This window comes from Anomaloglossus baeobatrachus, chromosome 11 (genome assembly GCF_048569485.1).
Source record: "Anomaloglossus baeobatrachus isolate aAnoBae1 chromosome 11, aAnoBae1.hap1, whole genome shotgun sequence".
NCBI lineage: Eukaryota > Metazoa > Chordata > Amphibia > Anura > Aromobatidae > Anomaloglossus > Anomaloglossus baeobatrachus.
This window is the reverse complement of record NC_134363.1, coordinates 142,844,881-142,989,059: the sequence shown is the minus strand read 5'-3', so window position 1 is coordinate 142,989,059 and position 144,179 is coordinate 142,844,881. Positions and strand designations below refer to the sequence as shown.

At 48.1% G+C, this 144,179-nt stretch overlaps 3 protein-coding genes across 4 annotated transcripts; 1 reads left to right on the top strand and 2 right to left on the bottom strand.

Moving 5' to 3' along the window:
* Positions 1–23,486: 23,486 nt before the first annotated feature.
* LOC142255852 (olfactory receptor 5I1-like) lies at positions 23,487–24,431 on the bottom strand. Its single transcript, XM_075327301.1, has one exon. It carries the CDS (start codon positions 24,429–24,431, stop codon positions 23,487–23,489), a length of 945 nt encoding a protein of 314 aa, XP_075183416.1.
* A 16,075-nt stretch (positions 24,432–40,506) lies between these two features.
* On the bottom strand, positions 40,507–52,890 carry LOC142255851 (olfactory receptor 5AP2-like). The gene is made up of 3 exons (XM_075327300.1): positions 52,807–52,890; positions 50,133–50,256; positions 40,507–41,465 (listed from the first exon to the last, which is right to left on the bottom strand). The coding sequence occupies exons 1-3, from the start codon at positions 52,888–52,890 to the stop codon at positions 40,507–40,509; spliced, it is 1,167 nt and encodes a 388-aa protein (XP_075183415.1).
* Positions 52,891–73,888: 20,998 nt separating this feature from the next.
* Positions 73,889–111,722, top strand: LOC142256892 (membrane-spanning 4-domains subfamily A member 4A-like). Of its 2 annotated transcripts, XM_075328857.1 has the most exons (7): positions 73,889–73,973; positions 83,190–83,355; positions 87,824–87,949; positions 90,934–90,990; positions 98,768–98,926; positions 103,052–103,171; positions 109,324–111,722. In XM_075328857.1, exons 2-7 carry the CDS (start codon positions 83,194–83,196, stop codon positions 109,429–109,431), a joined length of 732 nt encoding a protein of 243 aa, XP_075184972.1. In that variant the 5' UTR covers positions 73,889–73,973; positions 83,190–83,193; the 3' UTR covers positions 109,432–111,722. The 2 variants fall into 2 exon arrangements, with proteins under 2 accessions (XP_075184972.1, XP_075184973.1); XM_075328858.1 differs by lacking the exon at positions 103,052–103,171.
* The last annotated feature ends 32,457 nt before the right edge of the window (positions 111,723–144,179 follow it).

Here is a 144,179-nt window from a genome sequence, read left to right as displayed (position 1 = left end):
ATGCGCCCACAAAAACTATTGTGAGAAATAAACTTAAGGCTATGAACTTGCTATAGCCACAAACTCTCGCAGTGTAAATAGTTACACCAGTGGCACCACCACCAGGGCCAGCCTGTTTAGGGGCTTGGCTCGTCTGCAACCAGGGGGGCCCGTCCGTAGAAAAGGGCCTTGGCTCACCTGCGACCAGAGAGCACGCCTGTTTATGGGGCCTTGGCTCACCACCACAAAGAGGGTACCTGGTCAGCACCAACTGTGGAGGCCGCCTCTGAATCCTGCCAGAAGAGGCTGACGGCGCGGATCCACCAGGCCAGGTATACCCTGAAAACCACCAGCCCATGAAAGCCGCCTCTACATCCTGCCAGAAGTGGCTGAAGTCGCGGCCAACGGGAGAGGAAGATTGGAGGAAAGGTCTGGGGAAACGGATGGCCCAGACCTGGTTACCAAAAGGACCGGTGACCTGCCTCCTGAGAGGGTTTTGGGTGGGTTAACGGACTTGTGGGTGGAGGGTGGTGATGTCTGATACCTGGTGCTTTTAAATGTTTTACATGTTTTAATGTTTTATGCATTTTAAAATGTTGTCTTGCAGCCCGAGGACGTGCTGGTGATAACTAAGGGGGAATGTGGCGCCCCTGACCTGGTCAGGCACCACTGAGTACTGCACCCATGCTGGGGACAGTACAATACAGGTAATCCAGAAGGCTGACAGGGGTGTGGAACACAGGCGCATAGTGATCAGGTCTCACGCATGTACCTAAGAGAGGACCCCTGGGGATCCCAGGAGGGGGCAAAGCCTATACCTCCACTGGAATAGTGGCAGGGGGTTAAAAAGCCTCCATCTCCTCTCAAGGGGTGTGGTGGAGAGTCTGGTTGCTAGGTGGCGTAGGCAGACACAAGTGGGGAAGGAAAGAGAGATAGGAGGAGTTAGTTAGAGCTGGGAGCTCGGACTGAGGAGATGTCAGCAGAAAGAGCAGAGATGGAAAAACCCACCAGTGAGTCGGTTAGAGCAGAGAACTCCAGAGGGCTCAGTGAGGAGCAGACCTGTGGGGCTGCTGCTGTCTAACAGCGCCCGCGCAGTGGCTACAGACGGGGGAGAACGGTCAACTAGGAGTGCTGCCTGAAAGCCAGCTTCAGCTAGAGAGTGCACGGAGTGGGAAGTAAGGAGACTTCTAGAGAGCACCAGGCCCAACCGGGCGGCAGATCCCGAAGCGAGGATAGATTCACCTTTCCCTGCTAAACCTGCCGGTGTGGGGCTCTTACAGCCCACACCACAACAACCAAAAGCCGCAGCCACGTAACCGCAAGTAGGGCCCATAGGTCACAGGAGGCAAGAGGCTGGAGTGGCCTGGCCCGGGGAACAAGCACACGGCAACACAAGAAGGGGAGAGAGGCTTGGAGCATCTTCCCTGGGTGACCCCCATAGGGACTCAAAGTCGGGGTCACCCCAAACCACCAAGGGCTAAGGAAGGCGAGTTTGTAGTCACCCTCATACAGTCAGCCGGAAGGATACCTGGTTCCCACCTGGTTCATCCCAGCTACGCCCGGGTTACTCACCCTGCCACCTGAAGTGAGTAAAAACCCTGAAAGACACTTTGCCTGTGTGTGGTCATTCTGCGACTTGTGGTACTACAGCTTTACAAAGGGCCCTGGGGCTTGCCTCACTCTCAGGAGGCTACTACACCCGACTGCACCCACCATCAGCCCCAGGTGCCTCCTAATCTGCAGTGGCGGTCCCCTCTGACCGCAAATCTGAGAGTGGCGTCACGATCAAAACTGAAGATTCCCTACTTGTGACCAGCACCAGCTACGTGGAGTCCCTGAAGGTATGCACTGATACAACACCGGCGGGGGCTTCACAGGAGCACGCCAGGATCCCGTGCCCGTTGGTGTTGCTTGTTAGACTGTGGCCTTTTCCTTGGCACCTTTTCTTCTGACTAATCCTTGTAGCATAAAACTAGTCGGGTCCCGCTCACCAGTATGGCTAACTGGGTGAGCTTGCTCTCAGGGTTCACGCTTGGGATTTTCTAGACTGTGTTTTGGGAAAGTCCTATCCCCCTCGGTGCGCTAGTACCACGTTTTTGGAGCGGGTGGAGAATGGATCTTGAAGGCTCCGTCCTCGTCGGGTAAATTACCAGGACGCTTGAAGCTACTTCCCGGCCTAGGGTACCCGTACCCCGTCTAGCCCTGACCCCTGCCTGGAGATGGCACAAGGCCGCAGGCTGCCCTCTTCGACAGTTCCGTGCCCCTTGTCACGATCCCCTGTGACCGGGGTTCCAGCTCCTACCAGGCCCAGACCAACGTCTGTCACCTAGTAGTCTAAAGGAGCCCTGCTCCTAACCTCCTCACACTTCCTCCTCCAACGCTTCACCTCTCTCAACTGCTTTGTGACCTCTCTCCTTGATAGTCGCTGCTCAACTGCCTGCTCCTGACACTCCTGACCCCCCCTTAACCAACCCCCCAAGTGGGCGACCCTATTCCCTTCAGGCTATCCACTGGTGTGTCTGGTGGGTGTGGTGCAGAGTGTTCCTAGGATATTGATTAGCTTGTTCTTAGCAACACCAAAGACCAGGGACCCGTAACCAAGGAGGATTTGGATACTGTGCAGAAAGGCAGATTGCACAATACCCTGCAACGACCTTATAGGCCAGGGCGTCACAACTCCCCTTACTGACTCTCTACACACACAACCTCCGCTCCCCATACTGTGTCGGCACCCATCCTATCTCCTTTACTCCCCATACTGTGCATGCATACATCCACCCTCTCATACTGTTTCCTGATACATTTCCCCCCTCGCTCCCTATACTGCATCCACACCAATCCCCCTCACATACTGTTTCATCATACATCCTCCCTCGCACCTTACACTGTGTCCTAAGATTCTCCATCCTTGTTCTTCCATTTTGTGTTTCCACCCATCCAATCCCCCTTGCTGCCCAATACTATGTCCGTGTATATTCCCCTCTCACTCCCCATACTGTGTCCTCAGCCATCTCCCTTCGCTCCCCATACTGTGTCTGCTCCCATTCCCCTTGCTCCCCATACTATGTCTGCACCCATCCTCTCCTCGCTCACCGTACTGAGTCTGCACCCATCCCCACCAGCTCACCATACTGAGTCTACCCCTCCTCCCCTCGCTCACCAAACTGAGTCTGCACCAATCCCACCTTCACTCCTCAAACTGTGTTCTCATACATCCCCCCTCGCTCCCAATACTGTCTGAACACATTCCCCCTTTGCTCCCCATACTTTCTCCACTCAACCCCTCCCTCACTTCCCAAACTGTGTCTTCAAATTTTCACCCCTCGCTCCCTATTTTGTATCAGCACCGATCTTCCCTTCACTCCTCATTCTGTGTCAGCACCCATCCTTAAATAAGACCTCCCCAATTATAATAAATGTTTGGTGTCTTCAGCTTCACTGGAACACTTACCACCAATGCTGTGTGTGCCTCTGAGGTGCCGGCAGTGTGATCAGATGACCTGCCGGCGGTCATGGCATCATTGGTGTTCATGTCTGAAAGCTGCACTCTCTCTGAGCCGGCTGTCCGTTTGACAACTTGCTCAGAGAACAACTGACTCCCACTACAGGGGGCAGCAAAATGCAGCCGCCGGCGAGACACCACGGACTGCCGGATAAGGCTGCCCAACAGCACCTTTTTGTCGACTACACCTGGAGCAGATAACCCGCCTGCTCCCCTTGGATATGCCTCTAAGGGGTACTTTGCACACTACGAAATTGCAGGTGTGATGTCAGTGGGGTCAAATCGAAAGTGACGCACATCCGGCGTCGCTGTCGCACAGTATGTGAATCCTTTTGCATACGATTAACGAGTGCAAAAGCGTCGTTATCGTATGATCGGTGTAGGGTCCGACATTTTCATAATTTCGCAGCAGCGACGGTACGATGTTGTTCCTCGTTCCTGCGGCAGCACACATCGCTGTGTGTGAAGCTGTAGGAGCGAGGAACATCACCTTACCTGCGTCCCGGCTGCAATGCGGAAGGAAGAAGGTGGGCGGGATGTTTACGTCCCGTTCATCTCCGCCCCTCCGCTCCTATTGGCCGCCTGCCGTGTGACGTCACTGTGATGCTACATGACCCGCCCCCTTAGGAAGGAGGCGGGTCGCCGGCCAGAGCGACGTCGCAGGGCAGGTAAGTGCATGTGAAGCTGCCGTAGCGATAATGTTCGCTACGCCAGGAATCACAAGATATCGCATCTGCGACGGGGGCGGGGACTATCACGCTCGGCATCGCAGCATCGGCTTGCGATGTCGTAGAGTGCGAAGTGCCCCTAACTGTATGAGTAGTGAGACTAAGGAACTCTCTGCCACATGATATTGTAATGGTTGATTTAGTGATAAATCAAGAAGGGTATGGATGCCTTTCTTGAAAATGTAATTTTACAGATTATGTAAGAGAGTCAAAGAACTAATAAAGCGTACTAATGGCTGTCATGTTCCTTATAGAGTTTACATTCCTGGGACTCATACCTGTCAGAGATTTATGGCATATGCCGCATATATCCCATAAGTGGGAATACCTCTATTTTTTTCTGAGACAATTGTGAGTGGTGCAATCTGACAAATGTGACCCATAATCTAAATAAGATTGTGTATCTAAAGTTGTTATCAAAGTGTGGACGTATTAAAAATAGGAACAACGCTTCTGTCCTGTATTCCAAAGCATGTACCATGATGAAAAGTCCATTGAGAATTTTTCTATGAGACCTCCTATTTGTCACGGATGTGTCACGGGTGACAGACAATCATGTGGTTTCTGGACATAGAAGCGTTTGGCTGCACAAAATACTCCCTGACTTTCTATTGTTCCTGCTATTAATATTCATTGTACTAGGTAGCTTTCCTGCTGAGTTTTCATCTCTTCCCCTTTAGGACCCAGTGGAGCCCTCCTTCCATCCAGCCGCTGATTATCAGTATTTTCCATGTGCTTATGTGGCGCCCTGGACAAGCCAGGACGTCACAGGTACTGCAACAACACACCCCACTCCCCGTTTAGGCACATCAGCCGCACACACAAAATCCTTGTTGCCTCCCTCTAGGGGCTGATGTCCACACCAGGTGGGGTGGAGCCAGGCGGTTGGCTCCACCCACCGAGGAGTTCACAGTCCTGGAGGCGGGAAAGGACAGTAGTTGGGAGAACAGTTTGGAGAGTGGAGGTGGTAGTGGAGCAGACTGACCGTGTCCGGGTACGTGGCCCAGGCACAGAAACAGCAAGGTTGGCAGACGGTGGTGACCGTCTGCAGGCAAGGCCGATTGACGCACAACCGTAAGGACCGGGGACGGGCGGTGGCCCACCGGTACCGGACCGGGGAGCGAAGAGAGGCCAGCACCATTCAGCAGGGCCTACGGACCCCGACCAGGCTTGGAGTCACCGTTAAACCGGTCAAATCCGTCAGCGACAGGAACCTCCGGGGTTTCCCAGCAGAAAAGACCTGACTAAAGGCAACCGCTCAACCGTGAAGGGAAATACAACTACCGCCACAGCTAGAGTTCCCAGGGCCAGCGCCTGTGGGCAAAAGGGGCTCCTCCGGCAAATATACCGCTGGGGAGCGGGTTACCGGTGGGAAGCCATCGGGGCCGAGAACACAACACCGGTGCAGGGAGAGACAGTTACCGCCAACCTACCGGGATGACCACCGCAGCCGTCTGTGGGACTCGTCCATCCAACTTAAGCAAGCATTGTTGACCTTAGGGAGATCAACATATCCACTGCGGAGACACCATCACGTGTTTCTCAACGCAGTGATTCTAGAGCATTGCCCCCTGGGAAGTATGCAAATAAGAAAGCCGCGGAGACACCATCACGTGTTTCTCAACGCTGGCAGGAAACTAGCCAGGTCTTTAACCGCGCTACTCATCTCATTAGCTGCGTGGAGGTGACCGGAGCGGCGGTGTCTTCTGCTGCTCCTGTCAGCTCCATGCAGCAGAGCTGGAAGCGACGCTGGAGTCCGTGGATTACGCCGGACATGGAGGGTTTGTCGGGGTTAATAAATTGGTAATGAGGGAATTTGTTTGTGTTTTTTATTTCTAATAAAGGATTTTTTTCGGGTGTGTGTGTTTTTTTACTGTCACTTACAGATTAATCATGGAAGGTGTCTCATAGACGCCTGACATGATTAATCTAGGACTTATTGGCAGCTATGGGCTGCCAATAACTCCTTATTACCCCGATTTGCCAACGCACCAGGGTAAATCGGGAAGAGCCGGGTACAGCCCCAGAACTGTCGCATATAATGTATGCGGCAATTCTGGGCGGCTGCTGACTGATATTGTTAGGGTGGGGGGCTCCCCATAACGTGGAGCTCCCCATCCTGAGAATACCAGCCTTCAGCCGTATGGCTTTATCTGGCTGGTATTAAAATGGGGGGGGACCGCACGCCGTTTTTTTTAATTATTTATTTATTTTTTTCACTGCACAGTATAGACACGCCCACCGGCTGCTGTGATTGGGTGCAGTGAGACAGCTGTCACTCAGCGTGGTGGGTGTGTGTGACTGCAACCAATCACAGGCGCCGGTGGGCGGGTAAAGCAGGGAATACGAGATTGATTAATGAGCGGCCGGCTTTTTCAAATTAGAAAAAGCCGCCGAAGCAGTGTGAACGCCGTGCAGCGCCGGTGATCGGGGAACGGTGAGTATGAGAGAGGGGGGGACACTTCAGTCACTCGGGGGATTAGCGGTCACCGGTGAATCCTTCACAGGTGACCGCTAATCAGTACACGGCACACAGACAGAGCCGCAGCATGACTATGAAGTCGGGTGAAGTTCACCCGAGTTCATTCTCATCCTGCTACTCTGTCTTCCGACATGTAGTAACGATATTTTGCATCACACACGTACATTTCACACGGCCAACACATACAAATGTCAGTTATTTCACTCACGCACACACAGACATTCCACACGCACATACGGCTAGCATACGGGATACACACGCAGGCCACACATACCATAAAAACGGACCTAAAAACGGAAAACGGACCCGAAAAACGGCCCGTTTTACACGGACGTGGTTTTCACGGATGTGTGGCGGAGCCCTCAAGCGGGTAGACACTATCAATGAGGCGGACAGCAACAAGATGCTAGTAGAGCAATTTGTGCAGGGGATGAGGTCCTCTGAGGATCGCAAACAGCTCCGGCTGTGGGCCCTGGAACACCCTGATGTGGACTTTGCTGTGTTAAAGGAACGGGCCATTAAAGCACTGCAACCCCCAGCTTCAGAAATCTCGGAGCCAGCCCCATGGCCAATTGAGACAGCCCCCGTCGTGGTGGCCCCTGCTCCACCAGCCTCTCCAATGCCTACAGCTCCCAGCAGCACAATGGAAGAACTGGCAGCCCAGGTCCGCCGCATGGACGGAGACCTCGCCAAGATTCTCGCTGCACTCCAACCTTTGACCAGATCCTCGCCTCCACCCAGGATACAGCTCGCCGACAGCCCTGAGGATGTTCCCTGGATGCAGCGGAGAAGTGCTAACAACTCCCGGAACAGACCTCCAACCTGCTACAAGTGCAACAAGCCTGGCCATTACTTCCGACAGTGCCCGTTAAACGAGCAACCCCTGGGTCCACGGGCCAATCCTCAGGAGTAGAACCCCGTGGCCCCCCAGACTGGCGGGACCAGTATATCGGTGCCCGGCCCATCATCCCCGTGGCTGTGGACGGCATACCGGTGATGGCTCTCCTGGACACTGGATCCCAGGTAACCACCATACCATACACATTATACCAGCGGTATTGGGGGACAGACGAGCTGGCACCCCCAGATACTAGTATAACACTGATTGCTGCTGATGGACTCCCATTGACCCAAGTGGGGTATAAACAAGTGGCTATGACCGTGGGGCGAGCTGAACTGCAACACCAGGGTATGATTGTGATCATGAATGAACCCAGCGACCATAACCCGAAGATAGTGCTAGGAACCAATGTGATGGAGCACTGTATGGGTGATGTGTTGGCCCTACTGCAGCAGCTGGCCGCCACGGCGGCGGGGAGCCGACAGAGAGCTGTGCAGTGTGAGATCCGAGCCTTGATGTACCGCCAGCATGTAAACTCAACAGGAGGAGAGATTGGTGGAGTGAGAGTGATGGATGCTGCTCCGTTGATTGTACCCCCTAGGAGTGAGATGATGATTTGGTGTAGAGCGGCAGTAGGGCCTCAGGGGCGTGACTACCCTGCCATGATAGAGCCCATGCCCTCCGTACACTGGCCCACCGTAATAGCTGCCCGAGGGGTGGTAGATGTAAAGAAGGGGAGAGTGTCCGTGAGGGTGCTGAACTGTGGGGAGGAAGAAGTCAGGCTTCCCCGGTATGCCACCCTTGCTAAGCTGCTCACCCTAGATCCCCACACGATCCACGAGGCAGCTCCCCCAGTCTCCCCACCTACTACCAGCACTCACCCGCCCCAAGGGGAGTTAAATGAGTGGCACCAACAGCTACACGTGGGCACTGACGATACCCCTACACATCACCAAGAAGGGGTGTACAGGGTGGTGCAGGAGTATGAGCAAGTTTTCAGCAAACATCCATTAGACTTTGGGCAGATTAAAGGGGTCCAACACCACATCCCCACTGGTGAGCACCCCCCTATCAAAGAGAGGTACAGGCCTATTCCCCCTGCGCATTACCAATTCGCCAAAGATATGTTGAGGAACATGAAGGAGGCAGGGGTTATTCGGGACAGCTGTAGTCCCTGGGCCGCCCCGTTGGTGCTGGTCAAAAAGAAGGATGGCACCATGCGGATGTGTGTGGACTACCGGAAGATTAACCAGATAACGCACAAAGATGCTTATCCACTGCCCCGTATCGAAGAGTCTTTGGCCGCACTGAGAACTGCAAATTACTTCTCTACCCTTGACCTCACCAGTGGATACTGGCAAGTGGCAGTGGCACCGGAGGACCGGGAGAAAACCGCCTTCACCACCCCAATGGGGCTCTGTGAATTCAATAGTATGCCGTTCGGGCTGTGCAACGCCCCTGGAACCTTCCAACGGCTGATGGAGTGCTGTCTGGGACATCTAAACTTCGAGACCGTCCTGTTATACTTGGATGATGTGATTGTGTACTCCCAGACGTATGAAGCCCATCTGGAGCACCTGGCCGAGGTGTTCGCGTCCCTTGCTAAATACGGGATGAAGTTGAAGCCCTCCAAGTGTCACCTGCTGAAACCCAGAGTGCAGTACCTGGGGCATGTAGTGAGTGCAGAAGGTGTCGCCCCCAACCCTGAGAAGATCACTGCCATCCAAGGCTGGCCGAGACCAACCACAGTGAGGGAAGTAAGGCAATTTCTGGGTCTGGTGGGGTACTACTGGCGCTTTATCAAGGGGTACACGAAGATGACTGCCCCCATGCAAGATCTCCTCGTGGGACAGACCAAAGGTGGTAGACCCATCGGAGCCCCACTGGTGTGGGAAGAAAGGCATGAGGAATCCTTCTGCCAGCTGAAAGCGGCCTTGACCGGAGAAGAGGTCCTAGCGTACCCTGACTATGGCTGCCCATTCATCCTATAGAAAAAACAATTGAGATAAAGAATCGGGTTTGATGCTGCGGTAAAAACCACAATGTCCAAGGTTGTAAAAAAACTTTTTCTTTATTTCCAAAGGTCTACGCGTTTCAAAGGCATGTCCGCCTTCTTCATCAGGACAAGGAAAAATAAAAGAACAGCCTGTTCTTTTATTTTTCCTTGTCCTGATGAAGAAGGCGGACATGCCTTTGAAACGCGTAGACCTTTGGAAATAAAGAAAAAGTTTTTTTACAACCTTGGACATTGTGGTTTTTACCGCAGCATCAAACCCGATTCTTTATCTCAATTGTTTTTTCTCCACGGCTTTATCGGGGCTGCAGCTGACCGCTTTCTTTACATTCAATTGTTTTGGCTTTCCCAGGAGTTGTGCCTGTCACAACCACAGCAGGTGAGTACCTGTCCTGTTTGTTATATCTCCATTTATCATCGGATAAGACCCTATGTGCGCTTTTTTCCACAGTTCTTTCTGGCATTCATCCTATACACAGACGCCAGCAATGTGGGATTGGGGGCAGTCCTGTCCCAAGTCCAGGACGGGAAGGAAAAAGTGATTGCTTATGCTAGCCGAAAACTCCGGACAACTGAAAGGAACCCTGAGAACTACAGCTCCTTCAAACTCGAGCTCCTGGCACTGGTATGGGCTATCACCGAGCGGTTCCGCCACTACTTGGCCGCAGCAAAATTCACCGCTTTCACGGATAACAATCCATTGACTCACCTGGACACGGCCAAGCTGGGCGCGTTGGAGTAGCGGTGGGTGGCCAGGCTAGCCAACTATGACTTCACAATCAAGTACAGGGCTGGTTGTGTCAACATTAATGCTGATGCACTCTCTCGGATGCCCCACTTGTCAGAAGAAGGGTGCGAGGATGACGACCTCGAAGAGATCGAGTTGCCTGCATTTCACCAGCCACCAACTGAGAAGGTGCATGTCCACCAGCAACGGGTGAACCTGGATCCACTGCCCAGTCAGGAGTGGCAGGAAGCTCAAAACCAGGCACCGGCTGTCCGCCTCGTCAAGACCCTGGTGGAACAAGGCGCTGTTGGAATGGACCCTGCCGCCCCAGCTGAAGCCCAACGCTTGTGGAAGGAGCGAAACCGGCTGTATCTACATCAAGGGAAGCTGTACCGTGAGCTGATCAACCCAAAGACTCATGAGAAAATCCGCCAGTTTGTGATTCCCCAAGCTGATGTGCCCACTGTTCTGCAGGCATACCATGATGGTGCCGGACACTTCGGATGGAAGAAGCTGGAGATGCTGTTGAGAGAGCGGTTCTATTGGAGTGGAATGCGGGAGTCTGTAGAGGCCTGGTGCCGAGAGTACGGTCCTTGTACGCTGAGGAGGAAGGACGAGGCCAGCCAGAGGGCGCCCCTACACCCGATCATTACCCATCAACCGCTGGAGCTGGTCGCCCTGGACCATGTCAAGCTCACCCCCAGCCGAAGTGGGTACGCCTACGCGTTGACCATAGTAGACCACTATTCAAGATTCATGGTGGTTGTCCCAGTCAAGGACCTAACTGGTCGTACTGCCGCTAGAGCGTTCCAGGCTTATTTCTGCCGACCACATGGATATCCAGAAAAGGTGCTTACTGACCAAGGCCCGGCTTTTGAAGCAGAGGTGTTCCATGAGTTCTGCCAGTTGTACGGCTGTAAGAAGATCCGGACCACCCCTTACCATGCCCAGACCAACGGCATGTGTGAGAAAATGAACCACTTGGTCCTGGGACTCCTCAAGACGTTACCGCTGGAAGAGCGGAACCTGTGGCCGGAGAAGCTACCCGACTTGGTCGATATGTACAACAATATCCCGTCCAGCTCAACGAAGTGCACCCCAGCATATCTGATGAGGGCTCGCCCCGGCCGACTGCCGGTGGACCTGGAAATGGGATTGCAGGCCCCAGAAGCACTCCCTTCGACAGCTGAATGGGAAACCCGGCGGAGGGTACAATACCGGCAGATTCAAGAATATGTTGAGAAGAACTTGAGTCGGAGTCGGGAACTGCAGGAGCAGCGCTTCAATCAAAAAGCGTCTGCTGGCCCTTTTGAGCCCGGAGATGTCGTACTGAAGCGGAAGAGGAGAACCCACAAGCTGGATGATCAATGGGAACAAAACCCGTACGTCATACAGCCCACAGGATGGGAAGGCCTACCAAATCAGTCGTGACCAAGGGGGCACTTTGGCCACGGTTTCCCGGGACCATCTGAAAAGGTGCCCACCAGCCTTAAGAGCGGCGGCTGAAGTACCGGCTCCCCTACCAACAGAAAAGGTAAAGGAGGTGATCCACACTGCAATGGGAGACTTCCCAGCGGACTGGCCCACACAGAACGGCGCGGTGATTCTACAGTGATACTGTTCCCACAACCCGTGGATGAAGAAGTGATGGAAGCGGTCAACCGTGAGTCAGTGCCAGTGCCCAGGGATGAGCCTGTACCCAGCTCCCCTATGCCTCCGCCTGCCCCACACGATAGCAGGGAGGAGGAACTGATTGTTCCCTCTACCCCACTGCCCAGCCCTACTTACACCGGACCCCGGAGGTCCACCCATCCCAACCTAGGTAGACCCCCACTTAGGTACAGGGAAACCGTCCTTTAAAAGGGGACCAGGAAGTCTGTTTGTGTTTGCGAGTTGTTGAAAATTAAAGTTTGCAAGTGATGAAAAAGATTAACCGAAAGTAACCTGATTTGAACCGTGATTTGGAAAACCGTCCGTTGCCGGCACCGTTGTCCCCGTGGGGACCGATTGAAGTTGTTTGCATGAGGAACTGCTCATGGACAAGCCCGTGAACTTGCAGGGCAACCACAGACGCTAGTGGCTTGTAAATAAGTTGAGTTACCGTTTCCGCAATTGCCGCCTCCGGAGAGGCAGGTTGGAGGGAGGGCCCGCAGTAGAGCAGGCTGGGGCCCAGCCACCACAGCAACCGGTGGCTACCCTCTGGAGGGGAAGGACAGATCCCGCTTGGGTAACTTGGTGCAGGACTGGGGTCAAGGGGTGCTGCCTGTTTTCTAGGGGCAGCATCAGGGCCAGGTTGCTTGGGTGGGAGAGAGCGGAGACCGTAACCGTTAACCGTTTAAACCGTAACATTTAAGAAATGTGCCTCCCGATGTGGGATGATGTTTTTCTACTTGTAAATATGTTACCGTTTTATCTTTTCAGAAAAAACAAACAAAAGGAAAATAAAACCGGTGTTGGACGGGCAGCCCGAGGACGGTCTGCGTTTTGCTAAGGGGGAATGTGACGCCCTGGGCAAGCCAGGGGTCACAGGTCACAACACCACACGCACCCCACATTCCCTGCAGGAACACCAAGGTCAGAACACAAATCCTTGTTGCCTTCCTCCAGGGGCTGGTGTCCACACCAGGGGGTGGGCCAGGTGGTTGGCTCCGCCCACCGAGGAGTTCACAGCCCTGGAGGCGGGAAAACCAGGCAGATGAGTTTTAGAGTTGAAAGTGAGAGGAGTAAACAGTGGAGTTGTAGTGAGAGAAAGAGAAAAGTGACAGCAAGAAGCCTGAAGTTAGTCCGGGTGTGTGCCCCGGACTGAGACAGCAAGGTTGGCAGACGGCGGTGACCGTCGGCAGGAGAGATTGCTCGGAGGTTGCCGAAAGGACCGTGGACGGGTGGTGACCCGGCGGTACCGGAGCGGTATACAAAGAACAGTCAGCACCAAGGCAGGGGCCTTTCGGATCCCGGCAAGGCTAGGAGTCGCCATAATTTGCCAAATCCGTCAGTGAAGGGGACCACTGGGTCTCCCAACAACCAAGTCCTTATTGAAGGCAACAGTCCGACCGTTAAGGGGAGACACCGCCACCGCCAAGGCAAAAGTTTCCCAGGGCCAGCGCCTGCGGGCAAGAGAGGGGCTCCTCCGGCTCATATCCAGGTCGGGGAGCGGGTTACCGGTGGGAATCCATCGCTACCAAAGGACTATACATAGGTGCAGGGAAGAGACCGACACCGCTAACTGCAGGGAACATCAGCACCGTAGCCGTCCGAGGGACCCGTCCAACCAAACGTTTGTTTACCGAGAACTGTGTCGTGTTTACTGGCTGAGTGAGTACCTCCGTGCCGTGCGGCACAGCGCTGCCCCTGCGCCCCTGCACCTCCACAGGCCCCATAACCCGCCTGTCCACCATCCCAACCCCATCACTGGGCCCCGGGACCACCAAACCCCCCTACCCACGGAGGGGCAAATCAACAACTGGCTGCTCCCTGTCACCAGTCCCGGGATCCCCAGGCAGAGCAGCGGTGGTGTCCACACAATCACCACAACCGTGGGTGGCGTCACGGACAATAAATTATCCCAAAAACCAAACCCCTTTCACTCACGGGCGAGGAGCGCCGCTCGAGTCCCCGGGATCCGGCCCATCGCTCGAGCCACCAAGCAGCAGCAGGCCGCAGCAGCAGCGGCAGCCGGACCCGAGCAGTGGGAGAGCGCAGCGTCCCCTCCTCCGCCCGCGACACAGCTACAGCACCTCCCTATATCACGTGAATCTTTGGATTAGTATTCACAGAGACTACCAATCCAATTTTGAATGTGATTTAGCACTGTAGTAGTACAGCACAAGGAGATTTGGCCAAATTTAATCCTTATGTGTGTCACCGGACAAGGAGGAAGTGGGTCCACTGGTCCAAGGTACCATTTACTGACCCAGAGGAGTGGCCTGAGCGGCCACTAAGACTTCCCCACAACGACAGGAGGTGGAAGCAGACAGAAAACTGGTAAGTGTCCGCCAGGAGGCAGCCCTGTGGCGCCACAAGACGAAGACCAAGAACCGGAGCGGATGGGACAGAAGCTGGTGTGCTCTGAAACAGGCTGGTACCAGTGGTCCTAGGCAGGTGGTAGAAGCTTGCAGGGTCTGGATAACTCAGGATGGTCACATGCGGGTACACAGGCACTACTACACAGAATAGTGACAAAGTCACAAAACAATACAGAGTGCAGCTAAAGACATAGGGACCTGACAACTAGCATAGGTAGACTAGCTACAGGGATATGTTAAACAGGCATCTTCCAATGGGGGAGGATGCCTTAAACACACTATGCCTATAGGGTCAAGCTAGAGGCACTTCCAGATTAGGTCACACTGGCCTTCTAAGAGAAAGTAGAACAGCATTACTGAACCCTAAGCATGCTCCCGAGAGCCCTACTGTGCATGCGTGGGCCTCAGGAGCCAGGGGACAGGCTGGGCAGTAAGGAGGAGGAGGTGGCAGCAAACCTGTCGGCACTCCTGACATGGAAGAAGTGGGGGCGCCGACGAAGGTGCAGGGGCCATGGACCAGGACCGGAAGAACGGACACCGGACAGATGAGCGAGCAATGGCATTGGTGCTCTTGGGCTGGGAGCGCCAATGATGTGACAGTTTGGCGTCATCTGTGAGCTCTGATGTCCTATTCCTACCCTGTACAAGCATAAAATAGCACTCATTTTAAGGTTTTCCATCTTTCATACTAGCTGGGATAGCTACCCTGATTGCCTGCACAATAACCGTGTGATGCCACAGGTGCAAAGCATCACATGGTTCTCAACCGGCTCTCAATCACTATGTTTTCCCCAAGTAAAATAATAACAATTATAATCGCCTCCGGTGCTGATGCTGTTCCAATAATGTCAGCACTGGCTCTTCAAAAGATCGTGTGAAATAGTGATGTCACACGATCCCTGCGGTCAGTCAGTAAGTGGTTCACTCACATCATCGTGATTCAGATGGTGTTGACCGAGTAGCATATGCAACCGCATAAAGTGTTCAAATTCGAGGAGACTTGCAAATTTTAATAAAGTTGGTTCAAAGTTAATCCCCTTGGGATCGATGCACTAATCTCTACTTGTAATATTAATATTAATAAACTAGAAGGTGGCCCGATTCTACGCATCGGGTATTCTAGAATTTACGTATTGTGTAGTTAATGTATGATTTTTGTTATATATATATATATAGATGTTGTTGTGTGTAGTTACCAAGTGTTTGTGTAGGGGCTGTACATGTTCTGGGTGTTGTCTGGGTGTGACGGGGGGTGAGAGCGGTGTTGTATGTGTGTTGCGTGTGTTGCGTTGTTTGTGGAGCGCTGTGTGTCTGTAGCATTGTGTGTGTGTGTTGCGCGGTTTGTGTGGGTGTGGTGTGTTTTGGGGGGAGGTATGTTTTGTGCAATGTGTGTGTGTTGCGTGGTATGTGCGTATATTTATGTATGCCGCGGTGTTTGTGTGTTGGGTGTTGTGTGTGTGCAGCGTTGTCTGTGTCTGTGGGTGTCGGCGGTGTTTGTGGTTCCCAGTGTGTGTGTGGTGTGTTGTGTGTGTGTGTGTTGGGGGGAGGTGTGCACCTCCCATCGTGCTCCATCCCCCATGCTGCGCACCCCCCATCGTGCTCCATCCGCCATGCTGCGCACTCCCAAACGTGCTCCATCCGCCATGCTGCGCACTCCCAAACGTGGTCCATCCGCCATGCTGCGCACTCCCAAACGTGGTCCATTCGCCATGCTGCGCACTCCCAAATGTGCTCCATCCGCCATGCTGCGCACTCCCAAACATGCTCCATCCGCCATGCTGCGCACTCCCAAACGTGCTCCATCCGCCATGCTGCGCACTCCCAAACGTGCTCCATCCGCCATGCTGCGCACTCCCAAACATGCTCCATCCGCCATGCTGCGCACTCCCAAACGTGGTCCATCCGCCATGCTGCGCAGTCCCAAACGTGCTCCATCCGCCATGCTGCGCACTCCCAAACGTGCTCCATCCCCCATGCTGCGCACCCCCCATCGTGCTCCCAGCCTCCCCCAGCATCAGCCTCCCCCTCCCAGCCTCCCCCAGCATCAACCTCCCCCAGCATCAGCCTCTCTCCTCCCAGCCTCCCCCAGCATCAGCCTCCCCCAGCATCAGCCTCTCTCCTCCCAGCCTCCCTCCTCCCAGCCTCCCCCAGCATCAGCCTCCCCCAGCATCAGCCTCCCCCAGCATCAGCCTCTCTCCTTCCAGCCTCCCCCAGCATCAGCCTCCCCCAGCATCAGCCACTCTCCTCCCAGCCTCCCCCAGCATCAGCCTCCCCCTCCCAGCCTTCCCCAGCATCAGCCTCCCCCAGCAGCAGCCTCTCTCCTCCCAGCCTCCCCCAGCATCAGCCTCTCTCCTTCCAGCCTCCCCCAGCATCAGCCTCCCCCTCCCAGCCTTCCCCAGGATCAGCCTTTCTCCTCCCAGCCTCTCTCCTCCCAGCCTCCCTCCTCCCAGCCTCCCTCAGCATCAGCCTTCCCCTCCCAGCCTCCCTCAGCATCAGCCTTCCCCAGCATCAGCCTCTCTCCTCCCAGCCTCCCCCAGCATCAGCCTCTCTCCTTCCAGCCTCCCCCAGCATCAGCCTCCCCCTCCCAGCCTTCCCCAGGATCAGCCTCTCTCCTCCCAGCCTCCCCCTCCCAGCCTCCCTCAGCATCAGCCTTCCCCTCCAAGTCTCCCCCAGCATCAGCCTCCCCCTCCCAGCCTTCCCCAAGGTCAGCCTCTCTCCTCCCAGCCTCCTCCAGCACGCCGTGCTCCTCTGCCGACACTCACAGATCCGATCGCATACACTCACACACACCCGATCGCATACACTCACACACACCCAATCACATACACTCACACACACACCCGATCGCATACACTCACACACACACACACTGACGATATCGCACATACACGCTCACACTCACAACATCCGGAGATACCACATGCTTCTGGCCATGTGATCCTCCGGCAGGTCCTGGAAGGTCACAACAGCACAGTATCGAGGCCGAGAAGCAAGCGATATCTCCGGATGCTGTGAGTATGTGGATACGATGTGATGTGTGTGTGAGAGTGAGTGTGAGCCGGTGTACACTGGTAACTATGATACACATCGGGTAACCAAGGGACCTTAGTTACCCGATGTGTATAATGGTTACCAGCGTTCACGGCCTCCGTCAAGATCCCAGCATCGCAAGGTTATGTCTGGCGCTGCTGGGATCGTGACAGAGCCGGTGTACACTGGTAACTATGATACACATCGGGTAACCAAGGGACCTTAGTTACCCGATGTGTATAATGGTTACCAGCGTTCACGGGCTCCGTCAAGATCCCAGCATCGCAAGGTTATGTCTGCGATATCCCAGGATGTTGTGAGTGTGTGGATGTGATGTGTGAGGTGTGTGTGAGAGTGAGTGTGATCTGATGTGTGTGTGTGTACTCACCTGGGAGTCGGAGCTCCGTGTCAGTTGGGCCAGAGCGAGCGTGCATTGCGTGAGGGGGGCGGGGCCTGCAGAGAGCCAGGGCGAGAGGCCAATCCGTGTGGGGGGGCGGGGCCATGTCGAGCCCAGCGGCCAATCAGCTTTGTGTCACCGTAAGGATACAATTTTGGAGCATGACAGACAGACAGACAGACAGAATAAGGCAATTATATATATAGATATATATATATATATATATATAGATGTTGTTGTGTGTAGTTACCAAGTGTTTGTGTAGGGCGCTGTACATGTTCTGGGTGTTGTCTGGGTGTGGTGGGGGGTGAGAGCGTTGTTGTATGTGTGTTGCGTTGTTTGTGGAGCGCTGTGTGTCTGTAGCGTTGTGTGTGTGTTGCGCGGTTTGTGTGGGTGTGGTGTGTTTTGGGGGGAGGTATGTTTTGTGCAATGCGTGTGTGTATATTTATGTATGCCGCGGTGTTTGTGTGTTGGGTGTTGTGTGTGTGCAGCGTTGTCTGTGTGTGTGGGTGTCTGTGTAGGGTGATGTTTGTGGTTCCCAGTGTGTGTGTGGTGTGTTGTGTGTGTGTGTGTGTGTGTTGGGGGGAGGTGTGCACCTCCCATAGTGCTCCATCCCCCATGCTGCGCACCCCCCATCGTGCTCCATCCGCCATAATGCGCACTCCGAAACGTGCTCCATCCGCCATGATGCGCACTCCCAAACGTGCTCCATCCGCCATGCTGCGCACTCCCAAACGTGCTCCATCCACCATGCTGCGCACTCCCAAACGTGCTCCATCCGCCATGCTGCGCACTCCCAAACATGCTCCATCCGCCATGCTGCGCACTCCCAGACGTGGTCCATCCGCCATGCTGCGCAGTCCCAAACGTGCTCCATCCGCCATGCTGCGCACTCCCAAACGTGCTCCATCCCCCATGCTGCACACTCCCCATCGTGCTCCATCCCCCAATGCTGCACCAGCATCAGCCTCTCTGCCCCCAGCATCAGCCTCTCTCCTCCCAGCATCAGCCTCTCTCCTCCCAGCATCAGCCTCTCTCCTCCCAGCATCAGCCTCTCTGTCACCAGCATCAGCCTCTCTCCTCCCAGCTTCAGCCTCCCCCAGCATCAGCCTCTCTTCTCTCAGCCTCCCCCCTCCCTCCTCCCAGCCTCCCCCAGCATCAGTCTTTCTCCTCCCAGCCTCCCTCAGCATCAGCCTCCCCCAGCATCAGCCTCTCTCCCCCCAGCATCAGCCTCTCTCCTCCGAGCATCAGCCTCTCTGTCACCAGCATCAGCCTCTCTCCTCCCAGCCTCAGCCTCCCCCAGCATCAGCCTCTCTTCTCTCAGCCTCCCCCCTCCCTCCTCCCAGCCTCCCCCAGAATCAGCCTCTCTCCTCCCAGCCTCCCCCTCCCAGCCTCCCCCAGCATCAGCCTCCCCCAGCATCAGCCTCTCTCCTTCCAGCCTCCCCCAGCATCAGCCTCCCCCAGCATCAGCCTCTCTCCTCCCAGCCTTCCCCAGGATCAGCCTCTCTCCTCCCAGCCTCCCTCTTCCCAGCCTTCCCCAGCATCAGCCTCCACCTCCCAGCCTCCCTCAGCATCAGCCTCCCCCAGCATCAGCCCCTCTCCTTCCAGCCTCCCCCAGCATCAGCCTCCCCTAGCATCAGCCTCTCTCCTTCCAGCCTCCCCCAGCATCAGCCTCCCTCCTCCCAGCCTCCCCCAGCATCAGCCTCCCCCTCCCAGCCTCCCCCAGCATCAGCCTCCCCCAGCATCAGCCTCTCTCCTTCCAGCCTCCCCCAGCATCAGCCTCCCCCAGCATCAGCCTCCGCCTCCCAGCCTCCCCCAGCATCAGCCTCCGCCTCCCAGCCTCCCCCAGCATCAGCCTCTCTCCTCCCAGCCTCCCCCAGCATCAGCCTCTCTCCTCCCAGCCTCCTCCAGCATCAGCCTCTCTCCTCCCAGCCTCCCCTAGCATCAGCCTCCCCCTCCCAGCCTCCCCCAGCATCAGCCTCCCCCAGCATCAGCCTCTCTCCTTCCAGCCTCCCCCAGCATCAGCCTCCCCCAGCATCAGCCTCTCTCCTCCCAGCCTCCCCCAGCATCAGACAAACTCACAAAAATACATATAGCACTGACACATCTATACAGTCATATACACTGACATACATAGATACACATCATACATGCATACAGACACACACAGCTCTACTACATACATACACACATAGCTCTGCTACATACATACACACATAGCTCTGCTACATACATACACACATAGCTCTGGTACATACATACACACATAGCTCTGCTACATACATACACACATAGCTCTGCTGCATACATACACACATAGCTCTGCTGCATACATACACACAGAGCTCTGCTACATACATACACACATAGCTCTGCTGCATACATACACACATAGCTCTGCTGCATACATACACACATAGCTCTGCTACATACATACACACATAGCTCTGCTACATACATAGCTCTGCTACATACATAGCTCTGCTACATACATACACACATAGCTCTGCTGCATACATACACACATAGCTCTGCTACATACATACACACACAGCTCTGCTACATACATAGCTCTGCTACATACATAGCTCTGCTACATACATACACACATAGCTCTGCTACATACATAAATCTGCTACATACATACACATAGCTCTGCTACACACATACACACATAGCTCTGCTACATACACGCATAGCTCTGCTACATACATGCATAGCTCTGCTACATACATACACACATAGCTCTGCTACATACATAGCTCTGCTACATACATACATAAATCTGCTACATACATACACATAGCTCTGCTACATACATACACACATAGCTCTGCTACATACACGCATAGCTCTGCTACATACATGCACACATAGCTCTGTTACATACATAGCTCTGCTACATACATGCACACATAGCTCTGTTACATACATAGCTCTGCTACATACATACACACATAGCTCTGCTACATACACGCATAGCTCTGCTACATACATGCACACATAGCTCTGTTACATACATAGCTCTGCTACATACATACACACATAGCTCTGCTACATACATACATGAATCTGCTACATACATACACATAGTTCTGTTACATACATACACATATAGCTCTGCTACATACAGACACACACGTGGCTATGAGGGGCCCACACACGTGGCTCTGGGGTGCCCACACGCAGCTCCAGGGGCCAGCACATACAGCACCGGGGGGGGCAGGGCATACACCTAAGGGGGGAGAAGCCCATACAGCTCACCAGGGCACATAAATCGGGGGGCGGGGAGGGCACATACCGCTCAGGTCACGGTGGAGAGGGGGCCCACACAGCGCCGGAGAGAAGAGCTGTGCTGGGGGTCGCTGGCTGGCACTGCAACTCCTTCATCTGTGGGACTGAGCAGGCCGGTCGGTAGCTCCGCCCACAGATGAAGTTCAAACCAGGAAGTCTGCGCGCCTTAAAGGGACGGCGCTGCAGATTCCTGGCGAGGACTGCGGACCCCCGGAACTTGGCCCGGGGGCAGCAGAACTAAGGCGAGGGGGCCCCGGCCAAGGGGCACCAGAACTGTCGAGGCCGAGTGGGCCCCCCCGCTCTCCAGGGCCCCGGCATTTGGCCAGGTATGCCACGTGCTGACGCCGACCCTGACTTTTTGATATCTGATTGTCTATGTTTCCATTTAATTAGCATTGTAATGTTAAATATAAAAATGTAGAATGGCCAATAAAACAAAAAAAAACGTTTTTAAATTCACATCTTCCTATTTTAATACAATACCAAAAGTGTAAAGGTTATAAAAATAATATGCCATAGTCAAAATGGGATTAACGAGTCATATCAGTTATATGTTTTTTAATCCTAGTCAAATAGTAGAAATTATAGGACACCACATAACATACAAGTAAATTAAATATCTTGGTTCAAAAACCTGTTTTATTACAGTTTACATTTAAGAAATGTTTTTTAGTAAATGCGTAAAAATTACATCTTTACATTCATTTTTTATGCTCCCTGTTTCCACGAAAAGAAGACCTACCCCAAAAATAAGCCCTAGTAGAATTTGGGGGGCTTTTTTAAAATATATGCTCTAGTCCAAAAATAAGCCCTAGTTGCAGTTCCATAAGGAAGTCTGGACAGCTAAAAAAAAGTTAAAGAATACAGAAGGACTCTTCTTCAATGAAAACAGATATCCTCAAAAGAAAGCAGACTCCACCCTCAAAAAAAAATTGACCGCGTTCATCAGACCCCAAACATTTACATTTTTCAACTGCCAATGGTGGATGGGCTCTCACACAGAGATCTGCATTGCTGTTGGGTCCCTTGCTATTCCAGTTGCATTGCACTGCAGCTCTCACAAACAGATTGGGTACTAGTATCACTCCACATGAGTGATACTGCTTCCAGTCATCAGGGGGAGCCAACCATTGTAGAACACAGGGAACCTGACAATGATGCAGATTTGTATGTGAGAGCCCATTCACTTGTCAACTCTAATTATTTGTGATCTGGTAAGTGTGATTCTTTTAGGGGTGTTTGTTTCTTTTTGGAGGTAAACTTAGCAGTACATAGAGAATAATACATTTAAGCAGGTAATGTAAACCTTTGTAAATATGGTCTGTACCCACCACTTTAGGACTGGTTCTGCACCATGAGAATAGCAGATCAGATAAAAAAATGTGCATCTGAACCAGTAATAGGAGTAACACAAAATGTCAATGTTCTAGAATATGATGATTACCGTATTTTTCGGATTATAAGACGTACTTTTCCTCCCAAAAATTTGGGAGGAAAATGAGGGGTGCATCTTAATATAAAATATGAATATAGCTTTACCTGGGGGTCCTGCTTGTGTGGCGATCGGGCGGCCGGGTGCCTGTGGCTGCGTTCAAGCGACCGGATACTTGTGCTTGCGTGCGGGCGACAGTCGGGTGCCTGTGCCTGCGTGCGGGCGGCAGTCGGGTGCCTTTGGCTGCGTGTGGGCGGCAGCCAGGTGCCTGTGTGCGGAAGGCAGCTGGCACCGACAGGCACCCGGATGTTGCCCTCACACAGGCACCCGGCTGCCTCCCACACACAGGCACCCGGCGAGTCAGCGCGTGCGCAGATGGAGCCCTTGGATGAGAGCTCCATCTGCGCATGCGCCACTCCAGGTGCCATCATTTGAACCGGGACCGTGGACACTGGGTCACTCACCGCACCAGCCTGCTGCACGACTAATCCACCGACGCTGCTGCCTCCACCATGGCCACCGACACTCCTGCCACCACGTACACCGCTGCTCCTGCCACCACAGACCTCACCGCCCCTGCCACCACGGACCCCGCCGCCACTGACCCGCTGCGCCTGCCAGCACAACCTCTGCCTCCTGTGACCCCGCTTCACCACTACTGCTGCCCCCCTCTGGTAAGACAACACCGGAGTATAAGACGGACCCCATTTTTATTTTTTTACCTTTTTTTATGTCTAAATTTGGGGTGCGTCTTATAATCCGGTGCGTCTTATAAAGTGAAAAATACGGTATATCTGAATAAATTTTGATTTTTTTTTTTGTTCAAGAATAAATGTGGATTGTTGTTCATGGGAAAATATAAGACATCCCCTAAAAATAAGCCCTAACGCATCTTTTGGAGCAAAAAATAATATAAGACCCCATCTTATTTTTGGGAAAACATGGTATTAGCTGTCATCCCTTTACCGTATTTGTGATTATTAATTGACAAAATAATTGCAATTGTTAGACCTAAGGGTCATTTTCTTCCCAAATTGCTCAATAAGTCAATGGCTTGACCATCCTCTTCAGTATTTTTTCCATTGCGATTTTAAATTCCTTATTTCTCAGACTGTAAATAAATGGATTCAATAGGGGGGTAACAATCGTGTACATAACACCCACCAATTTGTCCTCATCCTTACCGTAACTTGACTTTGGTCTCAAATACATAAAGATGACAGAACCGTAAAAAATAGTGACAACTATTAGGTGAGAAGTACAAGTAGAAAAAGTTTTTTTCCTTCCTGAAGTTGAGTGAATGTTTAAGATTGTTGATATGATCTTAACATAGGAGATAATTGTCAGGATGAGGGACCCCACGGTCATTCCACCCCCAAAAATGAAGACTATGAGCTCGTTGAGCCAAGTATCCTTACAGGCCAGTTTTAGTAGTACAGGGACATCACAAAAGAAGCTGTTAAGTTTATGAGACTCACAGAAAGGCAAACTAAAAGTAAATGCAGTGTGGATTAAAGCATTGGTGGCCCCAATGGCCCAAGAACCGACAAGAAGCTGAAAACAGACTATTTTGCTCATAATGACGGTGTAGAGCAATGGATGACAAATCGCATTATATCGGTCGTAAGCCATGGCTGCCAGAATATAAAACTCAGTCCCGGCCAACAGTAGGACACAGTACAACTGAGCCGCACAACCGTAGAACGATATGGTCCTAGTTTCCGACAAGAAATTGGCCAACATTTTTGGAGCCGTTGACGAAATGTAAAAAATTTCCAGAAAGGAAAAGTTACTTAGAAAGAAATACATCGGAATCTGAAGATTTGGGCTCAAATTATAAGCAAGAATTATGGAAAAATTTCCAACCACCGAGACTATATACATGAGGAAAAAGGCAACAAAAAGAAAAAGTTTAAGCTCCGGCTTCTCAGAAAGTCCCACGAGTGTGAAGTCTGTGCTCACGGTCTGATTGGAGGTGGACATGGTAAATCCTTTGTTCTGTAGGAAAAAAAAATCATCAATAATAATAGTTTATAATATTTTTTGTATCTTCATCGTTCATAGTGATAACCAAATTTTATAAATTCTTGTGCCAGCGTATCCCCCCATTATGTAAGTCATCCTGATTTTGGTAAAATATAAACCTGGAAAATCTTAATTTGTTGATTATTTGGGGATGTTGTGTAGTTTGATCCCAGCTGTACAGGTTCTCAGAAGATTAATTTGTTCCTAGAAACCAACACTTAATCGGCAATTTTTCATAAGAGGATATTAAATAGAACTTTGTTGCTTTTGAAAGGCAATTGGTGTATTAAAGGAATTTATCAGCAGGTTTTTCTAAGTATTCTGAGAGCAGCATGATGTAGGAAAAGAGACCCTGAATCAAATGATATATCACTTAGTTGTGATACAATCATAGTTCTTGAATATTGCAGAGCTCAGAAAGTTGATCCCAAATACACCACAGCTCTCTGTGTACATTGTCTGTTGACAGTGAACTGCTTATCACAATCCTTAATGCTGCAGCCAGGGTCACCTACCTGGCTAATCGTTATTCGGACACTTCTGCTTTGTGCCAGTCATTGCACTGGCTAGCCAGACATTATAGAATCCAATTTAAATTGCTTGTTCTCACCCACAAAGCTCTCCACAGTGCAGCACTCCTCTACCTCTCCACCCTCATCTCTGTCTATCACCCTACCTGTTCTCTACGCTCCACAAGCGACTTTCGACTAACATCCACACTAATCCAAACTTCCCACTCCCGGATCCAAGACTTCTCCCGAGCTGCACCAATCCTCTGGAATACTCTGCCCCAAGAAGTTAGGATGATTTACAACTTGCACAGCTTTAGACGCTCCTTAAAAACACATCTTTTTAGGGTGGCCTAACACATTCCCACTTCTCAGAACATTAATTCTCCCTCAAACTTCACTGTACCCAAAGCATTACAAAGATTGACTAATGACTGGTTCATGCAGACTTTTATCTATTCCCCCATTTTTTTGGACAAGGCTGGACCGTCGTTGTAAATAAGCACCTGTGCCTTGTGTCAAGCAGAGGTGTCTTTATTTTTGCTTTATTATATCTTCAATAAATGTAACTTATGTTTGTTTCTACATGAACCTCTGAATTGTAAATTGCTGCGGAATATATTGGCGCTATAGAAATAAAGATTATTATTATTATTATTATTAATAATAATAATAATAATAAGAGAGGGCATGGCTGGAGCAGGACTCTCGTGCACTGTAGTCCACACAGTGATAATTTCTTGGAGGTAAAACATTCATTATATGGAAACAACAGCACACAATCTAATAAGAGACAGATCCCTAAAATCTATGTCTCAGATCCTACCTAATTCTGTCCTCAAATTACATAGCAAAAACCGGCTGACTGATTCCCTTTAACAAGTAAATTAAATTTAGAAGAAATACTTCTCTTTGTAGAGGGTATCCACTTGGGTTACTCTCTAACCTCCATATGCCCTCAACATCAGCAAGGTCGGTATATGTTTATACACAGCATTGTATAAAGGGGGCTTTACACACAACGACATCGCTAACGATATGTCGTTGGTGTCACAAAATTCGTGACGCACATCAGGCCTCATTAGCGACGTCGTTGCGTGTGACACGTACGAGCGACCACTAACGATGCAGAATACTCACCAAATCATTGATTGTTGACACGTCGTCCATTTCCCAAATGTCGTTCCTTGTTCTGGATGCAAGTTGTTCGTCGTTCTTGAGGCAGCACACATCGCTACGTGTAACACCCCAGGAACGACGAACAACACCGTACCTGTGTTCTCCGGCAATGAGGTGGGCGTGACTTCCATGTGGCTGTTCTCTGCCCTTCCGCTTCTATTGGACGCCTGCCGTGTGACGTTGCTGTGATGAACTGCCCCCTTAGAAAAGAGGCTGTTCGTCAGCCACAGCGACGTCGCTAGGAAGGTAAGTACGTGTGACGGCTCATAGCGATATTGTGCGCCACGGACAGAGATTTGACCGTGACGCACAAACGACGGGGGCGGGTGCTTTCACCAGCAACATCACTGGCAATGTCGCTGCGTGTAAAGCCCCCTTTACACTCTGCAAATTATGATGCATATCAATTTTACATATTCAAGATTTTATTTTTTGAATGCCATGATGATAAATTCTATAAATCTTATAATTTTAAAGAGATAAATCACTTGCGATAAGATGCCTTTGGATTTGCTCCTTCTGCCTGATATAGACAACTCACATGAAGTCAAATATGTTACTTTCCTTTATTTTTGTTTGTTAGGATCATTTTACAATACCTCTGTATTGGGTCTGCATACAAAAGATGTTCCCATAGGAAATAAGTTCAACTTTTAAGACTGAACGTTTGTAGGGGTTTGCAAAAAAATGAAGAAAAAATGTCCCACAATTTGGTTTCTTTTTTGTTTTTTAACTGGTAGTAGTAATAAAAGCTGAAATAAAAGTCATGGGTAATTTGTTTGAAAGACATACGGTAAGTATATTTGGTTTTAAGCTTTCAAGGATGATAGGTGCAGATCAAAGAAAGGGTTGAACGCTAAACTGTTGTTGAAGAAAATCCAAGACCAAATGGATTGAAAATGTGATCTTTATTGAAACTATGCGTTCCAGAGATTATTCTCCTTCTTGAGGACCAAACAGTTTTGGTCCTGAAGATGGAGAATAATTTATGAAACCTACAGTCAAATATGGTGTAGGTTCAAAGATGTTTTGGAGTTGCTTTGCTGCCTCTGTTACTGGATGCCTTGACTTTGTGTAAGGGATTTCAAAACCTGGAGATTACCAAAGGATTTTGGGTAATAATGTAGTGCCCAGTGTCAGAAAGCTGGGTTTGTGTCCTAGGTCATGAGTCTCCATAGGATAATGACCCCAAACATGGATGGAATGGCCAATGGCCACCAGACATGGATGGAAACCAAACGCTGGAGACATCTGGAGTGGCAGCAATGAGTCCCGATCTAAATCCCATTGGGCACCTCTATAGAGATCTTAAAATTGCTGTCGGGAGAAGACGCCTTCAAGTATGAGAGACCTGGAGCAGTTTATAGAGAAGAGTCTGAGATTCCAGGTGAGAGGAGTAAGAAGCTTGTGGACAGGGATAGGAAGTGACTGATTGCAGTTATTTATTCCAAAGGACGCACAACCAAATTTGAAGTTGAAGGTGCCAACAATTTTGTCTGGACCGTTTTTGGGGGGGTTTGTGTGAAATTATGTCAAATTTGCCTTTTTTCTCACTTTTTTTCTCTTGTCCCAATACACATAAAGGAAATAAACATGTGTATAATAAAACATGTGTTAATGAAATAATTTTTTGAGAGAAATACTTCATTTTCTGGAACAATTTCAAGAGTGCCAACAATTTTGGCCATGACCGTAAAAACGCTAGAGAGATGCTTTATTCCCGTCTCACTGATCGCATCCCAATAGACAGCAAATTGAAATATATAAACATTTTACATGCCTTCAATTTTCTGTATTGTAGCGTAAGTTAGATATCTTGTCCAGTGAGTTTCTTACTAGAACATGTGCAGTAGTTTACTGGGCCGGGTGTACAGTATTAGGCCCCCTTCACACACACGTGAAAAAAAGTTCCGTTTTTTCACGGACGTATTAAAGGGGTGTTTTGCTCCCCGTGTGCCGTGTTTGTAGCACATGCATGTTCTCCATGTGTTATACGTAATAACACACGGAGAAGGGATTGTCCCGCCTTACCTGATTCTTCCGGAGCTGTCTGTGGTGCTGAATGACAGTGTCCAGCACAGGCCACACCCCACTGACGCTGCTTCCGGCCCCCAGTGAAGAAGATACGTTGTTCAAATTCACTGGGGGTTGGATGCAGGTGACAGCCGCAGCAGAGACTGCAGGGCTGGTGGAGGTGAGTATGTGTTATTTTTACAATGACACGTGTGTTTCTCCGGCACGTGTCACGTGGGCCCGCATCCACACTACATCCATGTGGTACGTGTGCGGGCCACGTGACACCCGTGCTGCTGGAGAAAAACGGACATGCATCCATGTGGAGCACATTGGCTCATGTCTGCTCTACACGGAGGCACGGGCCAATTGCTGCACACGTGCGTGCACATAAACCCATTGATTTTAATGGGTTTATGTGTGCCTGTGTCTCTGGTACATGTGGGCATGGACCTAGGTGGCCTTAGGCAGTAAGAGTCAGTTTTTAAAGTTATTGTGATAGAATTAGTAAAAATGGGCAAATATAAGGGTCAAAATTTGAAAATAGCAAATCTTGTGGGGTGCTCCCATTATGCTCTGCTTATCTCTACCAAAAGATGTCCAATAAAGGATTCCGGTGGGTTGGCGACAAAGTCATGGGCATCCATAATGATGTGAATGGGGAATGTAGGCTCGCTCTTCTAATCCATTGCCATAAATGAGTTACTTTAACATATATTGCTTAAAGTAAACCTGACAGCTGATACATACTGCCTGATCCACATACAGCATGTATCAGGCACTGGCTGTCCGGTCTTAGTCATGTATGTTTAACTCTAAAACCCTCCAGTGTATCATAGACGAGTATATTTTAAGAGTCGCCAAGCACCTAGGCAGAGACCATTCAATCCAGAGTGGCAGGCGGCATGTAAAGTATATTTTTCTCTGAAATGTTGCAGAGTTTCAGAGTCAAAAACCTGACTGAGAAAATATGGCCAGTGGGCGATACTTGCTCCCCAAGGATTAGTCAGCTTGTATCTGCTGTCAGGTTCACTTCAAAATGATCATAGAAAGGTGTCACCATTCGACTGTTGAATAATGAGGCATAGGGGCCTCTAGGCTGTCCTCACTCTAGGGTTCCCTGCGCTATCCCTAACCTCAGGGATACTCCTAATGGTGATGTCCTATTCTTGTCTCTTTTCCTGATCATACCTACAAAGAAATAAGTATTACAACCATCAAATAGTCTGGAACGCCACACCTCAAAAGATAAACTAAGATAAATTTTAGCTGGCATAGGTGGAAGGATTATCCATCATAAATAGGAGGGGAGCAGATGTGATTGGCTTCCCCACAACATGTGCTCAAAGGAGACTAAAAAGCAGACTAGCAGGGATTAACCCTAGCTAGCCTGCCTGTAAATCAACACACAGCAGGTCAACATCTGAGTTTTCCTGTGTTGATCCCAGACACCAGAGAATTACTCAGGCAGAGTGTCAGAATCTGTAGTCTGAACAGAACCTGACGCCGCCACGACAGTCGGTGAAGATTGTGAAAATCTCTGTGTGACAAAAGGTCTTAGAACAGAGAGCAAATCACACACTGCTCTATACAAGTATGAATAACAAAAGACCATTAAGAGTGCCCATGTAGGCCCCTGATCACTGATGAAAGTGTTTATGGCTATGTGGGTATTTGAAGTGGGCCATAGAGCAATGGAAGGAGGAGGTATGGTCTTGTGAATTATGCTTTCTTTTCCGTTATGTTGACATCAGGGTGCATGTGCATTATTTACCTGGTGAGTAGATGGCATCAGAGAGCATTAAGAAGACAAATCGGTGGACACAGTTTGATGCTTTGGACAATATTCTACTGGGCAAGTTTGGTACCTGGCACTCTTGTGCATATTACTTTGACATGTACCCCCCGAGGCAAAGTACCCCCTTAATGGCAATGGTATTCACTAATGGCATTGGCCAATGTTAAGGAATAGTATAATGGACATGACAAACACACACGGACTTGGCCTCGACCTTTTGTAGATCTTAGTCTGGTCAACGACTGTGCTGAAAAATTAATATGATCTATGAGAGCCCCCTGAACAAGTTACAGAACTGAAGGAATCTGCTGCTGTCACCCAACGCAGATACCACGGGACACATTCACAGCCGATAGGTAAGATATGGTGCTGCAAGGAGGACCCATGAAATATTTATAAAGTCATGGGCGGCTGATTGGTGGTATGTACAGTATATATACTGTTTAGATGAATACCTGATCATACTGTATACAAGGAACACTCAGTCATGAGAGTAGGCTCAGATGCAAATATGTATCGATTCCATACAGCAAAACCTATGTATGTTATATAGGATAGGATGAAACAAGCAGCAAAAATTTAAGGCAAATCCGCAGCTCAATAATCTCTAGAATGTAAAAAATCCAAAATATGTTTTGAAAATCGTATTCACATGTTATAAGCAGAGTTACATACAAACCTGTCTGCACAAATAATGAGAAATATAAACGCTGCGGAGTCACACGTCACATACGGTCAGCACATTTACTCTGTATACACTGAATCCTTGGTGTTATATAGCGTTTGTCAGACACAGGGGACCCTGGAAATCTCTGTGGTGCTCAATTACACAAAGCTAAAATGTTCTAAATTACAAATAGAAAGATTAAGAAATGCCCTTGTGTATTCCTTCAATTACCCTAAAGACTACAAAATTACATTTAGGTTTTACATTATTAACCCCAGATGTATTGTATGTTTACATGTATATTATCTTTAATATATCTAATATATAAAGCTGAATGTGCGTATGTATGTGTGTGTGTATGTATGTGTGTGTGTGTGTGTGTATGTCCGGGATTGGCATCCGCACCGTCGCAGCTACAGCCACAAAATTTTGCACACTCAAACTTCTGGACTCCGAGAGCGTCATAGGCTATGTTTTGAGGGGAAATTTTAACCCCGCGCTTTACAGTTATTCACCAAAAAAACTGCCTCCATTAAAGTGAATGGAGCTGGGAGTCACAGTGCAGCCAGAACTGCAGAAGATTGCGCAGCCACGCCCTTAAATGGAACGTTGGCGTGTCACAATGCAGCCAGGGAAAGAGACAGACACAAACAGGGAAAGAGGCAGACACAGACAGGGTAAGAAACAGACATAGACAGGGTAAGAGACAGACACAAAGAGACAAACACAGACAAAGAGACAGACTGACAGGGAAAGAGACAGGGAAAGAGAGGGAAAGAGAGAGACAGGTTAAGAGACAGACACAGACAGGTAAAGAGACAGACAGGGAAAGAGACAGACAGGGAAAGAGAGGGAAAGAGAGACACAGGTTAAGGGACAGGCACAGATAGGTAAAGAGACAGACACAGACAAAAGACAGACACAGGAAACAGACAGGGAAAGAGAGGGAAAGAGACAGACAGGGTAAGAGACAGACAAAGACAGGTAAAGAGACAGACAAAGAGACAGACACAGGGAAAGAGACAGAGGGAAAGAGAGGGAAAGAGAGGGAAAGAGACAGACAGGGAAAGAGACAGACAGGGAAAGTGACAGAGATAGATAGACAGACAGGGAAAGAGATAGATAGACAGGGAAAGAGATTGAGACAGACAGAGAAAGAGACAGAGACAGTCAGAGACAGACAGGGAAAGAGACAGACAGACAAAGAGATAGAGAGACGGAGAGATATAAACAGAGGGGGAGACAGACATTATAATTACATTTATATATATTTGTTTTGTGGTTTTTGTGTGCAAAATACATTTTTGTTAATACATTCTATTTTGTTAATGGCAGTTATTAACCCGGGCAAAGCCGGGTAGTACAGCTAGTATTTATATATTCAAGATTATAAAAACACGGCTGCTGTCTTCCAAAAACAGCACCACAACTGTGCACAGGATTTTAGAACTCAGCCCCATTTTCTTCAATGAGTCCTGCTGCTGGGTTGTTGCCCTCCTATGGCCCTATGGCCCCCTCCACATCCCCTGGTGTTTCCATGCTCTGGAGACTGTACTGATGGACACAGCTAACTTTCTTGATACATCTCACATTGATGTGCCATTGTCTAGTTCATCTCCCTGCTGTTTTGAGACTAGTGACAGTCTTAGGACTGAAGCCTCTCATCTCCATAGTTCCTTTCCTTTGGCGTTTCATGAGTTAATTTCAGATTTTGTTGCCAGCAGCTCAGAGCAGTGCAGGTCAGCTGTAGCTGCTTTGGCTCCACACCCATTTAGGTCAAATACTGGAGCCTTCCCAGCAGACTCTGCTGTTGTTCATTTCTACTTTGGCCAGCCTGGTGGAAGGTACTGCTGAGGAAGTGTCCTGTTCCCATCCACCTGCTACTCTAAAGTCTGTCTGCTATGGTGAAGTTTGGTGTTTCGTATCCTTCTGTTTATTCCCCGTCTATCTTTCCTTTCCCTCCGTGTTTATACGTTTAATGATGAGTCTAGTGTACTCATCGGCCTACTCACTAGGCAAGGTGAGTTTAGGGCGAGCTGAGGATTCTAGGTATACTGCTCGCTGACAGGTTAAAAGCACTGATGGGATTCAAATTTTTAACAACAGGTTCTCTGTAAACCTTGCCCATTTGAAAACCACACTCATTCTGTAAGCACACGCATTTTGTTAGCCACACCCATTTTCACGGACTTTCCTTAACCAAAAAATACAAGTAATTTAAATTATAATCTATTTCCCCTTCTTCCCCTCCTCTACCTTCACTCTCCTGTTCAGCACCAGTTGTTTCAGTCACTGTCAGTCATATTGTATTAAACGGTTTTTCTACAATTTTTAAAAATTATTGTTAAAGGAGCCCTGCTAAAATTGCAACGGACGACCTTCCCCATACAGATCTCATTTCATATAGCTGCTTTTCCAGTGCAAATCCCATCCCATGTGGCTCCTTTCCCTCTACAGATCCCATCCCATGTGGTCTCTTTCCACTGCAGATCCCATCCCATGTGGCTCCTTTCCCCCTACAGATCCCATCCCATGTGGTCTATTCCCTTACAGATCCCATCCCATTATGGCCTCTTCCACCTGCAGATCCCATCCCATTATGGCCTCTTTACCCTGCAGATCCCACCCCATTATGGCCTCTTTCCCCTGCAGATCCCATCCCATTATGGCCTCTTTCCCCTGCAGATCCCGTCCCATATGGCTTCTTTCCCTCTGCAGATCCCATCATGGCCTCTTTCACCAGCAGATCCCATCCCATTATGGCGTCCTTCCCCTGCAGATCCCATCCCATTATGGCCTCTTTCCCCTGCAGGTCCCATCCCATTATGGTCTCTTTCCCCCAGCAGATCCCATCCCATTATGGCTCTTTCCCCTGCAGATCCCATCCCATTATGGCTCTTTCCCCTGCAGATCCCATCCCATTATGGCTCTTTCCCCTGCAGATCTCATCCCATTATGGCCTCTTTCCCCTGCAGATCCCATCCCATTATGGCTTCTATCCCCTGCAGAGCCCATCATGGCTCTTGTCCCCTGCAGATCCCATCATGGCCTCTTTTCCCAGCAGATCACATCTCATGTGCTCCTTTTCCTCTACAAATCCTGTTCCATATGGCTCCTTTTCCCATATAGTTCCCATCTTATGTGGCGCCTCTCCCCTGATGATTCTTGTCTCCCTGCATCTTCGGCTCACTGAGCTCTTACCTGCTCCAAGCACTGGCGGCCTCTCCTCTATCCTCTGTCCTCCTCCACGGCACTCTGCAGGCTCATTGACGCTGGCAGGTGGCAGCAGGATGAGCAACCTCATCCCGCTTCCATTACCTCTGCAGCGTCAGCGCGTTGCTTCACGCCAGGTCAGGGAGCAGACAGGCTCCATTAAACCCAGAAGTGCGGCGCGTACGGAGGTACGAGGATTCATTTGTGTTAGTGTCTTAAAGACACTTACACAAGTGAATACAGAGAACTGGATTGCCGGAGTCGTTTCTTGCCTGTTTGGGGAACCAGCTGCTATTTTAACAACCGGTTCACCTGAACTGGACAGAACTGGCTGAATCCCACCCCTGGTTGAAATAACAAGAATAGAGATGATTAATTTTTGCAACATGGAAGCGGTTCTAAATGTTACCCCCCTATTGAGATTTGCCGTGATGTGGCAGGGGTGGCTCAAAAAATTGATCAATTGTTTGCTAAAAATCTCATTTTGTATTATAGTACAGTTGGAATTATGTTGTGAATTCACACTATTTAATTGTTGCATGCCATTCTCAGGCATTGCTGGCTTTCCTCTTTTTTTTGTTATTAATTGGTCTGGTGGTTGACCTTCACCATGCCGTGCACGCCTGTTGTTCTTTGCAAATTCCTTCTGTTTCTATCAAAATTAATTTTGGTGGCTGTTCACATTCAGCCACCTCACCCTTTTCCTTGGGCATTGTTAATTAGGCACCATTTACTTGGGACTGCTCCGCCTTCATTCATGGGTGCTGGTCTGGCACTGTAAGGGCAAGTTCTGACATTGTCCTGGTGTGTGTGGCATTTGCTGCACATGCTGGGCCTGGGCTGCCTTTATTCGCAGTCGCCTCTCTTTGCAACATGGAAGCGGTTCTGAAATGTTACGGGTATATGTGTTGCTTGAATATGCTTTTAATGTAATTAGGAGGCCGCATGGCACAATGAAAATATAAAATATAGAGTAGGACCCCCCCTATTGAGATTCGCCGTGACGTGGCAGGGGTGGCTCAAAAAATTGATCAATTGTTTTGCTAAAAATCTCATTTTGTATTATAGTACAGTTGGAATGATGTTGTGAATTTACACTATTTATTTGTTGCATGTGTGCCGCCCCCGTGTCAGCAGCCGGGCTGCTAGGATCCGGATCCGCGGTGCCTCGAGGGGCGTCCGGACCCGGGGGTCGTGCGGCCACTCAAATAAAGGGGGTATTTACAGGGGAGAGTATAATTAAAATTCGTGACACCACCCGTGGTGTGTGGTAAGATGGAGTACCACCGCTGCAGCTGGGAGTACCCGGGAGCGGTGGAGTGGGCAGCTGAGTGTTTAACCCCTCCACAGGTAGGGGGGATGCCCTGGGACTCGGTGATGGTGTTGAGGAGTGCCATTGGGGGTGAAAGGGTCTCTTGCGTACTCACTCAGCCCATAAAGCTAACACCGACAACTTGGTAAACCAAAGTTCTGGACACCGCTGCCGCCTATGGGGGCTAGTTTGGGTCCTGTCCCCAATGGTGTTGCCTGATGATCTGTGACCTTTTCCCTGGCACCTAGTTGACTTCTCATTTGGCCCCGGTAGCATGAAACTAGTCGGGTCTCGCTCCCCAGTGTGGTTAACTGTGGTAGCTTGCTCTCAGGGTTCACGCTTGGGATTTTCCTATCCCCCTCGATGCGCCAGTACCCCGATTTTGGAGCGGGTGGAGAGCGGATCTTGAAGGCTCTGTCCTCGTCGGGTAAATTGTCAGGTTGCCTGAAGCTACTCCCTGACCTAGGGTCCACGTACCCCGTCGTGCCCTGGTCCCAGCCCGGTGATGGTACAAGGCCGCCGGCTGTCCTCCTCGACAGTTCCGTGCCCGTTGTCACAATTCCCTGTGATCGGGGGTCCAGCTCCTACTAGGCCCAGACCACCGTCTGTCACCTAGTTACTTCCAAGAAGCCCAAGTCCTGACCTCCTCTCTCCTTCACTTCCTCTACTTCACTCTGCCTTTCTCTGACTGACTCCTGACACTCCTGACCTCCCCTTAACCAACCCCCCAAGTGGGCGACCCCATTCCACTCAGGCCGTCCACTGGTGTGTCTGGTGGGTGTGGTACAGAGTGTTCCTAGGATTTTGATTGACTGCTGTTGGCAACACCATAGTTGGGGACCCATAACCAAGCAGGAGGAAGGGCAGAAGGGCAAATTGCACAATACCCTGTGACGACCTGATAGGCCAGGGCATCACACATGCCATTATGCAATTAGGCAGTGCTGGCTTTCCTCTTTTTTTTGCCAAATATCATTACTCTGATTGCAACCACAATAGAGCAATCAGGAAGAGCCAGGGAAAGTGCCATAATTGGAGCAGCTAATGTGATGCACCATTTCTACTGTGGCTGTGGGCTGGTATTTTTAGGCTGGAGAGGGCCAAATAACCATGCACCTTCCCTGCCTGATAATAGCCTGCAGCTGTCTGCTTTACCGTGGCTGGTTATAAAAAAACTGGGGAGACCTCACTTAGTTTTTTACATTTATTTATTTATTTTATAATAAAAAACTGCACAATAAGCTCCACAGGGTGCAGTTTCATAATATATCAGGAGGTTGTGCAACTATATAGCGGGCTTTACACGCTACAATATTGTTAATGAATTATCGTCGGGGTCACGGTGTTTGTGACGCACATCCGGCTTCATTAACAAGATCGCAGAGTGTGACACTTATGAGTGACCTTAAACGATCACAAAGCGGTCAAAATCGTTTGTCGCGGAGAGGTCGTCCTGAAACAAAAAAATCGTTTTCTGCTTATTAGCGATGTTGTTCGTCGTTTCTGCGGCAGCACACATCGCTATGTGTGACACCGCAGGAGCGACGAACATCTCCTTACCTGCCTCCACTGGCAATGCGGAAGGAAGAAGTTGGGCGGGATGTTTACGTCCCGCTCATCTCCGCCCCTCCGCTTCTATTGGCCGCCTGCCGTGTGACGTCGCTGTGACGCGGCACGAACCGCCCCCTTAGAAAGGAGGCGGTTCGCCGGCCAGAGAGACGTCGCAGAGCAGGTATGTGCGTGTGACGCTGCCGTAGCGATAATGTTCGCTACGGCAGCGATCACCACATATCGGTCGTACGACCGGGCGGTTGCTATCGCGCTCGACATCGCCAGAAAATGCTAGCGATGTCCCAGCGTGTAAAGCCCGCTTATGTGTTTCTGTCTGTCCATATCTCTGTCTATCATCTATCTATCCCGTAAATAACTAAGCGCTAGTGTGCAGATGCGATGTCATTCATGTTGTCTCCAATATTAAAGATGGCTCCTTGTGATGTAAAAGCACTAGTGTGCAAGTGCGGTGACCACATGGATTCCCTCATATTTACCGATTAGCTGATAGCAGACATGTACATGGTAATGATAAGGCGCTTATACTTAAACCTTCTTTATTATGAATGAGTAATGCATCATATGTAGTTATAAGGAACACTTGCACATTTATTGCACTGGGATTGTACTTTTGCAGTTTATGCAGCATATGAGTGCTATCTGTATATATTATATGTACTAAGTGTATTGTGGATTAAAGGGAATCTGTCACCACTTTGACCTTTTTAAACTGTTCATTTGGACATACAGGTTATGGGGTGCTGAAAAATGTCCGACCTGTATGTCTCATATCAGGTGGCTTGATGTGGATAAGTCATGTTTTATCACTTTATGTAAATGAGCTCTTCCAGGCTATGGGGCAGATACTGCCTGGAAGATAACTTCGCCTTCAGAGACTATTTTAAAAAAAAAGGGGCATTCCCAGTGTAATGTGTGATGGCTGCACTCTGCTTTCAATACAGACCTGTCTGTGATTATAACTGACACTTCCGCAGGTGCCTCTCGGCTTCAGCCTCCATCTCACAGGCAGACAGTATTGCAATGAAGCAGAGCTCAGGGAGCTGCCAAAAATGTGTTTGCAAGAAGACAAAGTTAATTTCTCCTGTTCTGTGTCAATTACTTGTGTCACACTGGTAACGCCCATTTTATTTAAAATACGCTCTGGAGGCGGAGTTATCGTTCAGGCAGTATCCACCCCATAGCCTGGAGGAGCTCAGTTACAGAAAGTGATAGAAGATGATTTTTCCACAACAAGGCATCTGATATGCATATCCATATATCCAGGTATGGTTTTTTCAGTATTGTATAACCTGTATGCCCATAATAACAGTTTAAAAAGGTCAAAGTGGTGACAGATTCCCTTTAATATGTCACTATGTATGCATTTTATATTGTTCTTCTAATGGATGTAACAATATAATATCCTCCATATTTATATTAATGGGATTATACTCACACAATTATGTATCACTGCTTATATACTTACTGTTTGCAATATCACACTGCTGGACAAAGGTTGGCAAACAACCGAAATGTTGCCACATGGTTTAATAAAGTCCACTTTTGTTGTTACTTTTAGAGTGCTGCCGTCTTTTTTTCCATCTATCTATCTATCTGTCTATCCTTTCTATCCATCTATCTACAGTATCCATCCATCTACCCATCTATGTCCATCTATTCATCCAACATCTATTCATATATCCATCCATCTATCTATCCATCCATCTACCCATTTATCATCCATTCATCCATCCATCCATCTATTCATCTATCCATCTGTCTATCTACCTACCAATCTATCTATCTATAAATCCATTTATCTATTCATCCATCCATCCATTCATCCAACATCCATCTATCATCCATCTATCTATCCATATATCAATCCAGCTATCTATCCATCCCTCTACCCATTTATCATTAATATATCCATCCATCTATCTGTCTATCTAGCTATCAATCCACTCATCCATCCATCTATCCATCCAGCCATCTATACATTTATCCATCATCCATCCATCTATCCATCTATCTATCCATCTACCCATCTGTTCATCTATCCATCTATGATCTGTCCATCTATCATTTATCCCTCTATTTATCTGCCTATCTATCTATACATCCATCTATGCACCCATCTGTACATCCATCTACCATACAGCCATCTACCCATCTATCCATCTATCTACCCATCTATTCATCTAATTCATCTATACATCCATCTATCCACCCACCCATCTATCCACCCATCTGTCATCCATCTATCATCCATCTATCTATCTATCCATCCATCCATCCATCCATCTATCCACCGATCTATCCATCTTTCATCCATTTATCCATCCATGTATCCACCCATCTATCCATCTATCATCCATCTATCTATCTATCTATCCATCCATCCATCCATCTATCCACCGATCTATCCATCTTTCATCCATTTATCCATCCATGTATCCACCCATCTATCCATCTATCTACCCATCTATTCATCTATCCATCCATCTATCCATCCATCTATCCACCCACCCATCTATCCACCCATCTGTCATCCATCTATCATCCATCTATCTATCTATCTATCCATCCATCCATCCATCTATCCACCGATCTATCCATCTTTCATCCATTTATCCATCCATGTATCCACCCATCTATCCATCCATCCATCTATCTATCTATGAAAAAAGGAAGAAAGTCTTTCAGCTCACCTTACCCCTTTGAAGATCTATTGCTCGGATGCTGCAATGCCGAACAGAGATATATGGAAAAATAGAAAAAATGTATCCAGTAACCGATCTTTTAAAAATCCAGATCCTTTCTTCTCAAATAGTTAAAAACTTAGAAATGGTAGTACAATAAAGCCAGATAGTCTGACGCCGCCTTTACACGCTACGACATCGCTACCGATATATCGTCGGGGTCACGTCGTTAGTGACGCACATCCGGCACCGTTAGCGACATCACAGCGTGTGACACCAAGGAGTGACAATCAACGAGCGCAAAATCATTCAAAAACGGTGATCATTGACACGTCGCTCCTTTGCTTAATATTGTTGCTGCTGCAGGTACGATGTTGTTCGTCGTTCCTGCGGCAGCACACATCGCTATGTGTGACACCGCGGGAGCAACGAACATCTCCTTACCTGCGTCCACCGGCAATGCGGAAGGAAGAAGATGGGCGGGATGTTACGTCCCACTCATCTCTGCCCCTCCGCTTATATTGGGCGGCCACTTAGTGACGCCGCAGTGACGTCACTATGACGCCGAACGCACCTCCCCCTTGAAGGAAGGATTGTTCGGCGGTCACAGCGACGTCACTGAACAGGTATGTGCGTGTGACGCTGCCGTAGCGATAATGTTGGCTACGGCAGCGAGCACCACATATCGCACCAACGACGGGGGCGGGTGCTATCGCGCTCGACATCGCTAGCGATGTTGCAGCATGTAAAGTACCCTGTAATGTATAGATGGATAGTCTTATTATTATAGTATAATGTCTATAATAATCTATCCATCTATCTATCTCCCTATCTATCCATTCATCTATCCATTTATATATGCATTTATCCACCCATCTATTCATCTTTCCATTCATTCATCTCTCTCTCACTGTCCATCCATCACTATCTAGGGATAGAGAATTGGAGTGAATTGGTGGCAGAAGATGACAGAGAGGAATAATTAGAAGAAGATAGTGGTGGAGAACTTTCTTCATTCTTCTATATCTTACATCTTATTCAAAAACGCTATCAAACATCTGAATCAAATATCCTCACAACCATGGCCACTCAGTATTTTGGGGTGCTCACCATTTGATGTATTAGTCTGTTGATGGCAACCTTTACATTTCCATTTCTAAATGTGTATATGAATGGATTTAGTAACGGGGCGATGATCGTATACATCAACGCAACCAACCTGTCTTGGTCCATGGCATAGCTGGATTTGGGTCTAAAATACATGAAAATTCCAGAACCAAAAAATATGATTACAACTGTGAAGTGGGAGACACAAGTAGAGAAGGCCTTCACCCTGCTGGTGTTTGACTTCATATTAACAATGGTGGATATGATCTTTACATAAGAGATCATCGTTAGTATAAAAGACCCCACAATGACCGACCCACTGATCACAAAAATGACAACTTCATTGAACCAGGTATCTATACATGCCAGTTTGAGTAAAGGGGGAATATCACAAAAAAAATGATCAATTTTATTAAGGCAAAAAGGCATTGTAAACGTGAGCACGGTGTGTATGAGGGCATTCACTGCCCCGATAACCCACGAGCCAGAGATAAGCTGAATACAAACCCGCCGGCTGAGAAAAGCACAATATTGAAGGGGATGGCATATGGCGTGATATCGATCATAGGCCATGGCGGCCAACATGTAGCACTCTGCCCCTCCCAATAGTAGAAACCAATACATTTGCATCACGCACCCATAAAATGAGATGGTTTTACGAGTAGCTAGAAAGTTCGAAAGCATTTTGGGAACCGTTGATGTGACGTAACAGATTTCTAAAAAAGAAAAATTGGCCAGAAAAAAATACATTGGAGTCTTTAGATTAGAACTAAATTGAATCACAAAAATAATAAATACATTTGCAAAAACTGTTATAACATATATACAAAAAAAGAGCACAAAGAGTAAACGCTGTATCTCCAAGACGTCCGAGAGGCCGGACAGAAGAAATTCATTGATCCTGGTGAGGTTTCTTTTTTTCAAGTCATTGTAGATTTCTGCTAGAAAAAAAAAAGAAAATGGACATAATAGATATAGAACCAATAATAAATTATAAATGTAGTTTAGATCAGATAATATATTCATAAGGGCTTATGCACACGACTGTAAAAATCAGAAAAGTGCTACCCATCGTTTTGACAGATAGCACCGGTCCACATGTTATTTTATGGGGCTGTGCACATTTAATTTTTTTCCTCTGTCCGAGGACTTTATGGGTCTGTGGAACAAATTGGACTCGATGATTTCCGAGTGCAGTCCAATTTTCATGGACTGGAGATATAGATAAAATGAAGAAACCATTTTTTTCCCCAACACCGAAAAAGTCGGCTCCCACTGTGATCAGAATGTGATTAACAGAATTGGATTGATCTCCTTGGATGAAAGAAAAATGGTCTTGTGACATGTTAGGCTATGGGTTGTGTAGCCCCGGCATCCCTGCGGGGACACAAACTTACTCTCCACTCCAGCCAGGTCGCATTCTCCCCCGCACTCCCCCGGCCATGCACATGTGCTACTGCCTCCTTCCCAGACCGGGCCTGTGCATGCAGCCCAGGTCTTCCAGGAGTGTGCCTAGTACATGCACACACCAGTCCATCTCTTAAAACACCGGCATGCCATTTCCTCTCAGCCTATGGCACTTTGTATTTAAGGCACCCTCCCAGTAGGGGAGGTGCCTGTGCAACAACACCTTTAGTTAGTCAGTGTCCTGTCTATCTAGCTAGTTGTCAGGTCGCGTTATCCCTGTGTCTGTGTCCTGTACCTGAGTTTGCCTTCCCATACCTATCTGTCCCTGCTGTGCCCACCATACCTGTCTGCCTCAGTCATCCCGCCTGTACCTGCGTGCAAATATGCTTATACCAGAGTACGTCTCCTGTGTCGGGGGTCAACTGCCACAGTCCCAGTCATTGCCTTGGGAGTGGTGCTTAGTTAAGCCCCTCCCTCTAAAGGGTAAGCCCAGGTCTCCCTGTGGTTCAGTGGGTCCACTAATCCGGCTCGCTGTCCCTACACTGGACGCAAGCATTACAGGTTGAAGTCAATGGACTTAAAGGGAATACAGTACAGACCAAAAGTTTGGACACATCTTCTCATCTCTAGAACAACTATTAAGAGGAGACTTTGTGCAGCAGGCCTTCACGGTAAAATAGCTGTTACGAAACCACTTCTAAGGACAGGCAACAAGTAGAAGAGACTTGTTTGGGCTAAAGAACACAAGGAATAGACATTAGACCAGTGGAAATCTGTGCTTTGGTCTGATGAGTCCAAATTTGAGATCTTTGGATCAAACCACCGTGTCTTTGTAGAAAAGGTGAACGGATGGACTCTACATGCCTGGTTCCCACCGTGAAGCATGGAGGAGGAGGTGTGATGGTGTGGGGGTGCTTTGCTGGTGACACTGTTGGGGATTTATTCAAACTTGAAGGCATACTGAACCAGCATGGCTACCACAGCATCTTCCAGCGGCATGCTATTCCATCCAGTTTGCGTTTAGTTGGACCATCATTTATTTTTCAACAGGACAATGACCCCAAACACACCTCCAGGCTGTGTAAGGGCTATTTGACTAAGAAGGAGAGTGATGGGGTGCTACGCCAGATGACCTGGCCTCCACAGTCACCAGACCTGAACCCAATCGAGATGGTTTGGGGTGAGCTGGACTGCAGAGTGAAGGCAAAAGGGACAACAAGTGCTAAGCATCTCTGGGAACTCCTTCAAGACTGTTGGAAGACCATTTCTGGTGACTACCTCTTGAAGCTTATCAAGAGAATGCCAAGAGTGTGCAAAGCAGTAATCAAAGCAAAAGGTGGCTACTTTGAAGAACCTAGAATATAAGACATATTTTCAGTTGTTTCCCACTTTAAGTATTTCATTCCACATGTTTTCTTTCATAGTTTTGATGTCTTCAATGTGAATCTACAATTTTTAAAGTCATGAAAATAAAGAAAACTCTTTGAATGAGAAGGTGTGTCCAAACTTTTGGTCGGTACTGTATGTCAGCAGGTTTTTGCTTCCCCATCTGAGAGCATCATGATGTAGTCAAAGACACTCTGAATCCAACGATGTATCACTTAGTTTACTGGGTGCAGCGGATCTGAAACAATCAGAGTTTTTAGATATAGCCATGTAGAAGAACTGAGAAAGCTGTTCCTGCCCACACCAGGCTCTCTATATACAATGTCTAAAGACAGTGAACTGCTGATCATAGGAGGGGTGGCAATGATAATCTCCTGAGGCTCAAAACAAACATTGCAGGTAAACAACAGCACACAGTATGATGATAGACACATCATTGAAATCTGTGCGTTAACCCCTACAAGATGCTGTTTTCAGATTACATAGCAAAAACCTGCTGACAAATTCCCTTTAAGTCTACATTCAACCTTAAACACTATGAAGCTCTAGCCTAAAGCAAAATAATATTGCAAAGCTAAATAGAAAGGCCATATTTTTGACATTGACTGAACTAGTATAGACAAGAGGAAAAGTTTGTACCTACCTAAATCCATAGAAATTATGCAAAACCAGAAGATATCCTGCAAAATAGGCCAACGCTATAAGACCTGATAGTATATTAAAATGACATAATCACATCATGGTGAGCTGTCATGGAGCCTGTGCTGCTGTAGAGAAGTTCATGGATGGAGCCATGACATCCAAAACATAAAGACTCATCGCACACGTTGTGACCGGAAAATTCTAGAAATTGAAATAAAGTTTAGATTGTAACAATTTTAGTTGAATTGCTTCTTGATTAAAATCCATTTTGACAAATTCATTTTGCAAATAACTTACTAATGACTTACAAAAAGTTTGTAAAAAAAAAATAAAAAAAAAAAATATATATTGGTGATAGGAACAGGAAAAATTTATGGAAAGGACAAAAAAAAGGCAATTGTACTTGAGTCTCAGTTTTCCTATTTCTTCCAACCCTTTTAATCTTAAAGATACTGGAGATGACTAGGGCGAGTCCTCAATACTCCTTGTAAATATTCCCCATGCTGACCCTAGTTTTCTCTAAGGTCAGATATAAAGGGACAGTTTGGCTGCTCTCATATGTATTCAATAGTGATGGGTGAATAGTAACTATTGGGTTTGGTTTATTTGTAATGAATCCCAAAGTATTATTTTGGTAGTCGTCATGAATAATGAACCTAATGCAAATCAAGTGGGAACCTGAGCATTTTTGATGAAAAATGCTTGGTTTCCCCATTTACTTACATTAGGTTCATTATTCATGACAAATACCAGAATAGTATTTTGGGATTCATTACGAATAATCCAAACCCGAATAGTTACAATTCGCTCGTCACTAGTATTCAACTCATTATATCTTTTTGACAATAGCAGGATCTACTTATAGTCATCTGTTGTTCATATGGCCTTAAAAATCTTTGATCAAGAGACCACCGCAGTGACCTGGCCGTAGTTAAGGACAATGTTTTGGTACAATTAAGATGCTGAGTTTCCAAGAATTCCTAAAAGAAGGTTTAGATTTATTAAAAGACTTACATATTGATGACTTCTCCATCAGATATATCGATATATCGGTGAAGGTTTGACACTAAGGCGGGCTTTGCACACTACGACATCGCAGGTGCGATGTCGGTGGGGTCAAATCGAAAGTGACGCACATCCGGCGTCACTTGCGATGTCGTAGTGTGTAAATCCTAGATGATACGATGAACGAGCGCAAAAGCGTCGTTATCGTATCATCGCTGCAGCCTCCGACATTTCCATAATGCCAAGGGAGCGACAGGTACGATGTAGTTCCTCGTTCCTGCGGCAGCACACATCGCTGTGTGTGAAGCCGCAGGAGCGAGGAACTTCACCTTACCTGCCGCCGGCTGCAATGAGAAGGACGGAGGTGGGCGGGATGTTTACATCCTGCTCATCTCCGCCCCTCCACTTCAATTGGCCGCCTGCCGTGTGACGTCACTGTGACGCCGCACGACCCGCCCCCTAAGGAAGGAGGCGGGTCGCCGGCCAGAGGGACGTCGCACGGCAGGTATGTGTGTGTAAAGCTGCCGTAGCGATAATAATCGCTACGGCAGCTTTCACTATATATCGAACGTGCGACGGGGGCGGGACTATTGCTGCAGCATCGGTAACACATTGTTACCGATGTTGCAACGTGCAAAGCCCGCCTAACAGCCTTCACCAATCAGCAGTTATCTGTTTTGTTGGACACTGGATAAAACCAAGGTATAGAGTAAGAAAATGGTTCCCTACATTGTTTAGCGGCTGCACATTGTCTCCTTTTCAAGTGAATAGGATAAGTAGTATCAATAGGGAGAAGGCACTGAGCAAAGTATGAAGCCATGCTGTTCCAGTTCTATGCATTTTTTACAACCAGCCTCAATGGTGCAGAAAAAGCTGATTAATGAGGGTGGTAGGTGGTGTACCACTCAGTTAATTCTAGAGAACCCCTTTAAATTTCTCCATCACTACACTAAAAGTCCACTGAAGTTTATGTTTTTATGCATAGGACCTATGCATAAATAGGCCAGATTCATCATTGGATTCCTCCAGTTTTTTGGCATGGACTCCACTCAATTATTGACTTTTGGATTTAGGAAAAATTTCCAAAACGATTTGTGCCTTTTGTCAAAATTGTTGTTATTTTGTTTTCTTATTTTTGTGTCACTTTGAATTTTCCAGATGCTTAGACTGATTTTTGTCACTTTTTAGAAAGTTGCAAAATTTGGCATAACTCTACTCCAGTCCCCCCAAGGAATAATTTTATGTACACCAGTTAAAAAGTCAAATTTTTTGAGACATTTTACAAAACATGCAACTTTTTGTGATACAAAAAGGCACAAAAAATCAGTTAAAGACAGAAAACAAGACAATTTGGGGCTTTCATAAATCGTGTGTGCCATTTTTATATATTTCACGTAAAAAATCTGTGAAAACCACAAGTCAAAATATTAAAGTGACTTCAAGAAAATGCCAATAGTGAGAAGGGCTCTAAAGGTGACTTTTGCATTCATTCTTTCTATGTTTTCATCAGTAAAAAGTACAATGGAAGTTATACATCTTCAGTGTTTTGGACTTTTTTATGGTAGGGTCACAAGACCGTTTTCTCTCAACCCAAGAAAATGGTCCAATTATTCTGATCAGAGTTTGAGCTGAGTGACATCAATTTTTCTTGGAGGTGGAGAGGAAAAAACAAAGTTTCTCCACCTTCTCTATTATGTCAGTCCAGGAAAATTGGTGTGGTCCGATGTTTTTCACAGATCCATTGGCTTGAATTGCTGATTTTGATACAACTCTTGGATCAAAATCGGACATGTTTCAGATTTGTTCCTCGGACTAAGTGGTCCTCTTCATCAAGAAAAAAAAATTGGACATGTGCACAGCCCCATAGAATATCATGGGTATGAGTGCTATCCGTGAAAACCATGGATAGCACTCATCCAATATAATTGGTTGAGTGCACGAACCCTTACTAACACTAATGCAAAATGCTGACCACAGGGTAGAAAAATGAGCACAAAATGAAAAATTCCAGTCCTATTTGGGCAATGAATGACGAAATGGCCAAAGGTTTTTTTTTGTTATTTACAGCAAAAATTGAAATTTAAGACATATAAAAAAAGGAAAAACTAAACAAAACAAATATAATAATAATAATAATCATCATCATAATAATTATTTCTATAGTGCCACAGCGCTTTACAATGTAGAGGATTCAGGTAGAATTCAGGTAATAAAAGTATGAAACTGAGATTAGATCTCTCAGCGCCTGTGCCTGAAATGAATTAAATACAAATAGAAAATTCTAAAAAAAAAAATAAAGTATCAAAAGAAATCTAAGTAGAATCATACCTTAAGAAAAAAAGCATTTAATAACAAAAAATAATATAAAAATATTTACAGAAATATCTATTCAATGCAGACATTTACAAAACTGATATCACACAATGTCCATTCTGTTCTGAAAATATCACAATTATTAAATTTAACTCAATAACTATAAATTTGTTAAAACAAAATCGAGCAGATGAAGAATGAAAATCATTTCCAAGAACAATTGTGTCTATTGTCCTATGGAGGTCTTATTAATGTAAGTGCCATGGATCACTGGGAGGAGGGGAGGGTGAAATTAAGCAATTTCTAAGGTCAGATTCTGTGTTATATAAATACAAGATTAAGCAATACACCAGAGCTTAATTATGCTGCCTAATAACACTGCACAAAATAACATAAAAAATAAATAGGAATTATTAAATAGTTACAGGAATTTATACCCAACATACTTTACCTTTATTAATAGTATTTTAGTGGTTATGCCATGATGATATCCTATGTCCATATATCGTACATCAAAGAGGGGGTGCTTGGGAGCTTAGACTGTAATTTAGACCAGAGTTGAACTGGGATGTTGTCACGGGTGTGTCATGGGCAGTGTCGGACTGGTTACCGGAGGAACCTCCAGTAATACCAGGCCTGGCCACGGTTACCTTCACTGAACTCTGGAGATCTCACCTGAGCTCCAGAGTGCAGCCTGAACTGAACTCTGGGTTTGCAGGACTGAACCGCAAGCGCCGACTGATTCGCCGGGGATTGCGGTTCAGTTCATGGCGGCTGCAGACAGGCCAGGCTGAACTTCGAAGCTCTCAGCTGAGCTCCGGAGCTCAGCCTGACCTGTCCGCAGATGGGACATGAACTGAACCGCAATCGTCGTGGAATCAGACGGTGCTCGCGGTTCAATCCTGCAAACCCTGAGTTCAGTCCAGGCTGCACTCCGGAGCTCAGGTGAGAGCTCCAGAGTTAAGTGCAGGTAACCGTGGCCAGGCCTGGTATTACTGGAGGTTCCTACGGTAGCCAGTCCGATTCTGGTCATGGGAGACAAACAGTCATGTGGTTTCTGGCCATAGAAGGTCACAGTGTTTGGCTGCGCAGAATGCTCCCTGACTTTCCATTATTCCTCCTGTCAGTATTCATTGGTATAGGTAGCTTTCCTGTTGCATTCATCTCTCCCTCTTTTGGATCCAGCAGGAGCTCGCCTTCCAACCAGTTGCTGATCATCAATATTCCTTTGGTGTTTAAATACTCTTTTCTAGTTTGGACTGGTGCTGGTGATATTTTTCAGTTCCTTCAAGTCGAGATTGCAAGCAGGTGGTATCGTTACTGAAAACTCTGCTGAACTTCTACCTGAGTCATCTATGGCTAAGTAGTTCATACTTTTCTTCTGTGTGTCCTCCTTGTGTCTCTATAGTTGTTCAATGGGGTTGATGAAGAGCTTATCCTATCCGTTCCCTATTTAGAGGCCAGCACTAGAGATATCTAGAGTCAGGTATCCAGCTTGGTGCATAGGTATGGAACCTATCTAGGGTAGTGAGAGACCCCAGGGACCAGCGGTAGGTTTGGTCAGGGGTCACCATCTCCCCCTTCCCTGTACACAGGGTTTCCCTTCCCTTTTGCTGTTTGCGTGTTACTTCCCCGTACCCAGCGTGACAGTTGCCCTCTGGTATCTCTTCTCCTTTTTTTATATTTTTACTAAACTTTAATAAGTCAGCAAAGACAAATTAAAGTTGAATAGAAAATGACTCCTTCCTCTAAATTCCGTCAGTTTTATTTTTTCGTTTTCCTGTTTTTTTATATAGTCTTTCACAATTGTCAATTACAAAGACACAGAAAGTGACGACTGCTGAGGAATTCCTAAGAAAACCACAAATATTGTACAATTGAGGGGCTGAGTTCCTCCAATAACTAGAAGGAAATTGTAGGCATCAAATAAGAATCAAGTCATTCCAGTTTATGATGTGAGAGCACCGGAGGAAGTAACGCGTCACACAGTAAACACCGTAAAGACCTCTACCCCAAATTCTTACATTCTTATCTCTTTATTATGGACAGAGTGAATACTTTGTCATTATTTTCACACTTGACCATGGTAGAATCCAATTCAACCACATACTAACAAGTGCATGGGCTCCAAAGGGGGAAGAAACATGAATGCAACGTATAGTCGTTACGTTACAGCAAAAATTTAGGTTCTCAAGAATGTTTTTACATTTTCAATTACATATGTAACATCTTTTTTGTCTCTTGGAAATTTTGCAGCAGCTGGGGAATATAATATAAAAACAATGTGGATGAACCGGCCAATGCAAAACATATTCCAGCTGCTGCGTGAGCTCTGGAAAGAAAAACTAAAACGGAAGGAGCAACTTCCTGGTGTGTGATGACTTTTGGCCTTTTTCTTCCAGTCACAAAAGATTTTGTCAACTTCTCATATTTTAGTGATGCCCAGCCCTGGCAACTTCATCCAATATATAACTAGAGAGTCTCTAAGTCACACATGCTGGGGGTAATTTGTTTTTAACTTGTATGTATGTGTTTTGGACAAAAGATAATTTTTGCATTTGGGTTTGATTAAAATTGTTGTACCAGTTGGCTTTCAGGGCTGTTTGTTTCCCTGCTTATTGCTGGCTTCAGGATGAGTTTGAAGGGGAGGCAGACGTTGGCCGGCAGGGCTCCACTCTCCTTCCTCAATCTGGTGTTGTGCATGTGATCCGCCCCGGCCGAGGGGTGACATTCTTTAGCGGCTCATCTGCCACACTGTCGCCGGTCATTGTCATTGATGTAGTTGGGCAACACATTACAGAAACAATTTCCTTTTAACTAAACTTTATTTAGCACACAATCTTCATGAAAGATACCTTCATTAGTGATGGGCACACCCGAACTGTAAAGTTCTGGACCCGTACTGAACACAATGTTCATGCACAAGGTCCCGACCAGGGGTTTTCCTGGGAAACTCGTGATACAGTTCGAGTCCAGGGGCTATAAAAAAGCATATTATTAAAAAACATTATGATTATACTTACCAGTCCAGTGACGCATCCTGCAGACCCGCAATCTCTCGGACGGCTTTGCTTCCGGATCTGATCATTAACTTCCGGCGGTATTCACTGCACTGCTCGTCACTCGGCAGTCTTCGGCGTTTTTTGGCTGTGTTCGCAGTGACGTCAGGGTTCACCCGAGTCCATGGCTTAGCCTGCTTCTCACTCTGTATAGACGCTTGTCTGTACAGAGCAATGAAGCAGACCTGACATTGCTCTCCCTGTGGACTACGTCGGACAAAGGCTTTTTTTATAATAAAGATGGAGTCTCAAAATGTTTTTTTTGCTTTATTTCTAATAGTTTTTTTTATGTGATGTGGGTTTTTTTACTGTTTATTAGAAATTCATGGTGGTCATGTCTAATTGGCGTGACATCATGAATTTGGGGCTTAGTACCAATCTGATAATACAAAGCTGGCCCTAACCCCATTATTACCCAGTGTGCCACCGGGCTGCTGGATGAACCAGGTAAAGAAACCAGAAAATATCATTTCTATGAATGCGTCATTTTCTGGGGTGGCTGTGGGCTGTAATTTGGAGCAGGGAAGGCCCAGACAGCTTGGGCCACCCTGCGCTGAGGATTTCAGCCCCCCCGCTGCCTGGTTTTACCTGGCTGGCCATCAAAATATGGCAGGAGCCCATACAATTTTTTAAAAAATATTTATTTAAATAATTAAAAAAATATATTGGGCTTCTCTGAATTTTGATTGCCAAAGGTAAAGCCAGGCAGTGGGGGGTGGCAGTCCATAGCTGTCCGCTTTATCTGTGCTGAGAATCAAAAATACTGTGGAGCGCTATGTCATTTTTTTAATGATTTATTTCTCTTTACAGTACTTTGATGTCAGGCAATCACAGACACCGGCACAGAAAATGGGAAGGCTGTGATTGCCTGTTCGAGTAACCTGAAACCAGCACATACATTTGTATGTGGCAGGAACTACACACAGCCATAAAGCTTATAGAGAAGGGGACAGCCATGTAGTCTTGCTCAACTGGTCACACCCACTAACCTGGAGGCAGATCATACACTCAGGGCTTAAACAAAGGAAAATGCCAGAATGTATGGTCTCTTTCCAGGTATGATGTCATTTCCCTCATGTGATAGGGGAGTGTGCAAAATGCTTCCTGAAGTTTCCAGACTGAATAAACTTTATCTTATAAAGTCCATATGGACAAGGAGTTTTTTATATTATAAGTGAGGGTCTGGGAGCACTACTCCATTGATTTTATAATTATACCCGGCCCAAAAAGCGTCTGGTCCCTACTTTCCACCAGACAGGTCTTCCAGCTAGCTCTGTAGATCACTCCGTGGAGTCAATGGAGGTGTCCAAAGCAGCCACAAGTCCTCGACCTTCTGTCCTCTGCTTTTCCTGTGGGCAGAGGGGACACATAGCTACCCGATGTCCTAAAACCATCGGGAAAAGACAGCGTCTAGTTTCTGTCAGACGGGGGACTCTAGACGCTGCATTACCCTCTAGGTTGACCATCAACGCCCAGTTGCAATTCAGCACTACTGTCTTTTCTGCCCTGGCTTGCTTGGACTTGGGCGCTGATGGCAACTTCATTTCGACTTCCCTGGCAACTCAGTACTCAGTTCCCTTGGTTCTGTTGCCTAAACCGATTAAGATCCGGGTAGTCAACGGGTCCCTGCTTGCTGATCCCATTACCCAGACCACCATTCCTCTCAGGATGGACGTACCACCAGGACACCATGAGCAGGTGTCCTGTCCTTCATGGTGCTTCCCGAGGGGATGGATGAGATCTTACTGGGCCTTCCCTGATTGAGACAGCATGCTCCTACGCTCAACTGGGGAACTGGGGAGATCTCATCCTGGGCAGGGTCTTGTAGAGAACACCTCGTGACCACCGGACTACCCACTACTATTGGGTCAGTTGGACCCTCGGGGAATAGGGGGGGGCCGGATTTACCGGCGCCCTATGAGGCCTACAGGGATGTCTTCTCCAAGAGGGCTGCAGATATTCTTCTCCGCACCGGCCATACGATTGCTGAATTGACCTGAAACCAGGCTCCGAGCCCCCTAGGGGCAGAGTTTATCCACTCTCTGCTCCAGAGACGGAGGCTATGTCCAAGTATATTCAGGAGAGCCTGGCGAAAGGGTTTATTCACAAATCTGTATCACCGGCCGGTGCGGGGTTCTTTTTTGTGCAAAAAAAGGAAGGGGATCTGCGCCCCTGTATCGATTACAGGGGATTAAATGCAATCACGATTAAGAACAAATACCCATTGCCCCTCATTACGGAGTTGTTTGATCGATTCCGAGGGGCTAAGGTCTTCACAAAGTTGGACCTACTGGGGGCATACAATCTAGTACGAGTCCAAAAAGGCGATGAGTGGAAGACCGCCTTCAACACCAGGGACGGTCACTACGAGTATCTCGTAATGCCCTTCGGACTCTGCAATGCCCCTGCTGTATTCCAAGACTTCGTGAATGACATTTTTTGGGATTTGTGTCTTTCCGTGGTTGCATACCTGGATGACATCCTCATTTTCTCTCCCGATCTTGCCACCTATCGGAGGGATGTCATTCGGGTACTCAAGAGGCTCCGCACCCATTCCTTATATGCCAAGCTGGAGAAGTGTGTCTTCAAACGTGAGTCCTTGCCGTTCCTAGGATATATCGTGTCCAGTCAGGGATTGGCAATGGATCCGGGGAAGTTGGAGACAGTGATGAACTGGCCTGAGCCCCGCTCGCTGAAGGCGATCCAGCGATTCTTGGGGTTCATCAATTATTATCGCCAGTTTATTCCCAACGTCTCAACAGTGGCAGCACCCATTATTGCCCTTACCCGCAAGGGTGCTAATCCCAAAGCCTGGACAAGGGAGACGGTAGAGGCCTTTCACGTTCCTAAAACCCACTTCTGCAGAGCTCCCATTCTCCATCGTCCAAATGTCTCTAAACCCTTCCTACTGGAGGTAGATGCCTCTTCGGTCGGTGCAGGCGCAGTCCTGTATCATAAGAAAGAACGCGGAAGGAAGCATCCGTGCTTCTTTTTCTCAAAAACCTTCTCTCCAGCCAAGAGGAACTACTCCATAGGGTACAGGGAGTTACTCGCGATGAAGTTGGCATTCCAGGAATGGCGACATCTCTTAGAGGGTGCGAAGCATCCATTTGAGGTATTTTCCGACCACAAAAACCTCACGTACCTCCAGACAGCACAACGTCTGAACCCAAGGCAGACTCGATGGTCTCTGTTCTTCTCCCGGTTCCGCTTTATTATCCGCCACGTGGCCGGTGAGAAGAACGTACAGGCCGATGCCTTGTCGCATTGTATGGTCGTGCTGGAGGAAGAAGAGGAAGAGCCTTGTCTTATATTACCCCCGGACAGCTTGAGGATGGTCACTCTCATTTCTCTGGACCAGGTGCCACCGGGCAAGACCCTCGTTCCCCCTGAGTTACAGAATGAGGTGCTATCCTAGGCCCATGCCTCCAAGGTCGGGGGTCACTTCGCGGTCAAAAGGACCAGAGATCTAGTGGCCAGGCATTATTGGTGGCCGAGAGTAGCCCAAGACATACAGGAATATGTGGGAGCCTGTATGTCATGTGCACGGAATAAGCCGTCCCGGCAGAGACCTGCGGGTCTTCTTCACCCACTGCCGGTGCCGGATCGTCCCTGGGAAGTGGTGGGGATGGACTTCCTGGGAGATCTGCCCAAGTCAGCAGGGCACAGGGTCGTGTGGGTCATCACGGATCACTTTTCTAAAATGGTCCACTTGGTGCCTCTCCCACGACTCCCGACGTCACGTGCCCTCGCCACCTTGTTCATTCAACATGTATTTAGGCTGCATAGCATGCCTGACAAGGTGGTGAGCGAACGGGGTCCCCAGTTCGCGTCTCGCTTCTGGAGAGAACTCTGTAAGCTCTTGCAGATAGAGCTTAACATCTCCTCCGCATACCATCCTGAGACCAATGGACTGGTGGAGAGGACCAATCAGACCCTGGTAACTTACTTCCGCCACTTCATCTCCGCGCACCATAACAACTGGGCTAACCTCCTTCCTTGGGCCGAATTTGCCATTAATAATGCGGTCCATGAGTCATCTGGCCACACCCCGTTCCTGCTAAACAACGGACAACATCCCAGAATCCCGGTTTCGATGCCTCTTACGTCACCTGACCCTAGAGTGGAGGATTGGGCGACCGAGGCCCGGGAGATCTGGGATAACACCCAGGAGGCCCTTAAGAGGGCCAAGGACCGGATAGTGACGACGGCTGATGAGCACTGCCACCCTGCACCGTCTTTCGCCCCTGGCGACCTAGTGTGGCTGTTCTCTAAAAATATCAATCTACGGGTACAGGCAACCAAGTTCGCCCCTAGGTACCTGGGGCCGTTTAAAGTCTTAGAGCAGGTCAACCCGGTGGCATACCGGCTCCAGCTCCCTCCACGCTGGGCTATAGCCCATACCTTTCATGTGTCCCTTCTGAAACCTGTACGACTTCATAAATTTTCGGGGTCTTTGCCGGCCCAATCCGGCTTCTCGTCCGACGACCCTGAGGTAATGAAAGACGACCCTGAGATAGTGAAGCTGGTGGAGACAAAAGTCATACGGGGCAGGAGTTACTACCTCATGGAGGGGGCCGGAGCATAGATCCTGGGGGTTGGAAGATCATATCCGCTTCCTGGGTTTGGTAGTGGCCTTCGAGCACTGGTGGGGGGGGCCCTAGACGGGGGGGGTAATGTTACACCTCGTGGCTCACCTGTTGCAAGGAATAATGTGGTCTCCCATTCCTTGCCTGCCACGAGCCTTCCTGCTCAGCAGCGCCAAAGGTCTAGGAGACTACGTGGCTCCCCTGTTGCAAGGAATGATGTGGTCTCACATTCCTTGCCTGCCATGAGCCCTCCTGCTCAGCAACACCAAAGGTCCAGGAGATTACACGATGTGCAGAGGATAGCTACTCAGGGAAGCAGCAAGATTCTCGTTATCACTGCATCTTGTGAAGCCACAGATCCCGCCTCTATGTCTCAGAGGCAGGAGAATGAGCATGTGCACCACGTGGCAGGTTTTGATTCACCCACTGACATCACACGGCTTGATGACGAGTCTGGTGATGTAGTGAACCCTGATTGGCCGGGCTGGGACGTCATGGATCCCGATTGGGTCAAATCCGCCGTCTCCGCCTCGCGCCTGCCTTTGGGTGGAGCTGCGCCTCCTTAAAAGCCCCGCTTTCCAATATGGCGGTGCGCGACCGTCCTCTTTTGTTGGATGACTGGCAGTGTGCTGCTACGCTGCTGTACAGGCATTATTGTCTTCTTGTGGGCTTTGCCCTTGCTGCTCCGGCAGCACCTTGTTTTGCAGGTCGTGTCCCTGCCTTCGGTGAGCTCCTCGAACTCACCTTGTTATTGAAGCACACGTGCACGGGCACCGCTGTGCTACCCTCGTGCCACGTTTCCGTGACTTCCGTTTGGGCACACGTGCATGGGTGCCACTGTGCTTCTTCGTGCAACAAGTGCACCGAGCTGTAAGCCCCGTCCCATACAACCCTCACGGGTTAGGGCAAGCCGGTGTACGTAGATCGTCTGTTACGTAACAGACGATCATCAGCAACAACCCGCTCACTCTCTAACGACCATAGCAGCGGTCCCCTACACCGCACAGTGGACCTTGACTGGCGGAAGCTGCCTCTTCATAATCTTGGCACGCTTTCCCGGGTCCCCCTCGTAACAGAGGAGGGTGGAAAAGGACAGTGGCCGAGCCCAAACCAGTACGTCGGCTGCTACTGCCCACCACGACGATGAACTTAGCACACCTAAACTTTCTCCAAAGACCTCCCTGGGGTGGCATTTCTTCAAACAATGTCCTAACAACAGGATACGGCTGATTTGCAACCTGTGCCATCAGAGCTTGATGCGAGGACAAAATGTTCTGAACCTGAGCACCACCTGCATGACGAGGCATGTGACTGCACGACCACATACACCATTGTCACCAACCATGTCCCCAGTCTCACATGGAAGCGTTCAGCTTTCCATCCAACAAATCCTCGCCAGAAAGAGGAAGTGTCGCGGGCGGGGAGGAGGGTGTCAGCACTGCGCTCACCCAACTGCTCGGGTCCGGCGGCTGCTGCTCAGTGGTGGCTCGAGCTGTGGGCCGGGTCCCGGGGGTTCTCGAGCGGCGCTCCTCGCCCGTGAGTGAAAGGGGATTGGGTGTTGGGATATTGTCTATTGTCCGTGACGCCACCCACGGTTGTGGTGATTTGTAGCACCACCGCTGCTCAATATGGGGATCCCTGGAGTGGTGATGCGGAGCAGCCAGATGTTGTGTTGCCCCTCCATCGGTAGGGGTTGGTGATCCCGGGGCCCAGTGATGGGGTTGGATGGTGGACAGGCGGGTATGGGGCCTGTAGAGGTGCAGGGGCACGGGGACAGCGCTGTGCCGCACGGCACGGTGGTACTCACTCAGCCCAATGAAGCACACAGAGTCTCTGCTGAAACAAACGGCTGGATGGAAGGGTCCCACAGGCGGCTGCGGTTGCTGTTTCTTCCCTGACCCAGTTTGGTGGTGTAAGTCCTCTCTTCCACGTCCGTGCACCCTTCTCCTGCACTCCGGCTTCCACCTGGCTCCCCGACTCCGTACCGGGGGGCCACTGCCCAGCCCCGGCTACCTGCGGTTCCACCAGCTGTCTCCCCGGCTCCCTGCAGACGGCACTTAGCGTCTGCCGGACTCTCTGCACGAGGCCCTAGGCTCCAACCTAGGCCTCTGGCTCTGTCTGCCTCTCTGCAGACCTTCACTCTTCCTCTCCTAGGACTAGACTGGGCTTGTTTCCTTGCCTCAGGCCAGCTCACTCCTGGGTGGGCGTCTCCATCTCCTCACTCCGCCCACCTGGTGTGTCAGTCTGAGCCCGAGGAAAGGAATCAAGTTTCACTGGGGATGTCTGCTGTGAAACTGCTGGGGGTGGGGGTGTGTGTGTGTTGTTACCTGTGTCCCCTGGCTTGTCCAGGGCGACACAGAAGTACCCCCCTACCCACCCACGAGCCATGGTCCTGACTGACAGAATTACAAAACTGCTCGCCTTACAAATGCTGCCATTCCAGCTTATGGAAACAGACTGTTTCAAAAATCTGATGGTGGTGGCTGTACCACAGTACGTTGTTCCAAACCGCTACTTTTTTTCCAGGCAACCCATCCCTGCCTTGTACACACATGTTGTGGACCACATCAAGTGTGCTCTGAGTAACGCCATCAGTGGTTCATTTTACCACCGATATGTGGACCAGTAAGCACGGGCAGGGACATTACTTCTAACTAACTGCCCACCGGGTAAACCTATTGGCTGCTGTCCCACAGGCAGAAGGAGTAGCACATGTTCTACCACCACCTAGGATTTCTGAACGTTTAGCGGTCCAAGTTGTCTCCTCCTTTTACTCTGCTTCCTCATGCAGTCACAGTGACACCTGCACCAGTAACTTCAGCACAGCTAAGGGGAAACAACAGCAGGCTGTTCTTAAACTCTTCTGCCTGGGTGACTCAGATGTAGGGTTTACCTGAACGCAGATGTAGGATTTACCTGTGCACAGATGTAGGATTTACCTGTGCACAGATGTAGGATTTACCTGTGCACAGATGTAGGGTTTATCTGAGCACAGATGTAGGGTTTACCTGAGCGCAGATGTAGGGTTTACCTGAGTGCAGATGTAGGGTTTACCTGAGCGCAGATGTAGGGTTTACCTGAGCGCAGATGTAGGGTTTACCTGAGCGCAGGTATAGGGTTTACCTGAGCGCAGGTGTAGGGTTTACCTGAGCGCAGATGTAGGGTTTACCTGAGCGCAGATGTAGGGTTTACCTGAGCGCAGATGTAGGGTTTATCTGAGCACAGATGTAGGGTTTATCTGAGCGCAGATGTAGGGTTTACCTGAGCGCAGATGTATGGTTTACCTGAGCGCAGATGTAGGGTTTACCTGAGCGCAGATGTAGGGTTTACCTGAGCGCAGGTGTAGGGTTTACCTGAGCGCAGGTGTAGGGTTTACCTGAACGCAGATGTAGGGTTTAACTGAGCGCAGATGTAGGGTTTACCTGAGCGCAGATGTAGGGTTTACCTGAGCGCAGATGTAGGGTTTATATGAGCGCAGATGTAGGTTTACCTGAGCACCGAGGTAGGGTTTACTGAGCACCGAGGTAGGGTTTACCTGAGCGCAGATGTAGGGTTTACCTGAGCGCAGATGTAGGGTTTACCTGAGCGCAGATGTAGGGTTTACCTGAGCGCAGGTATAGGGTTTACCTGAGCGCAGGTGTAGGGTTTACCTGAGCGCAGATGTAGGGTTACCTGAGCGCAGATGTAGGGTTTACCTAAGCGCAGATGTAGGGTTTACCTATGAGGCCTACAGGGATGTCTTCTCCAAGAGGGCTGCAGATATTCTTCCCCCCCACCGGCCATACAATTGCCGAATTGACCTGAAACCAGGCTCCGAGCCCCCTAGGGGCAGAGTTTATCCACTCTCTGCTCCAGAGACGGAGGCTATGTCCAAGTATATTCAGGAGAGCCTGGCGAAAGATTTATTCGCAAATCTGTATCACCGGCCGGTGCGGGGTTCTTTTTTGTGCAAAAAAAGGAAGGGGATCTGCGCCCCTGTATCGATTACAGGGCATTAAATGCAATCACAATTAAGAACAAATACCCGTTGCCCCTCATTACGGAGTTGTTTGATCGATTCCGAGGGGCTAAGGTCTTCATGAAGTTAGACCTACAGGGGGCATACAATCTAGTGCGAGTCCGAAAAGGCGATGAGTGGAAGACCGCCTTCAACACCAGGGACGGTCACTACGAGTATCTCGTAATGCCCTTCGGACTCTGCAATGCCCCCGCCGTGTTCCAAGACTTCGTGAATGACATTTTTCGGGATTTGTATCTTTCCGTGGTTGCATACCTGGATGACATCCTCATTTTCTCTCCCGATCTTGCCACCCATCGGAGGGATGTCATTCGGGTACTCAAGAGGCTCCGCACCCATTCCTTATATGCCAAGCTGGAGAAGTGTGTCTTCGAACGTGAGTCCTTGCCGTTCCTAGGATATATCGTGTCCAGTCAGGGGTTGGCAATGGATCCGGGGAAGTCGGAGACAGTGATGACCTGGCCTGAGCCCTGCTCGCTGAAGGCGATCCAACGATTCTTGGGGTTCATCAATTATTATCGCCAGTTTATTCCCAACTTCTCAACGGTGGCAGCACCCATTATTGCCCTTACCCGCAAGGGTGCTAATCCCAAAGCCTGGACAAGGGAGACGGTAGAGGCCTTTCACGTTCTTAAAACCCACTTCTCCAGAGCTCCCATTCTCCATCGTCCAAATGTCTCTAAACCCTTCCTACTGGAGGTAGATGCCTCTTTGGTCGGTGCAGGCGCAGTCCTGTATCAGAAGAATGAACGAGGAAGGAAGCATCCGTGCTTCTTTTTCTCAAAAACCTTCTCTCCAGCCGAGAGGAACTACTCCATTGGGGATAGGGAGTTACTCGCGATGAAGTTGGCATTCCAGGAATGGCGGCATCTCCTAGAGGGTGCGAAGCATCCATTTGAGGTATTTTCCGACCACAAAAACCTCACGTACCTCCAGACAGCACAACGTCTGAACCCAAGGCAGACTCGATGGTCTCTGTTCTTCTCCCGGTTCTGCTTTATTATCCGCCACGTGGCCGATGAGAAGAATGTACGGGCCGATGCCTTGTCGCATTGTATGGTCGTGCTGGAGGAAGAAGAGGAAGAGCCTTGTCTTATATTACCCCCGGACAGCTTGAGGATGGTCACTCCCACTTCTCTGGACCAGGTGCCACCGGGCAAGACCCTCGTTCCCCCTGAGTTACGGAATGAGGTGCTATCCTGGGCCCATGCCTCCAAGGTCGGGGGTCACTTCGGGGTCAAAAGGACCAGAGACCTAGTGGCCAGGCATTATTGGTGGCCGAGAGTAGCCCAAGACATACAGGAATATGTGGGAGCCTGTATGTCGTGTGCACGGAATAAGCCGTCCCGGCAGAGACCTGTGGGTCTTCTTCACCCACTGCCAGTGCCGGATCGTCCCTGGGAAGTGGTGGGGATGGACTTCCTGGGAGATCTGCCCAAGTCAGCAGGGCACAGGGTCGTGTGGGCCATCACAGATCACTTTTCTAAAATGGTCCACTTGGTGCCTCTCCCACGACTCCCGACGTCACGTGCCCTCGCCACCTTGTTCATTCGAAATGTATTTAGGCTGCATGGCATGCCTGACAAGGTGGTGAGTGACCGGGGTCCCCAGTTTGCATCTCGGTTCTGAAGAGAACTCTGTAAGCTCTTGCAGATAGAGCTTAACATCTCCTCCGCATACCATCCTGAGACCAATGGACTGGTGGAGAGGACCAATCAGACCCTGGTAACTTACATCCGCCACTTCATCTCCACGCACAACTGGGCTAACCTCCTTCCTTGGGCCGAATTTGCCATTAATAATGCAGTCCATGAGTCATCTGGCCAGACCCCGTTCCTGCTAAACAACGGACAACATCCCAGAATCCCGGTTTTGATGCCTCTTACGTCACCTGACCCTAGGGTGGAGGATTGGGTGACCGAGGCCCGGGAGATCTGGGATAACACCCAGGAGGCCCTTAAGAGGGCCAAGGACCAGATAGTGACGACAGATGATGAGCACTGCCGCCCTGCACCATGTTTCGCCCCTGGCGACCTAATGTGGCTGTTCTCTAAAAATATCAATCTACGGGTACAGGCAACCAAGTTCACCCCTAGGTATCTGGGGCCATTTAAAGTCTTAGAGCAGGTCAACCCAGTGGCATACCGGCTCCAGCTCCCTCCATGCTGGGCTATAGCCAATACCTTTCATGTGTCCCTTCTGAAACCCGTACGACTTAATAAATTCTCGGGGTCTTTGCCGGCCCAATCTGGCTTGTCGTCCGACGACCCTGAGGTAGTAAGGATAACTGTGGAAAAAAAAGGTGCAAAATAGGGTCTTACCCGGTATGACACGTGGGGGCAAGTGTGGGTTAGTACACTCACCTGAAGGGGTTGTGCAAGTCACCACCCCTATGAAGGCACGTAGTAACTGTGGAAGGCAGCGGTCCCGCAGTATAGATGTATTCCAAAAAGGTAGAGCAGAAAGCAGGTTTCAAAATCCGCGCCAGACCACAAAGAATCCAGATGCTTGTCAGTAAATTCTTTCTTTATTTATTTTTTCACAGGTCTACGCGTTTCGAGGACATATCCGTCCTCATCATCAGGACAAAGTACAAAGAAAGACTATAGCAGACAGGGAGTCGCAGCCTCCTATAAATGTGTTAGAAAGTGGCCACGTACACAGGGATTACGTCATCCACCCCTTCGTGACTCATAGACACGTGCAGCGGTGGATAAAGTTGCCATCATTGACAAACAAAAAAAGGGGAAAAAAAGAAAACAAAGGGAAAAAAAGGGGGGGAGGATTAAGACTGAGGACAGAAGGAAAAAAAAGTGTGTTTGAAGTATTCACTGTAAAGGTGAAATGTATTAAATGAATACCTTGTCAGGCATGCCATGCAGCCTAAATACATTTCGAATGAACAAGGTGGCGAGGGCACGTGTCGTCGGGAGTCGTGGGAGAGGCACCAAGTGGACCATTTTAGAAAAGTGATCTGTGATGGCCCACACGACCCTGTGCCCTGCTGACTTGGGCAGATCTCCCAGGAAGTCCATCCCCACCACTTCCCAGGGACGATCCGGCACTGGCAGTGGGTGAAGAAGACCCACAGGTCTCTGCCGGGACGGCTTATTCCGTGCACACGACATACAGGCTCCCACATATTCCTGTATGTCTTGGGCTACTCTCGGCCACCAATAATGCCTGGCCACTAGGTCTCTGGTCCTTTTGACCCCGAAGTGACCCCCGACCTTGGAGGCATGGGCCCAGGATAGCACCTCATTCCGTAACTCAGGGGGAACGAGGGTCTTGCCCGGTGGCACCTGGTCCAGAGAAGTGGGAGTGACCATCCTCAAGCTGTCCGGGGGTAATATAAGACAAGGCTCTTCCTCTTCTTCCTCCAGCACGACCATACAATGCGACAAGGCATCGGCCCGTACATTCTTCTCATCGGCCACGTGGCGGATAATAAAGCAGAACCGGGAGAAGAACAGAGACCATCGAGTCTGCCTTGGGTTCAGACGTTGTGCTGTCTGGAGGTACGTGAGGTTTTTGTGGTCGGAAAATACCTCAAATGGATGCTTCGCACCCTCTAGGAGATGCCGCCATTCCTGGAATGCCAACTTCATCGCGAGTAACTCCCTATCCCCAATGGAGTAGTTCCTCTCGGCTGGAGAGAAGGTTTTTGAGAAAAAGAAGCACGGATGCTTCCTTCCTCGTTCATTCTTCTGATACAGGACTGCGCCTGCACCGACCGAAGAGGCATCTACCTCCAGTAGGAAGGGTTTAGAGACATTTGGACGATGGAGAATGGGAGCTCTGGAGAAGTGGGTTTTAAGAACGTGAAAGGCCTCTACCGTCTCCCTTGTCCAGGCTTTGGGATTAGCACCCTTGCGGGTAAGGGCAATAATGGGTGCTGCCACCGTTGAGAAGTTGGGAATAAACTGGCGATAATAATTGATGAACCCCAAGAATCGTTGGATCGCCTTCAGCGAGCAGGGCTCAGGCCAGGTCATCACTGTCTCCGACTTCCCCGGATCCATTGCCAACCCCTGACTGGACACGATATATCCTAGGAACGGCAAGGACTCACGTTCGAAGACACACTTCTCCAGCTTGGCATATAAGGAATGGGTGCGGAGCCTCTTGAGTACCCGAATGACATCCCTCCGATGGGTGGCAAGATCGGGAGAGAAAATAAGGATGTCATCCAGGTATGCAACCATGGAAAGATACAAATCCCGAAAAATGTCATTCACGAAGTCTTGGAACACGGCGGGGGCATTGCAGAGTCCGAAGGGCATTACGAGATACTCGTAGTGACCGTCCCTGGTGTTGAAGGTGGTCTTCCACTCATCGCCTTTTCGGACTCGCACTAGATTGTATGCCCCCTGTAGGTCTAACTTCATGAAGACCTTAGCCCCTCGGAATCGATCAAACAACTCCGTAATGAGGGGCAACGGGTATTTGTTCTTAATTGTGATTGCATTTAATGCCCTGTAATCGATACAGGGGCGCAGATCCCCTTCCTTTTTTTGCACAAAAAAGAACCCCGCACCGGCCGGTGATACAGATTTGCGAATAAATCTTTCGCCAGGCTCTCCTGAATATACTTGGACATAGCCTCCGTCTCTGGAGCAGAGAGTGGATAAACTCTGCCCCTAGGGGGCTCGGAGCCTGGTTTCAGGTCAATTCGGCAATTGTATGGCCGGTGGGGGGGAAGAATATCTGCAGCCCTCTTGGAGAAGACATCCCTGTAGGCCTCATAGGTAAACCCTACATCTGCGCTTAGGTAAACCCTACATCTGCGCTCAGGTAACCCTACATCTGCGCTCAGGTAAACCCTACACCTGCGCTCAGGTAAACCCTATACCTGCACTCAGGTAAACCCTACATCTGCGCTCAGGTAAACCCTACATCTGCGCTCAGGTAAACCCTACATCTGCGCTCAGGTAAACCCTACCTCGGTGCTCAGGTAAACCCTACCTCGGTGCTCAGGTAAACCTACATCTGCGCTCATATAAACCCTACATCTGCGCTCAGGTAAACCCTACATCTGCGCTCAGGTAAACCCTACATCTGCGCTCAGGTAAACCCTACATCTGCGCTCAGGTAAACCCTACACCTGCGCTCAGGTAAACCCTACACCTGCGCTCAGGTAAACCCTACATCTGCGCTCAGGTAAACCCTACATCTGCGCTCAGGTAAACCCTACATCTGCGCTCAGATAAACCCTACATCTGTGCTCAGATAAACCCTACATCTGCGCTCAGGTAAACCCTACATCTGCGCTCAGGTAAACCCTACACCTGCGCTCAGGTAAACCCTATACCTGCGCTCAGGTAAACCCTACATCTGCGCTCAGGTAAACCCTACATCTGCGCTCAGGTAAACCCTACATCTGCGCTCAGGTAAACCCTACATCTGCGCTCAGGTAAACCCTACATCTGTGCTCAGATAAACCCTACATCTGTGCACAGGTAAATCCTACATCTGTGCACAGGTAAATCCTACATCTGTGCACAGGTAAATCCTACATCTGCGTTCAGGTAAACCCTACATCTGAGTCACCCAGGCAGAAGAGTTTAAGAACAGCCTGCTGTTGTTTCCCCTTAGCTGTGCTGAAGTTACTGGTGCAGGTGTCACTGTGACTGCATGAGGAAGCAGAGTAAAAGGAGGAGACAACTTGGACCGCTAAACGTTCAGAAATCCTAGGTGGTGGTAGAACATGTGCTACTCCTTCTGCCTGTGGGACAGCAGCCAATAGGTTTACCCGGTGGGCAGTTAGTTAGAAGTAATGTCCCTGCCCGTGCTTACTGGTCCACATATCGGTGGTAAAATGAACCACTGATGGCGTTACTCAGAGCACACTTGATGTGGTCCACAACATGTGTGTACAAGGCAGGGATGGGTTGCCTGGAAAAAAAGTAGCGGTTTGGAACAACGTACTGTGGTACAGCCACCACCATCAGATTTTTGAAACAGTCTGTTTCCATAAGCTGGAATGGCAGCATTTGTAAGGCGAGCAGTTTTGTAATTCTGTCAGTCAGGACCATGGCTCGTGGGTGGGTAGGGGGGTACTTCTGTGTCGCCCTGGACAAGCCAGGGGACACAGGTAACAACACACACACACCCCCACCCCCAGCAGTTTCACAGCAGACATCCCCAGTGAAACTTGATTCCTTTCCTCGGGCTCAGACTGACACACAAGGTGGGCGGAGTGAGGAGATGGAGACGCCCACCCAGGAGTGAGCTGGCCTGAGGCAAGGAAACAAGCCCAGTCTAGTCCTAGGAGAGGAAGAGTGAAGGTCTGCAGAGAGGCAGATAGAGCCAGAGGCCTCTGGCTCTGTCTGCCGGAGCATAGATCCTGGGAGTTGGAAGATCATATCCACGTCCCGGGTTTGGTAGCGGCCTTCGAGCACCAGCAGGGGGGGGGGCCCTAGACGGGGATTAATGTTACACCATGGCTCCCCTGTTGCAAGGAATGATGTGGTCTCCCATTCCTTGCCTGCCACGAGCCTTCCTGCTCAGCAGCGCCGAAGGTCTAGGAGACTACGTGGCTCCCCTGTTGCAAGGAATGATGTGGTCTCCCATTCCTTGCCTGCCATGAGCCCTCCTGCTCAGCAGCGCCAAAGGTCCAGGAGATTACACGATGTGCAGAGGATAGCTTCTCAGGGAAGCAGCAAGATTCTCGTTATCCCTGCATCTTGTGAAGCCACAGATCCCGCCTCTATGTCTCAGAGGCAGGAGAATGAGCATGTGCACCACGTGGCAGGTTTTGATTCACCCACTGACATCACACGGCTTGATGACGAGTCTGGTGATGTAGTGAACCCTGATTGGCCGGGCTGGGACGTCGTGGATCCCGAATGGGTCAAATCCGCCGTCTCCGCCTCGCGCCTGCCTTTGGGTGGAGCTGCGCCTCCTTAAAAGCCCCGCTTTCCAATATGGCGGTGCGCGACCGTCCTCTTTTGTTGGATGACTGGCAGTGTGCTGCTACGCTGCTGTACAGGCATTATTGTCTTCTTGTGGGCTTTGCCCTTGCTGCTCCGGCAGCACCTTGTTTTGCAGGTCGTGTCCCTGCCTTCGGTGAGCTCCTCGAACTCACCTTGTTATTGAAGCACACGTGCACGGGCACCGCTGTGCTACCCTCGTGCCACGTTTCCGTGACTTCCGTTTGGGCACACGTGCGTGGGTGCCACTGTGCTTCTTTGTGCAACAAGTGCACCGAGCTGTAAGCCCCGTCCCATACAACCCTCACGGGTTAGGGCAAGCCGGTGTACGCAGATCGTCTGTTACGTAACAGACGATCATCAGCAACAACCCGCTCACTCTCTAACGACCATAGCAGCGGTCCCCTACACCGCACAGTGGACCTTGACTGGCGGAAGCTGCCTCTTCATCATCTTGGCACGCTTCCCCGGGTCCCCCTCGTAACAGAGGAGGGTGGAAAAGGACAGTGGCCGAGCCCAAACCAGTACATCGGCTGCTACTGCCCACCACGACGATGAACTTAGCACACCTAAACTTGCTCCAAAGACCTCCCTGGGGTGGAATTTCTTCAAGCAATGTCCTAACAACAGGATACGGGTGATTTGCAACCTGTGCCATCAGAGCTTGACGCGAGGACAAAATGTTCTGAACCTGAGCACCACCTGCATGACGAGGCATGTGACTGCACGACCACATACACCATTGTCACCAACCATGTCCTCAGTCTCACATGGAAGCGTTCAGCTTTCCATCCAACAAATCCTCGCCAGAAAGAGGAAGTACCCCCCTACCCACCCACAAGCCATGGTCCTGACTGACAGAATTACAAAACTGCTCGCCTTACAAATGCTGCCATTCCAGCTTATGGAAACAGACTGTTTCAAAAATCTGATGGTGGTGGCTGTACCACAGTACATTGTTCTAAACCGCTACTTTTTTTCCAGGCAAGCCATCCCTGCCTTGTACACACATGTTGTGGACCACATCAAGTGTGCTCTGAGTAACGCCATCAGTGGTTCATTTTACCACCGATATGTGGACCAGTAAGCACGGGCAGGGACGTTACTTCTAACTAACTGCCCACTGGGTAAACCTATTGGCTGCTGTCCCACAGGCAGAAGGAGTAGCACATGTTCTACCACCACCTAGGATTTCTGAACGTTTAGCGGTCCAAGTTGTCTCCTCCTTTTACTCTGCTTCCTCATGCAGTCACAGTGACACCTGCACCAGTAACTTCAGCACAGCTAAGGGGAAACAACAGCAGGCTGTTCTTAAACTCTTCTGCCTGGGTGACTCAGATGTAGGGTTTACCTGAACGCAGATGTAGGTTTACCTGAGCGCAGATGTAGGTTTAACTGAGCGCAGATGTAGGTTTACCTCAGCGCAGATGTAGGGTTTACCTGAGCGCAGATGTAGGTTTACCTGAGCGCAGATGTAGGGTATACCTGAGCACAGATGTAGGTTTACCTGAGCACAGATGTAGGGTTTACCTGAGCGCAGATGTAGGTTTACCTGAGCGCAGATGTAGGGTATACCTGAGCACAGATGTAGGTTTACCTGAGCGCAGATGTAGGTTTACCTGAGCGCAGATGTAGGTTTACCTGAGCACAGATGTAGGGTTTACCTGAGCGCAGATGTAGGGTTTACCTGAGCGCAGATGTAGGGTTTACCTGAGCACAGATGTAGGGTTTACCTGAGCGCAGATGTAGGGTTTACCTGAGCACAGATGTAGGGTTTACCTGAGCACAGATGTAGGGTTTACCTGAGCACAGATGTAGGGTTTACCTGAGCACAGATGTAGGGTTTACCTGAGCGCAGATGTAGGTTTACCTGAGCACAGATGTAGGGTTTACCTGAGCGCAGATGTAGGGTTTACCTGAGCACCGATGTAGGGTTTACCTGAGCGCAGATGTAGGTTTACCTGAGCACAGATGTAGGGTTTACCTGAGCGCAGATGTAGGGTTTACCTGAGCGCAGATGTAGGGTTTACCTGAGCACAGATGTAGGTTTACCTGAGCACAGATGTAGGGTTTACCTGAGCGCAGATGTAGGTTTACCTGAGCGCAGATGTAGGGTATACCTGAGCACAGATGTAGGTTTACCTGAGCGCAGATGTAGGTTTACCTGAGCGCAGATGTAGGTTTACCTGAGCACAGATGTAGGGTTTACCTGAGCGCAGATGTAGGGTTTACCTGAGCGCAGATGTAGGGTTTACCTGAGCACAGATGTAGGGTTTACCTGAGCGCAGATGTAGGGTTTACCTGAGCACAGATGTAGGGTTTACCTGAGCACAGATGTAGGGTTTACCTGAGCACAGATGTAGGGTTTACCTGAGCACAGATGTAGGGTTTACCTGAGCGCAGATGTAGGTTTACCTGAGCACAGATGTAGGGTTTACCTGAGCGCAGATGTAGGGTTTACCTGAGCACCGATGTAGGGTTTACCTGAGCGCAGATGTAGGTTTACCTGAGCACAGATGTAGGGTTTACCTGAGCGCAGATGTAGGGTTTACCTGAGCGCAGATGTAGGGTTTACCTGAGCACAGATGTAGGGTTTACCTGAGCGCAGATGTAGAGTTTGCCTGAGCACAGATGTAGAGTTTGCCTGAGCACAGATGTAGAGTTTATCTGAGCACAGATGTAGGGTTTACCTGAGCACCGATGTAGGGTTTACCTGAGCACGTATGCAGGGTTTACCTGAGCACCGATGTAGGGTTTACCTGAGCACAGATGTAGGGTTTACCTGAGCACCGATGTAGGGTTTACCTGAGCACGTATGCAGGGTTTACCTGAGCACCGATGTAGGGTTTACCTGAGCACAGATGTAGGGTTTACCTGAGCACCGATGTAGGGTTTACCTGAGAATAGAAGTAGAGTTTGCCTGAGCACAGATGTAGAGTTTGCCTGAGCACAGATGTAGAGTTTATCTGAGCACAGATGTAGGGTTTACCTCTGGGAACAGTGTCTGGAGGCTGTGGTGGCTGCTGCACGCAATGTGGATCGTAAACAGATCAAGCAACTGACAGAATCTATGGATGGTGGCTGCTGAGTGTCATCATAAAGCAAGGAGGCTATATTGGTCACTAATCTTTTGGGGTTTTGTTGTTGCATGTCAGAAATGTTTATTTCTAAATTTTGTGCAGTTATATTTGTTTACCTGGTGAAAATAAACAAGTGAGATGGGAATATATTTGGTTTTTATTAAGTTGCCTAATAATTCTGCACAGTAATAGTTACCTGCACAAACAGATATCCTCCTAAGATAGACAAATCTAAAAAAAACAACTCCAACTTCCAAAAATATTAAGCTTTGATATTTATGAGTCTTTTGAGAACATAGTTGTTGATCAATAATAAAAAAATCCTCTAAAATACAACTTGCCTAATAATTCTGCACACGGTGTATGCATTTCTTTGCTGAATTTTGCTAAAGATGGGGATATTTGTTTCTTTGAACAGGCACATTGCCCAGAAATCTCCCCCTCATAAAAGTCACATGACTTACATATCATTCCAGTAAACAGGTCCCTGATGTCCTCTGAGCCAACGCAGGAGATGGGAAAAAGTTTGCCAGATGTTCCTCCAGACTCCACAGCAGCATTGACATCTGCCTTAAACACATAGACATGAACTCATGAGTTATTGTGAACCATAAACGGAAAGAAAAATACAAGTCAAGTTCAAAGGCCATATCTATGTACACAGCTTATGATTTTATAATTTTTCTAGCATATTATTTTCCGAACAGTCAATTAAAAACTATTATTTTATATTGTATTAAGTGTTATGTGAGTTTAATTAATCTTAAACTTTCTTATATGCAGCTCCTTGCATGACACATGCACCTGTAATGCCTACATATAAAATCATATAAAAAATGTTATTGCGCCAATATCCACAGTGCAGTACATAGATCATTATGAATCCCAAAACCCTTTGTATCTTCCATATCTCTAGCACATGCTAGAAAACTCAGGAAAACATCTCAAGTCTTGGATTTGTTCCCAGACTGTGGGGGAACACAGGTTTAAAGGAAATGTCACACAGAGTTTTGCACAAAACTCACCGACTGTTATGGGAGCATCAGACCCTGTTCATATTGCAGAGTCTGGCACCCCACCCAATGGTTACTCTTGTGTTTCTAATGTAAACAGGCAGACTCAGTCATTGACCAGCTGTATGCTCATTCATAGACAGGCTAGCAAGAGTTAACCTCTGCTAGTCTGCTTGTTAGGCTTATGGGATCACATGTTGTAAGTAAGCCTATCACATCTGCTACTCTCATAGTTAGGCTGGAGGAAATCTTCTACCCATGCCGACTATAGTTTATGCTGTGTTGGTCTGTGTGCTGCTGTGTCCCAGATTTGCTGGAGAGTCAAGGGGGCTTTACACGCTACGATATCACTAGCAATATCAATAGCGAGCGTACCCTCCCCCGTCGTTTGTGCGTCAAGGGCAAATCGCTGCCACCCGTCACATGTACTTACCTTCCTAGGGACGTCGCTGTGGGCGGCGAACAACCTCTTCATTAAGGGGGAGGTTCGTGCACCATCACAGCGACGTCACACAGCGGCCGACCAATAGAAGCGGAGGGGCGGAGAACAGCCGCATTAACGACACGCCCACCTTGTTGCCAGGAGATGCAGGTAAGCTGTTGTTCATCCTTCCCGGGGTGTCACACATAGTGATGTGTGCTGCCTCAGGAACGATGAGCAACCTGCGTCCACAATGACCAACGAGATTTTGAAAATGAACGACGTGTCAACGATCAATGATAAGGTGAGTATTTTTGATCGTTAACAGTCGCTCAGAGCTGTTACACGCAACGACGTCGCTAACGACGCCAGATGTGCATCACGAATTCCGTGATCCTGACGACATATCATTAGATATGTCGTTGCATGTAACGGGGCCTTTAGTTGCTTTTCGCTTGGTGTTGTTGTGGGGTTTACCCATCGTCTTCTCGTGTCCTTCCTACTCTTATTTTCCTCCTTGCCTCTTAGTTTCTTATACCTGTGTGTGCGTGTTTTGGTTTCCTCATCTGTCTATCTTTGTGGGGTTACTCACACGTCCTGTCTCAGCCCCCCATTTGGGGTAGGGGGTCATAAGATCAGGGCTGCTCAGGAGCAGGGCCAGGAAGGAGACTCAGGACTGAACACCTTTAAGGGTATCCCTGAGATTAGGGATAGCTAGTGCCCCTAGACTGAGGGTTAGCTCAGGAGCCCCATTTTATTGCTATCCCTGTAGGCTTTTTCACGGTAAACCTGACATCTGATACATGCTGTTCGATCCACCCCCATGTAGACAGAGAATGAATTGATGTGGGTGTTCAGCAATGAGCCTGTGAACACTTTATTCTTTTAAAGCATGATTCATCTCTTCCAGTAATTGACCACAATAATACTAAAACCTGGAGCACCAAAATGGAGCAGGGAAATACAAAGTTCCCTTTCTGGCTGTCATAAGTGGAGCTATAAGTTCTACAGATTAATGGCTGGGGGCATTGGATCACTGCCTACACCCTTGACTGTGAACAGGTAATTGAACAAGTAATCCAGTTTTAACCCTCATTTCTGTTGTGCATGACATTTGCCAGCCCTCCCCCAGGAGCCTCTTAGAGAAACAATATGGCCATCATCTTTCCAAACATCCTTCAAGCATTCTTCACATACCGCACATGAATAAGTATAACCATAAATCAGGAAGATATTGCGCTCCCCTGGGTTGCCAGCTACCAAAACTTTTGCAATTTTACCCACAGATGTGAATAGGCTCCTCGATCATGGATATATCTGAAAAGCTAAAATTATAATTAAAAATTAAATATTCTTTTTCCTTGCAGTAAAAATAGCGTGGCTACACAAAGAGAAAAAAATGATTCCCCAGCGTTTAACACCTTATGTGCCAGTGGAGACCCATCAAAACAGCCATCATCCTACACGCATCCCACCCTCACCCCATTTGTTAAAGGATTGAATAAAAGGACTTTATAAGGATGGTGAGTGCCACTTGCCTTTGTACATTTTTCTGCATAGTCTTTTCAGTGTCATACTGTTGGACTATGTGCTCACTTTTTTATCTACAAGGTATTCAGGTGGTCCCAGAAGAATCCACAACTGCTGGCCTAAATGTTTATCCAATATTGACAGGAATTAACTGCTACCTGTTAATTACTCTGTATGCAACCTTCACAGTGCTGGGATTGGTTATCTGCCCAACCGGGCACATTTCCAATGGGATGCAGAACTATGGTACAAAGTGAGCCGCCAGCTACATTTTTTGGTCATCAACGTCTCTTAACTGCTGGCCCTTTAAAATTTCTGAGGATTGCCAAGGTGCGCTCATGTGCTCGAACACATATTAGGCTGCTGCAGCCCAACCACGGTTGTTTCTAAGCCTGACTTTGCCCAGTACCAGCATCAGGAAGGCTTTTTGGGGCCGGAGTTCTTGCTCTGCTTTCCAGTTTGGTAACAAATTGTCTCCTTTGCACTGCAGCCTGTCATCTTCCCCATCTCCAGGATTTGGGTGAATTCAGAGATGTAGCCTTTTGCACCCTCTATGAAGCAAACACAGTGTTTCCTATGTGATGTATATACATCAGCCCCAGTGTCGCCTATATAATGTACACTAAGCCTACCGTGTCTTATGTGATGTATATACATCAATTTCAGTGTTTCCTATATGATGTGTATACAGTAATCCCAGACCCCTGTTTGATCTATATACAGTAGTCTCATGTCTCCTATACGATGTATATACAGAGCTCACAGTGTCTCTTATGCGACCTACATACAGCAGGGTTGTAGTGTCTCCTATGTGATGTATATAGAACACTCCTTCTGTCTCCTATATGATGTGTATACAGCAGTCCCTTTGTATCCTATGTGTTGTATACAGCATAATATAATATAATGCTGTGTTTATATAGTATATAATGTAGAGTTATGTATGTATAGTATATAGTGTACAGATGTTTATATAGTATGGGGTTCTGTATATAGTACAGAATTTGGAATCCACACTATATACACTGACACATCTCTATGCTATATAGTATTTTCACATATCTATATTCTTTAGCACAGGATATAGCATGGAGCTCTGTATATAGTTGTTTGTTGTATATATTGTAGAGCTCTGTATGCTGTGTATACATCTCCTTCCCTGTACATTTGGTGTAATCCTGCATGTGCAGTTTGGTTCCACGGATGGTCAATAAAGTGGCACATATCGATATCTTGGCTCAATGACACCTTCATTAGGCTAAGATCTTGATCTATGCATGCGGCGCTTACGGTGACATTTTATTAAAAATCAGATGATGGCAGGGAAATCAAACTGCGATGGCTGAGCGAAATTTCAAAAGGAGGCAGGTCACCGAATAATCAGTGACCTGTCATGGAATCGCATAGAAAGGGGAAGAGATTTGGCAAAAAAAGCCATAAAAAAACATTACACAGAAAACGGCTACATTTGTTGTTATTTCCTGTGCTATTAGTGGTCTACAGTTTTTGACTTTGTCTCTCTTTGTGTTTATTTCTGTCTTATTTTGCATAGAAGAAAAATCATTGACATCTGAAGGGTTCGTTAACATTGAGTTGCTGTTTTTTCACAGATTTTGATTAGGATTCTACTCCAAATCCACATTAAAAACATTTAAAATACTCTTTGAAAAGTTTCCAATTTATTTAAATGGTGAAACAAGACTAATTTGTATCCACTTCTCTTTTCAGCATTTAAGAAATAAAGGAACATATCAATTCTTTAAGTCGTTTACTGTTTTTGACTGAATAAAAGCTTCATGTTGACTTAGGATGAAAAAAAAAAATGGCCAATACTCAAAAAACTGAAAATATTTCTATAAAAAAAAAAAGAAAATGTAGCTTAGAAATACAAGTGAAATGAGCCACTATGTATGGGCGAGGCAAAAAGTGATCTGAACTGGTACAATTCCCAGGAAGATGTAAAACCCCAACTACTCCTCCCCATATAGAGTCACATGAGTCTTGAGTAATTTCTGTTCTCAGCTCCTTCATACTATCAGGGAGGAAACCTCTGGGTAAGTCTTGTGCTGATCCAGCTAGAGAAGGTTCTAAAGATCTACAGAACCTGTAAACTGATCCTTTGTTTTCCGATACTTTGTAGCAAACTGTAATATGATGCTTTGTAGCACACTATGAAGTCAGTAGGGAGTTTAGAGCTGTTGTCGTCAGTTCTGCAATTCACTTTCACTTTCTGGATATAAACAGGAATGAAGACCCCCAAACAAATCTAATATTAACCCTTAAGGATTCAGCTAGTTTGGACCTTGAGGACACAGCTAGATTGTTTTCTTTATCTTTTTGCATTCCGAGTGTCATAATTGTTTATTTTTGTCAGTCTACGTAGCAACGTGAGGGCTTGTTTTCGACAGGGACATGTTGTTTTGTGGATATACACTGCTCAAAAAAATAAAGGGAACACTTAAACAACACAATGTAACTCCAAGACTATCACACTTCTGTGAAATCATCCTGTTCAGTTATGAAGCAACATCGGTTGTGAATCAATCTCTACTGCTGTTGTACACAAGGACCAGGCAGGTAGAAATGATCGGCAATTAGCAAGAGACTCCCTATAAAGGAGCAATTCTGCAGGTGGTGACCACAGACCATTTCTCTGTTTTCATCCTTTTTGGTTGTTGTTTTGGTCACTTTTGCATTTTGTCATTGCTCTCACCCTAGACGTAGCATGAGGGGGTGTCTACAACCCACAGAGGTTGCTTACGTAGTGCATCTCATCCAGGATGGAACATCAATGTGAGCTGTAACAAGATGGTTTGCTGCATCTGTCAGCACAGTTTCCAGAGGATGGAACAGACACCAGGAGACAGGCCAGTGCACCAGGAGATGTAGAAGAGGCAATAGAAGGGCAACAACCCAGCAGCAGGACCACTATTGCCTCCTTTGTGCAAGGAGGAATGAGAGGAGCAGTGCCAGAGCCCTGCAAAATTACCACCAGCAGCCACTAATATCAACCCAGGGCCCACTGCACCTACATGTTGTGTCACAACAGGTCTGAGGATCTCATCCAGGTACCTATTGGCAGTCAGGGTACCTCTGGCTAGCACATGGAGTGCTGTGCGGCCCTACAAACAAATGCCTCCCCATACCATTACTAACCCACTAAAGATAGAAGGAACACTGGACACTATTTTTTCATAAACGACCAATTACACTCTAATATCCACTAATAATAACGTCAAGCAAAGACTTTGCCTTGTTAGACCTGTTCAGGTGTTTCAGCATGTTCTAGAGTATGGATCTATTCGCCGGGGTGCACGCCAAAGCTGCAGAGCTGTAAAAATCCAAAAAATTGAAGAAACGAGGCACTCACCGGTTTGTAGATAATTTGAGAAGACGGTTTTATTCAGGCATTGGGTGAGGGTGCGGGGATGATGTGTGCACGTCATCCCCGCACCCTCCTCCCAATGCCTGAATAAATCCGTCTTCTGAAATTATCTTCAAACCGGTGAGTGCCTCGTTTCTTCAATTTTTTGGATTACTAACCCACTGCCAAACTGGTCATGCTGGAGAATGTTGCATGCAGCGGAATATTCTTCACGATGTCTCCAGACTCTGTCACATCTATCATGTGCTCAGCGTGAACTTGCTCTCATTCGTAAAGAGCACAGGGCGTCAATCTCAAATCTGACAATTTTGGTGTTTTCTTGCTAATGCGAATCGCCCTGCACAGTGTTGGGCTGTAAGCACCACCCCCATTTGTGGACATCGGGCTCTCATACCACCCTCGTGGAGTCTGTTTCTGACAGTTTGAGCAGATACATGGATATTAGTGGCCTGCTGGAGGTCATTTTGCAGGGTTCTGGCAGTGCTCCTCCTGTTCCTCTTTACACAAAGGTAGAGGTAGCGGTCCTGCTGCGGGGTTGTTGCCCTCCTATGGCCCTCTCCAGATCTCCTGGTGTAATGGCCTGTCTGCTGGTATCTGCTCTATCCTTTGGACACTACGCTGACAGACACAGCTAACCTTCTTTCCACAGCTCGCATTGATGTAGCATCCTAGAGGATCTGCGCTACCTGAGCAACTGCTGTGGGTTGTAGACACCCCCTCATGCTACCTCTAGGGTGAGAGCAAAGACAAAATGCAAAAGTGACCAAAACAACAGCCAAAAAGAATGAGAACATAGAAACGCTCTGTGGTCACCACCTGCAGAATCACTCCTTTATAGGGGTGGTCTTGCTAATTGCCGATCATTTCTACCTGTTGTCTCTTCCATTTGCAGAACAGGAGCAACATTGATACACAATCAGTGCTGCTCCATAATTGGACAGGATGACTTCACAAAAGTGTGATAGACTTGGAGTTATAGGGCTGCTTAAGTGTTCCCTTTATTTTTTGAGCAGTGTATTAAATATACGGCCGGATTTATTTGTTCATTTCTTTCGGGGGGGGGGGTTAGGGGTGGTTTCATTTAGTGACATTGAAGGAAATTCAACAAATGAGATTTTCAACTTTTTTAAGTTGTTTTTTATTGTGGTTTAGTTAGTTCTCTGATTTTTACGTCAATGTGGCTTTCACAGATGTTTTAAACAGATTTAGGAAATGTGTTTTGTTTGTGTTTTAACTAAAAAGAGTTGCAAAATTTGGTGGCGCAACTTTTTTTTTAAATCAGATAAATTTTTATTGCATTTTAAAACTTCATAAACATAACAACAAATTGTGAGGGTAGTCCTCACACATACTCCCTCCCCTCCCTCCCCTCCCCCTCCGATCCCTCCCCTCCCCCTCCCTTCTTCCGGTCGACAGTCTCACCCCTCCACTCTCTACATCCCTCATTATTCACATAATGACCTGCCCTCCTTATTTCTCAGCCACTGCGATCTTTCCTTTCCTACCTATAGTCTAAGGCGGGCTTTGCACGTTGCGACATCGGTAACAATGTGTTACCGATGCTGCAGCGATAGTCCCGCCCCCGTCGCACGTGCGATATCTAGTGAAAGCTGCCGTAGTGATTATTATCGCTACGGCAGCTTTACACGCACATACCTGCCGTGCGACGTCGCTCTGGCCGGCGACCCGCCTCCTTCCTTAGGGGGCGGGTCGTGCGGCGTCACAGTGACGTCACACGGCAGGCGGCCAATTGAAGCGGAGGGGCGGAGATGAGCAGGATGTAAACATCCCGCCCACCTCCATCCTTCTCATTGCAGCCGGCGGCAGGTAAGGTGATGTTCCTCGCTCCTGCGGCTTCATACACAGCGATGTGTGCTGCCGCAGGAGCGAGGAACAACATCGTACCTGTCGCTGCACCGGCATTATGGAAATGTCGGAGGCTGCAGCGATGATACGATAACGACGCTTTTGCGCTCGTTCATCGTATCAAAAAGGTTTTACACGTTGCGATATCGACTGCAACGCCGGATGTGCGTCACTTTCGATTTGACCCCATCGACATCGCACGTGCAATATCGCAACGTGCAAAGCCTCCCTAAATATCCTATCTTTCAGTAGATCAAATGACGCTAATCCTGGAAAGTCCAGCCACTTGCTCCAGATCTTCTCATATTGAGTTCTCCTTCCCCTTTTAATATAAACATTTTTCTCCATATAAATAATATAATTTACTTTTTCAACAAATTTTGGTGGCGCAACTTTACTTCACCCCCCACAGTGATTTTATGATTTTATATACTGTATATCAACTATAAGTTATATTCTGAGACGTTGGCCAAAACATGCAACTATTTGCAAAAAACTGTTAAAGGCAGAAAAAAAGACAATTTTACTTATATAGCGCTATTAGGCTATGTCCGCACTTTGCGTTTTTACCTGCGTTTCCGCAGCGTTTTGAATTGCAGCGTTTTAATGCCAAAATGCATGTGTTTTGATTTTCCAGCAATGTCTATGGGAAATGTGGATTTTTTGTGTGCACTTTGCAGTTCAAAAGGCAGCATTTAATTTGCATATTTTGGGGCAAAAACTCAGCGTTTCAAAATCCAGCATGTCAAATGTTTTTGCCATTTGGTCTGCGTTTTGCTAACATTGGAGTCAATGGGAAATGTCAAAACGCACACACAAACCAAAATTCCAGTGTTTTACATGCTTTTTGGATGCAGAAGACATTCTTTTTGAACCAAAAAAATTGAATGTTCTCAGTGAGAGGAACAAAATAAACGCATGCGTTTTAGAATTCATAATATGGGAATAATATGTCCCTTTACACACACACACACACACACACACACACACACACACACACACACACACACACACACACAGTCCGACAATTAAATTAATGAAAATCCATAATTTATTGTTATTTTAAGCATAATTATTAAAAAATAGTTAAAATTTTATTAAAAACAGTAATTTTATGCATGATTTAAAAAAAGATGTTTGTTATCTTTTTTTTCTGTTTTTTTTCATAGTGTTTGAATGTTAAAACTTTATGTAGTAGTGTATTTGGTATCAAAACGCATCTGACTTTAAGCAATGAAAAAGCATGTAAATCGCGCTAAAAACGCACCTAAAACGCAGTAAAAATGCAAGCGTATTTATAGCGTTTTTGTGGTCAAAACCAACTTTGTCAAAAAACATTTCTACCAGAGGATGCGTTTAGAACTGCAACTACCTCGACGCAAAGTGCGCACATAGCCTTAATTCCACAACACTTTACAGCGATCATCATCACCATTTGGGCTCACAATCTAAGTTCCCTAATAACAGAGAGCAGTAGATGGAGGGTTTTCCAGCCGTGCCAAGGACCAGCCAATAGAGGTAGTAGATTAATGTTGCTTTTTATTCCATATACAGGTCAACGCGTTTCAGAAGGTACCCCTTCCTTCTTCAGGACCAACAGGCAAGAAAACAATTTGATGTTTTCTTGCCTGTTGGTCCTGAAGAAGGAAGGGGTACCTTCCGAAACGCGTTGACCTGTATATGGAATAAAAAGCAACATTAATCTACTACCTCTATTGGCTGGTCCTTGGCGCGGCTGGAAAACCCTCCATCTACTGCTCTCTGTTATCTGCTTACCGAGGGACTGCTGCCGGGATGTGGATTTAATAACATACATGCTGTTATAGGAGTTGTGACTGTGACAACCCCTATAGGTGAGTAACACCATCTCTTTCTTTCCCCCATTGCTACCGGGGTAAGACCCTATTTGCGCTTCTTTTTTCCACAGTTTATTCACTGAATCTAAGTTCCCTATCAGTGTGTCTTTTAGGCCTCTTTCACACACCCGTGCATTAAATGCCGGTGTGTGATGGTACATGGGGAAGGTACGTAAGGCCGTCCATGTCTGTGTGTGTTCTACGTGGGCTGTCCCTGTGCTAACCATGTGACATACTGATAGCACATGGACAGCGTGAGCTGGTATACTTACCTGTCTCCGGTCCTGCTGTCTCTGGCCCTGCTGTCTCCAGTCCTGCTGTCTCCGGCCCTACTGTCTCCGGCCCTACTGTCTCCGGCCCTACTGTCTCCGGCCCTACTGTCTCTGGTCCTGCTGTCTCTGGCCCTACTGTCACCGGCCCTGCTGTCTCTGGTCGTGCTGTCTCTGGTCGTGCTGTCTCCGGCCCTGCTGTCTCCGGCCCTGCTGTCTCTGGCCCTGCTGTCTCCGGCCCTGCTGTCTCCGGTCCTGCTGTCTCCGGTCCTGCTGTCTCCGGTCCTGCTGTCTATGGTCCTGCTATATCCGGTCCTGCTATCTCCGGCCCTGCTGTCTCCGGCCCTGCTGTCTCCGGCCCTGCTGTCTCCAGCGCTGCTGTTAGTTCCAGATCCTCGGTCAGTGCCGTGAATATTCATGAGCATAATGAGCAGGCCCAGAAGCAACAGCAATGACGAATACAGCAGCACTGTTATATCCAAAGACGAGACTGGCTTTGAAATCTGGGACTGGTCAAGGAGCCGAAAATGATCCTTGTTGGTAGGGTCCGTGGATGAATGCTTAGTAGCAGGCCCTTGGTAGCTTACAACTAAAAGGAAACAGGTTGACGTGGTGGTGAACGTGAGATGAGAATGTAGCTCTGGGTGGCAGATTTCTACTCCCTGTTGCTGGAAGGACGTGGAACCCCATGTGGACTAGAGGGAATCTCATGAACGGTACTTTTGTGCTAAGTTGGGTTGTGGCAGAAGGTCTGGGAATAACGAGTACAGTAGCATCTACAGTGAACATTGAAGAAATGTGTCTTGTGGTACTTTGTGTAAAAGAGACGTCCAGTAAGTTGTGTGCCCGCTACGTATTGTGCTTGGTCGTCCACCAAAGACTGTTCAGTAAAATCTTATTTATGAAGAACCAGTGGTCTGCTTCCTTGAACCTCTATAATTGGTCCTGGCCAGCCCAAGCCTACAGCTGCATGCGTCCTATAGGTGCATACCAACCAAAGTCCTAAAGATTACACACCAAGCCAAGACCTCTTTTCCTTTGAAGTGGGGCCGGGGAGGGCCTATCAGAGGGAATCCCTTCCCGTGACTACCGCCCCGTGGCCTCGCTTTATAAGTGGCGTAGTCAGCAAGATTGGGCCTTACTTCAGGAAAACCAACATAAAGGGGGGAATCTCCAACTGCATTCCTGCAACCGAAATAAGGTGCCTTTTACTGAACTAGCCAGTGGTGAGTGCCGCTTCTCTAAACTTTTCTCATCATTTATTAGCTCCAATGGCAGCCAGATGTAGAGATTAGATCGAACTGAACAGCACACCTCCTTTCAATGTGTAGCGTCCACTCCCAGGTACTGCAGATAAGCTTGTATAATACAATCGGAGCTGATCTACATGTTTTGGGAGCGGAAACTACACTTTGAATGCAGTTGTACGGTTCAAAATCCACATCAAAAACTGCTTCGAATTGAATACATTGCCTATTGATTTCATTGGGAAATCCAGATTGCTGTTCATATAGCAATTTTTTTTCCTAAGAGATTTTGTCAACTATGCCACAAAAAAAAACGCCAAGTGTATGTAACTTCTTTCATGTGGAAATCTGTTGAAATACACTTAAAAATTGACACTGGAGTCAAAAGGCCGTAAAAAAACAGTGTTACAAAAAAGGTGTCAGAATTGAAAACTATAAGTCCATGAGAGCCAGAACAAGGCTCCCATAGACTTACATTGAAGAGGATCCTCTTGCGTGCACCATGAAACACTGGAGCTGCCGGCAGGTCACAAATCGACAGAGACTGACTTGAGTGATGCCAATAGAAGGTGAAGACGGTGACAGGTGACCATATGAGTAGGGTCAGAAAAGCTGGAGCTTCCGGCAGGTCACAAATTGATGGAGACCGACTTGAGTGATGCCGATAGCAAGTGAAGACGGTGACAGGTGACTATATGAATAGGATTAGGGATCTTAAATTGAAAGCACCACTCCAGCAGTGAAAACAAACAAACACTGGAGTGGCGCTTTAACCCCTTCACTACGTATGATATACTTGTATGTCATATGTCATGTCTCTACCTTTCATGCCGGTTCATACTATGAGTTCACACCTTTCCCAGCAAATTACAGCTGATTTAATCTGCCATCATGTGCCACACATTAACAGCCATGGGTGCAGCATAGCACCACCTGTGGTTGTTAACCTGTGAAATGCTGCTCTCATTGTCTGACAGTAGCATATAACACATTGGCAGGGAGCGCGTCATTCCACATGCTCATTGGGGAGCTCATGACATGATCACGGGACACCGATGGATTGCTATGACAGCCAGGGGTCTGATTATAACCCTGTACCTGTCATTATGAATCTCCTGTGAAAGTCAACCTGTGGCCAGCGTTCATAGGAGATCGTGATTTGAGCTATATAACAAGAGATTGGATGATCATAGTTTCAATCCGTAAGGGCCGTTTCACAGATGCTTCATTTTGCCAGATTGCCGGCTCCGATGCACTCCAATACAGTGTGATACAGTGCAATGGCAGCGCAACAAGCTCTGGTCACATGCTGTGAAGTTGCCGCGCTACCATTGTACTGTATCACACTGTACTAAAGTGCGTCAAATCCGGCAATCCGGCAATCCGGCAAAAAGCGGAGGTGTGAAACGGCCCTAAGGGAACTATTAAATATATTAAAAAGTGAAAAAAGTTTTAAAAATGTAAAAATAAAATAAAAAACACAAGTCCAACTCTCCTCCGTTTTGACCCATTAAAAATTACAAAAAAATTACACATATTTGGTATTGCTGATTTTGTAAAAATCTGATCTGTCAAAATATAAAATAAATTAATCTGATTGACAAACAGCGTAATGAGAAAAAAAAATCAAAACACCAGAATTATGTTTTTTGGCTTTTGCAACATTGCAATAAAATGCAATAAAAGACAATCAAACAACTTATCTACCCCAAAATGGTAAAAACATCAGCTCAGGGTACAAAAAATAAGCCCTCACACAGCCCCATACCGCTACAAATGAAAACATTATGGGTCTCGGAAAATAGCAACAAAAGCAAAACATTTTTTTTAACAATTTTGGAATTTGTTTTCGCCATTAAATAAAAAAAAACCTATATTTTTATATATGTATGCAAGGTGTCGATTCGTATTGAATTGATGATGCCCTACAACTTTGTAATTCACTTTTTTTCTCTATCTTGTTCCATTTTCAAGATAAAAATGCTAACTCCGTTGTTTTCCACCAGGTGGCGCTATAGATGGTTTCATTGCGTAGCGCATAGCTACTTTACTATACCTAGAGACCACTTCTATGCCTATAGCTGCCACCGTTCTCAAGCTAATGGCGGTGGAGGATATGGGTGGACACACTGTATAATTAGAACACAAGATTTCGGTTTGCACTATATCACAAAGTGAAGAGATTATTCATTTATTTTACACAGTGCTTTTTCCTGTTTTTCATTATGCCTAGTCATATAATCTGGTGTGCACCTTTATCCTAATTTTGCTCTTTTTTATAGACTAATACCATTCTCTTATCAGTTTATTCCCACATTTCTAGGCGGTACAGCTGCCATGCTTGGTATGGGGGAAGACCAGATGAACTGCAAAATGGAGTGAGGGAAACCCTGTATCTAAGGAAGGGGAAGATGGTGCCCCTTGGTAAAACCTACCACTGGCACCTGGCTCCCCTGACGTCCCTAGATAGGTTCTGCTTTTATACACCGATCAGGATACCTGAGCCAAAATTGTGTCATGGAGATTGCAAGTGCGAATGAATATTGTCAGGTTTTAGATAAATTTTCATGTGTTTCAGATTTAAGAAATAAAAATGTGATTTTCATACGTAACAGGTAATTGATGTCTCTCGTTTTTACATTTTAAGATTCATGTCTACTGTGGTACCAGGAGGAGGTTTTGTGGTTATCTCTCAGGTGAAACCACAAAATGACCAAGGAAATGGACCTGAAGAAGGAGAGGTCTGCGATGCTCCGGCCAGAATGCCCAAAGAAGTTGAAACATTTTTCAAGGGAGAACCTGAAGTTTTAGGGGTAAGTCCATTTCATATCTCTGTTAAACATCTTCGCTCTACCAGATTTACAGCAATGTTGAGTAAAGGCCGCTTTACATGCTACGATGTCGATATCTGACGATATGTTGTCGGGGTCACGGTTTTCGTGATGCACTTCTGCCATCGTTAGCAACGTCGTTGCGTGTGACACCTACGTGCGACTCCGAACTATTGCAAATAGGGTCAAAATCGTTGATCGTTGACACATCGTTCAGTTTCAAAATATTGTTCGTCGTTTGGAACACGCAAACATTTTGCTACGTTTGACACCCTGCCAACAACGAACAACATCCACACGACCGCCTTGGTCAAACAATATATCACTGAACGATGTAGCGTCGTTTGTGAGATGTGTACGTGTAACCGCTACAAAATGACCTATGAGCGATCTCGGCAAATCGTAACAACGATCTGGGCGTGTCACATCGCTAACGAGATCGCTAGCGATATCGTTGTGTGTAAAGCAGCCTTAACACAATCTGATCCTCCTGACTTCCATCAAAAATGTTTTCCTTTTAATAATTTGCAATCATCATATTATATACTACAATTGCTCATTTTGCTCTTCTACCCAGTTAATTCTTTTTTTTCCATTAGATCTATGACATCACGTGATTAAAAAACTGACTAGCTGAATCCTTCTAAGCTCTATGTAGAAACATGAAGTCTATTTTCACAGCCCCCTTCCATGTATCATAGCTTCCACTCAGTATGGTACCCCAAAGTTCCCCAACACAGTATCATGGTCCGCACTGCTCCCCCATACAGTATTATACTTCCACAGCCCCTTACTCGCTATTATGGCCCCCACAGTCCCTTACTTAGTATAATGGCCCCCACAGGCCCATGCTAAGCATGATGGCCCCCACAGACCCTCACTTAGTATGATGGGCACACAGCTGGCCGCTCACAAAGTATGATGGCTTCCAGAATATTGCAACTCACCTAGCTGTGTTCCCCAGCATGCTGCACAGGTCTGTGCAGTGTAAGGTTTGTGGCTCCACACTGCAGATGTGATGTAGTGACATTATGTTGGGTAATAATTACACAGGCTGAATGCCAGATCAGGGAAGTGTTGCTCCTCTAAGCCACCATTCTATTCAATAGTATCCGCATCCTGAAGATACTAATGAAATTGTGACGGTGGATAGGGGAGCTGTGTGATCTGGCTCTATAGACGGTATGCCTCTGGCATTGACTGGTGTGACTTCTCCCACCAGGCCGCTGCATGGAAATGGACAGAAAAGGCTAGATTAAAAACAACCCATGTCTCCATTGATTACTGGTTACCTATAGTGTATATATTGAGGACAGTGACATTGAAATTATTAAGACTGTGTTTATAATAAAGAGCTAGGATGGAGTTGGATGTAGACCTCTAGGAACTCAGAACCTAATGGGTGCTTTACACGCTGCGACATCGCTAATGATATATCGTCGGGGTCACGTCGTTATTGATGCACATCCGGCGCCGTTAGCGACATCGCAGCGTGTGACACCAAGGTTGCGACGATCAACGTGCGCAAAAACGTGAAAAATCGTTGCTCCTTGACACGTCGCTCTTTTTCCAAATATCGTTGCTGCTGCAGGTACGATGTTGTTCGTCGTTCCTGCGGCATCACACATCGCTGTGTGTGACACCGCAGGAACGACTAACATCTCCTTACCTGCCTCCACCGGCAATGAGGAAGGAGTTGGGCAGCATGTTCCAGCCGCTCATCTCCGCCCCTCCTCTGCTATTGGACGGCTGCCGTGTGACGTCGCTGTGACGCCGCACGAACCGCCGCCTTGGAAAAGAGGCAATTTGCTGGCCAGAGCGACGTCGCAGGGAAGGTAAGTCCATGTGCCGAGTGTTAGCGATGTTGTGCAACACGGGCAGTGATTTGCCCGTGTCGCACAACCGACGGGGGCGGGTACGCTCGCTAGCGATATCGGTACCGATATCGCAGCGTGTAAAGTACCCTTTAGATATGTGTTTTCAGGGCAATTGGAGGTTTTGGAGAACTTTCATTTCACAGTAAATCAATTCATCACTTTTGGGGGGGAAAATTTGATGAAGCTGGCAACTTTGCTCACCTCTAGAATGGACAACTTTCGTCACATGTAATGGCCACTTAAAGTATTTTATTATGTCCTTAGGTCAATTTTTTAGGACCTCATATATGTAGGCATTTTGTGTACTTACGACATACTAGTATTCTCCCCTGATTTGAACATGTTTGCATAATATCGCATTTTTATACTTAACTTGAGAAAAGAAAGCCACAAAGCAGGTCACAGGTATAGTGCAGACAGTCAGGTGCAATAAGAAGTGTAATTACGATGGATAACAAAGTAACAGGACATAATCTTGGTCAGATAGGATATAAGAAAAAGGAAAACCTTGAAAGGTTATTTATTGAAATGGTGTGGAGTCATAGGCAGCAGTTAGGTGACACCGGGCAACACTTGACAACGATTTCTGCAGATACCCCTAGTGCCACGTATCAACTGTTCTTAAAGGGAACTTGTCATGTTGTTTTTTTAAATTAATTCGCCCCCAATGTGTTTTGAATGATATATCATTAACATGGTTTAAAAAAAAACCAACATGCATTTATCTTAAAAAAAGACTTTATATGCTTAGCTGAAAGCAGTAAATACCTTAAGTTTCAGTTGTAGGGGCGGCGTTTTTGCTGCGGTCAGTCACTGTCACTCAAGTTCAGACAATTCTTTTTTTAACTTAGTGACATCCCCAGCATTGTAATTGATTACACCACAGGTCCTTCACCACAACTTCTCTGCTGAGCTCTGCCCATTACGGTTACATGATCATGACATCACCATCACTTCTCTTCTGCTGATCACCACAGGTCCTTCACCATCATTTCTCTTCTGCTGATCACCACAGGTCCTTCACCATCACTTCTCTTCTGCTGATCACCACAGGTCCTTCACCATCACTTCTCTTCTGCTGATCACCACAGGTCCTTCACCACCACTTCTCTTCTGCTGATCACCACAGGTCCTTCAACATCACTTCTCTGCTGATCCCCATCCATTACAGTCACATGATTATTGTCGTGGGCGGCGGGGCGCTGCGCTCGCCAATGCTCGGGTCCGGCGCTGCTGCTGCTGCTCGGTGGCTCGAGCGGTGGGCCGGATCCGGGGACTCGAGCGGCGCTCCTCGCCCGTTAGTGAAAAGGGGATGGTTTGGTTTGGGGATGTTGTCCGTGACGCCACCCACGGTTGTGGTGAGGTTGGGACACCACCGCTGCTCTGGAGGGGATCCCAGGAGCGATGACAGGGAGCAGCCGAGATGTTTTTCTCTCCGTGGGTAGGGTGACTGAAAGGTGGATGGTGGGGTTAGGTGAGGTGCAGGGTCGCGGGAGGGTAGCGCGGTGCCAGACGGCATGATGGTACTCACTCAGCCAATGACGTAGACGGAGTCTCTGGTAAAACAAACAGCTGGATGGACGGGTCCCGCAGCCGGCTGCGATTGTCACTCCTGGTAGGTTGGCGGTGACTGTCTCTCCCTGCACCTGTGTTGTGTTGTCGGCTCCGATGGCTTCCCACCGGTAACCCGCTCCCCAGCGGTGTATTTGCCAGAGGAGCCCCTTTATGCCCGCAGGCTCTGGCCCTGGGAACTCTAGCTGTGGTGGTAGCTGTATTTCCCTTCACGGTTGAGCGGTTGCCTTCAGTCGGGTCTTTGCTGCTGGGAAACCCCGGAGGTTCCCGTCGCTGACGGATTTGACCGGTTTAACGGCGACTCCAAGCCTGGTCGGGGTCCGTAGGCCCTGCCGAATGGTGCTGGCTTCTCTTCGCTCCCCGGTCCGGTACCGGCGGACCACCGCCCGTCCCCGGTCCTTACGGTTGTGCGTCAATCGGCCTCGCCTGCAGACGGTCACCACCGTCTGTCAACCTTGCTGTTTGTGCCCGGGCCACGTACCCGGACACGGCCAGTTTGCTCCACTACCACTTCCCTCAACTCTCAAACTCCACTGCCTTCCTTTTCCCGCCTCAAGGACTGTGAACTCCTCGGTGGGTGGGGCCAACCACCTGGCTCCACCCCACCTGGTGTGGCGCTGGAGATCAGCAGATAAGAAGTGGTGGTGCAGGAAGTCTTTTTTTCAAGATATATACATGTATTTTTTATTTTTTATTTTTTTTACACCATGTTAGTGATGCACATTGGGGCAGTTTAATGTCTAAAACAACATGATAGGTTCCCTTTAATGAAGACTACTCCAAGAATATCAGTTTTGGAAATACTTCCACACAATCTATGAGACTCCGCTCCCTGGTTTATCCCAATGCCAAATCCAAAACAACCCAGCACCATTACTAAGTTTCACAGTGCTTTGACATGTCATATACTTATAAGTTTTATACTTTTCCTGGTAATATGACTCGTTGGTCTTTTACAGTTATATTATAAATGAATGAAATTAATTTCTCTTATGTTTCAGACATTACAGATATTTACTGGGATCCTTTTTATATCCATCGGCATTGTTATGGCATTAGCCTGCACTCCAAGATATCACCTGTCATTTGTAGCCATTTCTGGGATCGGAATATGGTCTGGAATATTTGTAAGATATACACATTTAAAGCAAATGCAAATTTGTAAGGATTACATGATACCCCCTCTTGCTGCGTTCTTGCAATTCCAGCATAATTTCAGTGCTTATGGGCTCAGACTCATTCCTCTCCGCAGCTCTGCTTCTTCTCCGCAGCTTTGCTTCCTCTCCGCAGCTCTGCTTCCTCTCTGCAGCTCTGCTTCTTCTCCGCAGCTCTGCTTCCTCTCTGCAGCTCTGCTTCCTCTCCGCAGCTTTGCTTCCTCACCTCCTCTCCGCAGCTCTGCTTCCTCTCCGCAGCTCTGCTTCCTCTCCGCAGCTCTGCTTCTTCTCCACAGCTCTGCTTCTTCTCCACAGCTCTGCTTCCTCTCTGCAACTCTGCTTCTTCTCTGCAGCTCTGCTTCCTCTTTGAAGCTCTACTTCCCAAACTGTCAGTGAACAGGGAGCTAATTTATTTTACAGCAAGGGAGGTAACAGATTACAAATTACTAAACTATTAGGGTAGAAAAGGTACACAGACAAGTAAGGTTGCATGCTGGTGTCAGATCGGGTAGCATAAACCTGGTGACGTATTCCCTCTAAAAGGCTATCCTGACATTAAAGAGAACCTGTCATCAGGATTATACTTGTTAATGTAAAGATTTTAGCATAATGGCGCTATTATACTGATGCCTTCAGTGTAGAAATCTGCAGCCTGGTTGTTGGTTACTCATCATTAGGAAATTGGGTTTCCTAAAATTTTGCATCACTTTGCAAAAACATGCATCCAAACCACATTACGTTTTGATGTGTTCTTTTGCCAGGAAATACAGATTTGGTGTATAAATTTCAGCACCAAATCTGCATCTCCTGGCAAAAGACCCCCACAGTTTAGGTGTGGTTTTCTGCCAGGAGATGCAAATTTGATGCAAAAATGTCTGCACCAGATTTTTGCACAAAAATTGCATCTCCTAGTTGAGAACCGCACCGAAACAACGTCAGTTTTTGGACAGTTTTATAGCAGGAGATGCAGATTTGGTGTTGGAATTTATACACCAAATTCCTGCACCAAATCTGCATCTAATGACAAAAAAATGCATCAAAATTGCATCGCTATTTGATACTTTTTTTGTCAAGAGATGCAGTACTTGAGCAGTAAGTTGGTGTATAAGTTCCAGCACCAAATCTGCATCTCTTGGTAAAAAAAAAAACACAGTTTAATGCTAGGAAATGCAGGCCTCATTGAGTTTGCCTGAGGTGAGTTTACCTGCAGTCACAGGTAGGGTAGGCTGCTATTTTTAGGCTGGGGGGTCCCAATAACCATGCGCCTCCCCAGGCTGAAAATACCAGTCCCCAGCTGTCTGCTTTATCATTGCTGGCTATCAAATTGAGGGGGGAGACCAAACATCATTTTTTTTTAAATGATTTATTTAACACTAGAACTACTGGACTCGTGACACCTATATAGAAATACATGGTGCAAAGTAGTCAAAATGACTACCTCAGTAGTTCTAGTGTTAAATAATTTTAAAAAGCCACATGAGGTCCCTCACAGTTTGACACACGGTCAAGATAACGCCCATGGCTGGGGGCTGCAGCTTATAGTTGTCTGCTTTATCTGCCCTTGGTATCAATACACGGGAGACCCTAAATCATTTTTTTTAATTAATTTATTTATTTTTACACCACTATAGGGAAGCAGGCAGCATGTGTGATGCCAACTAATCACAGACACTGTCATAAAGGGTGGGGGCGTGGTCTGATTCTAACCAATCACAGATATAGGGACTGATGGTGGGTAGGGGAAGCAGTGAATATGCATGAGAGCTAATGATCTGACCCGGAAGCAGTGTTACAGCAGCAGGGAAAGTCGATAAGTATAACTGCTTTATTCCTTATTTTCTTTCTTTTGCAGCCACCCCTAGCCCTTACTAACACCATTTTATAATATAGTGGTAGGGGTGCGACACCAGGCAGCACAACCTAACACTGGTGTCTGAGACAGCCAGAACTGTTAGATGCGGAGCTGCACAGCACAGCTCTGTCAAACATATAGTGGCCGCAAATCAATAGGGATCGCATGTGCAGTACTAGGCCATCCGTCTACGGATCTGTGCTGTGCAGCTCCACAACTAAGCAGTTCCGGCATTGGGAACAGCTGTTCGGCCGGGATGCCGGGTGATCAGACATTGATGACCTATCCTAAGGGGTCCTTTGCACACTACGATATCGCAGGTGCGATGTCGGTGGGGTCAAATCGAAAGTGACGCACATCCGGCGTCGCTGGCGATATCGTAGTGTATAAATCCTTGATGATACGATTAACGAGCGCAAAAGCGTCATAATCGTATCATCGGTGTAGGGTCCGACATTTCTATTAATCTCGCTGCAGCGACGGTACAATGTTGTTCCTCGTTCCTGCGGCAGCACACATCGCTGTGTGTGAAGCCGCAGGAGCGAGGAACATCTCTCTGCGTCACCGCGGCTCACGCCGGCAATGTGGAATGACGGAGGTGGGCAAGATGTTTACGTCCCGCTCATCTCCGCCCCTCCGCTTCTATTGGCCGCCTGCCATGTGACGTCGCTGTGACACCGCACGACCCGCCGGCCAGAGCGACGTCGCAGGGCAGGTGAGTGCATGTGAAGCTGCCGTAGCGATAATGTTCGCTACGGCACCGATCACAAGATATCGTACCTGCGACGGGGGCGGGGACTATCGCTGCAGCGTCGGTAACACATTGTTACCGATGTCGCAGCGTGCAAAGTACCCCTAAGGATCAATCAATCTTAAAGTCCCAGACAACCCCTTTAACACCCACTACATTACATACACGTATACACACATTAAATGGAATGAAAAATATTCATTGAGTATATATATTATATTACCGACTGTAACGATGAAGGATATACATTTTATAAATTATACTAGTTAGATAAAATCTCCATGTAATTGATGCACTTTTTTAATCTCTATAGTAAAATATTAATCTAAGTTTGCTCTATTTTGATTTGTATAGTTTATTATTTCTGGATCGTTGTCTGTGTCTGCTTCATTGAAACCAACAGTGGGAAAGGTAAGAAAAAAAAGTATTTCTTATTAAATCAATGAGAATTGTGTATAAGGGCCCTAAAGTGTAGATCAACTTTTCCATCTTTTAATAATATTTTCAAAAGAGATTAGAAATACATGCATTGGATTTTCCTATTTTCACCCATATAAAGGGAACCTGTCACTAGGATCAACCCTCCTAAGCTGTTTATACGGACATTTGGTCATAGAAAGCTGAATACAATGATACCTTGATATATGCGATCCGATGTCTTAAGGGGGCTTTACACGCTACGATATCGTTAACGATATATCGTCGGGGTCATGGTGTTTGTGACGCACATCCGGCGACGTTAACGACATCGCAGCGTTTGACAGGCTGGAGCGACCTAAAACGATCGCAAAAAAGACAAAAATCATTTGTTTTGGAGAGGTCATTTAATAACAAAAAATCGTTGTCTGGTAAGTAGCGATGTTGTTCCTCATTCCTGCGGCATCACACATCGCTATGTGTGACACCGCAGGAGCGACGAACATCTCCTTACCTGCCTCCACCGGCAATGCGGAAGTAAGGAGGTGGGCGGGATGTTACGTCCTGCTCATCTCCGCCCCTCCGCTTCTATTGGCCGGCCGCTTAGTGACGTCGCGATGAAGTCGCGGTGACGCCGAACGCACCTTCCCCTTGAGGGACGGATTGTTCGGCAGTCACAGCGATGTCGCCGACCAAGTATGTGCGTGTGAAGGTGCCGTAGCGATAATGTTCGCTACGGCAGTGATCACCAGCTATCGCATGTACAACGGGGGCGTGTGCTGTCGCGCTCGACATCGCTAGCCAATGCTAACGATGTCACAGTGTGTAAAGCCCGCTTAATTCCTGAGAAATCCACATTTTTGTTAAAGAGAACCTATCACCAGATTTGTCCCTTATAACCTGTGGCCATCACCAGTGACCTCTAATATATACAGCATTCCAGAATACTGTATATAAGAGCCCAGGCCGCTCTGTAGAATGAAAAAAAACCCCATCTTTTATTATTCTCACCTCTGGGGCGGTCAGGTCCGATGGTCATCGTTGATCTCGATGCGGCACCTCCTCTCTTCATGCTATTTTTATGTGATATTGTGGATCCGCTTTACTGCCAATCGCTATTTACCCTGTGATGGAGCTTATTTAATTCCATACGGTACTAAAGGGGTTAAAGATCACTTCTATCCTGGTAGTTGTAATCTAAGCTGCAGCCACTCCCTTCTACTATAAGTATCCGCTCCTCACTCCATCCTATGTCAGTTATAGCTCATTCCTATTGCTGTCCACTTGGAAGAAACCAGTCACTGGGGAAAGCTGAGGTGTCGCTTCTGTTGTAGCTGGGAAGCCCCTGCTAAAGAAACCTTGGAGTGCTCTTTGCTGTGTCTTTCCCATCCCGTCTGTCTTTCCTACCTCATGTAGTATTATTTTAGTAGCGGGAATAGCATCTCGTTGGCTCTCACCAACCAGGCTGAGTTTATGGTCAGCGAGAGCCTAGGGATGGCAGGGAAAGATCAACTGCCATCTAATAGATGCACCAATTCTGGCGCTGCTTCTGGCTGCTATTTTTAGGCTGAGGAAGACCGAATAACCATGGGCCTCCCCAGCCTGAGAATACCAGCCCCCAGCTGTCTACTTTATCTTGGCTGGGTATCAAAATTGAGGGTGACTGAACTCCGTTTTTTATATTAATATATTTAAATATTAAAAAAAAAAAAGCTGCAACTGGTCCTTCGTATTTTGATACACAGCCAAGATAATACGCATAGCTGGTGGGTGCAGCTTCCAGCTGTCTGCTTTATCTACGCTGGATATCAATATACAAGACACCCCATTTTTCCAATTAATTATTTATTTTCACACTCCACTTCGGGGACCTAGACAACTAGTGTGAGGGCAACCAATCACAGATGCCAGCACAGCGGGTGTGGGTGTAGTTTGATAGCAACAATCACAGACGCTGTCACAGAGAGTTGACAGGGAAAGCAGTGAATATTCATAAGGTATAATGAGCGGACTCGGAAGCAGTGTGACAACCTCGTGGAAACTTTCTAAGTATACTTTCCTGCTTTAATTCCCATTTTGCTTCCTTTTTGCTATTTTATTTTTATCCTGGTGGCAGAACCGAAACAGTAACATGGACTTTCCTGAAAAGTCCGTGATCGAGGTTCATTCACGGACACTAGGTGTCAGTGCACGGACCTCAAACTTTACAGTTCATGTTCGCCCATCACTAATGCATGAAGGACCAGACTCTCCAGCAAGAGTCGATTCTGATCTTTTTGGCTGTGAGATCAAGACAGGCTAAGCTGCAGCACTTATTTCCAGGACACATGATTGTGCATCATGCAGAGCTCCTTCAGTCAAAACTGGAAGATTTGTGGTTCTGACAGTGACTGCTGTTTTGGAGCTTTGTGGGGTGCTGCTTATCATGCTGGCATTCGACAACCTAGAAGTAAAGATTTTCCACCTCCTGGAGAGAGGGGTCTTTTAGATGCTGTGTATAGCACTCATTTAAAAAAATATTTAGTCTATGGCTAGCTAATGTCATATTTTATTTTTGTCCGTTTTCATTGAGAGCTTTAGGATTTTGCCTCTGGTTAACATGTTTCACTTAATGGGGTGTTCTCAAGTAGTGATGGGCGAACCCCCCAATGTTCGTGTTTTGGAGACTCGTCCGAGCTTTTTCTAAAGATCGAGCTCGGGTTCTCCGATAATGCGAACTTGCGTCTGTAGCACCCCACAGGGCAGGTGTTTTAACCTACTTGTTGCCGGGCCGAGGGTCCAGAATCTTCTGCGTCGTCACGGGGTGGCTAGGCCTGGTTCCGTTGACCCAAGGCGTACAGGAAGGGAAGACGAAGGGTGGTAGGAAGGATGGAGGTGGTAGTTGGAGGTGGAGGATAGGGGTGATGGTTAGGAAAGTCTTGTTAAGATCGTGACGCCACCTGTGGTACACGGCCAGGGATGGGCCACCACTGCGGTTGCTGCTCTCTGGGGCTGATAGTGAGGGTCGCAGCCGGGATGGTGTCGCTCCCCACAGGTTGAGTGGGTTTGGAGGATGATAGAGGATGGGCGGGGGTTTGGTGGTAGTCCCCAATGGCGCCACAGCGCTGGGCGACGGCGCTGGTAAAGGAGAGGCAGAGACAGGGGCTGCGGTTCAGGTCTTTAACTCACAGGTAGTTCAGGCACTGCCCCAGAGTACCATTTTCCACCACGATAGGCTCCAGCCCATCCCGGATCCGTGAAAGGTCAAGTCCGGTGTGTGTGTCAGCCTGTGAGCCCTTTCTGCCTTGTATGCACTAAGTATCGGACCCCCGTGGCGTGAAGCACTTGGGGATCCCGGTGTCAGTAAAGTGTCCCGTTCTGTATGCTGATAGCGCAGGTCCATTATGGGGCCGATCCTCAACCCTGGATCCTATATGCTATTTGGCTGCAGACTCATTGGGATGGGTCCGCTGACTGTTCTAGCCGTTCCCCGCGACCCTTGCAGTGTTGGTAGATAATGTGAAGTATATCTGCCCTATGATTCTGTATCCCGACAGTGCCGCTCCTGTGGAAGCAGTCACCTGCTTCTCCCAAGCGACCATGTTGAACGTCTTGGCCCACAGAGCTGCCTGCAGCACGTCCTGTTCTCTCTCTGTGATAGTTGTGTTGTCTGTGTCCCAAGCTGTTACCCCCAGCCGCTGCCACCGGCTGGTTCACTGCTATCACCAGGTCATTTTTTTTTATTATTATTATTTTAAATAATTAAAAAAAAATAATGGGCATCCCTGTATTTTGATTGCCAGCCGAGGTAAAGCCAGGAAAATGTTGATGGCAGCCCGTAGCCGTCCACGTTATCTGCGCTGAGAATCAAAAATACCACAGAGTGCTAAGTCATTTTTTCTAATTATTTATTTTTACATTGCCATGTGAGGGACCCAACAGCCAATCACAGACACTGTCATGCAGAATGGGTGTCTGTGATTGGCTGTTAAAGTAACCTGGAATCTGTCCATACATTCTAGATGCTAGAATGTATGGGCTGGTTTCAGGTAACTCCAGCATCCAATCACAGACGCCCACTCTGTGACAGCGTCTGTGATTGTCTGTTATTTTAACAGTAAAGTAAAACAACAACAGATAGAAAAAAATATTTTATTAGTAATAAAACAGAAGACATTTAGGACTCCTTCTTTATTACCCAAAAAACCCTCTGACATAGTCCAAAGGTGGGTGAGCATCTTCAGCTTTGCTACATCTGTGGGAGAAGACAAACACAGGTCTGCTCACACAGACTCAGCTGAGAGCTGTGAGACACTTCACCTGAGTGCACAGCTGAGACTTGCGTATGACTCCTGTGAGTCTCGCATCGGTATCACCCAGCACGGCGCACTCTCCTGACAGGAGTGCCTCAGCTGCATGGAAGTACATGCAGCCAACCCACTCCTGTAAGGAGAGTGTGTGCTGTGCAGGGTGATACCGATGCGACACTCGCACAGTGACAAAGTTCAATCGACTCCATGGCTCATGGACTCGGGTGAAACCTGACGTCACCGTGAACACGGACAAAAACAGACGAAGACTGCCAAGTGACGAGCAGTGCAGTGAATACCACCGGAAGTTAATGATTGGACCCGGAAGCAGAAGCGGCCGGGAGACAGAGTCCGCAGGACACATTTCGGGAACGGTAAGTATAATCATAATGTTTTTTCTAATGTGCTTTTTTTTCTACAGCCCCTGGACCCAAACTGTAACACGAGCTTCCCAGAAATCTCTTGTTCGGGATTATGTGCACGAACACTATGTGTTTGGTATGGACTCCGAACTTTACAGTTCGGGTTCACCCATCACTATTCTCGAGTTCAGACGTTATCTCCTATCTATTGGATAGGGACTAACATCCCAATGGCTTTGGGTCATACCACTGGAACGTTCACTTAACCCAAGAACCAGGGTTCTAAAGAGGTCGATCATGTCATTCATTCTTAACGATACCATGGGGAGATAGCCAAGCACTCGGCTAGACTTCAACATCAACACTTCCATAAGAATGAATGGAGCTGGAGCGCTCATGATCCACCACTCAGTGGCGTAGAAACTGCTTTTGCCGCCCGGGGCAGTCGTCAAATTTGCCGCCCCCCTCCTTTGGCCATCGATAATCCAGAATATATATAACTTGGGTATCTTGGGTATTGGGTAACGGATGGAGGGGGGCAGCAGCTGATGGGGAGAGTGATGGTGGATGCAGGGGGGCAGCGGCTGATGGGGAGAGCGATGGTGGATGCAGGGGGGCAGCAAATAAAGGAGGGCGGTGGCAGATCGGAGGCAGTAGTGTGTCGCCCTGGGCAAGCCAGGGGACACAGGTCACACACCACCACACCCCACATCCCAGGTAGGCACACCTAAGCTGAATCACAAATCCTTGTTGCCTTCCTCCAGAGGCTGATGATTCACACCAGGGGGTGGGCCAGGCGGTTGGCTCCGCCCACCAAGGAGATCACAGCTCTGGAGGCAGGAAGTACCAGGCAGAGTAGCCCGGGTAGGGCTAGAGTAAACAACAGAGAAGTGAAAGTGGAGGAAAGAAGAGTAGTAAAGGAGGAAAGCAAGAAGTGGTGACAGAGCAGAGAGTGTGCAAGCCTGAGAGCCCAGCTTTGTGTAGGGCCAGAACAGCAAGGTCAGCGACGGCGGTGACTGTCTGGAGGGGGACCGTTTGGAAGTTCCTGGAAGGACCCCGTTGGCTGTGTGCCCGGTGGTCTGGAGCAGTGTTCCGAAAGACAGTCAGCACCAGGGCAGGGGCCTCTCGGACCCCGGCAAGGCTAGGAGTCGCCAAATTTGCCGAATCCGTCAGTGAAGGGGACGTAGATTCCCCCAACAACCAAGTCCCGATAGAAGGCAACAGCCCAACCCGTACAACAGAGGCACCGCCACCGCCAGGGCACCAGTCTCTGAGGGCCAGCGCCTGCGGGCAAAGTGTAGTGCTCCTCCGGCCCAGCTTGAAGCCGGGGAGCGGGTTACCGGTGGGGACCCATCGCAACCAACCGTACATACAGGTGCAAGGAAGAGGGACATCACCGTCACCTACCGGGAAAGCAAAGCAGCCGTCTGTGGGACCGTCCTACCAGCCGTTTGGTTTACCGTACAAACTGTGTCCACGTCTCAGGCTGAGTGAGTACCACAGTGCCGCAAGGCACAGCGCTGTCCCCGCGTCCCTGCGCCCACCAGGCCCTGCACCTCCCAAGCCATCACCGGGCCCCGGGATCACCAACCCCTACCCACGGAGGGGCAACACAACACCTGGCTGCTCCTCATCACCATCCCCGGGATCCCCGCATTGAGCAGCGGTGGTGCTACACATCACCACAACCGTGGGTGGCGTCACGGACATTATCCCAACACCCCAAACAACCCCCCTTTCACTCACGGGCGAGGAGTGCCGCTCGAGGAAGCCCCCGGGATCCGGCCTACGGCTCGAGCCACCACTGAGCAGCCGAACCCGAGCAGAAGGGGTGAGCGCGGTGTGCTGACACCCTCCTCCCCGCCCGCGACAGTAGCGGCGGTGGATCAGGGGCGGCGACTATTGCTGCTGCGGCAGCGGCGAGGCTGAAAGGGGGCAGTGGTGGATCGGGGGCTGATCGGGGGCAGTGGTGGATCGGGGGCACTTACCAAATGGCACTTGCAGGGATCACTCTCCTCAGCTTTCACGGATGACGTGAAGCTGAGGGGAGTGGTCACCTACAGGTCACCGGCCCCAGATCCAAGGTGATTGGAGAGACCGGTCACAAGGCCGATCTCTCCAATCAGAGCTGGGGCGGGTGAAACAAAGTTCCCCCAGCTCCAGCCAGTGATCAGGGCTATAGCTGCACTGATCATGGCTGGATTTCAATGTTTTAGTCATTTTTAATGGCTGAAATATCACAGTGGCTATGATTGGCTGAGCGGCGTTCGTCAGCCAATCACAGCCTCCGTAGGTCTGGGGGGGAGACAGCACCCCTCCTGAGGTCAGGCAGAGGTCCCCTCCTCCCTGAATCTAAGGTTTTTGCACACCGATCGCAGCCACCGAGGCTCCGGGACCGCGATTTCGCCATGACGTACTGGGTACCTCATGGGTCGTTAAGTACCAGGTCACCATGACGTACCCAGTATGTCATGGGTCGTTAAGAGGTTAATCAACAATTTTTATTTCTTCTATGTATTTCTATTTTTTACCCCCAAAATGCCGCCCCCCTGACACGTGCCGCCTGGGCATGACCGCCCCCTCCGCCCCCCCTTTGCTACGCCACTGCCACCACTGCTGCATTCACATGGTACTGTTTGCAACCCTGGTTCTCAGGATCAAGGTGGATCTCAATGGTTGGACCTCCAGCCATCGGAAAGTTATTCCCTATTCCTTTGATACAGAAAAACTTCCAAATTTGAGAATACCCCTGAAAAAAATAGCTTTTTTTTTATCTGAAAACAATAAAAAAGTATACAGAAACCAAAAAACACATGAACAAAAAAAACTCTTGAAAACTTCTATCCACCATGACTGGTCCTGAAGACTAATTTAAATATGTTCAATGGGTTATGCTTTCTTAGGATTGGATTCCCAGACAGCTCAAATCTACCAAAATGCGATCCACTCATACAGGTCAAAGAGATCTGAAGCTGATGATCCCTTTTATGATGTCTATAGACATGTCTATGTCTATAAAACATATGGACACAGTTGTCTTTATATGACAGTACCTTTACTCTGAATTTCATCATAGGCTACTTAGAAACATTGTTTTTAACCCAGTCTTTTGTGTTCCAGGTAAAGTCCGTCTTGGTGATGAACATCTTCACCTCTCTGGCTGCAGCTGCTGGAATAATAATGGCTATAATTGATCTTTGCATATCTCTATACTACCCACGTGCATATTGTGGATATTATAAAAACGATTTGCGATGCATAGGAGCCTTTAGTCTCAATGTAAGAATCGTTTTCATTTGCTTTAAGTAGAGGTTATGGCAATCTGTCTATATGCAGTAATTATAACCAATGTCACTTAAAGGGGCTGTTTGAGATCAGAAAAACATGGCTGTGGTCTACCAAAAACAGGGCCACGTTTGTTCGTTGGTCCTGCCCGAAACTGCAACACAGCCCTCATTCTCTAAATGCTCTCATCATCTTTAAGAACCAAGGCTTAATTTCCATCATCTAAAACTCAATCCCTAATAATGCTGTCTGACGACGTAGCCATCCACCGTTATTTGCCCCCAGTGGCATGACTAGAGTTTGACGGGCCCTAGTGCAAATTTGCACCTGGACCTACCCCCTTATGTTGGTCAGATGTATGTATATGTATGCATACATTTAGCATTCTAAATCCTATAAAGACATACAAGTTGCCCCCCCCCATTTTGTAGGAATGTCCCCCACCCTGTTCTAATGTCCCTCATCCTGGGCTCCTGCCTCATAAATAGCCCCCCATCCTGGTAAGTATGTCCACCATCCTGGCATATATAGTGGAAAAAAAAGTATTTAGTCAGCCACCAATTGTGCAAGTCTCCCACTTAAAAAGATGAAGTCGGCCTGTAATTGACATAATAGGTAGACCACAACTATGAGAGACAAAATGAGAAAACAAATACAGGAAATCACTGCGTCTCATTTGGTAAGATTTTATTTGCAAATTATGGTGAAAAATAAGTATTTAGTCACCTAAAAACATGCAAGATTTCTGGCTCTCACAGACCTGTAACTTCTTCTTTAAGAGGCTCCTCTGTCCTCCACTCATTACCTGTAGTAATGGTACCTGTTTGAACTTGTTATCGGTATAAAAGACCCCTGTCCACAACCTCAAACAGTCACTCTCCAAACTCCACTATGGTGAAGACCAAAGAGCTGTCAAGGGACACCAGAAACAAAATATAGCCCTGCACCAGGCTGGGAAGACTGAATCTGCAATAGGCAAGCAGCTTGGTGTGATGAAATCAACTGTTGGAGCAATAATAAGAAAATGGAAGACATACAAGACCACTGATAATCTCCTTTGATCTGATGCTCCACGCAAGATCTCACCTCGTGGGGTCAAATTGATCACAAGAATGATGAGCAAAAATCCGAGAACCTCACGGGGAGACCTAGTGAATTACCTACATAGAGCTGGGACCAGCGTAACAAAGGCTACCATCAGTAACACACTATGCTGCCAGGGACTCAGATCCTGCAATGCCAGACAGACCTCTCTCATCTTTTTAAGTGGGAGACCTTGCACAATTGGTGGCTGACTACTTTTTTCCCACTGTATGCCCCTATCCTAGTATATATGCTTTCTAGCCCACATCCTGGTGTGTATATATAACCCCATTCCGGAAAAACTGTCACCATCTGGGTATATATGTCCCCATCCTGGGCCCCTCCTGTTATCTACTGTCCCCTCCTGGTGTATACTGTCCCCTTCCTGGTATCTACTGTCCTCCTCCTGGGGCCTTCCTTGGGTATACTGTCCCCCTGCTGCGCCTCTCCTGGTATATACTGTCCCCCTCCGTATCTGCAGTCCCTCTCCTGGTATATATGTCCCCATCCTGGTAAATATGTCTTTGTTCTGTCTACTGCAAAAAACAACAACATTGTACTCACCGTCCCTTGCTCCCATGTCACGCAATGTCCTTCTGTATAGCAAGCGCAATGTGGCCAGTATCTTTCATCGGTATTGGTGCTATGGCGTCATTACCATGCGCCTCCCTCAGTCACTGGGACACAGATGAAAGCTGCCGGCTTCTGTTTGGCCTGCAGCGTGTATTGCAGTACAGGGACCTGATGCATCTCTTCATCATGATGCATTTCAGCTGGATGTGCAGCCTCAGACGCACATCCAACTGAAGCAGGGGCTAGGGCCGGCAGACCCGCTGCACTCCCGGGTCCGACCACGGTTGTGATCGTTACGATTGTTCCGTCCCTGTTTGCTGCCTGCTTCTTGCTAACTTACACTCAGAAAAATGAAGTAAAGGGAATGGGAATGGAGAAATGAACAGACCACACAGTTCACATGGATCTGCATCTTAGGCTACATTCACACGACCGTCCCATTTTTACTGTCCACAAAAAACGGTCCTGTTTTTTCATGGATGCATCCGTGTGACATCCGTTCCGATCCGTATACGGGCCGTGTGTCATCCGTGTGCCTTCTGTTTTTTTGCGGACCGCAAAACACGGAAGCAGTTAGATAGATAAACAGATGGATAGATAGATATAGATCGAGGGAGAGATAGAGGGATAAATAGAGGGATGAATGAATGAATGAATGAATGAATAGAGGGACAGATAGAGGGATAGCTAGAGGGATAGATATATAATAGATAAGAAAGACATATATAATGTCCCACTTCCCAACATTTTGTAATCTTGCACCCTTTAGTGCCTTCCATGTGGCTCTAAAGGGTGCCTAGTCTTGTATTTAGCCAAAAAATAAATAAATAATTAAAAAAAATGACATGGAGTCCCCCCTATTTTTTGTAACCAGCTAGGGTAAAGCAGACGGCTGCAGCCTGCAGACCACAGCTGTGCACTTCACCTTGGCTGGTAATCCAAAACAGAGGGTACCCCACACTGTTATTTTAAATTAAATAAAAAATGTAAAACAAAAAATGTGGGGTCCCCCCAAATCGGATAACCAGCCAAAGTAAAGTGGACAACTGTGGTCTGGTATTCTCAGACTAGGGAGGTCCGCGGTTCTTGGACCCTCCCCAGCCGAAGAATAGCAGGCCGTAGCCCCAGAAGTAGCGCATCCATTAGATGCGCCAATCCTGGTGCTTAGCCCCAGCTCATCTGATGCCCTGGTGCGGTGGCAAACGAGGTAATATATGGGGTTGATACCAGATGTGTAATGTCATCTGGCATCAAGCCCTGGGGTTAGTGATGTCACTGCGTCTATCAGATACCCGGCATCACTAACCCAGCCAGTAATAAAAAAAAAGATGACAAACAAATTTTTATTTGAAAAAAAACAAACCACCTTAAACATTCCCTCTTTCACCAATTTATTGAAAAGAAAAAACAAATCCGGTCTGGCGTAATCCAATAAGGGGGTCCTACGACAATCCATACTCACTGTCTCAGTCAATGAAGAACATAACGTTCCACATTGGCTGGGAGAGCAGTGCAGTGACCTGAGCTAATATCATGAGGTCAGCCCAGGTCACTGCAGGGGATGACCAGCGCTGACTTCATGAGGTTAGCTAGGTACATTACCTGCGGTGATAGAAGCCGCTGCACTCCTGACGTCAGCACTGATCACTGATTTCTATGGCCGCCGCACTCTCGGATCACCTCTTGCGAGCAGCCCGTGATGTCACCGCTAGTCACAGTCTTGTACTGTCCACAAGAGGTGATGTGAGAACGCAGCTGTCAGTGACAAGTGCTGACATCAGGAGTGCAGGAGTTCATCACCGCAGGTAATGAACTTTACTAACCTCCTGACGGCAACGCTCATCATCCCCGCGGCTGCTGGAACTGCAGTGCGGGCATATGCTGACACACTGCAGTGCGGGCATATGCTGACATTGTAGTGTGGGCAGATGCTGACACACTGCAGTGCGAGCAGCCACGGGGCTGGCGTGGGAGTGGGACATAGACTGCAGAGGCACCTGACGGAGGTCACACGGAAGTGCTTCCGTGTGGCTTCTGGTGACCCATTGACTTGTATTGAGTCACGGTCCGTTATTACGGAACAGAATAGAACATGTTCTATAATAACGGAACGGACAAACGGCATCCGATGTGTTTTTTTTGTAGGATCCGATACACACGGAAGTGCTTTCATGTGCCATCCGACCCTACACAAAAGACATTGAAAAGATGGTCCTTTCCGTGGGTCCATAAAAAAACAGCAACTGACCAGGACAAACGGGATGGTCGTCTGAATGCGCCCTAAGTTGTAGATAATTTGAATCAAAATATTGATCAGTTATTTCCTTGGGGTTATTTTTCAATAGTTGTGGACACAGCCTTCACATCTATTTGTTACCCTTTGTCAAAACTGTGCTTTTACTATGTCTAATGCAAAAGCAATTCCCTTCTATATTTTTTACAATCTTTTTTTTCCTTTGTTAGGCCGCTTTGTTTGGCTTCAAGTTCTTTAACTTACTGCTTTTCCTGCTGATGTTTTGTATTGCCGTATCCACAAGTGTGTTTGGATGCAAAACCGTCTGCCGATCGTCTTTTAATGAAATGGTAAGGAGTCAGTTCCATTGTCTATTTCATCTACAAAAAGGTTACTGTAACTTTCACCAATCCGAGCAGTTAGAGCTGACGTGCGAGACTTTGCTGTGTGAATGAGCGCATGGAGCATCTAAGGCTACATGCGCACGCTGCTTCTTTTTCGTGTTCACAAACTGCAGCCAAAACTGCAGCCAAAACTGCAGCCAAAACTGCACCTTGTCAGAGAGAGCCTGGAAATGTCACAAAAAATGTAGGTGCTTTTTTGGTGCATTTTTGCTGCTTTTTTGGTGCGTTTTTGGCTGCAGTTTTGTCAACAATTGTTTCATGTATTTTTCAGTTCAAACAAGCCCATAAAGCTTGTTGAATTGGAAAAAAAAAAAAATTAGAAATAAATAAATAATTAAAAAAAACGGCGTGCGGTCCCCCCCCCAATTTTAATGCCAGCCAGATAAAGCCATACGGCTGCAGGCTGGTATTCTCAGGATGGGGAGCCCCACGTTATGGGGAGCCCCCCAGCCTAACAATATCAGCCAACAGCCGCCCAGAATTGCCGCATACATTAGATGCGACAGTTCTGGGACTGTACCCGGCTCTTCCCGATTTGCCCTGGTGCGTTGGCAAATCGGGGTAATAAGGAGTTATTGGCAGCCCATAGCTGCCAATAAGTCCTAGATTAATCATGTCAGGCGTCTATGAGACACCTTCCATGATTAATCTGTAAATTACAGTAAATAAACACACACACCCGAAAAATCCTTTATTAGAAATAAAAAACACAAACACATTCCCTCATTACCAATTTATTAACCCCGACAAAGCCCTCCATGTCCGGCGTAATCCAGCATACTCCAGCAGTGCTGCATGCAGGTGACCGGAGAAGCAGCAGACACTGCCGCTCCGGTCACCTCCATGCAGCTAATGAAGACAGCCGCGCGATCAGCTGCTGTCACTGAGGTTACCCGCGGCCACCGCTGAATCCAGCGGTGGCCGCGAGTAACCTCTGACAGCTCAGCTGATCGCACTACAGCGTGGAGCCGACGGCAGGAGCCTGGAGCCGGCGGCAGGAGCGTGGAGCCGGCCGGCGGCAGGAGCGTGGAGCCGGCCGGCGGCAGGAGCGTGGAGCCGGCCGGCGGCAGGAGCGTGGAGCCGGCCGGCGGCAGGAGCGTGGAGCCGGCCGGCGGCAGGAGCGTGGAGCCGGCCGGCGGCAGGAGCGTGGAGCCGACGGCAGGAGCCTGGAGCCGGCGGCAGGAGCCTGGAGCCGGCCGGCGGCAGGAGCGTTGGGCCGGCCGGCGGCAGGAGCGTGGAGCCGGCCGGCGGCAGGAGCGTGGAGCCGGCCGGCGGCAGGAGCGTGGAGCCGGCCGGCGGCAGGAGCGTGGAGCCCGGGACTTTCAGCGGCGGCGGCGGTGGCGGTGAGAGGGGTCCATCATCTCCCCTGTGCGGGGACCGCGGTACTTCGGGGAACACGGGGAGGACGGGACTATCAGCGGCGGCGGCAGCGAGAGGTGGATGGACGTTGGCAGCTGAAAACATTGATTTTTCCCTCTTGCTGCCGCCGCTGCTGATAGTCCCGTCCTCCACATCATCTCCCCTGTGCGTGCACGCTGGGGACAGTGGTACTTCGGGGAACACGTGGAGGACGGGACTACCAGCGGCGGCGGCAGCAGCAAGAGGGAAAAATCAATGTTTTCAGCTGCCAATGTCCATCCCCCTCTCGCTGCCGCTGCTGATAGTCCCGTCCTCCACATCTTCTCCCCTGGGGACAGCGGTACTTCGGGGAACACGTGGAGGACGGGAGGGACCACTTGCCTGACCTCACTTCCTGACAAATCACCTGCGTTTTTGCTAGCAAAAACGCAGGTAAAAGGCAGGTAAAATGCACCACTTTTGATTAGCATGCATTTTTCCTGCGTTTTTGATGCCCTCATTGATTTCAATGGGTGACAAATGTTGACAAAAACGCAGGAAGAATGAACATGGTGCATTTTTTTTGTCACAAACTTTTGACAAAAAAAACGCTGACAAATAAACTGCAGTGTGCGCATGACAAATCTGACTTCTCATAGACTTTGCTGGGAAGTCAGATGTCAGAAAGTTCTGCTGACAAAACTGCAGCCAAAAAAGCAGCAAAAAAGCAGGAAAAAAAGCAGCGTGCGCATGTAGCCTAAGGGTTATATTGCTACGATTCATCATGTTCTCCTATGATATGGATCTACAGTGTGTCCACCCATATCCTGTCCACCGCCATTAACTTGAGAAGAGCAGCATCTATAGGAATAGTGGTGTCTAGGTATAGTAATATAGCCATGCACAATGAAACCACCTATAGCGCCACCTGGTGGAAAACAACGGAGTTAGCATTTTTATCTTGAAAACGTAACGAGATAGAGGAAAAAAGTGAATTACAAAGTTGTAGGGCATCATCAATTCAATACGAATCGACACCTTTAATACAGAAATGCTATGATTAGAATGTGTAAAACTCACAAGGCTGCGGACGTGAAGCGATACCTCATGGAGACCTTCCTACAAGTCATTGGGTATGGTGGCTGCGTGGAGTGGCCTCCACACTCACCTGACCTGACCCCATTGAACTTCTTTCTGTGAGGTCACATCAAACAGCAGGTGTATGCGACCCCTCCACCAACATTGCAGGACCTACGACGACGTATCACAGATGCTTGTGCAAACGTGTCACCTACCATATTGCACAACGTGCAGCAAGATACAGTATGCTGTGCAGAGTCCAGATGTGCATTGCAGCTGACGGTGGCCACTTTCAGCATCAAAGTTTAATGAGCGCCATATGCGTGACCAGCATTCAATGTTTTGGGGGGGCATGGGTTTCATATCATAGCATTTCTGTATGCAAGGTGTCGATTCGTATTGAATTGATGATGCCCTACAATTTTTAAATTCACTTTCTTTCTCTATATCGTTCTGTTTTGAAGATAAAAATGCTAACTCCGTTGTTTTCCACCAGGTGGCACTATAGGTGGTTTCATTGCGTAGCGCATGGCTACTTTACTATACCTAGACACCACTTCTATGCCTATAGCTGCCGCCGTTCTCAAGTTAATGGTGGTGGACAGGATATGGGTGGACACACTGTATAATTTCTGACAAGTTGACTTTTCCAATTCAAATTACTTTTAAAAGATGGAAAGTAAATGCACAATTTGGCCTTTTCATTGAAATCGTAGATCAGTTGAGGCATGGACCAGTTTTGGGATTGTGTTGGGTTTTTAACTACTGGATGTAAATTTAATTGCTTAGACATTGCACAAAAGTGACCGATTCTTCCCATGATAGTGTCACAGTTGTCTCTCTGTAGTAGAGTAGTGACAGGTTCTGGCTCAGAGTCTGACTTTGCCTTGTAAGACCCTGCTGATTAAATGTATTCCCTTTCCTTTGGGGAAGATAGGGTTAATGTCAGTTTGCTTTCCATCAGCTTCTGACCGCTAGTCAGGTGTTTCCGGTTTGCACCATTCCCAGGCCCTATATATACCCTCTGCTTCCAGCAGAGGGTGCTGGTTATTTTCATTCATTTGGAAGCTTGGCCAGGAGGTGTATGGAGCTGGAGAAACCCTCTCTGCTACTTGCTGTGTTGGCTGCAGCATTGGTGCTGACTGCAGCAGTCCGTGGTGTGCTTATTTGCATGGTTCGGAAGTTTCCCAGTTGTCTGTTTACTTCCCCTTTTATGTTGTTTTCCCCTGTGCTTGTTTAGTCACTCTTTTGTGTGTAATTTCCATGTGTACAAGTCGTGGTTTTCCCCTTTCTCTGTTTTGTTGTGGGGTTTGTGTCTACTGCTCCAGTTCACCCCTCTGGTGGAGGTGGGGAATGGGAGTTACATCAGGGCTTGGACAGGACTCTGGGTCATGCTGGGGGCTCGAACCTGGCTACCTTCAAGCCTACCTCCGAGATAAGGGACATTGCAGGATCTCAAGTCTGAGGGCCAGACATGGGGCTCCTGTCCTCTCATTTTATACACCGTGACAGGTGATCATATTCGTACCTGATTGATCTTGAAATATTGATACAGAAGTTTTTATTTAATTAAAGTATTTATTATTAAGAAATAAAAAAAAATCAGTATAGTCAAATCACAGCAATTTGTCAAGCAGTATAAATTTTTGGGTTCATAATCTCAAGTAATCATACCTCTGCCTCTATGATATTGAATTCATCAGGACTTGCCCTAATTTCCATGATAGTTTCTGAAAATTTGGCAATGCCTTGGGTGGAAAGGAAAGGGGAACGGTTATATAAATCCCTCACAAAAGTGGGCATTTCTACCATGCTTTGACCTTCTGCAGGTGAGAATTTTGGTGGGGATTAATGTCCCTATTTTACCACCGATCATGTTGGTAAATATGCTATAGGATATTGAAAAATGCATTATCAAACACTGCGATGAACTAAGCGCAACTACAAACAATGCAATATTTTACATTCTTGCATAGTAGCCAACAGTCCCAAATATGCCAGATCTGGTGACTGAGATGTTTTTGGATACAATCCTGGCAGGTTTAGGGCTGTTTCAGGACTAAAAGGGGTAGTTTTTGTGGTGAACTCTGTGTGTAGATGATATGGAAAACTGTATTTGCCGATATCCGGTCTTCACAGGGCATATAAATAAAAATCAAATTCATTTAGAATGAGTTACAATTAAAAAAGGATAGGAAAACATAAGATATAAAAGGAATACAGAAAATAGAGGGAGAGAGATGGGGTGGTGTTTAACTCAATATTCTGGCTCATTCATAGAGTCATCACACACAAAATGATCTATTTCTATATATTATATAGTCATTACACACAGAGGGATCTATTCCTATATATTATATAGAGTCATTACACACAGAGGGATCTATTCCTATATATTATATAGTCATTACACACAGAGGGATCTATTCCTATATATTATATAGAGTCATTACACACAGAGGGATATATTCCTATATATTATATAGAGTCATTACACACAGAGGGATCTATTCCTATATATTATATAGTCATTACACACAGAGGGATCTATTCCTATATATTATATAGAGTCATTACACACAGAGGGATCTATTCCTATATATTATATAGTCATTACAGATAGAGGGATCTATTCCTATGTATTATATAGAGTCATTACACACACAGTGATCTATTCCTATATATTATATAGAGTCATTACACACAGAGGGATCTATTCCTATATATTATATAGAGTCATTACACACAGAGGGATCTATTCCTATATATTATATAGTCATTACAGATAGAGGGATCTATTCCTATATATTATATAGTCATTACAGATAGAGGGATCTATTCCTATATATTATACAGAGTCATTACACAAAGAGGGATCTATTTCAAGTGTTTATTTCTGTTAATGTTGATGATTATGGCTTACAGCCAATGAAAACCCAAAAGTCATTATCTCAGAAAATTAGAATATTATATAAGATCAACTGAAAAAAATATTTTAATCTAAAATGTTAGCTACTGAAAAGTCTGTACAGTAAATGCCTCAATACTTGGTTGGGTCCATTTGCATGAATTACTCCATCAATGCGGCAATGTGGCATGGAGGCGATCAGCCTGTGGCACTGCTGAGGTGTTATGGAAGCCCAGGTTGCTTTGATAGCAGCCTTCAGCTCGTCTGCATTGTTGGGTCTGGTGTCTCCCATCTTCCTCTTGACAATATATTCTTTATGGGGTTTAGGTCAGGTGAGTTTGCAGACTATATGCTATATATCATAGATGTGCAACTCATAAAGATCTGCTGCCGACAACTCACTTTGTAGACATCTGGGAAACCATTAGTCAGCAATTGTACAGGAGCTGCCAGCAGCGGATCTTGATGATTTTCCCAAGTGCCTTGTGTTCCAGAACCTTCTTCAGACAAGCATTAACAACCTCATTGATATCAGCCAAAGCTGTAAGTCCCGGGATTTCTGTGCTCCTACTCCATAAAGAATAAATCAAGATATTTAGAATATTTTGTTTCCAGTTTTCCATCATTTGCTGATTAGTAACATATCTATCCTTCCTGTGATTTACATAATGCATTTCCTTCTTGAGAAGTGTGTATACAGTATATATGGACAGAAATTGTATACATGTATAGATTTTCAATATATACAGAGTGAATATATATTTTATTTTAGGTTGTGGTCATCTATCAAACCACGTCTTTGACTGCACCCGATACCTCCAAAGATGTTCCTCCAGACTCCACAGCAGCCTTGACTTCTCCCTTGAAGACACAGACATGAAGTCATTAGTCGATGAGAACCACCAACACCAAAAAGAACAAAAATCAAGTTCCAAGACCTGATCCTTATATGCAACCCTTGATTTTATAACTTTTCTAGTAATATATCATTTTCTGAACAGTCTATTATTTTACATAGGATTTAGTGCAATATATGCATCTAATTAATCACTTTATCACATGCAGCTTTTTCCATGACGCATGCTCCTGTCATGCCTACAAATAAAATTATTTTATATTTTTTATTGCTTACATTGCACCAAGATTTTCACAGCGCTGTGCATAGATACTTATCAATCCCAACAACCCTTAAACTATCTGTGTCTTGCAAACACAGAATAATATCCTAATAGACGCACAACCTCCCACCAAATGTAGGACAATGAATCCTACTGCAGGCCTGATTACAGTAAAGTCCATGGAGGCCAACTTGGATACTCACATTTACAACCCCTTCCCCCTTCAAATTGTGTACCTTAAACTGACGAGCAAGCAATCTCTAATAAAACACAAGATTGAAGTAATCGGCCCTCCATGGTATAAAAGGTCCAAATTCCTTAGCGCTATGAACTGTGTTCTATGTCCATTGTACCCAGACTGTGGAGGTAGATGTGCTTAAGAGCCAAGTGTACTAACTTATGAGTTGCAGCAGTTCCTAAAACTTGCACCACAATCAGTAACTTGGCTGTGGTTACAGTAGGCTACAACCAATGGGTGTGATAAGTACTTGTGTATGGATATTGGCTCTAATCTAGAAGAATTCGGGACCACTAAATTGTTCTGTCCCTGTTTTGCTTCTAAGCAAGCTGACCTTGATCAGTATAGTGAAAGAAGGGCTGCCGGGACCCTCTCATCCTTGGTGCATGACTCTTGACCGACAATCCCGCGTTGATAGCACTGTGTAAGAATTTCATACCTTCTTTTTGTTGGTATATGCAACAGATGAGGACTTCTTTGTATGTGTGAAGGAGGACTTTATGCTGATCTAACAGTAGATGGCGATGTTATGTAAAGTTTCCTTATTCACTGTATTTGTAAAAAGTCTTTTGTTTCTTCCTAGCTTTGATTTCTCTTCCTGATGCAATGCTGTATGACTGTGCATATCATTAGCTCATGTTCTCTCAGGAGTAAAGAGCCTGTTATCCCATGTAATCTGCTCCGTGAACTCTCTTCTATAGCTGGCAAGCTAGAAGCTGTACAACACTTTTCCCGGTAATATACGTTCTAGATCAGTAACTTTCCAAGTCTTGCAGCAAATTTTGACTGATACGTCTGCATGATGAAAACTGGATTCATCTAACTAGGCATTGTATACTACTTAATGATTCATGTTTGTACTCTCATGCTCACTGGAGTCTTGATTTTTTGTTTTTCTTAGATAGCGATGGCTCCTAATCTAATCAACTGCTGTTATACCCACGGTCATATCTGATGTTCATGCTGCCCTAGGCACTTTAGGGGTACTTCACACACAGCGAGATCGCTACTGAGATCGCTGCTGAGTCACGTTTTTTGTGACCTCATTAGCGATCTCGCTGTGTGTGACACTGAGCAGCGATCTGGCCCCTGCTGTGAGATCGCTGCTCGTTACACACAGCCCTGGTTCATTTTTTTATTGTTGCTCTCCCGCTGATAAGCACACATCGCTGTGTGTGACAGCGAGAGAGCAACAATCCTGAATGTGCAGGGAGCAGGAGCCGGCATCTGACAGCCTGCGGTAAGCTGTAACCAAGGTAAACATCGGGTAACCATGGTGGTTACCCGATATTTACCTTCGTTACCAGCCTCCGCAGCTCTCACGCTGCCAGTGCCGGCTCCTGCTCCCTGCACACGCTAAGTTAAGCATACCCGATGTTTACCTTAGTTACCAGTGTCCGCAGCTTCCAGACTCCGGCTCTGTGCAAGCGCAGCGTCGCTTGCACGTCGCTGCTGGCTGGGGGCTGGTCACTGGTCGCTGGTGAGATATGCCTGTTTGACAGCTCACCAGCGACCATGTAGCGATGCAGCAGCGATCTTGACCAGGTCAGATCGCTGGTGGGATCGCTGCTGCATCGCTAAAGTGTGAAGGTACCCTTAGTTGGTCAAGACTCTACTAGTGAATGAAACTAAAATTGGCCATATCTTTTAGATAGTAGTTAAGAACCCTACACCATAAGACTAACATTAGCTGAACCAGCCGATATTGATGTGTTCAGTCAACAGTCTAATGTGTATGGTGGCTCTATACAAATGATACATGTTCGAAATGCAGCCCGACATTTACAGATGGAATAAACATTATTTTTTTAAGTCCATATGGTCATGGAGTTGTTTATAATAGAAGCGGGGATCTTGGGGAAAGACCCCCATGCAGGGAGGGTTCAGGAGGGTAAAGCGCCCCCTTGCATAATGATAGTGGATTGGAGGAAACAGCACACCCACCAACCAAGCCGGTCACGCCCACTGACCTGGAAGGAGCCCATACATTCGAGGCTCAACCGGTTGTTGCTCTACACCGATAAGGAACTACAAGATATGGTAATGTATAGTGTGTGTTTAAGGAAATGTGCCTGTAAGCAGAGTTGTGTGTCTGTGTGCATGTAGTGTGCATTAAGCAGAACTGTGTTTGTCTATATGTGCATGTAGTGTGCATTTAGCAGAGCTGTGTTTCTCTATATATGCATGTAGCAAAGCCACGTATGTCTATGGGCATGTAGCAAAGCTGTGTATGTCTGTGGCCATGTAGCAGAGCCGTGTATTTCTGTGGCCATGTAGCAGGCCATGTATGTATGTGGGCATGTAGCAGGGCCCATGTACAGTATGTCTGTGGCATGAAGCAGGATCATGTATATCTGTGGGCATGTAACAGTGCCGCCTATGTCTGTGGACATGTAGCAGAACCGTATATGTCTCTGGGCATGTAGCAGAGCCATGTGTGTTTGAGGACATGTAACAGTGCCATGTATGTCTATGGTCATGTAGCAAAGCTGTATATGTCTCTGGTTATGTAGCAGAGCTGTGAATGTCTGTGGGTATGCAGCACAGCCATGTATATCTGTGGGCATGTAGCAGAGCCATATGTGTAGAATACATACACTGCAGCAAGACACTAACAATAGATTTAGCTTATGTCCACCACAATATTTATATGCAGCCAGCAGCCTTTTTTCATTAATTATATATACAGTCGTATGAAAAAGTTTGGGCACCCCTATTAATGTTAACCTTTTTTCTTTATAACAATTTGGGTTTTTGCAACAGCTATTTCATTTTCATATATCTAATAACTGATGGACTCAGTAATATTTCTGGATTGAAATGAGGTTTATTGTACTAACAGAAAATGTGCAATCCCCATTTAAACAAAATTTGAACGGTGCAAAAGTATGGGCACCGCAACATAAAAGTGACATTAATATTTTGTAGATCCTCCTTTTGCAAAAATAACAGCCTCTAGTCGCTTTCTGTAGCTTTTAATGAGTTCCTGGATCCTGGATGAAGGTATATGTGACCATTCCTGTTTACAAAATAATTCCAGTTTAGTTAAGTTTGATGGTTGCCGAGCATGGACAGCCCGCTTCAAATCATCCCACAGATGTTCAATGATATTCAGGTCTGGGGACTGGGATGGCCATTCCAGAACATTGTAATTGTTCCTCTGCATGAATGCCTGAGCAGATTTGGAGCGGTGTTTTGGATCATTGTCTTGCTGAAATATCCATCCCCTGCGTAACTTCAACTTCGTCACTGATTCTTGCACATTATTGTCAAGAATCTGCTGATATTGAGTTGAATCCATGCAACCCTCAACTTTAACAAGATTTCCGGTGCCGGCATTGGCCACACAGACCCAAAGCATGATGGAACCTCCACCAAATTTTACTGTGGGTAGCAAGTGCTTTTCTTGGAATGCCGTGTTTTTTTGCCTCCATGCATAACGCCTTTTTGTATGACCAAATAACTCAATCTTTGTTCCATCAGTCCACAGGACCTTCTTCCAAAATGGCTTGTCCAAATGTGCTTTTGCATACCTCAGGCGACTGTTTGTGGCGTGCTTGCAGAAACTGCTTCTTTCGCATCACTCTCCCACACAGCTTCTCCTTGTGCAAAGTGCACTGTATTGTTGACCGATGCACATTGACACTATCTGCAACAAGATGATGTTGCAGGTCTTTGGAGGTCTGTGGATTGTCCTTAACTGTTCTCACCATTCTTCTTCTCTGCCTTTCTGATATTTTTCTTGGCCTGCCACTTCTGGGCTTAACAAGAACTCTACCTGTGTTCTTCCATTTCCTTACTATGTTCCTCACAGTGGAAACTGACAGTTTAAATCTCTGAGACAACTTTTTGTATCCTTCCCCTGAACAACTATGTTGAATAATCTTTTTTTCAGATCATTTGAGAGTTGTTTTGAGGAGCCCATGATGCCACTCTTCATAGGAGATTCAAATAGAACAACTTGCAAGTGGCCACCTTAAATACCTTTTCTCATGATTGGATACACCTGCCTATGAAGTTCAAAGCTCAATGAGGTTACAAAACCAATTTAGTGCTTTAGTAAGTCAGTAAAAAGTAGTTAGGAGTGTTCAAATCAAGAAATTGATATGGGTCCCCATACTTTTGCACCGGTCAAATTTTGTTTAAATGCGGCTTGCACATTTTCTGTTAGTACAATAAACCTCATTTCAATCCAGAAATATTACTCAGTCCATCAGTTATTAGATATATGAAACCGAAATAGCTGTTGCAAAAACCCAAATTGTTATAAAGAAAAAAGGTTAACATTAATAGGGGTGCCTAAACTTTTTCATATGACTGCATGTATATATATATATATATATATATATATATATATATATATATATATATATATATATATATATATATAGGTAAGGATGGTTGACCCTAGGGAGATCAACATCCAGCACCGCGAGCACCATCACGTGTTTTCTCAACACATAGATTCTAGAGCAATGCCCCCTGGGAAATATGCAAAACAAGGAAGCCGCGGAGACACCATCACATGTTTCTCAACACTGGCAGGTAACTAGCCAGGTCTTTCACCAGGAAGGAACAACCACGGGAAGGGCAGTCTCCGGTCAAGGAAACCACCTATGCGAAAACATGGTATCCATCCACAGACAGCTGTTTCGGGGTATTTGCCCCTCATCAGTGTGGAGTAGGAAACTGGCTAGTGGGAGCAATGCCTAGTAGAAGACTATATAGGTAAGGATGGTTGACCCTAGGGAGATCAACATCCAGCACCGCGGAGCACCATCACGTGTTTTCTCAACACAGAGATTCTAGAGCAATGCCCCCTGGGAAATATGCAAAACAAGGAAGCCGCGGAGACACCATCACATGTTTCTCAACACTGGCAGGTAACTAGCCAGGTCTTTCACCGGGAAGGAACAACCACAGGAAGAGCAGTCTCCGGTCAAGGAAACCACCTATGCCAAAACATGGTATCCATCCACAGACAGCTGTTTAAGGGTATTTGCCCCTCATCAGTGTGGAGTAGGATACATATGGCTCAGATTTGCATTCATGGCTTGTCATTTTGACGGTTTAAAAAATAGTGCATGCTGCTTTTTTTCAGGCTGTCAAAATGACTACAGCGCTGTATAGCGGAGTCGGTTATTGTGTGAGGACATTTTGCAGAAGTGGAGTTTTTCCAAAAGTGTTGGTGGGACTGTAGAAGGTTTGAGGGGTGGAGCCTGAGTGGAGTCTCAAGGGGGCCCGAAAATTTATGCCAGTATGCGGCCGTGGAATTCTTGGTGGCAGTTCTGAGTTAGCAAGTAGAGATGAACAACTTTTGGAAGTTGAGTTCGGTGGGTAACAGACAGACTTTTTGAAAGTTCGATTCTGGACGCGGATTTGACCTGAACTTCATTTAAAGTTTAAAGTCACTGATTGGAAGTTTGGGTCTCTGCCTACATGCAGCCAACCATAAACAGAGCCCTTCCGGCGGCGGGTGGGCCAGGTTTTCCATATTTTTATTTTTTTTTCTTTGGTGCACACTACATCTGATCAATCTGTTGTTACCCCCAGTGTGAGCCGTTCAGACACTGTAAGCAGCTCGCATTGGGCTGCACACCGAGCGTACCCGAGCACAGCGATGCTTGAGCAAGCGGTTTGCACATGTAAAACACCCAAACTCTGGGGTTTTTTTTAAAATGTCTGTATTAGGACGGTACTAGCTCTAATCACCGAACATCGGGTTTGCTCATCTCTAATTAGCAAATAGATAGAGGAAGGATATTAGTATTGTACACTGTTCAAAAAAATAAAGGGAACACTAGAGCTAGGTGCGCACACAGCGTTTTCCTGACGCTGCGTTTTTGTGCGTATTTGGCCACAAAACGCACATGCGGCAAAAAACGCACTGGTAAAAAACGCATGCATTTTACTGCATTACGGTACGTTTTTGGCTGTGTGGCGCCCTGGTCAAGCCAGATCGTCACAGGACAACACCAACACACCCTACACCCCGGTTAGGCACACCAGAGCCAAACACAAAATCCTTGTTGCCTTCCTCCAGGGGCTGATGTCCACACCAGGGGGTGGGCCAGGTGGTTGGTCCCGCCCAACGAGGAGTTCACAGTCCTGGAGGCGGGAAAAGGGATCAGTTTAGAGATCAGTTTTGGAGGTTGAAGAGTGAAGTGGTAAAGGAGGAGACTGACCGTGTCCGAGTGTGTGGCCCGGGCACAAACAGCAAGGTTGGCAGACGGTGGTGACCGTCTGCAGGAGAGGCTGATCGGAGCAAACTGTATGGACCGTGGATGGGCGGTGGCCCGGCGGTACCGGACCGGTACGCAAAGAGAAGCCAGCACCATCCAGCAGGGCCTACGGACCCCGACCAGGCTAGGAGTCGCTGTAAAACCGGTCAAATCCGTTAGCAAAGGGAACCTCCGGGGTTTCCCAGCAGTCAAGACCCGATTGAAGGCAACAGCTCACACCGTAGAGGGAAACACAGTCACCGCCAAGGCTACAGTTCCCAGGGCCAGAGCCTGCGGGCAAAAGGGGCTCCCTCAGCATCCATCCAAGCTGGGGAGCGGGTTACCGGTGGGAACCCATTGGAACCATACACACTACACAGGTGCAGGGAAAGGCAGTCACCATCAACCTGCCGGGAGGAGAACAACCGCAGCCGCCTGTGGGACCCGTCCATGCAGCCATTTGTTTGACCAGAGACTCTGTGTGAATTACTGGCTGAGTGAGTACCACCGTGCCGTGCGGCACAGCGCTGCCCCCGCGACCCTGCACCTCACCAGGCCCCGTAACCCGCCTGCCAACCATCCCTAAAACCCTCACCGGGGCCCCGGGACAACCAACCCCCCTACCCACAGAGGGGAGAACCAACATCCAAGCTGCTCCCTGTCATCGCTCCCGGTATCCCCGTCCAGAGCAGCGGTGGTGTCACAACTTCACCACAACCGTGGGTGGCGTCACTGACAATATCCCCAAACCACACACCACCCCTCTTTCACTCACGGTCGAGGAACGCCGCTCGAGTCCCCGGGATCCGGCCCACCGCTCGAGCCACCACCGAGCAGCAGCAGCAGCCGGACCCGAGCAGTGGGTGAGCGCAGCGTCCCCTCCTCCGCCCGCGACAGCTGCATTTTTGAGCATTGTGTTTTGCTGCGTTTTTCCATTGCATTGCATGGGTGAAAAATGCAGTAAAACGCAGGAAAGAATTGACATGTCCATTGTTTTTTTTAGCTCAAAAACGCAGCTAAAAAAAAAGTTGTGTGCAGATAGCAAAAATGAAAACTCATAGATGTTGCTGGGGAAGCAAAGTTATGCAGTTTTGAGCCCAAAAATGCACAAAAACCCATCCGATAAATGCGCAAAAATGCCACGAAAAACTCACATAGCCTTTAACAGCACAATGTAATTCCAATTCTATAACACTTTTGTGAAATCATCCTGTCCAGTTATGAAGCAACACTGATTGTGTATCAATGTTTCCTGCTGTTCTGCAAATGGGAGAGACAACAGGCAGAAATTATCGGCAATTAGCAAGACACCCCCTATAAAGGAGTGATTCTGCAGCTGGTGACCACAGACCAATCTCCTGCTATCTGTTCCATCCTCTGGACACGATCAGACGCAGCTAACCTTCTTGCCACAGCTCACATTGATGTTCCATCCTGGATAAACTGCGCTACCTAAGCAACTCCTGTGGGTTTCAGACACCCCCTCATGCTACGTCTAGGGGTGAGAGCAATGACAAAATGCAAAAGTGACCAAAACAACAGCCAAAAAGAATGAGAACAGAAAAATAGTCTGTGGTCACCACCTGCAGAACCACTCCTTTAAAGGGGGTGTCTTGCTAATTGCCGATCATTTCTAACCTGCCTGGTCCATGTGTACAACAGCAGTAGAGATTGATTCACAACCGATGTTGCTTCATAACCGAACAGGATGATTTCACAGAAGTGTGATAGACTTGTAGTTACATTGTGTTGTTTAAAGCTGCTTTCACACTTCCGTTGTTTTGCATCAGTCACAATCCGTCGCCTTGACTGTCTACTGACTGACCATCAGGCGGGAGCAACACTGAATGTAACGTTGCTTCTGGCCGCTTTTTGGGAACGATGACCGTCAGGCGGGAGCAACGCATAATGTAACGTTGTTTGTGTGCGACGGATCGTTTTTTTACTGTGAGCATGAGCACAGTAAAAAAACATAATCGACTGTAAATTCAGTTCCAGCGGCCGAAACGATCAGCTGATCGTTCACGAAAGGCGGCCGCCGGTAAAACAGTAAAAAAAAAAAAAAAAAAAAAATCGGATCACTTTTTTTGCAGTATTAGTCACATTAGTTGTGCCAATATCTGCAGCGCATCCGTTGCATAAGTCACACAACTGATTGTGACGGATGCAAAACAACGCAAGTGTGAAAGCAGCCTAAGGGGTACTTTGCACGTTGCGACATGGCTAGCGATGCCGAGCGCGATAGTACCCGCCCCCGTCGCACATGCAATATCTTGTGATAGCTGCCGTAGCGAACATTATCGCTACGGCAGCTTCACACGCACTTACCTGCCCTGCGACGTCGCTCTGGCCGGCGACCCGCCTCCTTCCTAAGTGGACAGGTCGTGCGGCGTCACAGCGACGTCACACGGCAGGCGGCCAATAGAAGCGGAGGGGCGGAGATGATCGGGACGTAAACATCCCGCCCACCTCCTTCCTTCCGCATTGCCGGTGGAGGCAGGTAGGAGATGTTCCTCGCTCCTGCGGCTTCATACACAGTGATGTGTGCTGCCGCAGGAACGAGGAACAACATCGTATCTCCTATTGGTGCGACATTATGAAAATGACCGACGCTACACAGATCACCGATTTACGACGCTTTTGCGATCGTTTATCGGCACATCTAGGCTTTACACGTTGCAACGTCGTTACCGGCGCTGGATGTGCGTCACTTTCGATTTGACCCCGATGATATCGCAGTAGTGATGTCGCAGCGTGCAAAGTACCCCTTAGTGTTCATTTTATTTTTTTGAGCAGTGAGGATAGCACAGTAAATCAAGGTAATTTCATTAAATGGCCACTAGATGGCTATAAAGAGCTATATATTTAGACTTAAAGTAAGGCTCTGAATATTATACATAGGATTAAATGGCACCTGCATATAAAGGGTATATACAGGGTGGTCCAAAAGTAGTGGACAGTATGTCTAATAGGGTTATGAAGGGGGAGATTTATCAAACATGGTGTAAAGTGAAACTGACTCAGTTGCTCTTAGCAACCAATCAGATTCCACTTTTCATTCTTCACAGACTGTTTAGAAAATGAAAGGTGAAATCTGATTGGTTGCTAAGGGCAACTGAGTCAGTTTCACTTTACACCATGTTTGATAACCTTATTACACATACTGTCCACCTACTTTTGGACCACCCTGTATAATATGTGGATAATTGCAAGGCCAAATAATATAAACATACATATCTACAGCCAAACAATGGAATAAGGATAGCAAGAGTGTGGCTTAGGACAATACCTATATGGCAACTGGGACATCCTGGGTTGGTGGCGCCCAACCCGACCCGCGTTTCAGTAGTGCCTTCGTCAGCAAGTGGTATCATCAATGAGGCTGGAGTTAAAATAATGGCAGAGACCAACAGGAGGATGTTTGACGGTTGGTGAGGCATCTTGGAGGACCCAGAAACTCGTCATGAGACCCTCGACATCGGGGTGGAAAGGGGGTGGTCAGCAGTTAGCAGAAGAGTATAAAGCAGTGATGGCGAACCTATGGCACACGTGCCAGACAGGGCACGCAGAGCCCTTTTTGCTAGCACGTGCGCTGTCGCCACACTGCGCCACTTTAAACTGTCGGTGTGATCGCGCCAGCAGTTCAAAGTGGTGTTTAGGAGAGGAGATATTTCTCCTCGCTCTGACACTCCTCCTCTCCTGGGCTGCAGGCCTGTTGCCTAGGAGACGGAGGAGCGTCAGTAGGTGGCGCTGGCGTCTTGTGGCCGTGCGGGAACTGAAGTGACTGAGGATGCAGCAGCGGAGGAGTGGGGGCTAGAAGGTGAGTTTTTTTTTGTTTGTTTGTTTTTTTATTTCTAAGCTCTGTGCGGCTGTGCCAAGGTGTGGGGGGACAGAGCCAGCATGGGGCAAATGTGGCGCCCTGGACAAGCCAGGACGTCACAGGTACTGCAACAACACACCCCACACCCCGGCTAGGCACACCAAGGTCAAACAAAAATCCTTGTTGCCTCCCTCCAGGGGCTGATGTCCACACCAGGGGGTGGGCCAGGCGGTTGGTCCCGCCCACCGACGAGTTCACAGTCCTGGAGGCGGGAAAAGGAGTCAGATTAGTTTTATAGAGTGAAGTGGTAGTAGAGGAGACTGACTGTGTCCGGGTGCGTGGCCCGGGCACATACAGCAAGGTTGGCAGATGGTGGTGACCGTCTGCAGGAGAGGCTGATTGAAGTGAACCGTAAGGACCGGGAACGGGCGGTGGCCCGCCGGTACCGGATCGGGGAGCGAAGAGAAGCCAGCACCATTCGGCAGGGCCTACGGACCCCGACCAGGCTAGGAGTCGCCGTAAAACCGGTCAAATCCGTTAGCGAAGGGAACCTCCGGGGTTTCCCAGCAGTCAAGACCCGATTGAAGGCAACAGCTCAAACCGTGAAGGGAAACACAGTCACCGACAAGGCTACAGTTCCCAGGGCCAGAGCCTGCGGGCAAAAGGGGCTCCCTCAGCATCCATCCAAGCTGGGGAGCGGGTTACCGGTGGGAAGCCACCAGAACCGAGAACACAACACAGGTGCAGGGAAAGGCAGTCACCACCAACCTACCGGGAGTAGAACAACCGCAGCTGTCTGTGGGACCCGTCCATCCAGCCGTTTGTTTTACCGGAGACTTTGTGTTCGTCATTGGCTGAGTGAGTACCACCGTGCCGTGCGGCACCGCGCTGCCCCCGCGACCCTGCACCTCACCAGGCCCCGTAGCCCGCCTGCCATCCTTCCCTCATCGGGCCCCGGGACAACCAATCCCCCTACCCACGGAGGGGAAGAACAACATCTAAGCTGCTCCATGTCATCGCTCCCGGGATCCCTGTCCAGAGCAGCGGTGGTGTCACAACCTCACCACAACCGCGGGTGGCGTCACGGACAATAAATCCCCACAACCAAACCCCCCTTTTCACTCACGGGCGAGGAGTGCCGCTCGAGTCCCCGGGATCCGGCCCACCGCTCGAGCCACCACCGAGCAGCAGCAGCCGGACCCGAGCAGTGGGTGAGCGCAGCGTCCCCTCCCCGCCCGCGACACAAACATGGGAGCACGGGGCATATACAAACAGAGCACGGGGCAAACATGGGGAGCACGGGGCAAACATGGGGAGCACGGGGCAAACATGGGGAGCACGGGGCAAACATGGAGAGCACGGGGCATACAGAGCACAGGGCAAACATGGGAGCACGGGGCAAACATGGGGAGCACGGGGCAAACATGGGGAGCACGGGGCAAACATGGAGAGCACGGGGCATACAGAGCACGGGGCAAACATGGGAGCACGGGGCAAACATGGGGAGCACGGGGCAAACATGGGGAGCACGGGGCAAACATGGAGAGCACAGGGCATACAGAGCACGGGGCATTCAGAGCACGGGGAAAACATGGAGAGCACGGGGCATACAGAGCACAGGGCATACAGAGCACAGGGCAAACATGGGAGCATGGGGCATATACAAACAGAGCACGGGGCAAACAGAACACGGGGCAAACAGAGCACGGGGCAAACATGGAAGCACGGGGCAAACATGGAAGCACGGGGCAAACGGAGCACGGGGCAAACATGGGAGCACGGGGCATATACAAACAGAGCACGGGGCATACAGAGCACGGGGCATACAGAGCACGGGGCATACAGAGCACGGGAAAAACATGGAGAGCATGGGGCATACAGAGCACGGGGAAAACATGGAGAGTACGGGGCAAACATGGCTGCAAGGATGGGGGATACATGCAAAGATGGAGAGAAACGTGCAAAGATGGGGGAAACGTGCAAAGAGGGAAAGAAACATGCAAAGATGAGGGAAACATGGCTGCAAAGATGGGGGAAACATGCAAGGATGGGGGAAACATGGCTGCAAGGATGGGGGAAACATGCAAGGATGGGGGAAAAATGGCTGCAAGGATGGGGGTAAACATGACTGCAAGGATGGAGGAAACATGACTGTAAGCATGGGTGGAAACATGACTGCAAGGATGGGGGAAACATGCAAGGATGGGGGAAAACATGCCAGGATGGGGTACATTTAGCAGGAAGGGAAACATGCCAGGAAGGGGTATATTTACCAGTATGGGGGATACATTTACCAGAATGGGGGGGAAACATGAAAGGATGGGGGGAAATATGCCAGGATGGGGGTATATGAACATGCCAGGATGAGGAAAAATGCCAGGATGGGGAACATTTAGTAGGAAGGGTGACATTTATCAGGATGGGGTACATTTACCAGGAAAGGGGACATTTACCAGGATAAGGGAACATGCCTGGTATTTACCAGGATGGGGTCATTTAACAGCATGGGGGAACATGCCAGGATGGGGTACATTTACAATGATGGGGTACATTTACCAGGATGGGGTACATTTACCAGGAATGAGGTACATTTACCAGGATGGGGCTATGTTGTGGATAAATATACCAGAATATAGGAAATATATATCAGGATGGGGGACATGTTTTCCAGGAAGTGGCCAGGAAGGGGGACAGAACTACACAATGAAAGGGGAGGGGAGCAACTCGTACGTCTTTATGGGATTTCAAGATGTTCAGACTTTGAAATGTAGATGTGGATTACAGGGTGACATCTGCTTGCATTCCATGCTAAAATCTCTGTCTAATATGCTGCAATTTTTTCCAGAAAGATGAATCCAACTGCTGTGTCTGGAAAGGGCAGGGGCTTAGCTTCAATGTGTGATAAGCATGAGCATGATGCCCCCTGCTGAAGAGAAGAGAAGACTGCAAAGGTAAGGTTAAAATCAACTATTTACATAATAGGATTGGTTGGCACTTCGGAAAAAAAATGGGTTTAGGGCTACAGTTTGGGCACTCGGCCTGTAAAAGGTTCGCCATGACTGGTATAAAGGCTGAGGAGAAGGGGGAGGTCTACATATTGGCATGTAGGCACTACTGGTGAAGGTCCTGCCCTAGTGAGTGTGGGAGGGAGTCATCAGGTCATTTAGCGGGTTCTTCGAGTTTGGTGGTAAAATTGTGGTTGGGGGGGTTGCACATCTGGTGGATGGTAACCTCCCCTTTGGTTCAGAATTTGGTTAATTGCCTGGCGGATTTGGGGCTCTTCAGGGTGGAGTCAATGGGAGTCGGTGTCGTAGGTTAATGGTTTTCCAGCAACAGAGGTACCACTGAGCTTGCTGTCATGGCTGGGGGTGATGTCCGATGGTTTTCATTTATTAAGAGTGGATTCCGCCAGGTTTTGGAGCTCCAAGAACCTCTTCACCTTCATGTTATTTTTATTATATGTTTTGTGTTATAATAATGGCCAGTGTGGCCAAATTAATCCAAAATGGTAATTTGTCTGTTTGTGAAAGGGGATCTGGAAAATGGGAGGTGGGGGATAAAGAAGTAGAAGATAGATGGTTCAGTAAGGAGAAGAAGAAGCCTCTACAATACTGCAGTCAAGTAAATGTATAAGAGTGATGGATATGTCCATGACTAAGCAAATACATAATCTCATATACAGTTGTGGCACCCTGGACTAGCCAGGTCGTCACAGGTACTGCAACACACACCCCCACCCCGAGACAGGCACATCAGCCAGACACAAAATCCTTGTTGCCTCCCTCCAGGGGCTGATGTCCACACCAGGTGGGGTGGAGCCAGGTGGTTGGCCCCACCCACTGAGGAGTTCACAGTCCTGGAGGCGGGAAAAGGAAGTCAGAGAGAGAGAGTAGAGAACAGTTAGGGAAGTGGAGGAGTGAAGTGGGAGTGGAGGAGCAGACTGACTGTGTCCGGGTGTATGGCATGGGCACTAAGAGCAAGGTTGGCAGACGGTGGTGGCCGTCTGCAGGAGCGGCGAATCAATGCGGAACCATAGGAACGGGGCCGGGCGGTGGCCCGCCGGTACCGAACCGGGGAGTGAAGTGAAGCCAGCACACACAGGCAGGGCCTGCGGACCCCGACCAGGCTTGGAGTCGCCGTTAAATGTCAAATCCGTCAGTGACCGGAAGCCCAGGGGTTTCCTAGCAGCTAAGTCCCGATAGAAGGCAACCGTCCGACCAGCAGAAGGAAACACACCTACCGCCAAGGCTAGAATAGAATAGAGGGCCAGAGCCTGCGGGCAAAAGGGCTCCTCCGGCACATATATACGCCGGGGAGCGGGTTACCGGTGGGAACCCATCGGGACCGAATATACACAAAGGTGCAGGGAAAGGCAGTCACCACCAATCGTCCGGGAGAAGCTACAACAGCCGGCTGCGGGACCCGTCCATCCAGCCGTTTGGTTTACCAGAGACTTTTCGTACATTTCTGGCTGAGTGAGTACCACCGTGCCATCCGGCACCGCGCCTCGCTGCCCCCGCGACCCTGCACCTCACCAACCCTACCTTCCCGTCGCCCCGGGACCACCAACCCCTACCCACGGAGGGGGAAAACAACATCCCAGATGCTCCCGGGATCCCCGTCATCAGCAGCGGTGGTGCCACCTTCACCACAACCCGTGGGTGGCGTCACGGACTAAATCCCCAAACCAAACTACCCCCCTTTCACTTACGGGCGAGGAGCGCCGCTCGAGTTCCCGGATCTGGCCAACCGCTCGAGCCACCGAGCAGCCATTGCAACAGCGCTGGACCCGAGCGTTAGCAAGAGCGCAGCAGCGAGTGACAGCGTCCTCCCCACCCGCCACACAGTCATGGCCAAAAGTTTTGAGAATGACACCAAAATTATTTCACCAAAATTTTCACATGATCTGTTGCCCTCTGGTACAGAAATATAATTGCAATTATATTATGAGTACCAAAAGGTTATATTGACAATTAGAATGAGTTAATGCAGCAAGTCAATATTTTCAGTGTTGACCCTTCTTCTTCAGGACCTCTGCAATTCTCCCTGGCATGCTCTCAATCAACTTCTGGACCAAATCCTGACTGACAGCTGTCCATTCTTGCATAAGCAATGCTTGCATTTTGCCAGAATTTGTTGGTTTTTGTTTGTCCACTCGTCTCTTGATGATTGCCCACAAGTTCTCAATGGGATCTGGGGAGTTTCTAGGCCATGGACCCAAAATCTCTGTTTTGTTCCATGAGCCATTTAGTGATCACCTTTGCTTTATGGCAAGGTGCTCCATCATGCTGGAAAAGGCATTGTTGGGCGCCAAACTGCTCGTGGACAGTTGGGAGAAGCTGATCTTGGAGGACATTCTGGTACCATTCTTTATTCATGGCTGTGTTTTTAGGCAAGACTGTGAGTCGTGCGATTCCCTTGGCTGAGAAGCAACCCCACACATGAATGGTTTCAGGATGCTTTAGGGTATGTGCGCACGTTGCTTTTTACCTGCTTTTTACCTGCTTTTTTGCTGCTTTTTCTTCTGCGCTGTTTAATGCCAAAATGGATGTGTTCTTCTATTCAAGCAAAGTCTATAGGAATTTGGGTTTCTTGTTCACACTCTGTTGTTCAAAATGCTGCCTTTTTGTGGTAGAACTTTGGTCAAAAACTCAGCTTTGCAGTGCAAAACCCAAATGGCAAAAACAATTGACATGTTGCTTCTTTGAAAAGCTGAGTTTTTGACCAAAGTTCTGCCACAAAAAGGCAGCATTTTGAACAACATAGTGTGAACAAGAAACCCAAATTCCCATAGACTTTGCTTGAATAGAAGAACACATCAATTTTGGCATTAAACAGCGCAGAAGAAAAAGCAGCAAAAAAGCAGGTAAAAAGCAGGTAAAAAGCAACGTGCGCACATACCCTAACAGTTGGCATGAGACAAGACTGGTGGTAGCGCTCACCTCTTCTTCTCCTAATAAGCTGTTTTCCAGATGTCCTAAACAATCGAAAAGGGGATTCATCTGAGAAAATGACTTTACCCCAGTCCTCAGCAGTCCACTCCCTATACCTTTTGCAGAATATCAGTCGGTCCCTGATGTGTTTTTCTGGAGAGAAGTGGCTTCTTTGCTGCCCTCATTGAAACCAGGCCTTGCTCAAAGAGTCTCCGCCTCACAGTGCGTGCAGAAGCACCGACACCAGCCTGCTGCCATTGCTGAGCTAGCTCGGCACTGCTGGTAGTCCGATCCCGCAGCTGAAACTGTTTTAAGATACGGTCCTGGCGTTTGCTGGTCCTTCTTGGGCGCCCTGGAGCCTTTTTGGCAACAATGGAAGCTCTCTCCTTGAAGTTCTTGATGATGCGATAGATTGTTGACTGAGGTGCAATCTTTGTAGCTGCGATACTCTTCCCTGTTAGGCCATTTTTGTGCAGAGCAATGATGGCTGCACGTGTTTCTTTAGAGATAACCATGGTTAACTGAAGAGAAACAATGATACCAAGCACCAGCCTCCTTTTAAAGTGTCCAGTGGTGTCATTCTTACTTAATCATGACTGATCGCCAGCCCTGTCCTCATCAACACCCACACCTGTGTTAATGGAACAATCACTAAAACAATGTTAGCTGCTCCTTTTAAGGCAGGAATGCAATGATGTTGAAATGTGTTTTGGGGGTTAAAGTTCATTTTCTTAGACAATATTGACTTTGCAAGTAATTGCTGTTAAGCTGATCACTCTTTATGACATTCTGGAGTATATGCAAATTGCTATTAGAAAAACTTAAGCAGTAGACTTTGTAAAAATTAATATTTGTAGCATTCTCAAAACTTTTGGCCATGACTGTACAGTTTATATACAGGAATATAAAAGAGAATATATTTATACACATATAATAGGGAACATACTCATATGCATATGTACCGCCACCGTGCCAGCAGCCGGGCTGCTTGGGTCCGGATCCGTCGTGGCTCGAGGGTCTCCGGACCCGGGGGTCGTGCGGCCACACAAAATAATGGGGGGAGTATTTACAAGGGAGATTATTAAATTTGTGACGCCACCCGTGGTATGTGGTAAATGGGAGTACCACCGCTGCAGTTAGGAGTACCTGGGGCTGATGGAGTGGGGCAGCCAGGTGTTGTGACCCTCCACGGGTAGGGGGGATACCCTGGGGCTCGGTGATGCCAGGTCCCGCTCCCCACTATGGCTAAGTGTGGGAGCTTGATCTCAGGGTTCATGCTTGGGATTTTCTGGACCGCTTTGAGTTGAAAGTCCTATCCCCCTCGTTGCGCTAGTACCCCGATTCTGGAGCGGGTGGAGAACAGCTCCTAAAGACTCCGTTCTCTTTGGGTAAATTGTCAGGTTGCCTGAAGCTACTCCCTGATCTAGAGTCCACGTACCCCGTCGTGCCCTGATCCCAGCCCGGTTATGATGCAAGGCCGATGGCTGTCCTCCTTGACAGGTCCGTGCCCCTTGCCACGATCCCCTGCGACCGGGGGTCCAGCTCCTCTAGGCCCAGACTACCGTCTGCTACCTAGACTGTTTCCCAGGAGCCCTGCTCCTGACCTCCTATTACTTCTGCTCTCTACACACTTCTCTTCCCAACTCACAACTAACACCCCTCACCTCCCTTCTCCAACCCCCCAGGTGGGCTACTCTATTCCACTCAAGCCGTCCACTGGTGTGTCTGGTGGGTGTGGTGCAGGGTGTAGCTAGGATTTTGATTAGCTGATGTAGGCAACACCACGTAGTTAGGGACCCAAAACCAAGGAGGAGGTGGATATTGCATGGAAGGGCAGATTGTGCAATACCCTGTGACGACCTGATAGTCCAGGGGCGTCACACATAGAAAATGAATGATACAATTGGAAATATAGGCAAAAAATATATAAAGTGCCGTCCATGATATAAAGGTTTTAATTACTCAGGCCAATAAAAGAATTCTAAAGTGTGATATTGAACATTTTATATCCTTGACGTCGCTGAAGGTATTTATGTATTCAATATTGGGGCAAGTTACAGACATGGCACAAGGTGGGCATCCCCATGGAAGTCATATAATGTGCAGGAATGTACTGGATTCATTTTGATAATGACTGTAATCACTTTTAACCAGGTAGTCTCTCAAGTTTCTAGACCAGGATGGATGGTAACACACAGGGTACACTAGGAACACAATACAATGGTGGGCCCTGGTGCTAGGGAGATGGGAACGAAGTCACCTCCTAACACTCCCCTGAGGCTGATCCTTGCATTCCCTAATGTCCTTAGACAGGTCCCTCCCCATGCGCCGATCACGTGCCTAGGTCTTCAGTGGCCCTAAACTTAATCCTGACAAGTGAGGGTCAGCGAAACACTAAATTCACTACTGACAGAAGACATCACGAGGTAGGAAAGACAAACCGTGGAGAAAGACACAACAAATAAAACTCAGGCAAAAACTTCTCAGCTGCAGCTGAAGTGACACCTCTGCTTTCTCCAGAGACAAGCTTTTTCCAAGTGGACAGCATAGGTATGAGCTATAACCAGCATAGGGAGGAGTGAGGAGAAGATATTTATAGCAGAAGGGAGATGCTGCAGCTGAGGTTACAACTACCTAGAAATGATGGAATTAAATACGCTCCAACTCAGGGTTAATGTTGAATGGGCACAAAAGGAGATCTGAAATCAACAATACGCTGTGACCTTCTGATCCCTGATTCCCCAGAGATTACATTTTGTCACGATACACTCATCATGCCAACTAGTGGATTGAGAATTAAAATAGGTTATGATGAACTGTTCCTGTTGATTAGATGAATATGTCCTAGTAGAATATATTAGCTGATGCCGTGATACATATTTTGCTCTATTGTATGCACGGTAAACCGAACGGCAACTATAACCGCGATTACAGAACCTCTGTTTAAGGTCGCTAGCTAGATTCTCAAAAGCTGTATCGGGCGAGTATATCTGTCAGGGACTGAGAAATTAAAGCCGGCTGTCACTCAGGGGCACAGTTACAGCCTCACTGTACACTGAGTGGGACTGAACCCACGCCATGACTGGAAGCCAATTGCTGCCGGGAGGAATAAAGTTAATTTCCTCCCAACAGCAGGGTTCTAAGTGCTGGAACCCAGGCAGGGACACAAAGCTATGAACCTGCAGATTAACTCCATATCTGCAGGTTTATAGTGTTTGGGTTCCCCTTAAAGCATTTCCCAAGTTTGCTGGTGATTAACCATAATAATATCAAAAACCTGGACTGCTTTAATAAAATATGAAGATAGAAATTTTCTCCTGCCACAAAACTCCCATCTGGCAGATTCATCCAAACAGTATAAACAAACATTTGTACTGGTGCTTCTGTCGCAATAGCCTCAAAGTACAAATAAGTATATATGCAGTACAGACCATAAGTTTGGACACACTTTTTCTTTTTCATTCAAAGAGTTTTCTTTATTTTCATGACTCTGAAAATTGTAGATTCACATTGAAGGAATCAAAACTTTGAATTAACACATGTGGAATGAAATACGTAACAAAAGAGTGTGAAACAACTGAAAATATGTCTTATATTCTTGGTTCTACAAAGTAGCCACCTTTTGCTTTGATTACTGCTTTGCACACTCCTGGCATTCTCTTGATGAGCTTCAAGAGGTAGTCACTGGAAATGGTCTTCCAACAGTCTTGAAGGAGTTCCCAGAGATGCTTAGCACTTGTTAGCCCTTTTGCCTTCACTCGGCGGTCCAGCTCACCCCAAGCCATCTCGATTGGGTTCAGGTCTGGTGACTATGGAGGCAAAGTCATCTGGCGTAGCACCCCATCACTCTCCTTCTTAGTCAAATAGCCCTTACACAGCCTGGAGGTGTGTTTGGGGTCATTGTCCTGTTGAAAAATAAATGATGGTCCAACTAAACGTAAACCGTATGGAATAGCATGCCGCTGCAAGATGCTGTGGTAGCCATGCTGGTTCAGTATGCCTTCAATTTTGAATAAATAACCAACAGTGTCAGCAGCAAAGCACCCCCACACCATCACACCTCCTCCTCCATGCTTCACGGTGGGAACCAGGCATGTAGAGTCCATCCGTTCACCTTTTCTGTGTCGCACAAAGACACGGTGGTTGGATCCAAAGATCTCAAATTTGGACTCCTCAGACCAAAACACAGATTTCTACTGGTCTAATGTTTATTCCTTGTGTTCTTTAGCCGAAACAAGTCTCTTCTGCTTGTTGCCTGTCCTTAGCAGTGGTTTCCTAGCAGCTATTTTACCATGAAGGCCAGCTGCACAAACAGAACAGTTCTTCTAGAGATGTGTCTGCTGCTAGAACTCTGTGTGGCATTGACCTGGTCTCTAATATGAGCTGCTGTTAACCTGCGATTTCTGAGGCTGGTGACTCGGATAAACTTATCCTCCGCAGCAGAGGTGACTCTTGGTCTTCCTTTCCTGGGGCGGTCCTCATGTGAGCCAGTTTCTTTGTAGCGTTTGATGGTTTTTGCCATTGCACTTGGGGACACTTTCAAAGTTTTCCAAATTTTTCGGTCTGACTGACCTTCATTTCTTAAAGTAATGATGGCCACTCGTTTTTCTTTACTTAGAATTTGTATTATGGCAAGAAAAAAGCAGCTAACAGTCTATTCAGTAGGACTATCAGCTGTGTATCCACCAGAAGTCTGCACAATACAACTGATGGTCCCAACCCCATTTATAAGACAAGAAATCCCACTTATTAAACCTGACAGGGCACACCTGTGAAGTGAAAACCATTTCCGGTGACTACCTCTTGAAGCTCATCAAGAGAATGCCAAGAGTGTGCAAAGCAGTAATCAAAGCAAAAGGTGGCTACTTTGAAAATCCTAGAATATAAGACATATTTTCAGTTGTTTCACACTTTTTTGTTAAGTATTTCATTCCACATGTGTTAATTCATAGTTGTGATGCCTTCAATGTGAATCTAAAATTTTCAGAGTCATGAAAATAAAGAATACTCTTTGAATGAGGTGTGTCCAAACCTTTGGTCTGTACTGTGTGTGTATATATATATAATTATGTGAGTTAGCGACCACCAACGTGGTAAATGGTCGCTATATGTCGCAGTGGAGAAGGTCGCTGCGATATTAAACTGAAGAGGTTGCTATGGGACTTGTAGTTCCACAAAGGCTTGTTTCTGCATTTAAGGGTCAGGTGCCCTTTAATAATGCCTGTGTGCTGGGCAGGTCTGGATAATCACAGACTTCCACCTGTGGGGGTGTCCAGTCTGATTTAGGAGACTCAGTGTGTGTTCTGCGGAGTGTGAGAGCAGAGCAGGGGGCTCTGGATTTCAGTCTGGGGAAGTAGTGTGTGCAAGCCAGGCTGGTTACTGCTGTGGCTACTGGACCAAAGCTCTCCTGGAGTGGAGAGACAGACAGGAGTCTGCAGAGTGTCTCTGGGTTCTTGGAAGGAGCCACAGCAAGTGTTGTTCACTGGCAGGAGCCAGTGTGTACAGGCACCACACTTCCAATAGAGACTGTATTGGACTGGAAGCCCGCGGTATGTGGTTGTGCTATGTTTTTGCCTTAAGCCAGGAGAGGCCTGTTATGTTTAATGTTTGCCGTTTATGACAAGTTTTTAATAAACGGCTGAAATTTTTTATAAAGAGACTGTGTACATGTGTTGCTGAAGCTACCTCACACCGCTGCAAGCGAGTGGAACCCCCCAGGTTGCGGGGTGCAACCTTACATATGGTGTCTCGAATGCGGGCATGCGGTCTGGTTGCTAGGGGCAACGCAGCCTGGTTGCTAAGGGCAACTGCCTAGGACGTATTGCTGTGGATCGGCGGGTCCACGAAAATCGTGTCGGCGCACTCAAGCAGCTGGCGGTGGATCGGCGGGTCCACGAAAATTTTGTCTGCGCACTCAAGCAGCTGGCGGTGGATCGGCGGGTCCACGAACAGGGACAGCGTGCTCCAGCTGCTGGCGGTGAATCAGTGGGTCTGCAGGGTTCCGTGCTGCAGTGGCGAGAGACCAGTGACTGGAGGTTCCAGGCCAACCCGGAATTGCGGGGCCCTGTTTGGTGAGCAGTGATACACCACAGGATGGAGATCCTGGTTGTACGGGCGGTACAACCTGGAAAGGTTAGTGGTTCTCTAACCCCCTCCCCCCTCTTTAGACCACCGGGTATTACCCATTGGAGCACCCCTCCTGTTTGTTTTCTTGTTTCAGCATGGAGGGTGTACAAATGGATGCTATGGATGAGCTGTACCAGTTCCTTGTGCGTGGACAGCAGGAGCCGTCAGTGCGCACCGATGTGGCAGCAGTGGACCAGTTGATGAACTCCTTTCTGGGGCCAGTACGAACACAGGGTGCCCAGCGAGATAAAGGGGAACTGTGTGAACTGGGGTCTAAAGACACTGCAAGGAAGCCACAGAAACCCCAAAAGGGGGTGGAGTCCCAGAAAGGGGTGGTTACCCAAAAGGGGGCGGGGTCCCAGAGAACGATAATGGCACAAAAAGGGGCGGAGCATCCCAAATCTGAAGGTGTAGTGGCACCAATGGACAGTAGCCAAGGACAATGGTGTTCATGCTATGCGTGTCTGATCTGTGGTACAGACTGCCCGGCTGACGAGAAGTCACGTCTGTGTTCTGTGGAAGTTGATGGCAAATGTGTGACTGGGCTGGTAGACTCGGTGAGCTTGGTGTCCCTGGTGAGGGCCACACTCGATAACTACCCGATTCTTGTAAGGATGGAAGCCAGCTGCAGACATGGGAACATTGGAGAGTATCCACGGTCCCGAGTGGTTGTTGAGACGGATGGGGTGTTAGGACCTGTTAATGTTGGGGTAGTGCCTGACTTACCGCATCCCATTATAATAGGCCGGGACTTTAATTTTTTTGACGACTTGTGGTCGATGGCGGAAATGGCCAGCTGCTTGTGTAAAAGCCGGAAAGGCTCAAAGGAAGCCCTATCACAGCGGGAGGCTGAAAGTGTTCCTAGTAGTATGATATTATGTAATAAGGGGAAGACCATGCCTACTAGAGGTGACAGTACTAAGTTAGGGGTGACCAAAGAAAGAAATGGACGTGCCCCCCTTAGGGATATGACGTTTACAGTAACAAAGGATAGTGTGACCGTTAAAAATGAGAGAGCTCCAGACAGGGGGTTCAACACTTGGTTAAGTGGGGGCTTGTTAGTCCAGGACACCAGGGGGACTGACGATGACTCCAGTAAAGACACTGACTTTACTAAAGGGACAAATGAGTACAGTGACGTACTGATGAGCAAAGAGGGGAAAACCTCCCGTCGCCGAAGGCGCAAGAGGCGCAGAGGGGCGGAGCAAGCTACAACAACCTCTGACAATATGGTTCAGATAGAGACAGTGTCGTGTATTACTGCCCAAAGTGTGGATTCCCTTCCAGAATCTGAGTGTGCACAGAAGGTTGAGAAAGGCACGTTGCCAATAGCAACCGCTAATGTAGAGTCGGACAGCAAAATCGTGCCAAAGAAAGATGAGTCTGAGCTGGAACTGGCACATTGTAACAACAGAAATCAGCAGGGTGAAAACGCAGAAAAGGAGCCGACCAAGGAAGTACTGGTGGTGTCCCCTATGACTTCCCAGTGTGATGCTGATGGTCTGTTGAGTGTAAGCACTATAGGATATCAAATCCTGGAAAGTACTGTAAGAGATGACCTCCTAGAGAGTGTTGGTGGAAGAAAAATCCACAAAGGTCATAGTGAGCAGACCGGTGAACTATCTAGTGCTAGGGTGGATAACAGTGAATACAGCCCCAAAGCTCTAAGAGGAGGAGAGTACTGTGGTGAAGGATGTGACACCCTGGTAGAAGGTGATGTTGTGAACTCCCAAGTGAGGGCAGAGGGTGACACTGCAGAGACCCAAGAGGAAGTTGGAGGGAATGCAGTGAAGTCCCAAGACACAGCTGGTGCTGTAAAAGTGGAAAGAGCCTCTGAAGAAGAGGTGAGGTCTGGACGTGAGGTCTCATCAGAAGCTGAGAGCCTGACTGACTCGGTGGGTAAGACCAAGACCGCAGACAAGAAGATTGACTCAGCTAAGAGCCTGAAACCCAAAGGCTCTGAGGCTGGGGCTGAGCCCGAGGAGGGTGTAACTCAAAACGTGAAGCCTTTGGTGAAGAATATAGGAGGCAAGAGACCTCAGGAACAGTCTAGTGTCCTTGAAAGTAAAGGAAGCAGACCAGTCTTCAATTATCTGATAGATGTGCCAAAAGACTTAAGAGAAGCCTGTGCCAGTGAGAAGGTGCATGAGAGATTTCAGAAGGCAGTAGGAGCCTGTAAAGTGTACTTTGCCCCAGAGTCTGGTCGGTTGGAGGTGTGCTCTGTAAGTGATGTCACAAAGAAGCGGGTGGCTGTTCTGAGTGACATGCACCTACAGTGTCTTCGCACGAAGTGGCTCATCTCTAGAAGGATGGCAGAAGACGCCAAACAATTGGAGCATATGAAGCAGCTCACCGCAGCGTTTCAGGAAGTGGTGGTTGTGAAGAAACCATTAATTGGGCTTGCAATAAGAGGGCTGAGAAGTAACATTCAGCAAGCCAGGAAGGTTCCTGGTATTACAGCTATTGAAGTGGAAGAAAATAGTGGAACATTCCGAATCTATGGGAAAACTGCAGAACCAGTCAAGACAGCTCGAAGGTTGTTGGAGTTTGTGGAGGAGGTCACACAAGTGCCCAGAAAACTGGTCAATAAGCTGATTGGAAGAAATGGAAGAGTCATGCAGGAGATGGTTGATACGTCCGGTGTGACGAGAGTAAGAATTAATATTCATAATGAAGCCAGGATACTCTGCGAAGTCAGTATGGTTCCCTGTGTCATTGTGGGAACAAAGGAGTGTGTTGAAAATATACGAGTTCTCCTAGAATACAGACTGGGATACCTGGAAGAACTAAAGCAATTGAATCTTGAAAGACAGAAGATTGCAGAGAAACTTTGTCAAGGTAGTGTGAGGTTGCGACCGCTTTCGGGCCAGGGCCCAAAGAAGTGCGGTCCACCTGGTGACTGTGTTGCTTCAGATGGCAAAGGAAGCAGGTCCTGTAGTAAAAGGAGCCAAGGTTATAGAGGACCTAATTATACATCGGGCTGTAGCACAGACTCTGAAGACTCTAAGCCCTCTAAGACAATGTCCGAAGGAAAGTATGGTGCTTGGGACATGTCTCTAGCCAAAGATGGCATTGAGAAAGTGAACAATCAGAGCAATGGACAAAGATGTCCTAGAAGAAGAGCCCAATATCGATCTGGACACAGAGAATGCATAGGGTCTAGCTATGGCAGAACCTCAGGGCTGATGTACCCAAACAGTAGCCCCTCTAGTGGACTGAATAGCGCAGGGTCGAGCCGCACAGTAGTTACGACTAAGAGAGTGTCTCACTACCACACTGACCGTTTGAGACGGTCATGGAGAGATAGGTCTGACCAGGGACCGTGTCTGAGAAGTGGGTTTCCTGTGAAGGGTTTGGTGACAGACGGTATGTCGAGAACTGGAGCTCAAGGTTGTCAATGTGGGCCCTCTCAACTGGTAGGGCAAGGTGACCCTGATGCCCCGTCTCGAGGCCCCTGTAGGGTATCGAGTGTTCAACCCTACAAGTTTGAACAGAGGGGGGGGGATATGTGAGGTGGCGACCACCAACGTGGTAAATGGTCGCTATTAGTGTTGAGCGAGTATGCTTGTCACTACTCGGTACTCGCACGAGTATCACTGTACTCGGGCTACTCGGCGGGGACCGAGTAATCTCGCGATACTCGTGCTGTACTCGTGGTCTTCAACCCAGCATGTTGGCGCTCTTTTGAGAGCCAGCCCTCATGCAGGGATTGGCTGGCAGACCACTGCAATGCCACAGCCCTGTTAGTTGTGGAATTGCAGTGATTGGCCGGCCTGCACAGCGTGACCGAGCCTTTATACCGGCGGGCGCGCAGTGCTCTGCACACAGCCATCCAGACAGTCAGTGCAGGGAGAGTGTTGCTGCTTCAGGGAAAGGTTTGCGGCCCTTTATAGTTATTTCCGTAGCAGAGCTGCAAACAGTGTGACCAGAAGTCCTTCTCAGGACTATTGTAGTTGTATACAGGCAGGCAGGGTATAGCCAGGTCGGAGTACAGGAGCAGAGTCCTTCTCAGGACTATTGTTGCTGTATACAGGCAGGGCAGGCAGGGTATAGCCAGGTCGGAATACAGGCTAGTGACCAGAAGAGTCCTTCTCAGGACTATTGTAGCTGTATACAGGCAGGCAGGCAGGGTATATAGCCATTCCTAGTGGTGACCGTATACCAGCCTTCATCACCATATCTGGGGCTGGTGTACACAGTCTAAAACAGTCCTGATAGTGTCAGACTTCTCAGTAATTGTCGCTCCTAAAAACCTGTTAGGTTCTTAGTGCGTCCGTGCTTGCATTTAAAAACCGCACGTGTGTGCCTGTCGGTGGCAGCGTACAGGTGCACTTGTGTGCGTTTTGCACAAACTTGGATATAACGCACAAGTCTAGTGAATATAATACACGTCAGTCAGCAGTGTCTGATGGTGTCAAACTTCTCAGTAATTGTCGCTCCTAAAAACCTGTTAGGTTCTTAGTGCGTCCGTGCTTGCATTTAAAAACCGCACGTGTGTGCCTGTCGGTGGCAGCGTACAGGTGCACTTGTGTGTGTTTTGCACAAACTTGGATATAACGCACAAGTCTAGTGAATACACATCAGCACAGCATTGCAAAATGCGCAAGGGCGTTGGCAACGAACAAGGAAGTGGACGTGATGGTGGTGCAGGCAGAGGCCGAGGTCGTGGGCAAGCTCTAATTTCGCCACAACAAAGGGCCACATCTACTCGCTCGCACGTCCTGTCCCAAATTCTTGGGGACCGCAGCAGTACACCGCTCTTGAACCAAGACCAGTGTCAACAGGTTGTTAGTTGGATAGCGGATAATGCTTCCAGTCAGATTGGCACCACCACAAACACTCTGTCTTCCACACGGTCAAGTGTCATTAGCCGTGATACTGCACCGCACATTTCAGAACCTGATCCTCCTTCCTACCACAAGGCTGAGTACACGTCCACGGACATTACTGATCCCACACTTGGACACTCGGAAGAGCTGTTCACGTTTCTATTCGCACATTCTGGCCTCTCGCCAGCTCCTGTTGAAGTGGGTCATGAGGAGATCGTATGTACAGATACCCAAATATTTGAGCAGCCACGTTCTCACGAAGTTGGCAATGTGTCTCAACAAGGGGTGGACGATGATGAGACACAATTGTCAGGAAGTCAGGAGGAGGAGCAGGGTGCGGAAGAGGAAGACGACGTGGTGGATGATCCAGTAACTGACCCAACCTGGCAGGAGGATATGCAGAGCGAGGACAGCAGTGCACAGGGGGAGGGAGGCGTAGCATCCCAACAGGCAGTAAGAAGCAGGGTGGTGGCCCCAGGCAGAAGTCAGGCAACCGTTCCCCGGAACAACAACACGACACAAGGTGCCTGTACAAATGTTAGGTCTTCCCGAGTCTGGCAGTTTTTTAAGTTGGCTCCAGATGATTCTAAAAAGGCCATTTGCAACACCTGCCGTGCCAGCATCAGCAGGGGTACCAAAACTAGCAGCCTGACCACCACCAGCATGATCAGGCACATGTCAGCCAAGCACCCGACTTTGTGGGAGGTACAACAGAGTCGAGGAGCAGTGCTTGCTGATGTCACTGCTACGTCTTCGCTTGTTGTGCATGCGAGCCAATCCCCTGTCCATGCTGCCTGCGAACAAGCCTCCTCCGGCCCTGCACCTGCAGTTGCCTACGCAGAAATAACACCATCATCAAGCACGTCCTTGTCCCAGCGTAGCGTTCAGTTATCCATTCAGCAAACCTTTGAACGCAGGCGCAAATACACTGCCAACGCCCCACATGCCACAGTTCTAAATGCTAACATTTCGCGACTGCTTGCGCTGGAAATGTTGCCTTTTAGGCTGGTGGAGACAGAAGCATTCCGCGACCTGATGGCGGTAGCTGTCCCACGTTACTCGGTCCCCAGCTGCCACTATTTCTCCCGGTGTGCCGTCCCCGCATTGCATAACCACGTGTCACAAAACATCACACGTGCCCTGAACAACGCTGTTTCAGCCAAAGTCCACCTAACAACAGACACGTGGACAAGTGCTTGTGGGCAAGGCCGCTACATCTCGTTGACGGCACACTGGGTTAATATTGTGGAAGCTGAGACCCAGTCTGAGCGAGGGACGGAACACGTCCTTCCCACACCAAGGTTTGCAGGCCCTACCTCAGTCAGGGTTTCACCCACACTCTACAGCTCCGGAATGTCATGCTCCTCAGCCTCATCCTCCTCCTGCGCATCCTCATCCACTTTACCCTCCACACCAGTCCCAAGCTGGAAGCACTGCAGCACTGCCTCGGCGAAGTGGCAACAGGCTGTGCTGAAGCTAATCTGCATAGGTGACAAACCCCACAATGCAGAAGAGGTGTGGACAGCTCTGAAACAGCAGGCAGATCACTGGCTCACACCTCTGAACCTAAAGCCAGGAAAGGTCATGTGTGACAATGGCCGGAACCTGGTGGCGGCTTTGAGGCGAGGCCAGCTGACACATGTTCCATGCGTGGCCCATGTGCTCAACCTCGTGGTTCAGCAGTTTCTAAAGTCATACCCAGAGCTGTCTGATCTGCTGGTAAAAGTTCGCAACCTGTCTGCACATTTTCGAAAGTCACCTACTGCTTCAGCCGGCCTTGCCGGCTTTCAGCGCCGTTTGCATCTTCCGGCTCAAAGACTGGTGTGTGATGTCCCCACGCGTTGGAATTCAACTCTGCACATGTTGGTCAGGATATGTGAGCAGAAGAGGGCAGTTGTTGAGTACCTGCATCACCTAAGCCGTCGGGAAATGGGTCAAACTCCACACATAACACCTGAGGAGTGGAGATGGATGTCCGACCTATGTACCATCCTCCAAAACTTTGAGGACTCCACCAAGATGGTGAGTGGGGATGACGCCATTATTAGCGTCACCATACCGCTTCTCTGCCTTCTAAAATGGTCTCTGCTCAAAAACAAACATGATGCATTGCAGGCGGAGCGTGATGAGTTGGAGCAAGAAACAGTAGTGGGTGTGGGTGATAACACACAGCCGAGCCTCGTCTCATCACAACGTGCAGTGGAGGACTATGACGAGGAGGAGGATGAAGACATGGAGCAACTCTCCGGCCAAATTGAGGATATGACATGCACACCAGTCATATCCTCGGTTCAGCGTGGCTGGCCGGAGGACAGGGTAGATGAGGAGGAGGAGGAGGAGGAGGACAGCATGTTCAGTCATCGTGTTGGTCAGGATACTGAAGTACTGGCTGTTAAGAGTCTGGCGCACATGGCTGACTTTATGGTAAGCTGCCTGTCTCGTTACCCTCGCGTTAAGAACATCTTGGCCGACAATCATTACTGGTTGGTAACACTGTTAGACCCACGCTACAAGGAGAACTTTATGTCTCTTATTCCCGAGGCGGAGAGGTCAGCCAAAATGCAGCAGTTCCGGAAGGCCATAGTCACGGAAGTAGGCAAAGCATTCCCCTCACAAAACGCTAGCGGCATAGGTCAGGAATCAATGGACAACCAAGGCGTACAGCCGAGAGGGGCACAAGTCCAATCCTCCAGAGGTAGGGGAACAGTCTTTAAGATGTGGGACAGTTTTCTCAGCCCATCACGTACCACAGCCCCTGAGGTGCGGGGTAGTGCCACAAGAAATCCTAAGTTTGCCCAGATGCTCAAGGAGTACCTTGCAGATCGAACAACTGTACTCCGACATTCCTCTGTGCCTTACAATTATTGGGTATCCAAGCTGGACACGTGGCATGAATTGGCTCTCTACGCCTTGGAAGTCCTGGCCTGCCCTGCCGCTAGCGTTTTGTCAGAGCGTGTTTTTAGTGCCGCAGGTGGAATCATTACAGATAAACGCACCCGCCTGTCAACTGAAAATGCTGACAGGCTGACTCTGATCAAGATGAACAAGGGTTGGATTGGGCCAGACTTCACCACACCACCAGCAAATGAGAGCGGAATTTAAAGTTTGTAACGGGAATTTGCCATGTACCTCCACTCACCCATGGGTACACACTTCTGGACTTTGGATAATCGCTGGACTGCTCCTCCTTCTCCTCATGCGCCACCATGATGACCGTTACAATAGTTAGGCCATTGTTTCAGGTATACCCCCAGTGGTAAATTTTTTCGCCCATTCTTTCAGAATGGACATTACAACGACAGGAGACCCGCTCCTTTGCAATGGGAACAATGTTTTGAGGCCCTTATGCACATCTCTATCCAGGGAAAATGTGGAGCCTCCCAATTTTTGGCTGCCCTGCCAAAGGGCTATACTACAATAGACCCACTTCCTTACAATGGGCACTTCTGGTTTACAGGCCCTCATGCACGTCTCTATCCAGGGACAATGTGGAGCCTCCCAATTTTTGGCTGTCCTGCCAAAGGGCTGTACTACAATAGACCCACTTCCTTACAATGGGCACTTCAGGTTTACAGGCCCTCATGCACATCTCTATCCAGGGACAATGTGGAGCCTCCCAATTTTTGGCAGCCCTGCCAAAGGGCTATACTACAATAGACCCACTTCCTTACAATGGGCACTTCAGGTTTACAGGCCCTCATGCACGTCTGTATGCAGGGGCATTGGTGAACCTCACAATTTTGGACTGCCCTGGCAAAGGAAAATACTACAAAGACTCACTTCCTCAAAATGGGCACATTAGACTCAAGAGGCCTTCATGTACGTCTCTTCTCAGGGACATCGGAGTGCCACACAATGTTTTCACGTAAAATCTTTCATGTAATCTCCAAAAGTAACATACACCAGCTCTATCTCACTATTGGTTATGTGCCCTAAACATTTCCGCCATGAAAATTCATTTTGGTGTCATTTTTGAAGGTTTTCTGGTGAGTCCGTAAAAATGGCGTAAAACGCGGACAAAATTGTTCACAGCTGTGACTTTTGAGTGCTAAATGCTTCAAGGGGTCTTCCCCATGCTGTTGCCATGTCATTTGAGCACTCTTCTGAGACTTTTGTGACATTTTTAGGGTTTCTACATGCTGCCGGGGGGTCATTTCAAAAAAATACTCGGGTCTCCCATAGGATAACATTGGGCTCGGTGCTCGGGCCGAGTACACGAGTATCTTGGGATGCTCGGCCCGAGCCTCGAGCACCCGAGCTTTTTAGTACTCGCTCATCACTAGTCGCTATATGTCGCAGTGGAGAAGGTCGCTGCGATATTAAACTGAAGAGGTTGCTATGGGACTTGTAGTTCCACAAAGGCTTGTTTCTGCATTTAAGGGTCAGGTTCCCTTTAATAATGCCTGTGTGCTGGGCAGGTCTGGATAATCACAGACTTCCACCTGTGGGGGTGTCCAGTCTGATTTAGGAGACTCAGTGTGTGTTCTGCGGAGTGTGAGAGTGTAACGGGGTGCCGGGGGTGCCTCGGGAGTCGCTGTGATGGCCGCTTCATGTATCAGGCTAACCCCCGGCCCAGCCGTCACTATTGGGACAGGGGAATGTTTTGTGGGGCAGAGTGTGGATGGCAGGAGCACGCTGACAGACTCAGGAAAACTCCGCAGGCAGGCATCAGCTGAACCAAAAGGCATTTTATTACACATAATCTTCAAACAAACAGTCTCGGTACACAAATCTTGCAGCGTCAAATCACAATTCCTGCCGGGGAAACTGTTCCTGTTTTCTCTATTCCGGGGCCTTGCCCGGCTACTCTCGTTTCCTTCACCTAGGCTCACACTCCGGCTACATGCAGACTTGACCCACAAACTTCTGCTTCGCCGGCTAGGTCTCTTCGGGTCCCACCTTTACACTGCTGGATCCCGATCAGGACACTTTCCTTTTCCTCTCTCTGGCTATTTGCCACAGTCGCTCCCACACTCTGCCCCCATTGCTCCTTCTCCCCCGTCCCAGCAGAAAACTAAACTCCTTTCTTCCGATTTTTCTACAGCAACCTCCCACCCTCCCCCTAGACTGTCCGGCTCCTCCTCTCTCCTGTACTGTTCCTATGGGGACAGCCGTCCCACCCTAACATCTAGGGGGGAAAACCCGTTAATACTGTAAAACACAATTAACATTAACATCTTTAGCTACCCCAGCGTGGGGTATCTTCAGGGGGAAAACTGCGCCTCCGTGCAAGGGGTCCGTCCACCCCTTACATTCCTCCCCTCTTTTTGCCTTAGCCTCCCGGCAAGGCTCGTATCTGTAAGACAAAACCTAACCAGCAAGGCAATCTCTTTATAAAACTTTAAAACCTTAACATAAAAACACAACCAATGGGCACACAAGTCCGGCGCCCGGAGTCCCTCCAAGGGAGCTCCCGGTCTTTGTAGCATGTTTGCCCGGAGGCCCCCAACAGGCGCTCCCGGTCTTAGCTGGTCTTCTGCCCGGAGGCTCTCCCAGCACTCCCGGTGTTTGTAGGCAGGAAGCAACAGACAATAAGATCTCCGTAACAGTCACAGAGGGAGTCTTTGCACAGTCCGGCATCAGGCTCCTTCCGGGCTCAGTAGCTTGAACGTTGCTGCAACTATAAATCTTCACCTTTTTTTTTAACAATCCCGGTTCTCAACACATATATGTCCATCACCTCCGATCGCTATGGTTCACGCGGGGTGGTAGGCGCGCAGCAATTCAGCCCGCTGGGCCCTCACATAATCGGAGAGGGATTGGCCTGGCAAGCGGCGCAGCCTTCGGAACGGTTCATAATTGGCCTGTGACTCCGATTCCTCTGTCTCCGGTTTTGGCTCCTCGGCCCCCGGCGGGGGTGACGGGATAGCTGGACGGGACGGCTGGGGACTGCCAACAACGACCACCGGGTGCGTCACCATACTCTGGCGAATCGCCAATAACGCCGGTGTTCCCTTTTCCAGCTCGGCTACCGGTCCTGTAACTACTTCTGGCGACACCGCCAGAATGTTTCTTTGCCGACAAGCTTCAGCCAGCACCGGTCTCTGCTGCGTACGTCTCCGGTACTGACATTCCTCCCACTCGATCTCCTGTTGCCACTGCGCGGCCTCCTGGACAGTGGGCATCCGGGTCACCCCTACGGCAAATAGGCCCCGGCATCCCACTTCTCTCCGGAACTTCACTTTCTCCCCCGGGTACAGAGTATGGAGACGTTGGGGTAACCCCTCAATGTCCAGATTGACCCGATTTATAAAAGAAGTGATCCCCGGTCTCATCGTCTTCTATAAACCCGTATCCCTCGGCCTGATTAAACTTGACCACGGTGCCAATACTACACTGCCGGTCAAATTTTTCACTAAGGCCATCATCTCCCTGGCCACGGTCTCGGCCGGAAGCCTTTCTTGCACCGGGTCTATCTCAGGCGGTGGGGACTGTCGTCGGGTTAGGGGCGCCGGCTCCACCGGCTCCCAGAAAAATCCCCACTCATCTTCTTCAAGCTCCGGGACATGTTGCTCTCCCGGGGCCGGAACTTCTGTGGGGGTTGGAGGTCCTACCTTGGCTGGCGTAACCACCTCCGGACTCTGGAGGGGTGTTCCCAGTGTCTCGCTTCCCGGCTGCAGTTGAGTCTTGTAAGTGGCCCGGACTTCCGTGGATGTTTCACCGGTCACAGTGTAACGGGGTGCCAGGGGTGCCTCGGGGGTTGTAGCCGTGGCCCCTTTTTCTATCAGGCTTACCCCTGGCTCCACCGTCACTATTGGGACAGGAGATGTCGTGGTGGGGCAGAGTGTGGTGGTGCAGATGTCGCCGTCCATTGTACAAAGACTCTGTAGACGTGGATCAATTGAACCAGCAGGCTTGTTTATTGAGCACTTCTCCATCACAGAGGCAAACACACAGCAGATGACTTCACACTTCTTTGGCTAGGGGAAAAACCTGTTCCTGACGTCTCCTCCAGTGGGGATGTGCCCGGCTAATCCACTTCACCTGGCTCCCACTACGGCTAACACAGACCGGACCCACACCAGTACTGCTTCACACTTGAGGTTACGCCTTCTCCTCTTCTCTCCAGCTTTCCTATTCACCCAGCTCCCACACTCTGCCCCTTCTGTTTCTTCTCTCCCGTCCCGGACTCAACTGCCTTCAACACACACTCCCTTTCCCCCTAAGCTACCGGCTCCTCCTCCCTCCTGTACAGTTTCTATGGGGACAGCCGTCCCACCCGGCCAAGGGGAACCCACTAAAAACAGTGCAATTACAATAAAACATTTTTATTCAATAACATCTATATTAACCACAACGCTACACCTCCTTGTAAGGGGTCTGCCCACCCCTTACAACAGCAT

What these genes read in the sequence shown, in the direction of transcription:
- LOC142255852 (XM_075327301.1), bottom strand. Translation starts at nt 24,431, where the DNA reads ATGTCCACCTCCAATCAGACCGTGAGCACAGACTTCACACTCGTGGGA.
- LOC142255851 (XM_075327300.1), bottom strand. Translation starts at nt 52,890, where the DNA reads ATGGGTGCGGAGCCTCTTGAGTACCCGAATGACATCCCTCCGATAGGT. An exon ending in AAAATGAGGATGTCATCCAG is followed by an intron (nt 50,257 to 52,806) that starts GTATGCAACCAC and finishes GCTTTTTTATAG; the next exon opens with CCCCTGGACTCGAACTGTAT. An exon ending in TGTGCCCATCACTAATGAAG is followed by an intron (nt 41,466 to 50,132) that starts GTATCTTTCATG and finishes TTTTTTTTCTAG; the next exon opens with CAGAAATCTACAATGACTTG.
- LOC142256892 (XM_075328857.1), top strand. Translation starts at nt 83,194, where the DNA reads ATGTCTACTGTGGTACCAGGAGGAGGTTTTGTGGTTATCTCTCAGGTG. An exon ending in TAGGAGCCTTTAGTCTCAAT is followed by an intron (nt 98,927 to 103,051) that starts GTAAGAATCGTT and finishes TTCCTTTGTTAG; the next exon opens with GCCGCTTTGTTTGGCTTCAA. An exon ending in GATCGTCTTTTAATGAAATG is followed by an intron (nt 103,172 to 109,323) that starts GTAAGGAGTCAG and finishes ATTTTATTTTAG; the next exon opens with GTTGTGGTCATCTATCAAAC.